Consider the following 109,956-nt stretch of genomic DNA (forward strand, 5'->3'; position numbering starts at 1 on the left):
TCCCCCAGGAGCCACCAGGCAGCCTTGGGAGTCACATGCGTCTTCTCCCGAGGGCAGTGGGGCATCCCTCAAAAATGAAATGAGGAATGGCTGCTTAATGGGTACAGGTTTTTTGGGGGGAAGGATGAAAATGTTCTGAAAGTAGGTAGTGGTCGTGTTTGTAAAACACTGTGAATGTCTTAGAAGCCACTAAATTTTACACTTCGAAATGGTTGAAATTTTTAAATGATGAATTCTGTGTTATGTGAATTTTACCTCAACTCAAAACAAAAGGTGACCTAGACGGAACTTTCGATTCCAACCAAGATGGCGGAACAAGGACCAATTTACCTTCCTGCCCAAAACAACTGAAAAACAACATATGAAACATGGTTTCCAGAAGAATAGATATCAGGTAACAAAGGACAGCAGTCCCTGAGGAATGGGGAGTAAATGAGGTGCGCCGCCTATGATTGCCCAGCTCACTGGTCTGAGAGTTTCCAGGCCAGAGTGGGGAAGAAAGAAGAGTCAAGCCAACTCCTTGAGCTGAAGAGACAGAGTCAGGGAAGACCACGCAGCTAGAGCACTGGAGAGGAGAGCACTGCAAGGAGACGACCCTGGGAATCTGCAGTCCCCCCTGCAAGGTCTTCACCACTTTCAGGCAACGATACTGCCTGAGAGCTAGAGGGAAGAGCACCAGAGCTCGCATAGGACTGGGAAACCTGTCTGCTCCCAATGGCCACCTATCTGCTCCCAACAGCCAGGCCAGAAAAAACTCCATCCACTGTTGCTGGATTGGAGAGTTTAAGAGTCTTACTTCATTCCTCAAAAAAGTTAAAATAGAACTACCATATGATTGAGCAATCCCACTTCTGGGTATAGATCCAAAAAACGTAAACATGGCATCTCGAAGAGGTACCTGCACTCCCATGATTATTGTAGCACTATTCACAACAGCCAAGATGAGGGAACAATTTAAGCATTCAATGAACGCTTAAATGAACAAAGAAAATATGCTGTGTATGTGTATGTATATACATAATGGAATATTATGCAGACATGAGAAAGAAGGAAATCTACAATGTGCAACAACATGGACGGACCTTGAGGGCATTATGCGAAGTGAAACAAATCAGACAAAGAAAGACAAATACTATATGATCTCATTTACATGTGGAATCTGAAAAAGTCTAATTCATAGAAACAGAATGGAATACTATTTACCAAGGACTGTGGGGTGAAGAAAATGGGGAGATGATGATCAAAGGGTACAAACTTCCAGTTTTTTCTTTTTTGAGAGAGAGAGAAAAGGACACCTGGGTGGCTCAGTGAGCTGAGCCTCCAACTCTTGGTTTCAGTTCAGGTCATGATCTCAGGGTCATGAGATGGAGCCCCAAGTTGGGCCCTATGCTCAGCGGGGAGTCTGCTTGAGATTCTCTCTCTCCCTCTGCCCCTCCCCAGCTCACACGTGCGTGCATGTGCGCACACGCTCGCTCTCGCTCTCTCTCTAAAATAAATAACTCCTTAAAAAAGAGAGGGAGAGCACAAGCTGGGGGATGGGGTGGCAAGAGGCAGGGGGAGAGAATCTTAAGCAGGCTCCATGCTTAGCACAGAGCCCAACACCCATCTCATGACCCTGATATCATAACCTGAGCCAAAATCGAGAGTCAGACACTTAACCGACTGACCCACTCAGGTGTCCCCAATCTTCTAATTATAAGATGAGTAAGTTCTGGGGATGTAATGTGTAGCATGGTGATTATAGTTAATATTGCATTATATAATTGTAAGTTGCTAAGAATAGATCTTAAATATTCTCACCACAAAAAAAGATGGTAATTACATGATATAATGAAAATGATAGCTAAATACATACGTGTATCAAATCAGCACCTTATACAGTGTTGTATGTCAATTATATCTCAAAGCTGGGAACAGCAACAACAACAACAAAAAAGCCTGGCTGTTGGGGCTAGACAAGCATGAGTTTGATTCCAGACTCCAACAACCTACCAGCTGTGTCACTTAACTTTTGGGAGCCTCAGTTTCCTCATCTGTAAGATAGGGATTCATTTGACGGTTGTAAAGATAAATAGAAGAATATATGTTTTTCCTTAAAGTATTAGCTCAGTAGAAGGGGGGAAATTAGCCCTTGTGTTGCCTAACAAATTTAAAAGCAAGACCCAAGTGAATCAAATTGTTTCCAAGCAACTTAACTACATCCCAGACAAAGTTTAAGAATGTTTACAGAATGGGCACCTGGGTGGCTCAGTCAGTTGGGCAACTGCCTTCAGCTCAGGTCATGATCTCAGGGCCCTGGGATCAAGCCCCACGTCAGGGCTCCCTGCTCAGCGGGGAGCCTGCTTCTCCCTCTCCCACTGTCTCCTCCCCCTGCTTGTGCTCTCTCATGTGGTCAAATAAATAAAATCTTTAAAAAAAAAATGTTTACAGAAATATAAAAATTTCAAGCACAAAAAAAAAGGTAAAATTCATGTCTGGCATCCAAGAAAAATTGCCAGGTGTGCTAAGCAGTAGGAAAATACAACCTGCAATGAAGGGGATGACAAGCCAAAACAACTGAAACCCACCCATACCCGAAACAGATGTCAGAGTCAGCAGACGAGGACATTTAACACAGAGATACCTGTATTCCGTATGTTCAAAGTTAGGCAAAAACATGGAATATTTAAAAAAAGCAAAAACAAAAACAAAACAAAAAACGAAATGAAGCTTCCAGAGTTGAGAACTACATCTGAAATTAAAAGGAAATGACAGCATCGCATTTGCCGAATGGGAACAGTCACCCTGGCCATGCCTGGAGAATGGCTTTGGGGAAATCGTATGACCATGGGTATAAGAAGCTGTCAGAACATCCCAGGGGAGAAATGTGGCCTGAAGAGGAGTAACGGTAGCAACGGAAAGAACCGAGCCATCCTGAAATATGCAGCCGTAGAAGTGGCAGGACAGGGTGACTGCTCCGCTGAGGCACCAAAGAGGACCAGGTGGCACAGGGAAGGGAAGAGAGCACGAGCACAGCCTCTGCTCAGAGCTCCCACTGCCCCCTCCGGGGGAGTCGGCAATGGGCAGAGGAATCAGAGCGAATGCAATTCAGGAGGCAACTGGGAGGCAGGCCTCCTGCTGGGCCAGCCATGGCAGGAATGGCGCCTCAGGAACTAAAAGGTAGGGAGAGGGAGCCTGGAACAGGAGACAGCCACGCACCAGGCAGGACCCAGATGGTGCAAGACCTCATGGGCCCAGGAAAGGAGTTGACCTTTTATCCAAGGCACTGTAAGAATCTACTGGAAGGCTTCAAGCAGGGAACAATTAGACTTGCATTTAAAATGTCACTTTCGGGGCACCTGGATGGCTCATTGGTTAAGCGTCTGCCTTGAGCTCAAGCCATGATCTCAGGGTCCTAAAATCAAGCCCCACATCGGGCTCCCTGCTCGGTGGAGACTTGCTTCTCCCTCTCCCTCTGCCCCTCCCCACCCCTTGCACACACCTGCTTTCTCTCTCAAAATATTTTTAAAAATAAAAAATATATAAAATGTCACTCTTGGGGCACCTGGGTGGCTCAGGTCATAATCTCAGGGCCCTGGGATCAAGCCTGGCTTTGGGCTCCCCACTCATCAGGGAATCTGTTTCTGCCTTTATCCTCCCTTCCTCCCCCCCCCCCCCCCCGCCCCGGCTTGTGCTCTCTCTCAAAATCTTTAAAAAAAAATACATGTCACTCTGGGACACCTGGGTGGCTCAGTCAGTTAAGCATCCAACTCTTGGTTTCAGCTCAGGTAATGATCTCAGGGTTGTGGGATCGACCCCCGCGTCAGGCTTCACAGAGTCTGCTTTGAGATTCTCTCTCTCCCTCTCCCTCTGCTCCTCCCCCCCCCCACCGCATGTGTTTTCTAATAAATAAATCTTGAAAAAATAAAATAAAATGTCACTCTGGCAATAGTGGAGAATGGGTTGGAAGGGGCATGAATAGAAAGAGAACAGCCAGTTAGAGGGCTTTGGTCATCACAAGAAATTACGGTTTGCATTTGAGGGGTGGGAAGAAATGAACCAACTGGGAATACATACTAGAAGCAGAATCATCAGGCTTGCGATGGGATGGATGTGGGAAGGGATGGAGGTGACAAGGATAGCCCTAGGTTTGTGGCAGTAGTAAACACCACTTATTAAGGTGGAGAAGGCTAGCCAAGGGGCAGATTGGAGAGGGGAAAAAACTAGAGCTCCAATTTAGACAGAGGAGATTTGAGATCTACTAAGCAACTACAGCGTTCAGAGGAGAGACCTGGGGGAGGGACACCAATGTAGCACGGAGGTGGGATTTCAAACTGCAGGACTGCACAAGACCACACAGGGAGTTTGTGGAGAAAAGAGGCCAAGACCGAGCCCTTACAACTGGAAAGAGGTGGAGACAAAGAAGGAGTTTTAGGTACAAAAGGGAGACTGCAGAGGCTGGAGGCCCTCCCCAAAACACACACAAGAGAGGGCGAGGGGAGATAACCAAAGAGGGGACGTGAGCCAGGTGGGACAGCGCTGTTGCAAGATGTTGCAGAATAAATGGCAGCGAGAAGAGGACATTCCTGACTGTTGCCTCCGGCACCTGAGAGGCAGGAGTGGTAGCAGAAAGACAAGGTTGAAGAGTGGACAGGTAGGAATACAGTGGCCTCAAAGCGGGAGAATGAATGAGTGTAAAACTGCCAGGCAGTGTTGCGCGCCCAGGTCAACACACAAAGTTCGTTGCTCCCGCATCTACACGGATGCCTACTGGCCCCACTGGGTGATTTGCCCCCAGGAAGGATCTTCAGCTCTCTAAAGATTCTAACACCAAAGCACCACCTCCTTCCCCAGCCTCCTTTTGGGCCGGTTCAGAATCAGCTGCACCAGCCCCAGCCCAAGTCACAAACTGGGTGTTCAGGCATCCCAGAACCTTAGGGGCTCGAGGTAAGGCTCAAACCCAATGCCCCCAACCCCACAATGAAGCCCATGGGCAAGAACACAGGGATTCATCTGACTGTTATAAAGACAAATGGAACATGTTTTACTTAAAAAAAAAAAGTATTCGTGGGCACCTGGGTGGCTCAGACGGTGAAGTGTCTGCCTTTGGCTCAGGTCATGATTCCGGGGTCCTGGGATCGAGCCCCGTGTCGGGCTCCCTGCTCATCATTCTCATCATTCTCCCTCTCCCGCTGCTCCTCCCCCTGCTCACTCTCTTCTCTCTCATAAAAACATATATATATTTAAAAAAAAAAAAAAAAGTATTACCTCAATCTCTCCAGCCTTCAGAGGGAGGAGCATTTTCTCTTCAAATCCTATTAATATATAAATTTTTATAAGTTTAAACTAAGCTAGTCTCCCATATGCACATACAAGATAACTTCGGTAAGGCATGAATGGATGGCTGTATGGATATTTTTATACTCACAAAGAACCTAACCATAATTGTAACTGAAAGGCTTACAGGTCAAGCCGGTTTTGCGTGTTCATGCAGTAGCCCACATACTCCTTCTGACAACTTTTCAAGATAAACTTTATCATGGGTCTCCCGAATGAAAAAACAGAAGTTCGGCGAGGTTAAATGACATGCCCAAGGTCACAGAGTAACTAAGTTACTGAGCCATGATCTCATTTACCTCGTCACTATGCTCTTCTGTCTTATATGTATTTAAATAAAAGGGATCCTTAAAACCAGTGTCCTCATAGTCTTCTTTTTTTTTCTCTTTTAGAAGTTTACTAATTACAGAAATTCAGACTGATTCAGTTATATTTAGAAGATAAAGATTTTAAAGTCAGAATCAGTATATGTGCTCCTAGTATTTCACGCCTATCTTGCCACTTCCTTGTTTGCTTCCTAACAATGGAGGCAATAAAGTACACATTGAGGGGTGTATGTTTCAGGGAAAAGTGGCAGCTTCTAAAATAAACCGTTAAGGGCACCTGGGTGGCTCAGTCAGTTAAGCGTCCAACTCTTGATTCCAGCTCAGGGTTGTGAGATCGGGCTGCGTTGGGTTCAACGCTGGGCATGGAGCCTGCTTAAGATTCTCTCTTTCCCTCTCCTTCTGCCCCTCCCCCTCATACTCTCTCTTACGCACACTCTCCAAAAATAAACCATTAAAACAAGCCTAAGGTTTTTAAGTTTTTCAATAAGAGAAACTATTATCAGTTTACAGACCCTAGTCTCTTAAACACTCCCACTAGCTTTCAGTTTCAAGCAAATTCCATAGAATACCAACTGCAATAATGATGGAAAAGGGTTCAAATTCTGACTATAGATGGTACAGACCTTACAGTGGAAAGGCTTCCTACATAGCGTGATATTGAGCAAGAATCAACTCAGTTAAACTATATGGCCCAGGCAAGTAAAGGGAATGAAGGGAGCTGGAGCGAGAAGAGACAAGTAGAAGGAACACTTCAGTTGTCCCTTTGGGCTATTTCATGAAGGGTCTGTAGGACAGAAATCCCACACTCCACCTAAAAGGCAGCCAGCCCTCCACTGCCAGTCCAAGTGTTCGAAACAAGGGCCAACTATTGCCAGATCTACTTTTCCAAGAGAAGCTCCAAAACCAGAAGTATGTGAAACATTGGAATTTTAAATGGTAGCAACAATTTTTGTTAATAGCCTCTATCCCATCCCTCCAAAAAAGAATAATCCATGAGCAACCATTTACAATCTCTGATATTTTGATTCCAATCCTAGATTTGGAATCAAAGTAATAGCTCTTCATGTCTTTGGCATATCAATGCATTTCTGCGGTTCACAGTCCTCATCTGAAAAATAGGGTCATAAACTGGAAACGCAATAATGCTTATTAAGTACTTTAAAGGCCCCAATACAGTATAAGCAACTAAACAGAGTTTCCCATAGGTGACGAGTGGATATTACTAACCATAAATTATCTGCTACAATCTTCAAAGAACCTAATTGAAGATCCCAGGGAGGTAGAGTTCTCAGAAGATTTAGAGCCTTTCAAATTCCGATTACTGAAGAGTGAGCATTAAAGTCATTAGAAACCAAACAGAACCAGCAATAAAGAATGCTTAGCAATAGATATTTAATGAGCTGGAAGTGGCTCTTCTAATTAAAAGATCTAATAACTGTCACTAGTTAATGGCCACAGAAAGGCAGTAAAGTACACATTGAGGGGTGTATGTTTCAGGGAGCACAGTGGCAGCGTCTAAAATAAGCTGTTAAACTGAAGGCTTCAGAAGGGAGGGGGTGGGGGAATGGGATGCTGGTGATGGGTAGTAAGGAGGGCACGTATTGCATGGTGCACTGGGTGTTATACGCAACTAATGAATCATCGAACATTACAACAAAAACCGGGATGTACTGTATGGTGACTAACATAATAAAAAAAATTTTTTTTAAATAAGCTGTTAAAACAAACCAAAGGGTTTTAAGGTAAGTTTCTCAAATCAGATATACTTCTATTGTCAGATTGACAAAGGTCTATAAACACTTCCACTAATTTTCATACTGTTTTAAGCAAATTCCAAAGAATACCAACTGCAAGATTAGGAAGAGTCTGTTAAAGAATTGCTTTATTAATACAAAACATACAAACTATTAAGTGCTAAGAAATTTAAATATCTAAGTCATAGCAAACAGGCGGCAATTCAACATCCAGGGTCGACAGAATGCTTGGAGACTGCAACAGATCTAGAAAACAGGAATTTCTTATTCAATATCTGCAAACGCTTTAGTCCTTGTCCATCTCAACAAAGACTTTGGTAGTCAATTTTACTCAAATTCTTATTTTCCCCTTTGTCTAATGAATCTCTACCCCTACCCCAGCTAGACAGATACACACACACACACACACACACACACACACACTCACACTCTCTCTCTCCTTGAAATGTGGTGAAGATCCCAGAATTAACCTTCATTAGGAAATAAATCTTAGACATACCTGAAACTCTATTGTTCCTAGAGACCCAAGTACGAGCCAACAAGATCACTAACGTAATTTATAAAATAGTATATGTTATCCCATCAGAACAAATAGCAAACATCCTGATGATAGCTTTTGACCACCCCTTGAACCGAGGTCTCCAGACTTGGTGGTAAGAAGGTTTTGCCATTCTGTTCTATTGAGCTCAGGTGTCTTGATCCTAGATTAGCCTGGATAGAACTTGGAATTCTCGTTCCAAACAAGTTTATTACACTTCAAGTTACAAGCTAAGAAGCTATATCCTAAATTTAATCTTGTTTTCTGTATCTAAAACTGTCCAGATTCCAGAAGGACTTAATTTTACCTGGGCATTTGGGACTGAAAACAATACCAATTGAAAGCAGTGTTCATTACTCTGAAACTTCATCTCTGAAGTTTGAAATAGAAATTACTTGTAGGCTAACCTTCTAGATAATTCTGCCCCCACAATAATGGAAGTATTAGGACACAAATGATTCACAGCCCTTCCAGAAGGGCACTTGTTCACTTACTGGACTCCCATGGTGGAGAGGGCATCTTCAGAGGTGAAGGGGGGCCCAGGTGTAACAGCTTTTCAAGCTCCCTCTCCTCATTGAGGATCATGAGAGGCACTCCATTCAAGGGGAGGTGTGCAATCTGGTGCTCTTCAGGGAGGTCAAAACTCTCAAAATCTGCCACGGAGACAAAGCACTTTATCAGGGCAGTGGTTCTCAGAGTGGTCGGTGGCCCCCCCGGGGGTCTGAGACCCTTTCAGTGGGCCTATGAGGTCAAACTATGTTCTTATTAACATTAACACCTTCTTCCGCTGTGTTGACATTTGCAGTGATGGTACAAAAGCAGTGATGGATGGAACTGCTGTGCCTTAGCACAAAACAAGGCAGTGGCAATAAACTATATTTTATAGTCACTATATTCCTCAATACCATTCACCTGCAGTAAAAAAATTGCCAGCTTCACATCTCACTTTACCATCTGCAGTAGGAAGTATTAATTTTATTAGCTCTCAACCCTGAAGAACAGTGGTCTTTTCAGTATTCTGTATGGTGAAATAAGTATGCCAAAAAGCACTTCTGCTGCATACCAAAGTACCAGGTGAGCTCAAAGAAAAAAGATTTGTGCGATTATTTGGCTTGCAAGCTAAACCAGAGGCCTTTTTCCTGGAATACTGTTTAGTTGACATAACAATGGAAAGACAAACTGGCTACTCAGACTTGGGTATTTGTAGCACATTTTCTCAGAGGAATGAAAGAAGTCTATCACTTCAAGAAACACAGTATTTGTTACCAATGATCACAACTTCAAGGAGAAAAAAAAAAAATCAAATTTTGGAAAACTTATGCATAATCGTTAGCTTGCCAACTTCCTAATACTTACTTTTCTGATGAGATCAGCGGTGACACTAATGAATGTGTGTTTGATATTGCATAATGAAACACTTCAACATTTGGACGATCGACATTTCCCAGTGAACCATTATTTCTAAATGATCCATGTGTGATAAATGCAAAAATAAAAGATACATTCAAAGTGCAGAACAGCCCAATGGATTTTATTGTCAGAATATAAAATGTTCACTGATAGGGTTTCAGATTACATATTGCAACCATACATTTGGAGACTGCCACTTGTTGGGTTTTAGTGCAGGAGAGATAACTCTCCACACATCTGAGAAGACCATTGAAATGCTCTTCCCTTTCTTTACTGCGTATCTGCATGAGGCCAGATTTTTTTCATGTACTTCAAAACAAGAGATGCAACAGATTGAATGCAGAATCTGAGGAGAATCCAGGTGTTTTATGTTAAGCTAAATTAAGCAAGTTTTCAAAAATATAAAATCATGGAATTCTTCTAAACGTTTTAGAAAAGTTATTTTATGTTTTTAAAAAGTCACTTACATTAATGTAATGTGGTTTTTTTTTAAGGAATTCATTTTTTTATTTAAATTTCCTGCATTAGGAATTAAAATTGATAAACAACACACAAACAGAAGTTCTTTGGGGTCTTCACTAACTTTTACGAGTTGTTGAAGTCCTAAAACAAATTTGAGAATTATCGGGTTAAGTAACACTCCTTCTTATAATCCAAGTGCCTTACTTCTTAGGATTATTTAAAGTAGCTTTTTCTTGGGGCATCTGCCTCAGTTGGTAGAGCAGGATATTCTTATCTCAGGGTCATGAGTTCGAGCCCTATATTGCGCGGAGAGATCATTTAAAAAAAATTTTTTTTTTTTATTAAAAAAGAAAATACAACAGATTTTTCTTAACAGTAACAAAAACAGAATTTAAATATTCTTTTCCTTTTCAAGGGGTTTAGCATTTCCACAAAAGAACAAAGATGGAAGGAGAACCATCATTTTCTGAAGTGTGAAAGTTTTCTAAAGTCTAGTCTACTTTTTTCAAGACTACTAAAACCTAGAAGTTAAAAAGGAATTGAGTGATAGGTGACTGACTACTTAACTTAAAACCACTTAATTATACAGTGAGCCCAAATGGCTCAGTTGGTTAAGATTCTGCCTTTGGCTCAGGTCAGGATCCCAGAGTCCCAGGATTGAGCCCCACTTGGGGGGGGGGGGTGGTCTTTGCTCAGCGGGGAGTCTGCTTCTCCCTCTCCCTCTGCTCTCTCCCCCTGCTTGAGCTCAGTCTCTCTCAAATAAATAAAATCTTTAAAAAAAAAAAAAAAAACGAATTATAAAGGAAACCATAAACAGACAAAAGACGCCAGAGGAAAAAAGTCTGCAACATAATAGGGTTAATTTCCTTTATCCACAAAAGCTATTAAGGAAAAGGGAAAAGGAAAGACAGATTATCAAAGGAAAACAAAGATACCAACAGGAAGTTAAAAAAAAAAAAAAAAACCTACAGAAGGCCAATAATCAAATATGCTCACTACACATACATGCTCCCCAATTTAAAACAACGAGATACTCGCCGCCTTTTTGATAAGTTTTACATCTGCTGTTAAGAGATTAGAGGAGAAGCAGGCATCCTCAACCACTGGAGGTGGATTCAGTAATTTATGCTATTTTGGAGGGCAACTTGGCAGTACCTCTTTCCTCAAACACAGCATATTGTAGTCCTCCTTCCTGATCAATATGCACAAATCTACCTCATTTTCCTTAACGGCTGAATGGTAATCATTAGCATGGAAACATTCCATTTTATCAAATCTTAATCACATACCCTCTGAGACTCAGCAATCCTTCTTTAGTTTACTCTCCAACTATCCTCACAAACTCACAATACACTTTCAAGAACACCAACTACAGAAATTATTATATAAAAGCCAGAGACAACCCGGATGTACGGAATGACTAACTGCCCTTTGGATGACAGGGCAAAAATGCCAACTCAGACACCTAAAGGCCCTGCGGGATCTGCCCCCAGTCTCACCTGTGTCGTCCTTCCCTCTGCCGTTGTCCCAGAACCATTCCAGTCCTTTGCTCTACGTCGGGATCTCTGAACACGCTTATGATTGGTGCTCTTGCCTTGCCCCTCCCCTTCTTCCCCTAGCTCTCCCCTGATACCCCTTAAAAGACCACATCATGTCACTTCCTGAGAGAAAGCTTCCCTGCTCTTCCAGGTGGGGTTCAGTTCCCCCTAATGGGCTGGTTTTCTCCTTACAGTGAGAGGATTTGCTCAGTGTTTGACTTTCCCTCCAAATCGTGGGCTCCCTCAAGGTGGGGACTGTTTTGCTAACCACTGTATCCAAAGCCTGGATACAGTAGCCTCTCCTCAAATGGGAGTAAATTAAAGCATGAAAACGTGCTTCTGTAACAGAAAATACTTTGGATACATGTAGCAGGTTGAAGAAGTAAAAATACACAGGTTATCACAGACTGTGTGGATTTTTTCAGACATTGTTCAACTTGATATAAAACCCACTTTCTAAAAGGCTTGCTACAAATACTGTCCACTTTAGGCTTGTTCAATGTTAGTGAACACATCTCCCTTATGTGGTAAGTTTTTGAGGTCAGGAACAATGTTCTCCACATCTTTGTACCAATTCCCCTTCTGACCTAAGATGTTCCTTACAAAGAAATCCACCAACAAGTACATTTGTTCAAAGAAACCCAGATTCAGACAGTCTTATTACAGTTTTGGGTCATGGATCATATTCATATCCATATCAAATTAGAGCTGAATTGGATTCTAAGAGAAACTCAAGAATAAAGCATTTTTGTAATACCAAAAAAAAATACTACCTAAAGGATTGAAGGGAAAGAATTTTTCTATTTCTGGATAGGTGTCATCCGAGGCAGGAACAGAGCTTTTTGCTTTGACCATCTTCTCAGTCACCTAAAACCACCCAAGAAAACATGAATTAGTGAGAAGGGGAAGCCTTGTCAACTGATTAGGACAAAAGATCATTAGTCTTCAAGACGTGACTGCTTCACCAGTTTTTCAATTTCATGCTGACTTCTAAAAAACCATAATCCTTAGTTCTCATAATTATATACCAATACAATTCAGCAAGCAATTCGAGTAGCATGGCTCAACAGTTAAGTCTGAAATTTAAGTATCAGCACCTCTCAGCATAAGACACCAAGAAGGCAGAATTAGTTCAGAGCTAATCAACTCAATCACCCAACCTGTCAGAGAAAACAGCATGAGTCACCCAAATAGGAGCTAATCCTAGAAGCCATTTGTGGCTTTTGGAAAGGTGATTTCCATCTGTGTTTCATCAGTGTTACCTTAATTATTTGCTTGGCTAATATTAAGGTGAAATACACACAGTGAGTAAGAGTCAGCAAAAGATAGTCAAGGACTTTAGAAGCCTGGATAATTCCCTAGTCTAAAATTGGCAGATAGGCAGTCTACCATAGCAGGCCAAAGCAGAAGCCTACATATTCTTGATCCAACCTTATGTCATATGTGCATACTTAGAGGAAATCCTTAGAGTAGGGTTTCCCACACTTCAGTTCTGTGTCACATTCTCATTATTTTTGCCATAGCCTTGCAATACTTGAACTTAACATTTCTCTTACTCAACATAGTTTTTTAAAAAGATATCTTGGCCTTAAACCACACTATAAGTCTTATTTTAATATAAAGTACTAGTTTTTCCCCTAATACATAGTAAAACCATTTATTTTATCAAATAAAGTGTAAATCGACATGCTGAGTCATCTTTCACAGCAAAGTCTCCTCAGTCTGGGATGCACAGACCTGTAGCTCGTGCACCTACACAAAGATCAACACGCTAGCAGAGTACCTGGTGCTTGCTCAAGGAGGCCAGGGGAGGATGGTAGCATTGGAGCTGTTATATTAGCCCCATGACCTCCTGCAAAGGACCCTCCCTCTTAGTACTTTCTGTACCCATAAATAGATACTACCAATCAATCTGCTTCCACACTAGTTAAGAGCAGGTGAGGCAAAAATATCCACCAGCTGCTTCTGAGACTTCTTATCTCGAGGCACAGAAGAGCACCACAAGGAGTATGCTTCCCTCCTGTTAATCTACGCTTGGTAGCCTATATTTCCTTGTATTTACAATGGAGAAAGCAAGGTAGGATGCCAATAGTCATTTTAAGAGTCAAAAGTGCTAGAGTCAACAGTGACTTTGCAGGCAACACTTACCTTTTTGGCAGAGAAGGTTGGCTGCTTCTGTTTGAGAGGTCCATTAGTCTTTCCTGAATTTTCTGTGGCTCTGTTGACAGTTCCCAAAGCCTTTCTGGCAACTTTAGGTAAGGCTGCTTGAGCATCAAACGTTTTGCCTACACGTGGTGTTGAAACCTGAGATCTCCCATCTAAAGCTTTGACTGCTGAAGAAAAAGGCTTACCGTAAGATTATTCAGGCAATAAACACCTGTGCAACTTGAAGGCTGGCTGTGTATACAAACTTGGCCTCATTCTCATCCCGAAACTCAATCCCCACCCTTGACGGTGGCATAGCCATATGCCAAACAGTACTTCACTTTTGTACCCTCTTAAATAACCACCTAAGATACTGAACATGAAAAAGAGACCCATAACAAGCACGTTGCAATAGCGGTATTCAGTAATACTTGATTCAAGTTGCCAACAAAGTACACTGAATACTTCCCCAGCTCCGGGCCACGCCCACAGTTGATTCACAATACCTGTAACTCGGGTTGCCTCCGGTATACTTACGAGGTCTAGATCCCGGCTTCAGCCCGTCCTTGGGAGCCACACGGGTACCTGGTTCTCCATTTTCCTTATCCACAAAGATCAGGGTAGCCATTCTGTATTAGCTGCGGGTGTGAAACACATATTAGACCGGGGCAGGGGGGGGGCGGTAGGGAAGATGAGAGAAGCGAAGGTGTAGCACAGACCAAACTTCCTACCCTGGGCAGTCCACGCAAAAACTAGAGCTAACAAGCGACCGAAGCTCGTTCTTGAGCCAACAGGCATTTAATCCAGCTCTTAACTCTTGAAGGCTGCGCCGGAGGCTCTAAGTTCCAGAACAGTCGGCGGTTTGGGGATGGCACAGGTCCTGGGTCTCCTCAGAACTGAACTGCCGACGGTTGTGCACGCAGTCCGAGGCCGTGGCTCGACCCGGCTCTGCGCTACAGACAACCCTGGAAAGCCCCAGCCCCCGACCCCCAGGCCCTCCAGCCTTCAGCCCCCAGCCCACCTCCTTCCTCGCGAGACCCGCGCGCCCAGCCACTCACTACCTCACGGTCCACCCACGTCGGGAACAACAGCCAAACTCAACCAAGACTCGAATTCCAGCGAACTTGCCGGACTCCGAGTTTAAACCACAACTCACGCCCCTATTGGTTAATCCTCCCAGGAGGCGGGACCGTGGGTGGGGCGGAGGCTCCCAGGAAGAACCAATGGGAGGAACCCAAGCTCCCGCGACACCGCGGCGAAAGCTTTTACAGGGAAGTTAATAGCTTGCTTCCTGGGAAGAAAAAAAACCAAACCCGCGGACACGTTTCCTTCTAGGTGTTAGCCTGCTCCTCCCAGAGATACAAAGGGAGTGAATATGGTCTTCAATTCCAAGAAATAAATGATTATTGTGATATCAAGATACAGAGTTTGGGGGTTTTTCCCTGAGACACTTAGGTGGCCGGGAAGTTCTTAAATGAAAAGATTGTGGGGTTCAAACAGTCAAGGCAAAGTGGCGACAGAACTATTTTCCTAAAGTCTTCAATTAACTGTTTGTCCAAAAAGTAAATAGGGGAGATCAAATAAAAAAGAAGATGCAGTACTGGAGGAAAGGCATTGCAGTCATTGGAAAAATAACTGAGGAACTATGGATACATACAGTTGTATTTCAATTAGATATATGAAAAATATATATACAGTCAGGTGCTAAAACAGCTCAGATTCTCTCTAAAGAACTCTAGCAGAGCACTGGGTGCTCAGTCGGTTAAGTGGCCTGCTCTTGATTTTGGCTCAAGTCAAGATCTGAGGGTCCCGGGATCAAGCCCACCTACTCCTACACTCAGCGGGGAGCCTGCTTCAGGATTTTTTTTTCTCTCTTTCTCGCTCTCAAATAAATCTTTAAAGATTAAGAAGCAATGTAAATACAAACAGATCAAACAGCAATGTTTGAGTCATTCTGTTAGGCTTGTTATTAAGAATGGACTGACTATTCCCTAATTGTAGAACTACCCTCAATATTTCAGGCTAGGATGCTGTTTCTATTATACCATCAAGAATCTGGCTTATGAACAAGATGATCCTAAGGAGTACATAATTCAGGCTTCCTTTCAAATTCCTTTCATTTAATGGGACTTTAAACCCCTTAACCTTATTTTAAACCTCTGTATCTTAATACATTCATCACAGCTGCCTGGAAAGGCCTGGTGGCAGAGGGCACAAGAACAAGAAAAAGATCTGGGGAATAATAAAAATATAGATAAAGAACTCCCAATTTCCAAGATATGGGGAGAAATTATGCTTGAAAAAATTAATGACCTTTTCCTATTAGTATAGTATAAACAAATACAGGGTAAAGGAATAAAATCAAAAGACAAAAACTGACCTGTATCATCCAATCCCTACTCCCCACAGGTCACTAGATACATTCTAACTTTTAGGTAAGTTGAGAGAGAGCAGTTGAACCTACATTATTTCACAAAAGATTTAGCACTACACCTGGCATAGACACAGTTCTCAATATATGTCAGTTCATTGACTCTTCTTCCCTGGCATTTCAGAGCGAAAATTGGTTGAATTATTAAGTCATTCAATAAATATTTATTGACTATTGATTAAATGCTAGACACTGAGCTAGGCATCAAGAAGAAAAGATCCTAACTCAAAAATGTAAAGAGGACAAAAAACCATGCGCACTTCTTTTGCCCCTTCCCTATCCTTTTCCTTTTATTCCCACTCCTCTTCTTACTTTCTCCCTGTATCTCCCTCTAAATATTTCAACTCTGTATTGCATCATCAGCACACAAAAGTGTTCGCTTTGAAACCGTATCTGTACAGCACCTACAGCTTCGAAGTGGGGATTCTCTATCTCCTAAGTTCTTTGGGTGCAAGATTTGCATCTCCCTTGGTTAAGTCTTCCCCTTACAACAAGAAGCACTGTGTCTCCCAAGGTCATACAGAAACTGTAAAATGCTTTAACCATCCCCTCTTTGAGTGATTTTTATTTTGTCACCAATAATGCCCCAGACCCACTTTACTACTCCCTACTATTACTATGTTATCTAATTAGTAACCACCCTCAATTTATACCAGCACCTAGATCCTGATCAATCCCAGTTTATTCTAATCCTGATTTACAAACAGCAACCTATCTGGAACTGACCCCTTGCTTTTCTATACTCTCCTCTGAATCCTCCAGGGGGAACCCAAACCTTACAAAAGATTCTTCTTCTTTTCCAGTATATTGTATGATTGCTCTGGGAGATATGTTCCCTAGCTTTTGTCTGGTGGTTTTAAAAGAAGCCTCAACACTTCCGAGTAAATTTCAGGAATTGTTTAAAGAGATAAAAACAAAGTGTGGGTGATTCAGAGACTACTCACTTTCAAGCTATTCTCTGATTCTTTCTATTCCTTCACCTATTGCCCTATAAAATCAAAATTAGTATTTACATTCCTAAACTCTAGGCACTGCAAATTTTTAATAAGAAAAAACATAGATTGTATTATGAGAGATTTTTATTGAGGTAAGAATGTAAGCTATTTTCACTTTTATATTTTTTTTAGATTTTATTTATTTATTTGAGACAAAGAGCATGAGGGGGAAAAGGGAAGGAGCAGAGGGAGAGGGAGAAGCAGACTCCCCACTGAGCAGGGAGCCTGACTTTGGGACTCCAGAAGTCGAAGGCTGACGCTTAGTTGACTGAGCCACCCAGGTGTCCCTCACTTTTACTTTTAAAAGCAATACATGTTGGGGTCCCTGGGTGGCTCAGTCAGCTAAGCGACAGTCTTGATTACAACTCAGGTCATGATTTCGGGGTCCCAGGATCGAGCCCTGAAATGGGCTCTGCACTAAGTGGGGAGTCTGATTGGGGATTCTCTCCCTGTCCCTCTGCCCCTACCCCTGTTCACCCTCTCTGTGAATAAATAAATAAATAAATAAATGCAATACATGATACCTTGAAAAAATTTTTAAATGACAGCACAAAGAAGAAAAATCACAAGAAATTCTACAAAAATTACTGCTTATTTTCCAGTATTTTATCTTACTTCATACATGTACTTTTTTTAAAAGAGATTTTATTTATTTATTTTTGAGAGCAAGAAAGAGAGAACAAGCAGGAGGAGGGGCAGAGGGAGAGGGAGAAGCTGACTTCCCGCTGAGCAGGGAGCTCCATACCTGGCACAGGCTTCGTCCCAGGACTCTGGGATCATGACCTGAGCAGAAGGCAGGCATTTAAACAACTGAGCCACCTAGGGGCCCCCATACTTGTACTTTTTTTTTTTTTTTTTTTTACGATTTTATTTATTTATTTCTCAGGGAGAGAGCGAGCGCGCGAGCGTGGGCAGGCACAAGCAGGGTGAATGGCAGGCAAAAGGAGAAGCAGGCTCCACGCTGAGCAAGCCCAGTGGGGGACTGGATCCCAGGACGTTGGGATCATGACCTGAGCTGAAGGCAGAACTTAACCAACTGAACCACCCAGGGGTCCCCATGTACTTTAAAAGGAGGGTTGGGATGTCGTAGATACTATTGTTTTCCCAAAATAGAAATTGTTTTACAGTATTTTTTTTCTAATGATAAAACACGAGATCACTTCGGTGCAGAATGTCACAATTATCAAATAGTGCCTTATATTCTCACAGCATCTGGTATTCCTTTCACAGAAACTTTTTACGACTGTAAATTATTTCAATAATCGTTTTAGTGTCTTTTTCACTCTGTATGATGTAATTTCGAGGAAATACTCTTTGCTCACCACGCCCCTAAAGTGTAACACAGTATCTGACTAATTAATACTAATTTTAACTGCCTTTTTAAAAAATTAATATGTCACAAACTTCCCCATTTATTTCATAGTTCTGTAGAGAGGCTTATGCGCTTATGCTGTTGTTTGTTCTCCGTACTTTTTTTTTGTTTTGTTTTTAACGTCCTAAGAGTCTGCGATTCTAAAAGAAACAACAGTTCAAACTCTGGGAGCAGGAAAGCAGCTCCTCAAACCCCTTCCTCTTTCCCAAATAAAGACGCATTCGAGATCTCGCGATAACAACATCCCGTGGGAGCCAGAGGCCCCTCCCCCATGTTACTGCGCATGTGTCACTCGCCCGGAAACTACCGCCGTGGCTGCCGGGAGAGGGCGGAAAGGCAGGAAGTAAACATTGACTGATTGACTTCGTTTCTGTCGGGTGGTTTTGGGGTCGCCTGTGGCCCGACTGGGTAAGGAAATGTGGGGATATAGGGATCTGGAGGAGGTGATGCTGGAAAACTATGGAAAATAAGCCGAAGGCTCCTGCTTTTTAGATACATCCTTACAGAAGTGATAAATTCCAGGTCGAGGACGGAACGGGGATTGGGGACCGGAAAGAAAGCCGCCGTCCTAGGCCTCAGACACTGTACTGGTGGCCAGCCAGACCAGGAGAGTGTCTTTAATGGTTTTTAGAGTAAGAATTATCAGATATTATTGAAGCTTCGCTTCCCAGCTATTAGCTACTTGTGGCTCCTGAGTACTTGAAATATGGCTTGTCCGAATACGTGTAAAATCTGTATCAGATTTTAAAGACTTAATTATTTTTTCTTATGTTGATTCCATGTTAAAATAATATGTTGGATATATTGGATTAAATTAAAATATTGTAAAAGTAATTTTACGTGCTTCTTTTTACTATCTTAATATAACTACTGGAGCACTTAAAGTGACGTATGAGGCTTGCATTTTATTTATATTGGACAGCCCCGCATTGAAGGATTTTACACTTGTGTAGTGGGATATGATATGATCAAACTTGTGTTGTGAAAAAATAACACTGCAGTGTGGAGAACTGATTGGAAAGGACAGGAGACCAATAAGGAAGGAAAAGTAATAACTTATGTTAAAATGGTAGCATTGAGAATAGAAGTAGATGAATTTGAATGCTATTCAGAAAGTGGAAAAAAACAATACTTAGTGATTAAATATTTATGGAGATTAGCTGGAACACATATGTAAAGGTATGAGTGTTTTGTTTTTTTTTTCATTAAGAGAGGAAACAGTGAATGGAGACAACATTCCATGGAAAAGATCATGAGTTTGAATTAAGATTTGTTGAGTTTAGGTGTCTCTAAGACCCTCTAAATGGAGATGCTGTGAAGTAAGCAGCTGGAATATATCTAGAATGTATCTGAAGCTCAGATAAAAGATCTGGAGAGGAGAAATAAGATGGAGAGCCAACAGTGGCATATTGTGGCTATTGAAGCCTTAGCAGTAGATGAGCTTGTCTACTGATGGAGTCCAGAGTCCAGACTGAGCCTTGTGGAATCCAAAGTTAAATAACTAGGCAGAAATAGATGAACTTGCCAAGAAGAAAGGAGCAGCAGGAGAGATTCAAGAAAAAACAGGAGATTATAGTGTCACTTAAGCCAAGAGACAAGAATGTTTCAAGAAGGGAAGGAATGGGGTGGCTGGGTGGCTCGGTTGAGTGTCCAACTCTTGATTTCAGGTGATATCATGACCTCAGGGTCCTGGGATTGAGCCTCGTGTCTCTCCAGCTTCCCACTGAGTCAGCTTTTCTCCCTCTCCCTCTCCCCCTCCCTCCCACCCCCACACCAGCGTGTGCTCTCTTTCCGTCTAAAATAAATCTTGGGTCGCCTGGGTGGCTCAGTCGGATAAGTGTCTGCCTTTGGCTCAGGTCATGATCCCAGGGTACTGGGATGGAGCCCCATATCGGGCTCCCTTCTTAGCGGGGAGTCTGCTTTTCCCTCTGCCCTTCCCCCTGCTCATGCTCTCCCCCACACACACAAATAAATTTTTAAAAAAATTTTAAATACTTTTTAAAAAAGGAAGAGAACTGAAAAATGTCTAGTGGGTTTAGCACATTGATCATTGATAACTTGGTAACTCTTTAGAGAGATGGGGGTGGAAGCTAAATTAGCGTGACTGAGGAGGGAAGTAGAAGATGGGAAAATAGAGTCACTGGATATAGATAACTTAAGGCATGTCGTCTTTAAGGAAAATAGGACATTGTTTACTCATGTCGGGTTAATGTGCTAGAAAAGTTTGAGACAAACATAGAGAAATTCAGGAGTATTAATAAGAGAAAGAGTCTTATGAAATTTTAAGAACACGTGTGTATGTTTCTCTCCATTTGTAAATTAGAGTTGAGGGAGGAACTGCAAACAGTATATAGAGACTTTTTGTGGAGGGGAAAGAGAGCCTTCCCTCACAGATACTGTAAGAACATATGAAATATTATGTATAAATGAGATTATAGTGTGTGTTATTAGGGTGTACTTTTGATAGTTTCACTGATGAACTCATGAAGGCCTGGTTTATACTAATACATATATTTCTTTTCATAGAGGGGTCCAGATAACCATGTCAGCTGCAGCTGTAGATGCAGTTAATGCGGCCCCCCTGTCGGGGTCCAAAGAAATGAGTCTGGAGGAACCAAAGAAGATGACCAGAGAGGACTGGAGAAAGAAGAAGGAGCTAGAAGAACAGCGAAAACTGGGTAATGCTCCAGCAGAAGTTGATGAAGAAGGAAAGTAAGTATATTCATTGTTTGCATGATCTGTTCATTCAAAATTCAAATTTATGTCTACTTAGTTTAGCAGTTTCTCTTTTGCTTTGACAGGAAACTATCTTTACCATTTACATCCTTTTTGTTTTTATTTTATCAAATTCATATATGTAAGATTTAATAATAGAAAAGTATTGAAGGGCTTCTGGTGAACAGCGGTCATCCCTTTCAACTCTTGCCACTCCCTGTCCCACTCTGCAAAAGTGACTACTTTTAAATCTTTCTGTTTTGAGTTTTTCTGGTTGATACCTCCACATCTCTAAATAATGTATCTACATGATTATTTTAATCAACTGTAGGCATTATGAGCTAGCTTCTTGCTCTTTTATAAGATTTATCTACTAACATACATCCCTATCTTCCTTATCTCTCTTCCAACTTCAGTTCTATCGCTATTCTTAGTAGCTATATTGGAAATTTTTTCATTCTAAAATAAATTACTTCCTTTATTTTTAGTTTTGTTTTCTTTTTACTATATTATAGAGATATTGAGCATATTCTCTCTTCCCCCTCCCACTGCACTCTCTCTGTTCTTACGGTCTGTGTAGGCTACCTTTGTAATTGTAATACCAATTCTTTTCAAACTTTTTTCTTAAAAATATATATATTTCTTTAATTACAGAGACATCAACCCTCATATACCTCAGTATATTTCTTCAGTGCCATGGTATATTGATCCATCAAAAAGACCTACTTTAAAGCATCAGAGACCACAACCAGAGAAACAAAAGCAGTACAGCTCGTCTGGAGAATGGTACAAGAGGGGTGTAAAAGAGGTATATGGACAACTTTTATATATATCCTTGTGAAAATGGAGATTTTATTTTAAGAACTTAATATAAGAACCTTTAATCAAGTTATACCAGATTATATAACCTTTTACCTGGGATTAAAATGCACAATACATACTACTTTCATTTCTGTGTTTTGTCAGTTATATGTTGCTAAGGTTCTTAAACTTTCTCATTTATAAAAGTATGGAGACTCTGAGTAGTTTTTCTCTTAATGAGTAAATCACTTCACCAGACAATGTAGCAATAAGAGCCAAAATTATTTCTGAGTTCTTCAGAAATAAAACATTTTGTTTTTCTTTATATCCATTTATAGAATTCCATAACTACTAAGTACCGCAAGGGAGCATGTGAAAATTGCGGCGCCATGACACACAAAAAGAAAGACTGCTTTGAGGTAAATTCACCTTTGAGAATTTTAGAAACTTGTCAGAGAGCCTCTTTCTTTTTTCCTGTCAAATAGCTTAATTCAGTTTTCCTAAAATTACCTAAGTTTTGGTACAAGTTAAATAAAAATTAATTTGAGTGAAATTAGTTCAGCACCATCAAAATTTTCTGCTGGGAGAGTAACTGATAGTTGAACAGACCATAAAGTCCCCTGGTATGTTTATGCTTGCTTTGTAAAGGTCATCTGAAACTTTCCTCTAGGCTACAGGAACTTGGGAAAAGGTTTGATTTTATTCTATTTCCCAGAGACCTAGGCGAGTTGGAGCAAAATTTACAGGTACTAATATAGCTCCAGATGAACACGTCCAGCCTCAGCTGATGTTTGACTATGATGGGAAGAGAGATCGGTGGAATGGCTATAATCCAGAGGAACACATGAAAATTGTGGAAGAATATGCCAAAGTTGATCTGGTGAGCAACGTTCCCTGTTTTCCCACACTCCTTAAAGAATGTACATTTTGCTAGATCATTGACTAAGCAACTCTGTTTTTCGAGTCTTCGAGCAATATGAAAATGGTGGCATTTTTATTATAGACGTGGATGGTCTGATGGAATAGTGAAACTAAAGTGTGCTAACCATATTGGCTGCAGTTTCTTCTTACTTGATTCTTATATTGTTTTTTTACTCCCTAACTGAGGTTGCAGAAGATATTGGAAGCATGAGAATGGATTAGTATCTAAGGCTTTTGGCATTTTAAGATTATAAACTCTTTCCCAGCCCCACACGCTGCATCTTGTCTGGACCTATTTTACAGTTGTCTCACGTAACATTTGGGAGAAGTGAAAGAAGACTAGGATAATGCATTTCAGAAAATTGAATTTTATTTTAATTCAACTTCAGGGTTTTTTTGTCATGATTTTACCTACTCACCCCCATTCCTTAAAATCCACAGTCACGCTGCCTTTTTTTTTTTTTAAGTAGAGTTTAATTTAAAAATCATGGAATTTCACATAATGTAAATTTCATCTATTCTTGAACAATGAAATAAATGGTAATCCTGGGCCTGCCAGGTAAACATCAGTCATCTGGGGTCAGGCAACAACTGCCCCTTTTAAACAGGGCTTATTCTCTGTAGCTTAATTACTGGCACTGTTTGGCTCAGTTTACATTAATGCCCGGTTCAAATAGGAGTTTGTAAATCCTGTTATTTAGAAATCATACATCTAGAGCTATGAGAAATCCCCAAGAGATGACCTTGTTTAATGACCTTTCTGGAAACAATAAATTTATTAATTTTAAATATGTAAAAATTAAACGTTGATTTGAATGTCGTAAAGTAAATTTCAAATGTTTCCTTTTTTGTTAGGCAAAACGAACACTGAAAGCCCAGAAACTCCAAGAAGAATTAGCCTCAGGAAAATTAGTGGAACAGGCTGTAAGTAATAAAAATGATCCATAAAAAAAATTCAAACTCTTAGTAAACAAAAAACGATACTAGAAATAAGAATTCATTTTATATCTCTCCAGTTAGAAAAGATTTAGGAGGGGCGCCTGGGTGGCACAGCGGTTAAGCGTCTGCCTTCGGCTCAGGGCGTGGTCCCGGCGTTATGGGATCGAGCCCCACATCAGGCTCCTCCGCTATGAGCCTGCTTCTTCCTCTCCCACTCCTCCTGCTTGTGTTCCCTCTCTCGCTGGCTGTCTCTATCTCTGTCAAATAAATACATAAAATCTTTAAAAAAAAAAAAAAAGATTTAGGAAGAGAGAAGTGCTATTGAGGGGAAAGACTAATACTGACACTTTTATACTGTTCATGAGAACATACCTTGACACAATCATTTTGGAAAGAATATTGCTGTAAGATATTTATATACATTTTCTGGAATCAAATCAGTAGATTCTTTCAACCTAAGGAATTTTCTGGTAATCAGAAAAAAAGATCACATATGCAAAGATGTTCATTATAGCACTTTTTAAAATAGCACGAAATTGAAATAGCTTAAACAGGAATAGGGAGTTGGTGAAGTAAACTGTCCTGCATCTGTATGATAGAATGTTGCATGACTCTTAAAATGGCTTTTATCAATACTTTGTAACAACAGTGGATAACACTTGTATTTAAATAACACATGAAAAAAATATTGGAAAAATATTTTAGGAAAAAATCATAGGAAAAAATCAGAATACTGATTCTCAGTCACTGTAGAATTTGTAAATTTTTATTTTTATTTTTATTAGTATTTTTTACATTTTCCATAATGACTAATAATTTTATAGCTAAAAAAATAATTTTATAGCTGAGTAAAAAAAAATTTATAGTAAAGATGTATTATAGCCAATTTTTTATTCATGACAACTTAATGGTTAATGTATATTGGGCTTATTAAAAGTTTTCTTTTTAACAAATTGATGGCACCCATAAATAGTAAGTTAAACATTTGGAGTTTAAATTTCCTAAAAGGGACTCAGCAAGTACGAATTACAAACATACCTAAGTAAGTAATCACCAAGTGAGCAGTCACTGAGGCAGGCAGGTTCACAGCGCAGGTTAACAGATGTTAAAATACAGCTCTGCCCTTGGCCAGCTAGGTGGTCATAGAAAAAGTAATTTATTTCTCTGAGCCTCATTTTATCATCTGAAGTAGAGACACCACCACCTACCCCCAGGAGGCCTAACATCGTATCACATAGTAAGTAAACACTGGTCTATAATTATTACCAACACTGGAAAAAGGAAAACAGCCTGTTTTTCTTGTTCTAGTATATTCTCTGTTATTTGTTGTAAACACAGTCTAATTTATTCTGCCAGTAAGCATACTTAAATGTATATAGAGGACTGATGATTTTTGCCCACTTCACTACTTGGATACTAATATTAACTACATGCATAGAATAGTCTGCTATAGAGAGTGGACTTTCTATATGGCAGTATAAATGTTTTTTTGTTGACATAATGAGACACACATATATATATCTGATGCTGAAACTAATACATACTCAGTGAAAAAATAGAAAATCATAAAGAAGAAAATAAGTATCTCCTATGTTAACTGTTAACCTTTTGAAGTAGGGCTTTCCAGGTCCCACTCCACCTTCCCACATATATCTATAAGTGTATAATTATAAAATAACATGTTTTTAATGTGGATTTCATCTTTACATACTTATTTATCACCTGCTCTTTCAATTAATATATAGTGCAGTGAGCTCATGTTTTCTCTATCATTAAATGTAGACCTATTTATTTTTATATAAATTTACATGGTTCAAAACTCAAAGCAATTTAAGAAGATATGCAGTAAAAAGTCTCCCATCCTTGCCTCCATCTACCCTATCTCTAAACCTCACCCACCCCATAATCTGTTTTATTTTTCTTGTGGATCCTTTCAGAGTTTCACAAACAAAAACAAATATATAATGTTACTCCCACCTATCTCTCCTCTTTTTTTCAATAACAGCAAAAAAAGGGTAGCAAATTAAAAGGTTTTTTTCTGCAAATTGGATAAAATCACTTTTAATGGATGTTCAGTGTTCATTGAGTGCAGTAATTTATATAACCAGTTGTCTATTATTTGATTTTTCCCAGATTTTTGATATTATTACAATACTGTAAATCACATTCTTTTACATAGCTCTCTTTAGAATTGATGTATTATTCCCTTAGGATAAATTCCTTAATGTGTAATTGTTGATGCAGTGAATATTTTTATTTAAAATTTTGATGTCATATCACTTCAGGAAAGCTATACAAATTTATGCCCCTATCTATCTACCTATCTATCTATCTATCTATCTATATATATATATATTTCATTATTGTGTTTACATAGAGAGGATAGATATATTCATACACACTCATATTTCCACATTCCCCCACTAATGCTCTAAGGTACTCTTTTTAACCTTTGAAGCCTTTTAAAGGGACATGACAAAATGCTGACTGCTTTGCTATAGGCATTTTGTGGAGTTAGAGAAAATCCTGATCAGTGCTAATGAAGGAAGGGAGTCTTTGTGACAAGGATCTGACTCTCCTTAAAATACAGTATGGTGTCACTTGAGTAGATTCCTTCATTGCCTGAATTTTACAAAAGCTGTTTTGGCTCTAAAGATACTTATTACATGATCCTGGTAACATTTTCTTTTAAGATTTGATAGAAAACTAGTGAGGTTTAGCAAAAATGGTATATGCCTGAAGGTTAACATATAGGAAATGAATACATATTGGGTACATTGGTCATTTTAATGTTCCTCTTACCTTTGCAATTATAATCTTATATCACTGAAAATTCTCTAGACATTTTCTGCCTTTGTAGACAGTCTGATAAAATTATTCACAATGACATACTTGTATTCAGAACTTACATGCTGATTACAATGAGAAATACGAGGATTTGTTCAGTTAGATTTACATTATGTTATTTTACCTGTGTATTTAAAGTGTTAATCAGTAGATTCAGTGGAATAAAATTACAAATTCTTTTTCTTCTTCAATGATGCAGAATTCTCCAAAACACCAGTGGGGAGAAGAGGAACCAAATTCTCAGACGGTAATAAATATTTGCCCTGTCTGGGTATACATTAAATTTTTCAATTTCTGATGGCTGATAACAATAGCAATAATAATAATAACTTTAAGAAAAAGAAATGAATAAGAGTTTGGTAAAAGGGAAAGCAAGAGCTAGATGTTGCTCTTTTTTTCTTACAATTTATTTTTCCTTCTTTCCCCTTCCTTCAGGAAAAAGATCATAATAGTGAAGATGAGGATGAAGATAAATATGCAGATGATATTGACATGCCTGGACAGAACTTTGACTCTAAGAGACGAATTACTGTCCGGAATCTCAGGATTCGAGAAGATATTGCAAAAGTAAGCCTCGCCAACTCAACATACATATTAAAAAAAAGTTTGTCTTCCCACCCCAGATTTTGTCTACTCATCTGGTATCTAGACTATATATGAGTAATGTGTCCGTCATTCCAAGATTAGGTGTCATTCTGGTTTTTTTCTCTTTATCTGTACCTCAGAAATGCATACACACATGTAATTGATCATGATTAACTCCTCCGCTTCGTCTGCTAAAATCTTTTTTGACAGAAGTAAACATTAATGCAGTCTTAAACATTTTCCCTTCTAGTATTTGCGGAATTTAGATCCAAATTCTGCTTACTATGATCCCAAAACTAGAGCGATGAGAGAGAATCCGTATGCCAACGCAGGAAAGAATCCTGATGAGTAAGTATCAAGTTAAATATATAGATTTAAGGGTGGGGGAGGAGAATTTTTGATCATAAATCTGAATCTGAGTTAAAATGAACGTCGTCTGTGGTTGAGTCAGAAAAGAATTAACTTCCCTTAAGGAAAGCAATTTCTTTTTTTTTTTTTTTTAAAGGTTTTATTTATTCATTGGACAGAGAGAGAGACAGCCAGTGAGAGAGGGACACAGGCAGGGGGAGTGGGAGAGGAAGAAGCAGGCTCCCGGTGGAGGAGCCTGATGTGGGGCTCGATCCCAGGACTCTGGGATCACGCCCTGAGCCGAAGGCAGATGCTTAACGACTGAGCCACCCATGTGCCCCAAGGAAAGCAATTTCTGTTTTTTAACTTGTATTTGCAGAGTGAGCTATGCAGGAGATAACTTCGTTAGATACACAGGAGATACCATATCAATGGCTCAGACACAGTGTAAGTATTTACTCTTTGTCAAGGTATTTTATATCATCTCAGAAGAAATTTGGAGGCATTTTTAAAAGCTTGTTTTCAAGAAGTATGCAATAAATGTAGCTGAGAACTCATTAAGATGTTTTTGATTATTACAGTGTTTGCTTGGGAAGCCTATGACAAGGGATCTGAAGTGCATCTGCAGGCAGATCCTACAAAACTAGAGCTGTTGTACAAGTCCTTCAAAGTCAAAAAAGAAGACTTCAAAGAACAGCAGAAGGAAAGCATCTTGGAAAAGGTAATTTTGACCAAAATGCTAAAAAAAGAATGTTCATTAAAGAGAAACGACCAGTTAATAAACATTCGATTTACATTTGGAATACAACACACAGAGAGTCCCTTTTAATTTGTTGGGAATAGTCCTACCCTCCTGTTGACTTAATCAATTGTATACATTATCCGTATAGCTTATCAGGAAGCTTTTGCAGCAAAACAAACCATGGAAAAACTTAGTAGTTTAAAATAAACGTTTGTTATTTCTCACAATTTTGTATGTCAGCTGGGTCTCCTGGTCTGGGCCTGCCCATCTGAAGCCAGATCATCTAGAATGGCCTCATTCTGGTCTCTAGCAGTTAGCACGTTAATTATCCTAAGAGCCTTCATCTGGAACAGCTCATCTCTGCCCCATGTGGGCTCTCATCCCATGACAGGCTAGTCCAGCTTCAATAGGCATTCTCAGGGTACCAGAGACTAGAGACTAGTAACAAAAAGCATGCCCCAGTGCACAAGTGCTTTTCAAGGCTTTGCTTGCATCACATTTGCCAGTTGCCCACAGGCCTGAACAAGGAACATGGCCAGGCCCAGATTCAAAGAATGAAGAAACTGACTGACTGTTGAGGGGAAGAGTAGCAAAGTCACGTGGCAAATGGGCATGCATACAAGAATAAGATGAATTGATGGCCATTTTGTAATCTACACACTCAACAGATGAGTAGCAACTAGAGACATCTTTTATTTCCCCATAAAAATTTTGTGGCTTTTTTTTACTGTATTTTGTATAACAAAGGCCATAATGAATATTCCTTTAATGTTTCTGATTGGAAATAAACCTGTCAATGGAGATTTAAATGCAAATCTTTGCTGTAAAATGTATTTAATAATGTTCAATGTTCTTTCAGTATGGTGGCCAAGAACACTTGGATGCCCCTCCAGCTGAATTGCTTTTAGCGCAGACCGAAGACTATGTGGAGTATTCAAGACATGGGACAGTCATCAAAGGACAGGAGCGGGCTGTCGCCTGCTCTAAGTATGAGGAGGACGTGAAGATCCACAATCACACGGTGTGTGCTAAACCAGAACCATTTGGCGTCCTTGTTAGCATTTTGCTCTGGGTTATATTTTCTTATTACATTTTCATTAGTGAATCATTCTTGTGCTTGTTTTTCTTTTTTTTTTTTACATTTTAATTTTGTTTTATGAAATTTTTCCAAAAATAAAAAAATGTGAAAAATACTATTATGTTCACCCACATATCCACTACCTAGATTCAGAACTTTTTTACATGTTGCCATATATGCTTTGTCTGGGGCGTGTGTGCATGTGTGTGTGTGTGTACATGCAAATATAATATATATATAAAATTTATATTTGTATTTTTTTAACTAAAACACTTGAAAATCACTGATACTATGATTATTTTACCCATAGAAACTGTATCATGTATCTCCTAAAATTAAGGATATTCCCCTCCATAACTATATTAACATTATCACACTTTAAAAATTGACATGACTCCTTAATATCATCTTATCTCTAGTTCTTAATCATATTACTAAAATACACTCAGAAATGCCTTTAAATAGGTGGTTTTTGTTTTGAGTCAGAATCCAATCAGAGTTCATTTTGATTGTTGTCTCTTTCTCTATCTTCCTCTGTCATATCTCCCCTTTTTCATGACAGCACCTTTTAAACAGATCAGGCCAATTATTTTGTAGACTGTCTCATATTCTGTATTTGACTGATTCCTAGTGATACTATAGGATTTATTCCTTTATCTTCTGCATTTTCTCTAAACAGGAATTCAGAGCCAAAGGCTTGATTAGTTATAAGTTCAATATTTTAACAAGAATTTGACAAGAATTTTGATAATATTTTTACAAGAATTCTTTTTTATGATGAATTCTACTGCATCACATCATAAAACATGTTACTTGCTATACTCTTAAAGTACTCAAACTACAGTTGTCTTAAGTTGGGTCAAAAACTGAACGACCTATAGGAGCCAGTCCACTAATTTTATATGAGTGAAGTGAGCCAGGCACATTGTACAAGCTGGAGAGCACACACCCTGTCTAAAAGGGGCATCTACTGGTCAGCAACAGCCCGTTGTTGCCAAGTGGGAATGTGGGCCCAGAAGTTCCCAGTTCTTCTGATTTTTGAAGAGAAGTCAGATAATCCTATATTTTTGATAGTTTTGGGAATGGAATGTAAGACCATTATAATTTAATAGCTGCTGCTTACACTTGAGGTCAGGCCATCCTTTCCCTGTTAGCTAGCTCTGGAATCCCCATAATTTTCCTCCCAAATTACCTTTTAAAGGGCTGTATTATTTTGTATTCGTCTCAACAATAAATGAGAGTCCCTAGTTTCAGGTTCCTTTTTAAGTAACAACTCTCTCTCTGCAGCATATCTGGGGATCTTACTGGAAAGAAGGCCGATGGGGATACAAATGCTGTCACTCTTTTTTCAAGTATTCCTATTGCACTGGAGAAGCTGGCAAGGAGATTGCTGTAAGTGATTGTCCTCTAGTTCTTAAACTGTAAAACAGCCAAAGCTCTTAAGTCAAAATCTGTATGAAACATATTTTCTTATGTTTCAAATATTAACTTTTTCTTCAGTGATTGGTAACTATGATACTCAAGTTAAATTACATATATTTTCCACAGAATTCAGAGGAGTGTGTTATAAATGATACAACTGGAGAAGAATCTGTGAAAAAACCTCAAACCCTCATGGAGGTAAGTCTATAATCATTGGTCCCGAATTAAGTCCTGGAAGCTGACTTTAAAATTTGTGCCAGAGCTTTGTTTTTGCATTAATAACACTATATATTTCAATCCTCCCTGTTAGATGCATCAGGAGAAACTAAAAGAAGATAAAAAGAAGAAAAAGAAGAAGAAAAAGAAGCATCGAAAGAGCAGTTCAGATAGTGATGATGAAGAAAAGAAACACGAAAAATTGAAAAAGGTACTTTGTGGACTCTGAATAGTCAAGTGATGAAAGGATTCTTTATTTGTAGCAGCCTTAAGAAACTATCTAGTCCTGTCTCCAAGTTCATTTTAAAAATGAAACAAGCCCCAAGTCTGGGTGATTGGTTTAGGTTACCTTGTATCAGGTCTAGAATGTAAATGGAGATTTTTGTGTGTCTCAGTATTGCCTGTTTCTTGGAATGTTTGATAAATACCGCTAACATACAGAAGAAATGTGCTTTGTAAAGCTGTTATTTTAGAGTTATTGACTGCCCAGAAAGAATAGCCTTTTCGCTCTGTAATTTGTAAGTTTCAGCAAGTCCTTGGGAAAAGTCAGAATTGTAGTTTCCACCAGAAGCATCAGTTGTAGACTTCTGTTAGTAAAAGAAATCTTATGAATCTTTGTTATTAAGTAAAATTTTTTAACATTGAAAATGTGGTAGAATGTTTTATGCTATATGAAAATATTGTATTAGCCAAGTAGTGATTAGTTATAGCTTGACAGTAGGGCTGATGCTCAAGCTCTTTCAGATTACCTAGGTTTTTGATACAGCAGGTTATATTCAGTGGGGTCTTTTGGTATTCTGCTGCTTTAGAACAGAAGAGATCGGATGTCGAGTGGTGGTACTCATGCTTTTCCTCTCACTGCAGGCACTGAATGCAGAGGAGGCCCGCCTTCTTCATGTCAAGGAGATCATGCAGATTGATGAGAGGAAGCGGCCTTACAATAGCATATATGAAACTCGGGAGCCCACTGAAGAGGAAATGGAGGCCTATAGAATGAAACGTCAGAGGCCAGATGACCCCATGGCTTCCTTCCTTGGGCAGTAGTAACTAGTTAATAGACAGTCACCCAAGATAGACACGGCTGATGCATTCTTTTCAACTTTTGATGATTGTAGGTGGAAAAACCCATGATTACTCTTCTTGCTGCCTGACTTTAATAAAGACTCGGAAGTCTCACAGCAAATGCATTTCTTTACACACTGAAGAAACGAAGAAAAACAAAGAGGAAGTACATTAAGTGTATATTAAGATTTTATTTCCAGCTTTATATTAGGTGGTGTGGAAAGAGGCCTTGGCTGTCTACCTAGCAAGAACATCTTGTACTCAACATTTATTAAGTCTCGAACTTTATTTCCTCCATTCTTATGGCCCTTTATCTAGTGTTAGCACACATGTTAAAGGCAGATGAGTTACTCTTTCTCAAAAATCACGGTTTCATTTTTTTAAATTACTAGTAACTATAATTGTAGTTATTTTACTGTCATTTGTTTTTGCTTTCTAAGGTTTCCCTGGTCTAAAGCTAAAAAAAATTTCTCTTTGTTAGGCGTTGGGTTACTGAAGGAAATCTGTAGAACAAATGGATGACTTTATCGCCCATGTCAATCTGTATAGTAATAATTCTGTTTTCTACTTGGTTATAAAATTTTGATTTTTAAAATATTTCCTTGTACTTTACACCAAGAACTAAATGGATTAGCCTTTGAATGGAAAAATAACTATTTTGTCATCTTTGAGTCCCTGTTGACTGATCAGTACTAGGTCTTTTACCACTCTGGACAGGAGCCTTTAGACACAGAAACCCTTTCCTCTATCATAGAGAATGTGGTTTGTTGTACTATTTCTTGCTTTAATTGTGATTGCTTTTATGTAATAATCATGAGTATTAAATTTAAAAGATTATAGAATATCCATTGTACCTAATCTTTAAAAATTGCAGAAAGCAAAACCTAAAGTTGAAGGTTTCTTCAAAGAATTATAAGGATAGCGTATAGGGCTATTAATAACTGAGACTGCCGTGATCCTCAGGCCTCTTCTAAGAACATTGTGAAGATAATACAGTGAGAGTGGATCAGTGAAAACAGCCTGTTTCAAACCCCCGACATAAGTACATAGGCTTTTAACAGCTCACTCCACTGGCTTCTAAGCTGCCAAAACCCACTAGGATACTGCATTAAGTTACCATCTAAGAAGGCATGCTGGTGAGGGAGTAACAATCAAATTGTCAAGTATTATCGATATAGTATCTAGATTCAGACTAGTACAAAATTAAAACAGCACTGCAAACAGAGCTCATTCTTACCTATTTCAAGAAAGTCAGTGACTTATGTTTTCATATTCCTACCTTAACATGGAGTGGTTCAACATAAAGTCTGACATTGCTGTCTATTTTGTATTTTATTTATCTTTTGTTAATAAAGATATATAATTGAGAATACTTAACTGAATGATTTATAGTATTTCAAATATTTGGCAGAAAAGTAGTTCATGGGACTGGCAGTGGGTTTTGAGTTAGAAATTTTCAGGATATTTTAACAAAAAATGTATCGACTTTCCTGGTTCTCTGTTCCCTCTTCTGTGAAACCTAATTTACTGATTTTAGGAAGAATTCTATAATATCTGAACTCATGTCTTATTTCTGCTTCATTTTGGAAAACAAAGATAACACCTGGAACACTATTCAATATGTGAACTTTGATTTTATTATCTCAATAATAGCTGCCTTTTAAGTGCTGAAACCATGTGCTGTAATTTTTGTATGTTATTTCTGCAAAAGAACTTTATGGAGTAATGGATAATACCCCTATTTTACAATGAGCATATAGGCAAACCAAGCTCATGTCGCTTGCTTAAGTCCTGACAGTTAAAAGTGTTAGGGCCAGGACATAAAGCCAAGTATCTCTGACTCTTAAAGCCTACTCCTTTCTCTTGTATTTAAGACCCTGCTTTCTGGACCAGGAAGACCGGTCTTCTGCAATTTCTTCTTTTGACAGAAACTGTAAGCAGGCCTCAGTCTACCAGGTTCACCCTCAACGCCTGAAAATGATGCATCTGTCCCACATTGTTTGATACTACCTGGTTCCCCAACCTTGTGGGATGCTTCTAACAAGACTGACGATACAAAAATGAATAAATTGTTCTTTCATTAAGTTTGTAACAATTCTGGAAGGAAATACCCCCCAAATACGAAGGAGGTCTATGTTCGAGTTTCTTTCAGCGTTTTCTAGTTTCTACATTTCTACATTGGGATTTTTCCTCTAATACAGGTTTATAACTTTAAGATCATGTTAAAACGAATTTTAAATAAAACTGAAGCTCTTTTCTCTAAAATGAATGATGATTCTGAAAAAATTCATCCACATGCTCTAATTTATGGAAAGAGGTGACCTGCATTGACAAGAAGATACAAGTTCTAGAAGCTCATCTCCACTGTGAGTATCTTCATGGAGTATACAGCTTGTTGGATTTGCCTCAGTGTTTAGTTTGGAAGTACAATGAGCTCCCTTCTCTTTACTCCTTGATCACACATAGAAAATGCTAGTTATTGGAGTGTTACAAAATTTATTTCAGTGCCCTGAACAACTATCTGGACTTTACCACACCTTCCATTCCTTAGATTCTACGATTCATCCTTTCTGGCAGACACCAAAAAAAAAAAAAAAAAAAAAAAAAAAAAAAAAATCTCCCCGCGCCACGTACACACACAAAATTTTTTTTAGAGAAGGCCAACGCGCATGCTCCATACTCGAGCCCGCTGAGGCCTCAGCTGGTGGCTAATGCGCCTGCGTGCGAGGAAACACCTCGCCCCGTCTGCGGGCGGGAAGCCACACGGAGAACCCGGATGGATCCCCGGCGCGGCACGGGTGGAGGTCGCTGCGGACGCTTCTGTCTCCCTGCACCCTGCAGGTTCCTGCTTGGGGACCGGACCTGAGGAGCCGTTTCCCTGACTGGTTCCGGCACCCAGTGGCTGGACCCCAGCCCGAGGAGAGCGAATTGGAGCCGGAGAGGGGCGCCTGAAAGAAGCCCGAGCATCCCTTGGGCCTGCGCCCAAGCTCGGAGACGGGCGGGTGGAGACCGAGCGGAGGCTTCTTTCCTCGCCGCCGGCGCCCGTAGCTCGCCCGGGCCGCTTCCCAAACGCGCCGTCCTTAATAATACACCAACAGGTCCTACCAGTTACGAGCTGCATGTTCTTTATATGCATGCTTAATAATTAAAGCTCCCAACAGCCCTCTAAGGTAGGTACTATTGTCATCCCCACTTGAGGACTCGAGGCTTGGAAAGGACCCAGCCTCCAGGTGACAAAGCCAGGATCCCAGGCGCTTGCCTCTGGAGCGTTTGCTCAGCTACTGTGTTCTGTCCCTTTTCTCCTGGCTGTTGCCTTTAACTGCAGAGTGTACAGATGAAATCCCGTCCCCCGGACACCCGCACCTCCCTTGGACTGGAAGAGGCAGTGGCGAGATGGAAGTTGAATTGTGTTTGGTTTGGAGTTTTAGGTTTACAGTTGCACTTGGGTGTTGTCACTGCTGAAATATATATTTTAGCATTTCCCAAAGATTTCTGTTATGTGAATGTTCACTTTTAAGTGCCTTCTCATCGGTTATGATACCTTTTCATATCTACCCTTGTACCTCATAAACTTGCAAAAACATTTCACTTTGTTCTATCACATCTCTCACTCTGCATCTTAAGATGGCTCTCAGACTTTTAAAGGAAACATTCTAAAAACGAATTATGTCTATCTAAGACAATGCTTGTTTATTTTACTGTTTACTATGGAACATTCCCCCACATAACATAAAAATAGTGAGAATGGTTTAATGTAGCATACGGATCATGCAGCTTCGTTAACAACTCAAGGCCCATCTTATGTCTTCTGTCTGCACCCCACTTTGTGTGTGTGTGTGTGTGTGCTGAAGTACAGCATTTCAAAGGAAATCCCAGATGTCTTATTTCACTTGTAAACAACTAAGTCTGTATCTCTAATAAATGAGTGCTTTCTTTCACACAAACATACCATTATCACATCTGTTTAACAATAATTCCTCTTTTTTTCTTTTTTTTCTCCCCAGTTTTTTTTTTTTTTTATGATTTTATTTATTCGACAGAGATAGAGACAGCCAGCGAGAGAGGGAACACAAGCAGGGGGAGTGGGAGAGGAAGAAGCAGGCTCACAGCAGAGGAGCCTGATGTGGGGCTCGATCCCAGAATGCCAGGATCACGCCCTGAGCCGAAGGCAGACGCTTAACCGCTGTGCCACCCAGGCGCCCCATTTTCTCCCCACTTTTTAAGCAGGCTCCACACCCAGCATGGAGCTCAACGTGGGGCTTAAGCTCATTTAGACCTGAGCTGAGATCAAGAGTCAGATGCTTAAGCGACTGAGCCACCCAGGCACCCCTGTTAATATTTTTTTAATATGATGATGCTTTTTTAATGTTTACATATTTTAGAATATTGTGGTTACTAAATACCATAGAGGAGCAAGTGAAAATTGTGAGGTTCTAAAACAAGAAAGCCTCTTGGGCAGTAAATTCCTCTTTGAGAACCAAATTCTTGCTCTCTATTCTCACTCTTTGAGGGTGATGAGGAGGACTACTACAAATGAATTTTTCTAAAAATCTTTTTGTTCAAAACAGGTAAATTTTCAATCAAAACATACTTGAGTGGGATTGGAATGGACTCTTCACTGGTCCTGTAATAATTTCTAATGAGACTGAAGCAAAGCTTTTTCATTCACTTCCACTGCTCCCCAAAACATACATGGCAAATTTACACAAGAGAATAGAGAATATTTTTTATGCCAATGTCATAATTTTACTATCCATTAGGAGAGGTTCTAAACACAGTTGGCCCTATCGTCATCACTTAACAAAAGAAAGCTTAAGATCAACTTTTAAATTTCAGATCACCTTTATTGATAGGCAGATACCTTCCAATTTTTAACTGACTCATAACAAACAGCCATATGGCACGTCAACTTATTAGCTTACATAGAAGTTCATTTTATAGCTAGTTAATTGTGGCAGAGCCACTAGAAAGTTAGTATTTTAATATTATTGCCTTACTTATCGTGAGGTTTTTTTATGGCCAAAGTGGGCATTTGGATATACATGTGTTCCTGTTAAGTTATTTCCGCCACATTCTCTAGTATAGAACTTTGGAAACGGGATCAGTTGTTTATCTAGGAGATAGAACTGTTTTCGAAGGTACGTTTGAGCTTACCTGTGGGTTATATCTTTGCTCATTGCTAAGGAGGAAGAAAAAGAAAAGGCATGACTTTCTAGGTTCCTCAACTTTCTTAGGAGGTTGTTATCGACTCAGAAACTTAAATGCCTCTTAAAGCATTTAGACTATTTACTTAGCAACCTAGCATATCAGCAACCTAGGGGTTGACCTGAAGTATATGTTTTCATTCCTCTAAATCTGACTATGCACTGGGAAATGTATTAGAATCACCTGGACAAGATTTAGTCTTTTTTTGTTTTTTTAAGTAATCTCTGTGCCCAGCGTGGGGCTCAAACTCACCACCCCAAGATCAAGAGTCCCATGCTCTACCGAATAAGCCAGCCAGGTACCCCAAGATTTAGTCTTTTGTCCTTCTGGAGAAGATGATTTATTAGTTAGTTCTAAGGGAGGGAGATGTGTAACTTCAAAGGGGTTCCCAGTGATTGTGATGACGGTCTCTTATTAAAGATTACTGCTCTAGTTACCATTCGTAAAAATTATCTAAAATGCTTACATAGAATACAGATTCTGAGCCCCTACTGTAGAGCTAGGGAATCAGAATCTCTGGGAGTGGGGACCGTGAATTTACATTTTAGCAAAAGATTTTGCTGATTCCTCCATTTGCCTAGCTTCCTAGCTAATGGTTCCGACCATTACCTTCTAATCCCTGTCCTCAAATTAAAACAAATCTTAATTTTGGGAATACTGCTTATTTTCATTCCATTGTTTCGGCTTCTTTCTTCACTGCTTTTACTGAGGGTAGTTATATGAAAAAGCATCATGAAATTCCTATTGTAACTAAGGGTGTCCTTCCGGAGAGGACATGTCTCTAGGGAGACATTTCTCTGAAGTCTCAGTAACAAAAGTAGTTGTGTTTCTCCTGAACAACTTGTTTTGCTTTTCTGTATGGACAATAGGAATCATGGACTGGTAGTGTGTTACACTTCAGCAGCAAGGAAGCTCTGAGCCAAATTTGTATCCTACTTCTGTGTCAAAGGTGACTTAATCAGGCCCTTTTGAAATTCTCTGCTCACGTTGGAGTCAGAGCCAGTCAAGGATCGATTAGTGTTACAGACCTGTTTAATCCTTAACTGCGAAAAGGAACTAGCCACTTTGTCAAAATATGTCCTTCCTTAGAGTATTTAGTGAATTACTCCTTTCTCTATTCACTTGTTCATAACTGCCTATGTGTGTACATCCCTGGCGGAGAATGGAAGGAGGGGGTGGTAGCGAGATGCCCTTTTAGGGGATACAAAATGTACCAGATTTGTTTGGAACATACATCGTTGAAAACAAATTAAGCCATACCTTCAGATCACTAATAGAGGATTTATAGGTATTCACAACTTACATAAGTCCAAATCTCCCATATGTAGCTTAGGTGAGTCATTTATTCCGGGGCATTAGCTATGAGTTGATAGCTTTAAGTTTGACTGTCATGCTGTCATGGTTTACTTTGAACTGACGTGTTACAGGGTATTTCTTGACATGTACAAATGGCATGTGATGTGGCTTTGTTTTAATTCAGTTAGCCACTGATTTTTAATGTGTGGGTTATATTTTACTCCCAAAGCAAAATTCTGCAGCATCTCTGGAATACTACCTGAGAATTTTGGGGTGCCATGTCGAAGAAACGCAAATGGGATGATGACTATGTTCGTTACTGGTTCACCTGTACAACAGATGTTGATGGAACTCAGCGCCCACAATGTGTATTGTGTAACTCGATATTTTCAAACGCTGACCTCAGACCATCAAAATTGTCTGACCATTTTAACAGACAGCATGGTGGTGTAGGTGGGCATGATCTCAGTAGCCTGAAGCACGTGCCAACACCATCTGATCAGAGTGAAACCTTGAAAGCATTTGGAGTGGCGTCTCACGAAGATGCCTTATTACAAGCATCCTATCAGTTTGCATATTTATGCGCCAAGGAGAAGAATCCTCATACAATAGCTGAGAAATTAGTGAAACCTTGTGCATTGGAAATAGCACAAATAGTTCTGGGACCAGATGCACAAAAGAAGCTTCAGCAGGTACCCTTATCAGATGATGTGATCCATTCTAGAATTGATGAAATGAGCCAGGATATCTTACAGCAAGTTCTAGAAGACATCAAAGCCAGTCCTCTGAAAGTGGGTATTCAGCTTGCTGAGACAACGGACATGGGTGACTGCAGTCAGCTAATGGCATTTGTACGATACATAAAAGAAAGAGAGATCATAGAAGAATTTCTATTCTGTGAACCATTGCAGTTAACAATGAAAGGAAAAGATGTGTTCGGTCTCTTCAGAGACTTCTTTCTGAAGCATAAGATAGCACTTGATGTATGTGGCTCTGTTTGCACTGACGGTGCATCTTCTATGCTAGGAGAAAATTCAGAATTTGTTGCCTGCGTGAAAAAAGAGGCGCCTCATATCGTGATCACACATTGTTTGTTGAATCCTCACGAACTTGTCACAAAGACCTTACCTACAAAACTGAGAGATGCTCTGTTTACTGTGGTGAGGGTAATAAATTTCATCAAAGGACGAGCTCCAAATCATCGCCTCTTTCAGGCTTTTTTTGAAGAAATTGGAATCGAGTATAGTGTCCTCCTTTTCCATACTGAAATGAGGTGGCTTTCCCGAGGTCAAATACTTACCCATATTTTTGAAATGTATGAAGAAATAAATCAGTTTCTTCACCACCAAAGCAGTAATTTAGTTGATGGCTTTGAAAATAGAGAGTTTAAAGTTCACTTAGCATACCTTGCAGATTTATTCAAACACCTGAATGAACTTAGTGCATCTATGCAAAGGACGGGCATGAACACAGTATCAGCTAGAGAAAAGTTATCTGCTTTTGTTAGGAAGTTTCCATTTTGGCTAAAGCGAATTGAGAAAAGAAATTTTACCAACTTTCCTTTTCTGGAAGAAATCATTGTTTCAGATCATGAAGCAGCAAGCATTGCAGCCGAAATAACACAGCACCTGCAACAGGTGAGCAACTTCTTCCATGGATATTTCTCTGTTGGAGATCTTGCTGAGGCAAGTAAATGGATACTGGATCCGTTTCTTTTTAATCTGGATTTTGTCGATGATGGTTATTTGATGAAAACGGATCTTGCTGAATTACGAGCTAGTGGCCAAATCCTAATGGAATTTGAGACAATGAAGCTGGAGGATTTCTGGTGTGCTCAATTCACAGTGTTTCCAAGCCTGGCAAAGACAGCTCTAGAAATCCTTATACCATTTGCAACTACATACCTTTGTGAGTTGGGATTTTCATCACTTTTACATTTTAAAACAAAGTCCAGAAGCTGCTTTAATATGAGTGATGACATCCGTGTGGCTATTTCAAAAAAAGTTCCTCGTTTCTCAGACATCATTGAACAAAAGCTACAGCAGAAGTCACTGTGAGCTGATACATTTTTAATGTATAAGTTTTAGTATATTCTTAATGTCATTGTAAAATTAAGCTGTAATTGTGTCTCTTTTATATTTATGGTATACGAAATCCCAAGAAAAAGTTTAGCACGTGTAACTCAATTTTCACATGAGGCCTGTGAAAATAGGTTTCGAGAATAAGAACACAGGCAGCAGAAAAGACTAAGTACCACCTAGTGGATACATAGAGTTCTTCTAAGTATCTGTTGAACCTGTTGATGTGATACATAAAAAGACACACAAGTGCTAGAATATCCAGCTAAGTGGTACAATAGGGTAGGAATGGACCCCAGAGAAAAGAGAAGATCTCCCAGAACGTAGATTTTCGTGTTAAAAGTAAAAGTTGAGGGACAAAATGACAGACTGAGTCGCCGCGTCTCTGTGAGTGTTGTTATGGGGAGGTTAATGGGATCAGAAGAGGATTATGAAATGTTACAGTGGGAAAAGGGATGATTTTAGTTATATAAGATTTACTTTTAAATGTATTCTTTGGAATTAGTCTTACAATGTCCATTCCTCTAGCTCCCATGCTCTAAATACCATGACATTAATAAATGTCCTAATATACTATTAGTCACTCTTTGTCTTTTTTACACCAGGACCCCAAGTCATTGAGGCTGCTAAAAGGAGGATCCCAGAGCCTTACTCTAGAGATTCTGATCTGGCAGGTCTGGGATAAGCTCAAGGGCCTTCATTCTTAACCAGCTTCCAGATGGTTCTGATGGATTCTTTGGGCCTCTGGTCTCATCTTATTTTCCCTTTATCCCAGTTTTCTCACTTATTTTACATCTTAAGCTATGTGTATTCTCCTAACGTAGTTCAAAACTTTTGAATGGATCAAATATAAATAATAAATAAATTGATGTTAAGTCACTATAGTAATTCAGAGCCATCAAAAAATTTCCCGTGGGGAATTTAAATTAATATACTTTTTCTGGATAATAACTTGGTAAAATATATTTTTAAATTTTAATAAATTTACATTTTTATTTCAAAACTTTAATGACTTATCAAAGTAGTATGCTAAGGGGCGCCTGGGTGGCTCAGTCGTTCATTAAGCGTCTGCCTTCGGCCCAGGGCGTGATCCTGGGGTCCTGGCCTCGAGTTCCACATCAGGCTCCTCCGCTGGGAGCCTGCTTCTTCCTCTCCCACTCCCCCTGCTTGTGTTCCTTCTCTCGCTGGCTGCCTCTCTCTCTGTCAAATAAATAAATAAAATCTTAAAAAAAAAAAAAAAAAGTAGTATGCTAAAAAGTGAGTCCTATAATGAAAAGCCACAGTCCCTTTCCTGCCCAATTACTTAACCATTTCTGCTTTAACATTTTGTGGTTCCACCCTTATCTCTAAGTAATGTGTTTATACCAAACACGTATGCCAGTTTTGTGTTTTGTTTTGTTTTTTGGCTTTTTTTATTAAGTAAACTCAATCCTCAACATGGGGCTCGAACTCACAACCCTGAGACCAAGGGTCGTGTGCTCCACCAACTAAGTCAGCCAGGCGCCCCCACATATGCCGGTTCTGATTTATCAGCTCTAGAAATTACATACTGACTCCTCTAAATGATAGGTAAATATTGAATTTATAAAATGTTCATCTCTCCTACTATTCCCAATTTTTTATTATTGTAGTATTAATTTTAGTTCTTTGTTGATTATTCATAGCCCTTTGATTGGGGATTTTTTTCCCTCTAGGAATTTACCTCCTAGAAAGAATCAGGGATATCCACAAAGTTTTATTTTTAAAGCAGGCATTTACAGCATTTTTATAATAGTGAAAAATTGGAGAAAAAAGACTGAAGGGGAATGGAATCTAACAGGTGCCACCTGAGTACTGCAAATTGAAGTTTATATTTTCTAACAAAACTGAACTTGATCACCATCCATCAGAATACTTTTATCAATGAATGTAAATACATGGCTTTCGTCTAAAACTGTAGTTACAAAATATAAGTCCTAATTTTTTCTAGTATAACCTAACATCAAAAGCAGTGGGAAGAATTTCCAAAGCTAATATAGGACTAAATCTGGAAGAGTATGTATACAAAGTTTCGTATGTGTGTGTATCTAGACATAGGAAGGAAGAAGGATGGGAGCCATGTATGCATGTATGAAGCATGGAAACTAACAATACAAAAAAGCAGGACTAGGATGCAATGCCAGGAGCAAATGACCTTTGATGGCCAGTCTTTCATTAAGTCCATTAGAATTCTCTCTTAAACTAAATTCATTAATTTCTGCTATGAAACAAAAACCCAAAGGATATTTTAAAGGGAATAGCTGAGTTTTTAACTCATTTTCAAATTCTACAACAGTTTATTTTCCCTGATCAAATTAAAGAAGACTGCAATGTCTGCTAAAATGAAGAAGAAACTTAGATTATTTTTTAGTTTAAAAAAACTTCCCACAATGGTGCATTCATTGGCACTTACAAGTCATGTGTTGGTTTCTTTTTCTCCCAAGGAAGAGGTAATTGTCTTATATTTTTACTCTGTAATTAAGGTCACTGGTCGATTGCAAAAAGAATCAGGAGAAACACATAATCTTTATGACCAGCAGATGTCACTCTCTATGCATGTTTGGTTGAAAGTAAATTTAACCACGTACATTTCGCCAAATACCTGATTTTAAACATCTCTAGAGAAAGGAACACAACATCAAAAACTAATGAAGTATTGTATAGTGACTAACATAACATAATAAAAAGAAAGAAAGAAAAAGGATTTGTAGCTCAAATTAAAAATGCCCCACGTGAGGGGCGCCTAGATGGCTCGGCTGGTTGAGTTGCAGCTCTTGATTTTAGCTTAGGTCATGACCTTGGGGTCCTGGGATCCTGCCCCACGTGGGGCTGTGCGCTCACAGGGAATCTGCTTGAGATTTCTCCATCTCCCTACTTTTGTGCTCTCTATCTCTCTCAAATATATATATATTTTTTAAATGCCCCACCTGAGCCTCTGGTGGCTCAAAATTGGCGAACAGAACTGTGGCGGAGCATTGGGAGATGACGGTGGGAAAGAGAAAATATGAATAGCTTTTCTCTAAAACTGACTTGAGCATGCGGATCTTTGACGTCTCAGCTTCTTAACCACCAAAGGCTACTTGAAGTGGGTGGATAGGTCAGCACATGCTCCTTTGCTATCCCATGACAGTTACTAAGACCCAGGTAATGTGTCTTTTCCAGTGAGAGTAAATTGCTGTCCTTTCCATGATAGAAGGGATCTAATGTAAGTAACCTGCCACTAAGTGCCCATATTAGGGCTCAGTATTGGTCTCTGGTCTCTGCTGTTGGCGGGTCAGGTACTCAGTAGGTCAGTCTTGGTGAGGGGAAGTCCATGTTGCTGAGCCTGTGTACAAGCCTCCATCCTTGCCAACATGGCCACTCTTGTACATGGGCCCACTGAGCAATCATTAGGATGACGGTTTTCCAGGGCTGACTAATCGTTACAAAGTACGTCATCTTGTCCTGATCATTGAGAGCCCTCCTCTGTCTTAATTTAGCTTCAGCAAGCCCTTCGAGGAGTCCTCAAGCCAAGGTCAGCTATCACAAGAGACCCGTATATACTTTAATATCCCTGCTACTCTCAGTCATTTGCTGGAAGCAGCCCATGAGAAGCATGAAACAGCACAGGTGTGATGAATTTCAGAGTGCAACAGCTGGGGCTCATGGTTAATTATGTTCCCTATAGTTGCATGTCTACAAAGTACATTCTTATGGATGTACAGCGTCCTTTGGTGAATATTCGCCTGGAGCATAATAATCTTCAACTCTCTGCCTATTCTGAGAGGTCCATCTATATGCCGTGCCCCCAGACCTTGTCACTTGTCTTATAAATCTGTTCTTCCCAAGTCCTGAACAATCATCAAGCCATTAGTAACTGCCCTTGAATACTAGAGTTTCGATCCATACTACTGGGTAGTGCTCAGTTCAGACATTGCAGACAAGCAATTGTACTGCTCAGAATTCTTCTTAGGAAGATTTCCCTTCATCAGGATCTTTCAGAGACATACGGATTGAGGTTGTAATGCTGCAGCAGATTTTGCAGCTCCCAGCTGGCACTAGCCTATTAGGCAAAATAAATGTAAACCAGACCTAAATTTCTTGCTAGTCAGCTGGTTATAAGTAACTCCTCATGCAGCCAAAGTTAAAGACTGGGAAAAAGGAAGCCTTGTAACAGGAGTAGGTGTCAAAGGACTTGAGCCACCTACTCAGGCAACTTGCTTATGTGTTCTAGACCTGCTTGATCTCTCCCTTGTACACCACTTCTACTTGACGTGGTGCTGCTGTGCACATTCCAGTTCATGGCTTGCTGAATCACTCAGCACCCAGTGCCACAGAGCTGTTTCTAAAAGCAAAATCAGTTAACTTCAAAAGAGGGTATGGATTTGCTCCCAAACTGGCTACTACCTTTGTATCAGATCTGATCTGCATGTCCTCAGTGAAGTGGACCAGTGTGATGGACTGTTGTTAGACGTCAAGATGATCACGATCTCTGCAGATTATACCAGACAGGAGGTTGATGTAGCCCTAAGAGAAAACTATATGCTTTGATTCTCCTATTGGCATTTGCCAGAGGCTCCATTCGGAATCCTTATTTGCCACCTTTAACGCCATTGGATCTGCTGGTCTTAAGTTTCAGGTGGCAGAGTAGCTAGCCCTACACTTGCTACAGAGCCTTTTCCACTCCACTCAAAACTAGCAGTGTTATAGTAAATGGGTCAGAGTGATACACTCAAATGTGGTATATGCTGCCTCCAAAAACCAAAAAGACCCACAAGCATCAAGCCTCTGTTGCAGTGGGAGATGATACAAGGTTCAGGAACTTATATTTCACCTGGAAAGAACTATTGTAACATGCTTCAGACCACTAGTACATCAGAAATTTCACCAAGGTGCATGAGTCCCTGGATTTATAATCTGGGTATGATAGCTGGCTTAGGTCTGGAAACTGGAGGAGAGGCTATGACTCTCTCTGTAGTGACTTTAGTCAGACTTCTAAGCACGAGACCTTGAGTTTTTCCTATCATGTTGATCAAGTTATATTTAGTAGACTTCCCATCTACTTCATTCCTAGGTCCACTGTACCAACTAGCTACTGTATTAGGGTTCACCAGAGAAACAGAACCAGAGATTTAGTATAAGGAACTGACTCACATAATTATGGAAGCTTAGCAAGTCCAAAATCTGCAGGCTATGCCAGTAGGCCAGACAGGCAGGAAAGTAGATCCAGTCTGAAGACAGTCTGCTAGAGATTCCCCTCTTGCTTGGGAAGTTTGGTCTTTTTCTTCTATTCAGACCTTCAACTAATTGGATGAGACCCACTCACATTTTGGAGAGCAATGTGCTTTACTCAAAATTCACCAATTTGAATGTTAATCTCATCCAAAAACACCAATGCAGAATCGCCCAGAATAATGTTTACCCAAATGTCTGGGCACCACCAGCCAGACTAACACATAAAAGTAACCATCAACGGCTACTGTCGACGATCCCTGGGTGTCAAAACATTTTGATGGCCATTTTGTCCCTGCTGTGTATTATGTTAAACACATCCCCCTTATTTCTAGTGACTGAACACTGCCACTTGGCCTCTGCCGCTCTAGGATCCCTTCAATCCAGATGAAATTAATGAACAGCGTTGAACTGGTGACAGCATCTTCTACCATTATACCAGCTTAAAGAGAACAGCTACCGCAGAGATGTTCAAGAATATTCATAATCTCCTCATTAATGTATTGCTCAATACCTTAGTGAAGGAGTGTCCACTGGGTCCTCTTGAATCATATGGGCAGTAGTGGGGGAAGTTTGAAGGTCACACATAATATGTTTACTCCAATATTTCTCTCTCCCTAAATCTTTTAACTCTTTTGTCTACATTATGCCAGGGAAGTTTTGGAATCTCAAACTCATTGTTATATGTAGGTCACTGTTGAGTCCAAATAAGCAAATTCTTAATACAGATTAACACATTAAATAGAGAATCCCTGATAAGTACACCCATATCAGTAAATTTGACCTGTTAATATTATGCCTTCTTTGGTCTAATGCTCTTAGAATCCCATTGCACACATATTCACCAGGTTTCTGCCTATATAAATCAGAAAAATCTTGCAGTTATTTTGGATTATAAAATCTTTCCTTCAGGATCAGACTCTGAACTTGTTTCCTTGTAATATGCTGGATCCGACCTGAGTAATGGGTCTAGTGGCAACAAGGGGTAGTAGGGTAGATCTTGAAGAGTAAAGGTATCTCCTTGAAAGGCATCTGCCTCTGGTGAGGTTAATACAAGGACTTCAAGCAAAGGAAACCTAATCTCAGTCATTGAGGATGAAGGCAAGGAAGGCTTAAAGTGATTTAGGGGTTAAGATTTTTAGCTTCATCCAAGCTCATGCAGATGTCTTCATTCCAAGTCTTAGAATTAGACACTATCCCAGTTCTCATCCCAACTTGCACTGAGAGACATAGGCTATGAATTCGATTTACATTTAAATTCTGCAACCCTCACAGTTAAATATTGTGTCTGAATTTGCAGCTATAAGAGATTTGAGATACTTTTAGAACTGCCATAGAATCTCCCAAACCAGGACTTGAGCTGAGACTTTAAAGAGCTGAGTATATCATTTTCTTTCCGTAAGCAGTCTAGTGCTCTCAGAAGAAGGCATCCCACCCACAATCCTCCTAGTCAACATTATTCCCACCAGCCACTTGATCTCCCAAGGCACCTGGTTCAGGAAGTTCTTCACCACAATGACCTACAGCCAATAATTTGATTAATCAGTGTCACTCTGTGCCATGGGTTACCAGCATCCCATTTCCATGACAAGAAGCTCAATAGTGCATTCAGGTTTAGAGACAAATCCAAACACCTGAAAAAATTCCATCTCTGAGGGTCTGTTTCCTGAGACTTCTGGTACCAATTTCTGTATTCAGTCAGGAGACACAAACTCTACTAATTACTTTCACAGACAGAATTGAATATAAAGAATTGTTGACCAGGTTTTAGAACACTGGAAAGGCAAAAGGAATACTGTAATAAATGCAGAAAGCAGTTACCAGCCTGAGGGCTGGGAGAAAGGAGAAGAGCTTGGGATTAATAAAACAATATCTTGGGTAAAGTGTCCCACGGAGCTGGGACAGGAAAAGCATCTGCCAGCTGATACCAGTATGTCTGAAGAAGCATGAGGTTGGTTCTGAGATTTTGGAAAAAATGGAAACTTGAACCAGCTGCTTGCACAGAAAATAATTCTGTCATTGCCCGGGTGAGGAACTGTTGTTTGGGTGACACTGACTGTAACAGGAAGCAAAATAGAAAGGAGCAAGTTCCTTGCCAGTCTCTCTCCCTCTAGTACCCCCTATTGGCTGACTAACAGAAGACCAGCTGGCAAAGGAGAAAAGATTTGCAAAGTCCCAGCCTTGACATAGAGCCAGCAGTGTTGGAAGCTAAGAGACTATAGCTTAATAACTCTGTGCGCACGTGTGTGTGTGTGTGTGTGTGTGTGTGTGTGTGTGTGTGTGTGTTCTGAGCCATTTTAAAATGAGTTCCCAACATCATGTTTCTTCACCCCTGCATACTTCAGCATACATCTGACAATAACTCCCTAATGCTAAGACTTAGATCATATTCAAAGTTCCTCCAACTGCCCCCAAAATATCTTTCTAATTTTATTAAACACTTTTTAATTTTTTATGACATTAACATTTCAAAGAATGTCCCACTCTCTGAATTTGTTGTTTTCTCTTGTATCATTTAACTAATTCCTCTGTTCTCTCTTTTCTGCTAACCAGAGATTAGGTGTGTGTACGTGTAACCTTTTTTCTTCACAAGTGGTAGCACATATAATGATTTTTTTATTATACCAATCATAAATTAAGTGGAGAGCTTAATATATGTAGAGCTAAATGTCTTCTGAGTGTTAATTTAAAAGAAATTTGTAAAAGTCTTTTGAAATATAAGATTTAGAGAAATTAGTCTCCATTCACTGTACAACAGCCGATAGATAAAAAATTTCTTTGTAGCCACTAGCTAAATCTCACTTATGCAGTCTAATCATGCATTGTTTCCTCAATCTGGGATTTCTGCTCTTCTTTCCAGCCAAAAGGCAGGGATCGATCCTTTATTTCTTATATCCCCTCCCCAAATTATGCTAGCAAAACGTGGCAAGGCCTTGGTTTCTATACTCATTCCTATGCTGCTCTCTCAAAGACTGATTCTTTAAAGCAGAAGCCTTAGACTTTCTTAGCAGGGCATTTCCCTTAAATCAAGTATCTGTTCATTTCTGATCCCCACAACAACTCGAGAAACATCATCAAGAGCTTTTTGCATTAGACTCCAAAATGTCTCTCCAACGGAGGCCCTTGAAGTTACATCTGGAAAGTGGTTGGATCTTTTCTGGGTCATTTCCTGTTGAATATAAGTGGTAACTATTTTGGTCTGACTTCATTCGTGCTGGGACTCTTGCTGGCTTGGGACTTTAACTCTACTGAAAACTTAGGCCAAAGGAGCCTCTCCAAATTCTCTGGTTCTTCTTTTCCCTCCCATAAAGACTGCTGTGCTTGTGGAAGCCTTTGCCCAGCCAAATGTGGCCCCAGCAGAAGAACTTATGACTGAACAAGAGCTGAGTTTTCATGGCAACTCTGGCTCCCCCTTGCTGGGTAATGTTGGGAAGATGGCCGGCTTCTGTGCCTCTGTTCCTTCAGCTGTATAGTGGGAGAAATAATTGTCCCAAACTTGGAAGAATCAAACATATTGAATTTTTTTTTAAAAGAAAGTATATAGTTGTAGGGGGAGGGTTGCTAGTTTTAACTCCCTCAGCTCTCTGGCGCATCCCCAGATCCAACTCACCCATCAGAGCAAAGGAAGAATTTCCAAGGACTGTAACACAGCATATTCTTTATTTTTTATTTTATTGAGGGGAGGGATATAGAATAAGTACTAGCTTCCCATGGTTTAAAAGTCAAATTGTCCCATACAGTGAATAATAAATCTTCCTTTTACCACTGTTTTCCAGTTCCCCTCTCTAGAGACAACTTTTTGGGTCCCAATGTTTTGTAGATCTTTCTTGAGATATGCTCATACATTCATGTGTGTTTGTGTGTGTTTTCCTCACCTCTTTTTAACTTGGATGATAGCAAACTATACACACTGTTCTGCTCCTTATTGTTCTCACTAAACAAAGTATCTTGCAGATAATTCCATGGTAGTACATAGAGTTCTGCCTCCATATAATGATTTATTTAATTAGTTTCCGATGGTGAGCCATTTAGCTTGTTTCCAGTCTTTTATTAGTTCAAACATGGTTGAAATGAATATCTTTATGCACACTTCCTGGATAAGTTGTGGAAACAGAACAGCTATGTCGAAAATAAACTGTGTATTTTCAATTTTTATAGATCTGTAAGCGTTCCTTGCGGTTCAGCTATCATCTCGTTTGATTCTAAGTGACATAATACACAGGGAAGCCAACACTTACTCCAACATCGCAGTCTTTCTATGGAAGAGCAGCGAGTCCTCTCTTTCAGCAGCTGTCTCCCCAGTGCTGCCACATTAGGAAGACCCCATCTGGAATGATCTCATCCTGGAGAACTTCACAGCCCCAAAGCCCCTTGTTGAAAGTAAGCTGACAATTTGGGTCTTGGCCATTAGCTATTTGGAATGATTCAACAATCATTTTAAACCCTCTTTTGTGCCAAAATTGGAGAAAAGAAAGGGCTGAAAAAGGATAAAGAAGAAGGCCAGGACGGCCTACATTTTAATCATGGATGGAAGTCAAAAGATTGTGGACTTTCTCTGTCTTGACTTCACAACTAACTACCAAGTCACTGAAAGTTTCTGGCCTCTTTTCTCCCAAGTGTAAAATGAAGACCACAGACCAAATTATTCCTCAGGACCTTTCCTCCTTTGGAGGGACACTTGCCCTCCCAACCTCAGCATATTCAAAAAGCAAGAGCTGTCACAAATTGGTACATGACTAATATCCAAGTGGGTGGTCCAGTTGAGATGGCATTCAGACAGTGCTGTCCCGGTGAACAGGCTGGAGGCTCTGCCGGGGGAAGAGAGTCCTGATTTGTAGCATTTGCTGATTTCCATAGTGTGATTATTCCCACTATGATGCAAATCTGATGTTCCTTGACTCAGAATTGGAAAGAGAAGCACAGAAGCACAGAATTGGCTGCTGTCTCCAGCAAACCACTAGTTAGGAGTTCAAGGAAAGCATTTTCTTCAGATTGTTCTGTATTGAGATGCCCTTCATGAAAGAGGAGATATTTGAAGCAGGCATTGAAGGATAATGCTGTAGGACTCTTTTCATGGTAACTGACAGGAACAGCCCACTCTGGCTTGAAGACAGAGAATGAATATGAGAATGTGAATGTTACAGCGTAAGCATCTGCACAGAGGTGGCCAGGCACGTGGTGAGAGCACTCCCTCTCTCCCACCTTTCAGTTCTTCTGCAGCTGCTTCTCTCTGTATATTGATGCCATTGACTCCTCCCACAAGCAGGCTCTCCCCAAATGGCAGGGGAAATGGCTAGTGCAGCCCAGGGCTCTATCTTTACACTTAATGATTCAGAAGAAAAGCCAGTGTCATCTCAGGGAAATCACATGGAAAGATTCTGATGATCTCTGCCTGGATCTCATGCCCACCATTTGGGTTCTTAACTGGGCACAAAAGGAAGGGGCACCTGTCCACATGCCCCTGCTCCTGCAGCCAGAGGGCAGGCAGAGCACCAAGATGGACCACTCTTTCCCTGCCACCCAATACACATGAGAATTGCCCAAATGGAACTCCCCGATGGACAGAGGGATAATGGGCGGACAAAAGCTATGAATTTCTAGTAGACACATGGTACGGCTTTGTGGAGACAGGTTAGAGGAAATTGCGTGAGGGGAGATGCAGACATTTAAAAGGTGAAGGGGAGGCTGGGAGCCAACAAGACGACCCCGACCAAAGCAGGGCCACCCAGAGCGCAGTGGTTCTCAGTGGAGGGCCATGTTGCCCACCTTGGGACATTTGGCAATGTCTGGAGATATTTTTGGTTGTCACAACTGGAGGCGGAGGGGCTGCTGCTCTCATCTAGAGAGTAAAGGCCAAAGATGTGCTAACCATCCCACAGTGCCCGGCACAGTCCCCCAGTGAAGACTTACCGAGTCTCAACTGTCCATAATGCAGAGATTGAGAAATTCTGACACAGCAAAAATCGGAAAAGTGGCTGGAAAGATGTCAACTCACGGAGGCTTCCTGTTAGTGAGGCTGCCGAAATGCTAAGTGGCTGAGGCTCTGTCCTATGACTATCCCCCAGGCGAGCATTAGAAAGCTGTTGGGAGCGGCTAGTTAGCTCTTACACACTGCTCCTTCCGCCTGGCACCTCTCTCCCGCCTCCTTGGCCACCTTCGCAGGGCTGGCTCGTTTTCATCCTTGGTGTCTCGGCTTCGATGTTACCTCTCCAGAGATCTTCCCAGACCTCCCAGTAAAGTAAGGTCTCTCACAGACTCCGCAGCACTGTTCTCTCCCACAGTTCCCTCTTCTTTTCCTTCGTAACTCGTACCACGGTTTTGAATTCTAGGTTTCAGTGCTCCAACACTTGTCTCCTCATGAGCACCACAGAGGCAGAAAGCTCACTGATTTTGTGCACTGCCATGACCACAACGAAAAGCAGAGTGCTTTGTGCACTGTAGTTGTTTGGTATTTATCCAATCGATGAATTGGTTTGAAAGTTGCTTGTGGGGCACCTGGGTGGCTCAGTCCTTAAGCATCTGCCTTTGGCTTAGGTCATTACCCCAGGGTCCTGGGATCAAGCCCCGCATCGGGCTCCCTGCTCCGCTGGGAGCCTGCTTCTTCCTCTCCCACTCCCCCTGCTTGTGTTCCCTCTCTCGCTGGCTGTCTCTCTCTCTGTCAAATAAATAAGTAAAATCTAAAAAAAAAAAAGTTGCTTATAGGATTGGAATGGGGTGGAGGTGAAATGGGAAGAGGAAAGAAAGGCGGCCCTCTGGATGTCCTCCCTGCTATTGTGCTCACACTCGTGTCCGCCCCATCTCTGACACTCACAGAACCTGCAGTTCTCAGCGTGATGCATCAGTTAGGGTTCACGTGAAGGTGCAAAACCCTTCTAGCTATTTTAAGAAAACATGGATTAATAAAGAGAATCAAGTGAATCCTGAATCCTTGCAGAGCAAGTTCTGACCTGGCCTGGTCCTCTGAGAATGATTCCCAGAACACCACACAGTCCTGAGTCCCCAAGGGAACTACTATTTCTGCCACAGTCTGGAAGCTGGAGTTCCGGAGTCACTGGATCCAGTCTCTGGCTACAGGAATACACAATTTTAGGTGTAGTCTGGGACCAGGAGTTACTGTCCAAACCCTAGAGCCATCTTGCCCCTTGTAGGACACCGCCGGTACCATGATCCCTCCCTGGCTGCTGCCTCCCCTCCCCCTAACTCAGTTGTTTTTCCTAACTCAGTGTTGAATTCAGGTTTGCACAAGTGCACGGAACTGGCTAAACCTAAATTGCAAAGAGAACCCCAATGGCAAGGAGTTTGGGAAATGGACTTTTAGCTTTTCAGCCTCTGTAGTACAGGAAGACACACCAAGAAAGGTTTGGGCAGATGTGGAACAAGCCGATCAACCAGCTCTGTCACGTGGCTGCCGCTGCTGGAGGATAAGCTCTCTATGTCCGTAAACGGCACGGCGTCATTCATCTTCCCCATATGCTAAGCATGTTCTCTAGACATGAACGGCATTGTGAACTGAACTGAACTGAGGGACACCTGGGTGGCTCAGCCGGTTAAGCATCTGCCTTTGGCTCAGGTCATGATCTTAGGGTCCTGGGATCGAGTCCCACATCAGGGTCCCTGCTCAGCGGGGAGTCTGCTTCTCCCTCTCCCTCTCACTGCCGCTGCCCTTGTGTGTGCTCTCTCTCTCTCTTTGACAAATAAATAAATAAAATCTTAAAAAAAAAAGAAAAAAGAAATGAACGGAATCAGACGGGGAAATCCTCCTCATTTGTACACTTTGTATGTTTCCTATAGCATTTAGTCCATTACGCCTCTTAGACTGATTTGTGTTCTCATTCATTTTCCCTGCAGACAAGAAGTTCACCTCCTTGTCCCCACACTTGAAATAGGTAACAATTTTTGTGGACTGAATAAAGACAGAAACAGGCTACAGCAAGGAAGTTCTGAGCCCCATTCTATCTTGAAGCAGCTCCCGCAGCTCCTAGAGCAGCCATTTCATGAGTATTTGGGATTTCCTGTTCCATGAAGCCATCACCCCTGTAGGGACCCATGGGACAAGACCGCAAGGACTCAGCTCAACTTCAGGAGACCTCAGTTCCAGGTCTCCCCCAGAAGTTGGAAGAACATCCACGCCCATCCATTCAGCCAGTAAACATACATTAATTGCTTCCCGGGTGCCACTTTCCCATACTTCTTTTCCTTTTCCTGTGCTTCTCTTTAACCATCTCCTTACCAACAAGAGCATGTCAGGGATTTCAGCCTCTATGGCAGTGGAGCCCCATAGGTAACACATGGAGATTCCTACTCTATCCTAGAGCCCTTTAGATTGTGAATGACATCCATGCATTAGAGGCACAGTTTCCTTACCTTTTTCATTCCTGACATATTTGGGAACAGACCAAGGTACCCAGAGGGAGTGGTAGACAGAGGTCCCCTTTCCAGCCATCTATGAGTCAACACACTAAACCCTACTTCACATGGCATCTTTCCTCCGTGTTTAGAGCTCACACCTCCCCTACCTACACCCAGACAAGTCCCAGCCCTCCCTCAGGGCTTGACCCAGGCCTTCCCCTGAACACCCAGTTTCATACTCAGTGTTTTCCTCGTCTGTAATACTTACTTCACTTATAGCCACTTGTGTCATCCCCACGAAACTCTAAGTTCCCTGAGGACAGGCACCAAACCTTTCTGGTTTACCTCCATATCCCCAGCACTTAGCTCAGGGACTGACACATAACAAATGCTTATCCAATGTTTGTTGGGACATCTGTTGAGCCCGCTAACTTTCATCCTCAGATAATATGTATGTAATATTAGTAATAATTCTCTACATAGTTCAGTGGCTTACCAAACACCTTTATGGGTGAGGGTTCCAACTTCAGGGGAAAGACAATACAATAATATAATCATTACTCTCTCTACTTTTCAGAAAGTGAGACACCAACCATGAGGGAAGGGACTTGTCTTAGGGGGTGGAACCGGCAGAGTTCAAACGCATATTGCATGAAAATCCTGAATGTGGGTCATTTATCATCTGCTAGCCAGATGCTCTGGCAGCAGAGTGAAATACTGGTAGCTCATGGAAGAGAGCAGTAGAAAGAACAGGAAGAAGCTAAAGCCAGGCCTCTATGGTTTGTCTTTCCTCGAGCATCCGCTTGCAACTTAAACAGGATTAATCTGCCTGTTCCGGGACTCAGTCATCTGAGGCGGGGGCAGAGAGCTAGTGAAGCCAGGCAAGCCTTACCTCCGTGAGGGGGGAAATGCGGGCTGGCACGCAGGGGCACTAGTGTGTATGTGCACACTCACCTCAGGACAAAATCTACACCAAGGCACATGGACATACAAACACACCCAGAACGAGCCACTGCACAAACAGGCGCCACACAGAAATCATGCACACGCACACTGATACGTGGTTGTGCACACTCATACACACTTTCAGCATGCACCGAACACACAGACACCCAGCCACTGTTGGGTACGCCCAGCAGATAAAGTGCACTTCAGTTACACACCGAGCTGCAGCCTTGGATGTGGGCGTGTATGTGTGCATACGGGAGCCCTGAGGAACGTTTGGACACGTGCACTTATGAATGCGCGCGCGCGCACACACACACACACACACACACACACAACTAAACATGCACACACGATTCATAATCACTCTCAAGTACAGGCAAATGCCGTCCTTGGGGAATTGCCGCAGCTCTAGCTCTCACGCCCACACGCACCCTCTGATCCGCAGGAGCCGAAGCTCACGTGCAAGCAATAGAGATGTCTCTGCAGACTCACGCACGAATACCCTCACCCTCGCGATCGCCTGGCTAGCAATCACTCTCGTGCGTGTAAACCTTCAAATACACTGACAAAGTCTACACACGGAGACCTGCCTTGACACACTCAAGTTGTCACCAGCGCTGAAGTTTTTTTTCCAAACCGAGGCCGACGGGAGAGCGCGGAGCGGCGGGCTGGCCCACGTGACCGGGAACGGAGCGCTCCCGCCCATGACGGGATGGGAAAAGTATGCCTGGGGCGGGCGCCGGCAGAGCCGCGGCGGCGGGAGGCGGGACGCCGAGCTCGGCCGAGAGCTTCGTGGTTCCGGAAGCCCCTGGACGTGGCGGAGGCTGCGAGGGTGAGTGTCCGCGCGCTACCTGCGCCGCACCTCCGCCGCCCTCCCGCAGGGGCGGAGAGCGCAGGTGGGAGGGCAGGGCTCCGTGGGGCCGGGGCGGGGACAGGGGTGTGTGCGGGTGGGAGGTCGGGCGCTGCAAACTTCCCCACTTTGCAGGCCGGGCAGCCCCGGGATTCCTGGCTCCTGACCTCTGCCTTATGAATTGCAACATGAATTAACATGTACTGAGCGCTCACTGTATGCCAGGCTCTGCGCTAAGTGGCTTAACTGTTGATAGTTAACACCTCTACCATTTATTGAGCGCCTATTTTGTGCCAGGCTCTGCCAGCCCTCTGGTGTGCTGTTTCATTTCCATGACGACAGGTTATCCCCATCTGCCAAGGAGGAACCAGGCTAAGAGAGTTAATGACTTGCTTCGGGTTGCACAGCTAGTAACTGGTGGTAGAGGGGCTTGAACCTTGATAAGTCTGAGTCCAAGACCCGAGCTAATAATCATAGTTGGTATTTACAGAGTGCATGATCTCATTTACTCCTTACAGCACTTCTTTAATTAAATATATTATTAGACGGGCAAACTGAGCTCAAAAGGCACTAAGTGGCAAGTTGAGATTTGCACCCAATTCTTTACAACTGTCTTCCCCCCAACTACTTGTCTCTAAGCCTTGTCTTACTTACTTTGTTCATGTTTCCCCAACCCCCCTGCCATGGTCCTATTCCAGGACCATATCTCTCTGCTGAAAGATCACAGTGGCCCCCAGTGTTCTCCCAGTCCTCGTTTGTACAACCTCTGCACCATCCTCCTTGGCTCTTTGAACACAAAACTCTACCTGGAACCCTTCAAAATCTCCCCCGTTAGACCTGCCATCTCCCAGGGACCCGGTGTTCCTGCCCCCACTGAACCAGCAGCAAGAGCAACAGCATCCTATGTATGTCAACTCAAGACTGATGGTCAGCATTGTTCAGAGCCTGTCCTGTCCTGGCCTCCCATTCTGCTGCCCTCCCCCATCTCCACAGTTCTGATTTATTCTGTATCTGGTAATTGTATCCATTAAGCCCTCTTTCCACTGCCAACGCCTCAGACCCCCTGCACTCTTAGAACATCACTACTACCCTTCATTCTCACACTTCCAGTGCACCATGGTGTGGGCTTCTTCCCAAATGTCTGACTTCTCCCCATCCCCTAGCGGGGACACCAACTTTGCCTATCTTCTAATACTTAAATGTCAGGATTACCTTTTGTTTTAAATGCTATAAAACTACTAGTGCTCATCCTAAGAAATTTGGACAGTACAAAAAATGAGAGAGTAAAAAGTAAAAGCCGACACACCCATTCCTAAGAGGAAACCCATTTGTCCAGAAGTTGTGTCCGTTCAGGAATTATAAATGTGTGTGTATATCCTTTTTTTTTTTTAACTCAGAAAGAATCATACTTTACATTCCATACTGCAACATGCCTTTTTCACTTTGTGTATCTTGGCCATCTTGCCGTCTGCATGTCTGGGCTGGCATTGTTCTCATAACGGTGTCATAGTATGTCACTGTACGAGTAAATGGCGATTTCTTTCAAAAGTCCGGGGTCATCCCTGAAGCTATTCTGCCTCCATCAAATATTTAGCACGTCCCCCAGGAAGTGATTGCTTTCTCTGCAAATCCCCCTCCTCCTCGTCAGCTGGCTGGACGCAGGGGACTGAACCTTCTTTCCTATCGTGCCAGTCTCTACTGCTTTCTGCTCCCGAATGTTCAGCATAGGCTAACAGAGTCCATGCACACACTCACAGCTTTCCTCAGCCTCGCTCCCAGTCAGAGGCTTGCCAACCGGGCTTTGCCTCCACGAGAAAAACCCCTGCATAAAGCAGATTTCATTTCAAATTCTATTGTAGGTTTACTTTTGAAAGGAATTCTGTGCCAAATCTCTTTTCAAGGAAATAAGCCTCCTTGGATTTGTGCATTGCCGTGAATGGCTTACCTCTATTACACACACGCACCCAGAGCCACCCTGTGAGGTCAGGCTTTCAGTTCGTGGGTCCTATTCCCAAGTACATGGCAGGGGGTCATGGGCCCCGCGCCCTGAGTCGGCAGGCCTGGGTCCCCTCCCAGCTTGGACCTGGAAAAAATGACTTCAGTTTTCTGAGTCCTGTTTTCTCTTCTGCCAAGTGAGGATGTCAGTATCAGCCTTACGGAACTGTGAGAAGAGCAAAAAGGGAAATGAACATCAAAGCTTTGAAGTAAGAACACACAGCAAATGTGGAGAACACCCTTTTCCTCCGGTTCTGGGGTTGCCGACTCAGATGCTGATGGGGCTGTGCGTGACACACAAGCGAGCAGAGCGCACGCCCTCTGGGAGTGGTAGGCGCTGTGGACACTGGGGAGTGCAGGTGCTGAGTAGTGGTCGTCTGGGGCGGCCATAACAAGTACCGCAGGCTGGTGGCTTGAACAGCGGGAAGTTATTCTCTCAGAGTTCCAGAGGCTAGCAGCTACCCTTACAGTGACGATGGCGTTAGCTCCTTCTGAGGCCTCTCTCCTTGGCTTGCAGAGGGCCACCTTCTCGCAGGGACCTCATGTGGTCATCCCTCTGTGTGTTGTGGCCTAGTCTCCTCTCTATAAGGACACCAGTCGTCGCGGAATAGGGCCCATCCACATGACTTTATTTCCCTTTACCCCTTCAAAGGCCCAACCTCCAAATACTGCCCCATTCTGAGGTTCTGGGGATTAGGACTTCAACATATGAATTTGGGGGAACACATTTCAGCCCATAACACTCCATCTCAAGGGGCAGCCAACTTGGTGCCCTGCCAAATGCTGCCGGAGCGTCCAGATTCTCAAGGAAACCTGAAGATCTTGATTTTTTTTCTTTTTTTTTTTTGCTATTCCAGCAACATTTTATTAATCTGTTTAAAAGAGCTGAAGCTCTTAGGTTTATGGTGATGACTTTCGAACTTCTTTGTTGAGCCCAACTGCTTCTCCCAGGGCTTGAGGACCTGCTCCTGGTCCCCTTCCATCTCTGCTCTGGCCCCAGGGCCCTTCTCTTGTGGGCGCCTTGGCTGCTCACCTCCTCCTCTGTCAAAGAGTCATCAGTGCTGTCCCCATGCTCAGTCCCTCCCAGGTCCTTTCTGGTGAACAACTCGAGTGGGTACATGTCTGTCATGCTGCCGTCGCTGTCACTCGGCCCTGCGCCGTCTTCACCAGACAGCTTCTCTCGGGCAAGGGGTTAAGTGCCGTCCATCTTTCTTCCCTCCCCCAATTTTTGTGCGGGAGGCAGGCAGGCTCGCACTCCATACACGGCTTCTGACACTCTTCGTCTTCACGCGGAGCCCTCGGGCACTCGGGCTCCACGGGCCCTGGCTATGGCTCAACACCTGCTCGCTCGACTTGTCGATGTGCCCCCGGGGTGAGTTTGCAGAGCCGCTGGCGCGGGTGCTCCGTGCTGAGAACAATGTGCAGCTCCAACTCCGAGCTCCGCGTTCCCGAAGGCAGGAGAGGCGTGGACCAGCCGCCGGTATTTCCAGCCCCGGGTGGAGACCTGGAGCTCAGGCAGAGGGCAGCGCAAGCTGGGGGCTGGCGAGAGTGCGTTGCAACTTGCGGGAACTGGGCTCCAGCCGCAGACTCGGGGGCTTGAGCCTGGAAATCTTGATTTTGACATAGAATCGCCCACGTTTTACATTGGCAACAATTTCAAATTAAAACAACAACAAAATGCCTGGTGCAGTCTGTAGCTTCTTACATCTGCTCAGGCCACGGATAAGCCATTCGGGTCCAGATGATCCCTCCCTCAGTGGCCAGGCCATCCTCCCTGGCTTTTCTATCCCTTTCAACCAGAGGTCCCTGCGCATTTCAGTGTTAATAAAGAGCTGGTTATTGAACGAGTAAATCAGAATTTTACAGCTTTGACAGTAGGTCGCACATGCAGAAATCCTGCGCCTTTGCATTTCCTGCCTTGCTGCGAGCCTGCATCAGCTGTTACAACTGCCTGCAGCTGTTTACCCCAAAGCTCACCCTGTTCGGCTCACCTTTCTCTGTTTTACAGATGAGGCAACAGCAGACCCAGGTCTGCTTATTTAACCTTCTCCTGTTAATCCTATCTCACCTTATTTTCACATATTGTCATTATATCAGAATAATCCTACCATTACCGAGTGCTTACTGGGGCCTGGTTACTGCATTATCTCACTTAATATTCACAGTTATTCTAAAAGGTATGAGCAATTTAATTACTCAGGGAGTGAAGACCTCAAATAATTCAAATTGGGGTAATTTAAATTCGCCTGCTGAAGGCGACAAGTATTTCTGCTTACCTCTAGAATAGTGTTGTCATGTGGCCCTCATGTACGCACAGTTGACAACTTACAAGTCACCCTGCCTTGTAAGGTTCTTGACAAACTTTTAATTTGGGGGGTTTAGAGTTATTTCAGATTTCACACATAAAGAGAAAGAATAAATATTTTTCTATCGTGCTATTTCAAATTCAAATGGTTTAAACAAGACAATACAGTATGGTTTTTTCCATTTTACAGACAAGGAAACTGAGGCCCAGAGGGTTTCAATATCAGAGGTCGAACATCTCTAAGATGATTCCTAAGCACCAGACCGGCTCTGTGCTTCTCGAAGGCCAGCCCTGTGTCAGATCCTTAGAGTTACCCTGAATGCCTGTGAGGGCCTGGCTGGAACAGATTCCTGGGAACCAGCAGCCCAGAGAAGTCCAGACAAACTTAGCTTTTGCTCCCTAGCCCTTCAGAGTTCAGCATTTGTTCCCTCCCTCAGTTCCTGGGTCTTCAAGTGTGGACCCTTCTATACCATTCCAAGGGATCGTCTAGCCCCAGAATTTCCTCCTCTTGCCTTCTGCATGGTCCTGGATGCTCTTTGGAAAGAGAGCCTGTTTCAAAGAAAAAGGAGGTTCAAGGCTTGCTTTCCCTCCTGGGCACCCAGGCTGGACCCTCAGTATAACCGGACCATGTGCCCTATGAGAGTGGCAGCCACATCTTCTCATCTCCAGAACCCCAGTGTCTGGCCTCAGAGGCAATAAGCGGCACCATTTATGGCCATCCACGTGCCAAGCCAGGGCACCAACAACATGATATCCCATTTGGCCTCCCGTCACTGGCTGAGCTAAGCACTGTCGCGTTGACTCACCTGTCCGTGTATCATGGAGCGTGAACACACCAGGTGTCTCAGCGGTGTGGGGCCAAGGCAGACACCCTCGTCCTTCCCTCAGGATGCAATGCCAGGGCAGCAGCCAAGCCCAGGTCTCCTCGCTTTCAGTGGCAACTGACAGAAACACAAACCAAACTAACTTAAATGAAAATGGAGAAAGAGAAGAAGGCAGGGGCCTCCGCCTGAAATGCCCCAAGACTCAGAGATCAGGACTGCTTTTCATGAGTTCAGCTGCGGTTGGTGACAATTACAATTTTGAACTAGGTCTTGAGTTCTGTTTTGTGCCTTCCTTTCAACATCCATTATCCTGTTTGATCTTTGGAAGGGTAAGAAATAATACAGTAATAATAGCTCATGCTTTTGTACCCCTCGCCACATGCCACGCCTTGTCTAGGGACATATGTCCTCGTAACAACCTTCTAAGTCAGGTCGTAGTAGTATTGTCCCCATTTTGGAGAGGACAAGGCCGAGGGAGATAGAATCAGTAATTTGTGAAAGGTCCCACAGTGAGTTCAGCGCGTTTGACTCAGGCGACTCTGTTTAGAGCTAATCCTAGCCCCCACGCGGCTGGGGAACAGTTGCGGTGTGGCGGGTCTGAACGCAGATGCGCTGTGAGGGGAGAACACACACTGACTGGCTTTCCAACACAGCGCTGATTAACGAATGCGAAATGCCTCATTAATCATTTTTACATTAATTACACGTTGCAGTGATATTTGAGGTAGATAAGTCTACATAACATATTAAAATTAATTTCACTGCTGCTTTGTACCCTTGCGACATGGCAATGAGACCCATTTCGAACGGAGGCCGCACACCCTGTTGCTATGGGACAGCGCTGCTCCAACGCGCTCCCCAGCACTCCGGGCTGCCACTTGGAGGCTGGCCCTCGGGACAAGCTGGATACAGGGCTCCGAACACCCTCGGGCCTCCTCCCCTCCCCTCACATCTGGCACATGGGCTGCATTCTTCTGGCTCCCTGCAGTCCTTGGTCTCCGCGGCGGAAAACAGCTGTGGGCAGCTCCGAAGCTGGCTGGCTCTGTGCCCGCCTTGCACGGGCAGCTGAGGCCAACATGAAGCAGCCTGGGGGGCGCGTGTCCAGCACAGCACATCGCCTGCCGTGTTTGTTGGTTGGTCAGGGTTTGGGAGTATATAGCAGGAGGTATAGCGACTGCCAGCGTGCTTTCAGGAGTGTTTGCTGACGTGAACCCTGCGAGGTCCTGGCTCCTGGGATCTCACTGGGTCACACTTTGTCCTTGGACCTCTTTCTCTACACCCAGCCAGACGCAGGGAATGCGGCAGGAGAAAACAGCAGATCCGATCGTTTCCGGGGCCTCTTGGCAAGTGGGCCCCATGCTTTTTAATCTTCTGTATTAGACTCGGGTTGCTGGAGTGCTTCCAAATCCCAGGAAAGGAGATTTCTCTGTGAGCACTGCGTGAGGAGCTGTCGCCAGCCCCTCTCCTCCAGGCCAGCCCCTCTCCTCTTTGCCGAGAAGCTGGAGAGCACTGTTTCCAATTTGCTTCCTGGAATTCAGGAAGGGCATGGGTGTTTTTCATCATAGAATTCTCACTCCCATCAAAGGGAATTTTCAGGGAGCTTCATCTGCAAGTGAGCCCCACCCCATTCCAGCCACCAGCCCTTCCCCTTTAACTCCAAAGTCTGGGAGAATTGGTCCGATTCAGGTATCCCCAGCCCCCCAACCCCCATCCCCGCCAGAACTCGCCTCCCAGACACTCCAGGGGCTCCTTGTGGGAGGTCGGGACTGCTTGCTGTTAGCTCAGGGGTAGGTGGTGGTAATTACAATTTCCAGCAAGGCCCGAACTTTTGTACCATGTTTGCTCTCAACGTTGGTTATCTTGTTTGATTCTCAGCACAGCCCTGGAAGGCAGCTAGGGTGAGTGTTACCACCTCCATCTCATAGGTGAGGAAATGGAAGCTGGGGTAGGAGGAGATGACTTTCCCAGAGTCACATAACCAGTGAGTTATGAAACTGGGGCTGGGACCCACATCTTCCAATCCAAGACCAGGCATCTTGCTGCGTTTCCCTCATTGGCCGAGTGTGGCTTTGTCTTCCGCACAAAGCAAATGAAAGTTTTGATCCTGTTGCCCTTTTCTTAAAAGGAGTGTCTCATTCCAGGCTGAGGAACCGCTCCGAGCTGAGCACGCCCCTGTGTGGGCTGGTACTGCTCTGGGTTCCGATGACATGCTCACGACCAAGACAGGCAAGGACTCACTTTCCTGGACCTTCCACGCCAGAGGGAGGACACAGCTGGTGGGTTAGAATCCAATGCCTGTATAAGCACAAGTTGGTCCAAGTGCTTGGAGAGGAAAAGCCAACCAGCAGCGGTGCGTGGGGTGCGCTAGGTCCCGTGACCAGGCATTTCTGTCTGAGGAGACAGTCGTAGATCTGAGCCCTGGAGGATGAGGCAGGCAATGGTCTGGGGGCTTCACAGGGAGGAGCGGAGGCCTAGGGGGCATTTCAGGCAGAGATCTCTCCAACGCTGAGCAGTCGCTGAGTCACACGCTGGGCTCGGAGCTCTGAGTACGTCATCTCATCATTCCGACAGAAACTCCATGAGGTGGCTCAACTATTATTTCCATTAGATGAGGAAACTAAGTGTCAGGGCGGGGGGGGTCCCATGGCTCTCAGTCACAGAGTTAAACACCAGCCCTACCTGCCAGCGTGTCATAACCCAATAGCCAACAAGTCAGATTTATTTAAGCATCATGTAGATCTTCCAGTCTCCGAGGCAGGAGGGCTCAGAAGCAAGCAGCCCCTCTGAAAGCCCACACAGGTGTCCCTGGAGTTTCTACCGGCAGACCACACTCAGGTATAGTCAGCAAGACACCAATGTCCCCACTGTTGGTCCATCTCCCATCACAGTCTGGGCCGAGAGTCCTTGAGAATGAACCAGGCACCTGTGTTTTGAACACCAAGGGCAGAAAGGAGGAGGAAGGCTCTTCCCCTGATGGTGGACTCTAGGCTGGGGCACTTTAACTCCCAGTGTCTTCCTAGGACATGTGTATTTATGACTCATTAGCTACTTAACTGAGAGATGAGAAGCCCAGGGACTGGGCAAATTAAAACCAGAGTGAAGAACTTCATCCAAGTTTAGTACCTCATGACTTCATGTTGGGGGTTTAATCAACTAACATTTCTCCCCTATGGCAGGAAGACTGTCATGGCCTTCTTATTCAACCCCCACCAGAAAGAATTTAGGAAATAAGATAGTTTTTTTTAAAGATTTATTTATTTATTTGAGAGAGAGAGCACGCTCCTGTGCCTGCACACGCAGGGGGAGGGGCAGAGGGAGGAGGAGAGAATCTCCTAGCAGACTCCCTGCTGAGCACGGAGCCTGATGCAGGGCTCGATCTCATGACCCCGAGATCATGACCTGAGCCGAAATCAAGAGTTGGATGCTTAACCGACTGAGCCACCCAGGCACCCCAGGAACTAAGATAGTTTTTAAAGAGGTGAGGAAGGATCAATACTTGTTTTTTTCCCCTCTGATCACTTGAACAGATATTTATGGAGTACCTGCTGTGTGAAATATTCTGCAAGCTCCAACCCTGGAGTGAGGGTGGAGGGCCCTGTGCTCTAGGAGGTCAAAAGGGAGGAGGGATTAGAATTAGATCTGGTTTGGGTTAGAAAAACCTCGAAAGGGAGAAAACGTTCTCTTTTGGAGGGGGGAGGGGAGAAAAAACTTATTTGGATCCAAGGATTCCTTTTGGATTTAGGCCATTGCCTTGTTTTCTCCTCACTGTGGATTTTCTTGAGGGCAGAGTGTGTGTCTTACTCATTAATGAGGCAAATGTTTCTTGAACACCCACTGTGTGCAAGGAAGTTGGAAGTCGTGGGGATATAGCAGCCAGGAGGGCTTCCATTTTAGTGGGAAAGAAAACAGGCCCAGTAAGCAGGGAAACGAGCAAATCCAGTGAATACAGGGCCGTTGTTGTAAGGGCTAGAGAGACACAGACAAGGAGCCGGGGTCCACAGGGAGAGCTGTGGGAGAGGGCATGTCAGGGAAGCCTCGGAGGAAGTGACATTTAAGCTGAAACACAATGGATGAAGAGCCAGCGAACCAAGAGGGTGGGGCTCCTAGGCTGGCAGAAGGGAGTTTGGCCTGAAGGAGGTGGGGTGGCTGGCGGGGGGGAGAGCAGGGAGGGGCAGGGGGAGCTGGCGGTGGGGTGGTGGTGGCAGCAGGGGCTGGGTCATTTAGGGCCTTGTGGGCCATGTCAAGATTTCCGATGTTTGCGTTACAGCCAGCAACAACTGGAGTAAGACCCTCCAGGAAGTGATGTGGCTGGGTTGTGTTTTTGAACGGTCCTTCTGGCTTCCCATGGGGAGTACGCATGGGGGAAGCAGGAGACCAGGGAGGAGACTCCTGCTGGCTCTAACCAAGGCGTGAGCTGCTGGTGCTGGGGAGGTGCTCTGTGCACCCTGGTCTTTTGGTTCAGCTCACAGGAACACCCCATGAACATCCCAAGGGGCTTGTGGATGTCAGGGCCCGGGACGTCCCCCCATCCCCACCCCATCACCTTGGCTAAGCCAAGTGTGGGCCTCTCAAAGGATAGGAGGTTTCCTTAAGCACCGATATACTCAAGTATCCTGAGGGAGAGAAAGCATCACATCAACATTTCGAAGTCCTGTATTATATATAGATGTGTGTGTATGTGTGTGCTTACAGGCGCGTGTGCATGTGTGTGTGTGTGCAAATTGATACTAAAGAAATTTCTCTGTTGTGTGTGGCTTTGGCAGATGCTTCAGGGTCTCTTCTGTGATTCAGAATATTTAGGGGGAAAATCTAAGAAATGCTGACATAATGGAAAGCGTTTGGGCACAGGGTCAGCCAAACCCAAGTTCAAATATAACTTCTGCCACGAACTGGTTGTATAAATATGAGCAAATTAATCTCTCTGAGCTTTAGTTTCCTCTTGTATAAAACAGGACAAAAACAGCAGGAGGAGGGAGCAAGGTATCATAGATTCCGTGTGGTCTTCAGATCCCCTCAGACACCGGTTTGAATGGGGTCCCCGTCGCTCAATTGTGTGACTTTAGGTAAATCATTTCACTTTTCAGAGCCTCTGTTTCTTCCTCTGGAAAATAGGATAATAAGTTTATCACCTTCACAGAGTTTAGAATAAGCTTCAAATAAAATAATTCATGTAAAGAGCCTCACACAGTGCCTGGAACATTGTGGGCGTCTAATAAAGTCAGTTTACCCCTGCCTCAGTTTCCCTGTCTGTAACTAAAGGGGCTGGTCCCTTGGGGCCCTCCACAAATATGCCATTCTAAATTTATTTAAAAGACCCTGGAAGAGGTAACCTGTCTGGATACCTCGGGGCCCTGGCTCCCCTCCAAGCACCTAGCCCCCAGTTTGTCTCACCACCACAGTGTAGAGAATCGGCTTGGGGCCAGACTTGGGAGGGAAGGCGGGAGGGGGCACCGGCTGGGAGCAGGAATTTTTGGAGCCTTGTTTTTCTTGGAGGTGCCCTGGAGGCAAGGAGTCTCTCCCTCTCCCTCCAGAATCTAGTCTCCCCGCCTTTATTTCCAAAACAGTTCCTGGCTCGGACTGCGGGAACCGCCAGACTCCAGCTCTGAGAAATCCCTTCCTCTGTGCATGTTCCAGAGCCCTGCTCCTCCACCCAGCCACCGGGGCCTGCCCTGGGCCAGCTGTCACTGCGTGGAATCCCCTGTTGTCCACAGAGGCTGGTGCCAGCAGAGGTGGCGGGACAGCAGATCTTCCTCCCTCTCGCTGGGCTTGTGTGGCTGAGAGTGATCCTCAGAAGAGAGAAGGGGGCTCGTAAACTGAAGCAGATGCTTCCTCTCCTTCCTTTCCTCTCTCATCTGGCTGTCTCTCCTTCCTGCCTTTCTTCATCTAGCTGTTTGCAGGACCTCCTCTGCCTAGAAGACTCGCTCCCACCCGCTTCCTTCCTCCCTCTCCCTGGTCCAAAATGTTTGCAGATTGCAACTTTTCAAACCATTTCAAACCAGCTTTGAGAATTCGGTTTCTCTTGTGGGCACCCAGATGTATCAAGCTCACAAGGAACAGTGACAGTTTTCCAAGACTCTTGTCAAGCAGACCAGGGAAGGAGATGGAGATGCCTGGTGACTGGGAGGGTCTAGGGCACAATTCTCTAAAAGTACAGCATGCATATGATACTTCACCATGTTCTCCGGGTCCGCCTACCACCTCTACTGCCATTCAGGCCAGCCATGTGGAGCACAGGGGACACCGGAGGCACACATTTTTACGTCCTCTGCCCCTTTGTAATGTAGCCAGGGAGGGAGCCCCCTCCCTGGCCATCCACTCCCAGGGAATCCCATCTTCAGTCTTCATTCAAAGGTGAGACTTCCTCCTGTCTCCCAGCCAAGATGTGAAGCTGGCAGGGCCATCTGCTCACCTGTTTCCAGGCTGAAGGAAGGAGAGGGAAGGGGACAGACAGCAGGAGGGCTTTTCCATGTTTCTGGGCGGGGACGAGGACTATACCGCTCTGCCTCTCTGGGCCCGGCAGACATAGAAGCTACCTCTTTCATGGGGACCTTTGCCAGCTCTTTGGGGTTGCCTTATTGGACTTAGACTGTAACAGCCTCAAAGTGGGCCAAGCACGTTTTCTTTTTGCCGGCAAGTCCAGGCCTCGCCCTCGGCTTCTGGCTTTCTGGTGTCTGCCCTGTGTGGTTATTGCTGCTGGGGCCCCTCACTTTCTGTCCAGACCCCTCTGGTCAAAGCTGGCTCCCACTGGGGAATTTCTGGTACCTTCCATCTCCCAGGGAGATGAGAAGGGAGTCAGCTGTCTCCCATGCTCTCTCTCTCTCTCTCTTCCACCCAATTTCTCACACAGGCCTCAGAGGTGTGGCCACTCTCCCTTTCCCTCCCAGTGACATAGGTCACATTTTAAAATCCTTGATCTGACAAAAGTGCCAAGAGTCACGGAAGGGCTCTCAAACTGTTCCTTTGTCAAATCTTTGCTTTGGCCTGACCACTACCATTTAGCATGCAGCCTCTCCTGAGTCCTGGTGCCCCGGTGGAAGTTTCGATTATAACACTCTCCTACACTCACCCACTAAGTCTTGCTTTCCCCTCTCTCCAGAGGACTGGATGCCCAGAGCTCACCTGTTCTCCCCGCCCAAGTCTCTTTCTTTATGTGGGGCCACAGGCCTTCCTTATGTCCTAGCAGATGGTCTTCCTGGGGGGCCCTGGCACCATATTCCTGTCTGGGGCTTTCCAAGATCTCTGTGCATATTTGGGGCAGGGGCTTTAAGAATGGGTGTGCCCTGCTACAGATGACAGTGCTCTTGGCTATAAAGGGATACTAGAAAGGACTAGGGAGGCATTAAAGATACACTATCACCACATTGAAATTGTTTTCTTGACTTAATCAGGGTTAAAGAAATTGAAATGATAGTTTTTTTTACTATATGATGTAATGTTATTGAAAACAGTGACCGGTACTAGGCCGCCTCTACCTGGCCAGGGGCCCCTCTGTGACACTTATCTAAAGAAACCGTCTAAGGTCCAGAGAAGGTGAGCCTTGGAGCCCGAACTAGAACAGGCCCCCAGGTCCAAGGCAGTGCTGTGCTGTGGTCTTCCCTCATCTCCCTGACAGGAGAGGTCTGATTTTCTCTCCCCTTCATGTCTTCCAGGGGTAAAGATTCCAGAGGGGGCTGGAAGATAGGTAGAGTCAGCCTGTTTCCAGAGGCAGCCTGCAGTCCAGACAGGCTCAGGACCAGGGCAAAACAAGGTCTGAAGGAGAACGAGGTTGAGGGTCCAGGAGCAAAGCTCGAGCTCCAGGACCCAGGCCTGCCAGCACCACGACACCTGTCTCTGGAATGCTCTGGTTGGGTAGCTGAAAGCTGCCCAGGCACAGTGGAGCCAGCAAGGATTATGTATCTGCAAGAGGGCAGGCTGAAGTCTGAGAGGCCCAGCATCAGAGTTGAAGAGACCTGAGAGACCATCTAGTCTGGTGGTTCTCAAAGTGGGTCCCTGAACCACCAGCAGCAGCGTCACTGGGAGACTCACTAATAATGCAAATCCTCTAGCCCCAGCCCAGACCGACGGAATCATAAACCCCGGGGGTGAGGCCCCGAAATCCGGGTTTGAACAAGCCCTCCGGGGGGAGTGCGATCCACACCGAAGTGTGGGAACCGCTGACCGAGTTCAAACCCCTTATTGCGCAGGTGGGAAAACTGAGGCCCAGAGAGGGAAAAGGGCTTGCCTAAAGTTACAAAGCAAGCTACAGTCTGGAGTCAGACCCATGGCAAGAAACTTTCCATGCTTGGAAAGTTTCATTCTTGGGAGAAAAGCTATTGATTGCAAAGTGATGGAGAGAATTTGTTGAGAGATCTTGGTCAAGTTGCTTATTCTTGCTCTGGACCTCAATGTCTGCATCTTTCCAGTGAGGGGCCAGGAATGCATCATCTTGGGGCGCCCGGCTGACTCAGTCAGTTAAACGTCCAACTCTTGGTTTCTGCTCCAGTCGTGATCTCATGGGTCGTGGGGTGGAGCTCCACGCCGGGCTCTGTGCTCAGCAGAGAGTCTGCTTAAGATTCTCTCCCTCTGCCCCTCCCTCCCCACTCTCTCTCTCTCTCTCATAAATAAATAAGTTTAAAAAAAAAAGGAGTGCATCATCTCTGAGCATATAACACTTTGGTCTCTGGTGATCAAGGTGTGGCTGCCACCAGCCTTAAGGACACACTGTAAAACTAAATATATTGAAACTTACAACAGTTCTTTTTCTTTTTAAAGATTTTATTTATTTATTTGAGAGAGAGAGAGCACAAGCGGGGGGGAGGCAGGCAGAGGGAGAAGCAGACTCCCCTGCTGAGCAGGGAGCCCGATGCAGGACTCAATCCCAGGACCCCGGGATCATGACCTGAGCTGAAGGCAGATGCTTCTCCAACTGAAAAACCCAGACACCCCAAGACTTGCAACATTTCTAAAAACTTTACTCCCCATACCACTTTCCAGGAAGCTACCACAAAATATGTGCCACCAAATCAAAGTCTTAAAAAATTTTTTTTAATTAAACAAAGAGAGAAAGACAATGGATTCATACAAGAGGAGATGTAACACAAGAGAGAGGCAAAGAAAACACCACAGTCATCATAAAGGAGAATCTAGGATGGCTACTGTTTAGCATGTGGAAGGATCGGAACAGCGGGATGGGGGGCTCCAGGGTGTTTATCTTCAGGAAAGTAAATGTATCGAATTATCTGATACATTTGATAATGTAGAATATAGTGACATAGGGAACTAAGCAAATGAAAAAATAAAATTATTTTCTCCAGTAAGAAACGAGTATAATGAGAAAGGAAATATAATTAGGAAAAGTGCTTAGCTTAGCAGTAAACAATACTTATAATAATTCAGAGAGTAAATTTTGATTTCAGCAAAATTTATATTGTAACTACATGAAGGAGAGGAAATACGAGCTAGGGTGATGGAAGGGGGCTGATTCTTCATCTGTCATAAATGAAATTCAAAAGATAATATCTAAAATAAGGGGCACCTGGCGGGCTCAGTCAGTAGACCATGCAACTCTCGATCTCAGGGTTATGAGTTCAAGCCCCACATTGGGTGTAGAGCCTATTACTTAATTAAAAACAATTTTTGAGGAGCACCTGGGTGGCTCAGTCAGTTAAAAGTCTGCCTTTGGCTCAGGTCTTGATCTCAGGCTCCTGGGATCAAGCCCCGTGTCAGGCTCCCTGCTCAGTGGGGAGTCTGCTTCTCCCTCTCCCTCTGATCCTCTCCCCACTCATGCTTGCTCTTTCTTTCTCTCTCTCTCTCTCACTGAAATAAATAAATAAAATCTTAAAAAAAATTTTTTTTAATAAATAACAAAGAATCAGTATAAGCATGTTATCTGTTAATGGAAGGACATCCCAGAGGAGATAGCTAAAAGAGTTTGGGCTGGGGTTTGAGGTTAAGGACAAGTAGGGCTGGAGATCACAGTTTTTCATTATAAGACTTATAGATGTATTTGACTTCACAAACAATGTTAAGTGTATTTTTTCAATTATTTTTTTAACTTAAAAAAAATATGCAACTTGGACTTGTTACTCATGTCTCTGAGGCTCCCTCCGTCGCCGGCCTCTGTCTGGCAGGGAGGCTGTGAGTCAGTATTGTACGGAACACTCCGAGCCCGTGCCTGGCCCCCAGGAAGCACCTGGCAGGGAGGCTGCTGCCGTAGCCCGCCAGTGCTGCTGTGGTGGGGGGGCACGTTGAGTTAGAACAGAAGCCTCAGTTCTCGCCTGGTGTTACCCCGAGTTCCCCCCCCCCCCCCGCCCCAGTGAAGCAGCATAGCCGCAAATCATCACCTACAATGTGCGGTATTTCTGCCCTGGAACTTGCTACTCATGCCACGAATTTGAAGGAAATCATGGCTCGTTTCTCTCCTTCCACGGCTCCTCCCAATCGGTGTGACTGGGCTGTTAGGTCCTGCCTCCGTTTCAGCTGCTCTGAAGGACAACAGTGTGATGATGAGGGCCTCACCCTCAAGACCTCTCCAAAGTATATTCTGGGTCCATGACTCAATCATCCAAATATGTCCTCAAGATAGGATGACCCTGTCCAGCTGCTTGTTTGTGATGTAGGAGAGAGCAAGAGAGAAATCTAATTGAATTTCTCCCAGCTGCCTCGTCCTCCTCTGGTTGCCTTTCTGACTGACCACCAGTCAGCTCAGTGGCTGGACTCACCTGCTCACAGCTCTCTTGCCTCCCACAGGTGACCGCCATGATCCCTTGGGTCCTCTTGGCCTGCGCCCTCCCTTGTGCAGCAGACCCGCTGCTTGGTGCCTTCGCCCGCAGGGACTTCCAAAAGGGCTCCCCTCAACTTGTCTGCAGCCTCCCTGGCCCCCAGGGCCCACCAGGCCCCCCAGGAGCCCCAGGGCCCTCAGGAATGGTGGGAAGAATGGGCTTTCCTGGAAAAGACGGCCAGGATGGCCAGGACGGGGATCGGGGAGACAGCGGAGAGGAAGGTAAGAGGCCCAGGGCCTGCCCCTCCTGTTCCTGCTTCGGGTTGACATTCTGTGGCACAGGAGAACTTTAGTTACAAAAACTAAAAGTAATCCCATTTCGTTATAAACCAAATTAATATCTCTTTAAAAACAGAGCAGTGTATTTCCCTGAAGGGAAGAGCACGTATCAGATCTTGTGTTCCTTCCCCAGCCGCACCATTGATTTGCTGAGTTGCTTTAGGCAAGTCTCCTGATACATTATTCAGAACTCCTTTGGTGGCAAGTGATAGAAACTCAATTTACAGCCCTGAATGGAATTTATTGGCTCATGCAACTGGGAAGTTCAAGAGCCGAGCTTCAGCAATGGCTGGGTCCAGGGGCTCAAATGTTGTCAGCAAGGACTGCGTCCAGGCACTCGAATGCTGTTGTCAAGGCTCTGCTTCTCGTGGGTGTTGGTTTTGTTCTCACAAAGGCTGAAAGTTTTGAAATGGCTACCAGTGGGCTCAAGCCTACCTCCCCATGGCTTGATCCATAGAGCAAATCTTAGGATGACTAATCTTCCCAAATCACATGTGTGTCCTGGACCAATGCTTTCGACCATGGAGGTGAGGTACCGCCATCTGCCAGGACTGGGTCAGGTGCCCGCCCCTGGGTGTATGAGTGGGTGGTGAGGGCAGTTGGTCACTGTGATTGACAGCCTCGCAGGGACCACATGAAGTCATGAAGGGCGCTTCCCTGAAGGAGGAGATGCCAGGCAGCCAGAAAACAGACCGAATGGTCTCTACAGGCTCTTTCAGCCTAGATATTCCTTATGTCTCAGAACCCTTGATGTCAGCAACATCCCCACGCAGACGTTTTAAGTAGCAGGGGAGTCACGATAACTTTTAACATTGACAAAACACTTACGATTATGTTGCTCAACTGGCCGTCCATACCATCCTGTAAAGGAGGTATCCTTACTATCCCCGTGTCACAGATGAAGAAACTGAGAGTCAAGGGGGATTCGGTTGAGGACAGCACGTCATGGCTGCAAGAACGTGAACTCTAGAAACAAGACCAGGTACCTGCTTTGGCGAATGAGTTAACCTCTCTCCATTCCTCAGTTGCGTCATCTCTACAACAGAGATGATAACAGCATTTCCCTCACCGGGGTGTGACAAAGATGACATATGACCTGGGAAGCATCAGTCTCAAAGTAGACGCACAATAAACGGTAGTCACCCCTTAACTGACGTGCCGAGCTCACGTAACAGGCTGGAGCTGACTCCAAATCCAGACCTTCTCCTGCCACACCAAGTTAAGTCCTCCAAAAGCACCTCCTTCCCCCAAATAACTATATAAATAACGATGACGGCTTTGACTCGGGGAGGTCTCAGTGTGTCAGGCACTGGATGTCATGGTATCCCAGTCCCTGACCCCAGTGGTAGCTTCAGTCTGGGCCTGGGCTCCAGGCAGAGTTTCCTCTGACATTCATCTCACAGGTCCCGGAGGTGAGTGGGATCTCTGCTATTGACTTTTTCTCCTGGATCAAGAGGTGTGAGGATGTAAGCTGGGGGCTGCTCTTGGCCATCTCTCCTGCCATGCAGTGAGTCTCTGCTGAGAATTAAGACAACACACCAAGGAAGTCGGGAGACACAGAGTCCTGACTGGTAAAGCTGGGCCACCCTGAGACCAGTACCAACCACCCAACCACCCTCCCCCGACGTACACACACAGATCCATCTCCAGAAAGGGCTTGGAAAGTCAAATCAGCGTTTCCTGAAGTTCCTTGAAAAGGTATCTAGAAAGAGGCACACCACATAACACATCGTGGAACTTCCTGGGAAGCTTCCTTACCTATTTGTCTCCCAAAAAAAACTCCAGTGCAAAATGACTCAGCCTCTTCCTCCTCACAGTCCTTTCTCCCATTATTAAGGCGTTACGTTTTTGCTTATTTCCATTTTTTCATGGAACAGCTTCATGATCTTAGTGTAATTTTTCCCCATTTAAAAAAATTTTAATTACGAGTAATACATACGTTCTCATTGTGATATATTCAAACCATACAAATAAAGCAAGACTCCTCCCTAATTCCTACCTTCCTCCTCCTCTCCTCACTTCCCAGAGGTAATTACTATGAATTGCTTAGACGCGTATCCTTCCTGGCCTTTTTCTACGTAATTTACATATGCGTGTAGTGATACCAGGCCTTGCCAGCCACTTAAGCAATCTGCTCCTGAAAATTAGATGTTCAGTGAGAAAATTCTATTTGGGAATCTGTTCCCCAATTACTTAAAATAGGAAAAATTTAAATGCATTACACGTCAACTCAAAACTTTAAAACACAGTAAAATGCCTACATATATCCGTAAAAGAAGCAAAGTGCCTTGTTAGAATGTAAAACGCCTCCAGTGTTCCTTTCTGATCGCCCGGTTCATTTGGTGGCGAACAAGCACTCGTCTTGTGTATGATAACGCTGGGATCCTTTGGCCCCAGCGACCTTCAGAAGCAGGCCCTTGCCTGACATCCGCCATACTTTTCAAACATCTACACCCAATTCTGCCCATCTACCAGTTGTACCAATTATACCATTGTGTTTGGATGTGACTCAAATCTTTACCCACATTTGTTTTGTTTAAAATGTTGTGTTGAATTTAGGGGACATAAATAGACATGTTTCCTATATAATCATTGGCCAAAAATATTGTATTGAGAGAAATGCACATTTTATGAAACGCGGGTATTAAAAACCAAGGGGCATTCTGCAGAAAAACATGACTTGGGAATGCTCAGCAGAATATGCCAACTATATTTGCGGAGTGTTTACTATGGGCCCGCCGTTCTCCTCTGCCCTTATGTGGTTATAGAACTAGTTAGTGTTGTGGTTTCCTTTCAACAAAAAAGGTTCTGCCACCTGCTTTTTCCCTGTAACGGTATACTTCAGAGAAGTTTTCATATGGTACACATAACTCTGCCTCATTTTTTTAACTCCTGCATAGAATTGCACAGTACGGATAGACCGTAATTCTTGAATCATTTCTCTTTGGATGGGCATTTAGTTGTTCCTAGTTTTGTTGTCGTGAGCAATGCTGCACTGAAACTCTTACCACATGGACAGGGACCTGCGGTAGGCAGGGCTTGTACTAAGAGCAACGTGTTGAAGTCAACAGGCTTCTTGCAGTTCTTTTGCCGACCCATTCCCAGCACAGCCCACCGAAGGATTGGTCTTCCCCCAGACTCTTCCCCCAGAAGGCAGGAAAAGGGAAGGGGGAGAACTGTTCTAAGTTATTCTTTTTGCCCTGATCCACAGTGGTTCTGGAAGGTAAGTATCACCATTCTCATTTTCCAGATAAGACAGGGAGAAGTGCCCCAGGTTACACCATTGGGATTTGCACCCATTTCTATGTGACTCCAAAACCTTCTTGCTCTTTCCATTACCCAAAGGCTCCTGCTCCAAGGATGGAAAGCCAAGACCCACAGCCTCTGCCTAGTTCTGTGAAGGCCCCTCCATAACACCAGCTGCTCTGTCTTCCAGGTCCACCTGGCCGGACAGGTAACCGGGGGAAGCAAGGACCAAAGGGCAAAGCCGGGGCCATTGGGCGGGCTGGCCCCCGCGGCCCCAAGGGGGTCAGTGGTGCCCCAGGGAAGCACGGCACACCAGGAAAGAAGGGACCCAAGGGCAGGAAGGGGGAGCCGGGCCTCCCAGGCCCCTGCAGCTGTGGCAGCGGCCGCGCCAAGTCTGCCTTCTCAGTGGCCGTGACCAAGAGTTACCCAAGGGAGCGGCTCCCCATCAAGTTTGACAAGATCCTGATGAACGAGGGTGGCCACTACAACGCATCCAGTGGCAAGTTCGTCTGCGGCGTGCCGGGCATCTACTACTTCACCTACGACATCACGCTGGCCAACAAGCACCTGGCCATCGGCCTGGTGCACAACGGCCAGTACCGCATCCGGACCTTCGATGCCAACACGGGCAACCATGACGTGGCCTCGGGCTCCACCATCCTGGCTCTGAAGCAGGGCGATGAGGTCTGGCTGCAGATCTTCTACTCAGAGCAGAATGGGCTTTTCTACGACCCTTACTGGACCGACAGCCTCTTCACGGGCTTCCTCATCTACGCCGACCAGGACAACCCCAATGAGGTGTAGACAGGCAGGTGCTGGGTCTCCAGGGAAGAACAAGCTCCTGGAGTTCCAGAACAAGACCCCTTGACTCTCTGCTGGGGGGGCATGGGAACTTTCAGCCTTCTCTGCCCGATTTTCCCTCCATCATTAAATCCAAGCTTTTTTATTCATCCTTCCATCTATCCATTCCCTCTTTCTTTTTTTTAGTATCTACGGTGTGGCAGGCACTGTCGTGCTGTGCTCTGGAAGGTGCCTCAGCGGACAAGGCAGACAGAGGCTCTTTCCTTGTGGGGCTTCCATTCTAGTAGGAGATGCAATTTACAAATAAACAAGCAAAGAATATAATTATCGTGCCAGGATGGGGACGCACGGGCCATGGTCGAGAGTAACAGGAATTATTTATTGCTGTAATAGCAAGGAGACAAAGAAGAGGGTGCATTTATTTATTTTTTTTTTTTAGATTTCATCTTTTTTAAGTCTACTTACATAAAGTCTACAGATCTTAAGTGGACAGCTCGATGAGTTTTTACACAGGTACACAGCTTGTCACTTCCATGTGGATCACGAACACGGTACGTCCCCCTCGCTGACTCCCCGAGGCTCTCTTAAGCGCCCTCAGTGAGTACCAGGAAGAAGCTGGTTTTCAGCTGAGTCCTGACGCAGAAGACAGAACAAGGCAAAGGGTCTGGGAGAAGGGGTCTGACAGAAGGAGCTGCGAGTGCAAAGACCTCGCTTGAGGAAAGAGCTTGACATACATGAGGGACGGGCTGACGGCCAGAGGGATGGGTACAGTGAGAAAGGAGACAGGAGGCTTGAGGTGCGAGCCTGGGTGTTATACAGAATCTCACAGGCCGTGGCAAAGAGTTCACTCGCTGGAGAAACCTTACTGAACTGCAACAGTGAGCATGATATTAGTATGGGGATAACCTAGGATCTGCTCAGTGCTGGGGTTAAGTCAGCCTCACACTTAGGCACTTTATTCTTAGTTACAAATCACCCGCAGGCCCCCTTCTCCATCACCAGGATATCCAAGCACGCCCGAGAACTGCGGCTCTAAGAGGGCAGGAAGGAAGAGCATATAAATGAATCTTGCCCCCAGCCTCAGGGGTTTCCAGAGTGTAGAGATCTGAGGGACATGAGAAGCCAGTACAAAGTGGCTGATGCTGAGAGGGCCCCACAGGTCAATTGCTGAAAAGAACTTTCTTTCTTTCTTTTTTTTTTTTAAAGATTTTATTTATTTATTTGACAGAGAGAGAGACAGCCAGTGAGAGAGGGAACACAGGCAGGGGGAGTGGGAGAGGAAGAAGCAGGCTCCCAGCATAGGAGCCTGATGTGGGGCTCGATCCCAGAATGCTGGGATCACGCACGTCCTGAGCAGAAGGCAGACGCTTAACGACTGAGCCACCCAGGCGCCCCTGAAAAGAACTTTCTGAGGGAGCTGGCAGGTTGCTCTGACTGACCTCTAGCTGGAAAGGTGGGTCCAGCAGGGCTGCCTATGGTGGTCCTAAAAACAGGTAGCCCCCTCCATAAATAAAATGGGGTTTATTTTAAATAACTCCATTCTCTCTGAGCCACAAAAGTATGAGATTGGAATGGGTTTAAGAAACCTAGGAAGGGATGTGGGGCCCAAGTGGATTAGTGGGGGGGGGTTGTGGTCCTGCCCGTCACCCCTGTAGGAAGGGGCCAGATTCTGGGATTGAGGATATCTTTGTCTGTGAGGAATTCTTTTTTCTTTTCCTTTATTAAAAAAAAAAACACACAAAAAAACACAACTTTTTAGGAGTATCTTTAGCCACTTCCTCTTCCCTCCCCCAGGGATTTACTCATCTGAAGGCAGTTGACTTAACCCTTGGTAGTCTGAGTAATAAATCAGATGAACAGGAGCCTAACGCTCTGTGGTTGCCCCGTCTGGGCCTGACCTAAACCCATGTGCCCTTGGCACCCTGCCAGGGAGTCCCCAGGGAGGGTCATGGAGATGATGGGGGATACTTAGCCCTCTTTGTGGGGGATAGGCAGACAGAGGCAGAGACCTCGCAGGACCCAGACCTGGGTTGTTGTCTTCCTTAGATGTGGTCCGGGGCTGCTGGAGATCGTGAGATAGGAGCACTAGGTTTGTGACAGGTGGAGCAGAAACAGGTGACACTGTTGAGAGAGTCTCCGGTAGCCCGCTGATGGTGAGGATGAGGGCTGGTTTATCCCCTGACACTTCTGAGGTGGCCGCCTCTTTGGGGCGTCACTGGGAGTGAGGCAGGATGGAGGCCCAAACAAGGAAGGTGTTCCCAGGAGGTGGCCTTCCCAGACACACGGGGGAAACAGCCCCTCTTCCTGGCGCTGGCTCTGGCTCTGGCTGCTTGCTAGGGGCCTCAGCAAACAGGCCCTGTCTTTGGGCCTTCACGTTTGTAGGCAGTGATGAAGATCCAGAATCCGGTGTGTCTTTCTGCAATAAAATTGCCCTTGAATCCAGGGTCTTTTCTCATAAGGGACACGCCTTGAAAGGCAGCCATTGTCAAAGATAAAGAAAGCCGACACTCGTTAAAGTGGTAACAACAGATCTTATCTTTTAATTAATTTTTTTTAGTATGTTCAGTTAGCCACCATACAGTACATCATTAGTTTTTGATGTAGTGTTCAATGACTCATTAGTTGCGTATAACAGCCAGTGCTCTTTACAATATGTGCCCTCCTTAGTACTCAACACCCTGTTACCCCATCCCCACACCCCCCTCCCCTCTGAAACCCTCAGTTTGTTTCCCAGGGTCCATAGTCTCTCATGGTTCATCTCCCTCTCTGATTTCACCCCCTTCAGATTTCCCTCCCTTCCCCTATGGTCCTCCGTGCTATTGCTTATGTTCCACATATGAGTGAAACCATATGATTGTCTTTCTCTGCTTGACTTATTTCACTCAGCATAATCCCCTCCAGTTCCGTCCATGTCGATGCAAATGGTGGGTAATCGTCCTTTCTGATGGCTGAGTGATATTCCATCGTATGTATGGACCACATCTTCTCTATCTGTTCGTCTGTTGATCAGCATCTTCCTTCCACGCTTTGGCTATTGTGGACATTGCTGCTATGAACACTGGGGTGCATGTGCCCCTTCTTTTCACTACGTCTGTATCTTTGGGGTAAACACCCAGTAGCGCAATTGCTGGGTGAAGGCAGATCTTAATCAGTAACATACTCTTACAATAGGGAGAGCGTCCAACGTGAACCGAACCCAACTTTGATTTGTACAGAGGTGACTGGGTGTTTTAGAGGGGGGTGGAGGGAATAGGGATGAGGGGCTCTGTGGAGTCAGGGAAGTAAAGGAAGTAAAGTAAAAAACAGAGGATGCGGTTGGTCCATGTGAAACCCACCTACATTTGCTAAGTGGCTTTTATCCAAGTTGGACCCCTACCCTCCCACAGAGACTGGGAGACGCTATCTGCAGACGTCGGCTGGAACAAACAATACATTTTTTTGGCTACCTTGAATTTTTTCAATCAGCCACTTTAAGGGGGTGCTTAAGGTCACCCTAAGACACGACCCTGAGCCTTTAGAAACTATGGTAATGTTTATTCAAGTCTTTATAGGTCAAGGTTGACAGGCCTAGTCAAGAGGAGGGCTCCGAGTAGTGTGGCTAGAATTTGGGCCATGAGAGAGTCTTTGTCACCAGCCCTTTCTGGAGAAAGTCTGCAGCTCTGATTATTATGGTGCAAAGAGCACCCTGGTCCAGGCTGGGCCTCATGGCTCACCTGAGAAGTGAGGGAGGTTGCGTGTCATGTATCTGAGGAGTGTTCCAGGGCTGACTTCTGGATTAGAACTATGGCTGGGGACAGGTGGCAAATGAGACACTCACCGCAGGCACAAAATTTAAGGGGATGCCAAAATCCTCGGTAATAAATATAAATAATATTTTAATGTAGTATTTTAATAAATCAAAATGCAAAAAACTCTACGATGGACAAAATATCAGAATTTTAAGTAAAGACGATATCGGACAGTGCTGTGATTAGGGTGAGGTGAGGGAGGCCACATTTCCTGGCGGCATCAGACCCCTGGCCCCCAGGCCCCGGAGGGGGAAACTCTGTTTTCCTCACTTCCTGCCTGTCATCTCCACTCACTCCACTAGGGGGAGAACGACTACTACACAAATCTCCAGGCCCCAGGTTTAGAGGTTGGAAGAGCCACTCTGGTCTCTACGCTGTTTTCTAGATTCAGAGCCAAAGGAGGGGGAGAGAGATTCTGGCCCATGGTATTATGCGGCCATGACCTTGCACACTGGGGGAAAGAAAAAATAAAAACACAAGAGCCGCACGTCTTCCTAACCCTTTCAGTGAAAGGATTTCGCATACATTCAAAATCGCAGAAACAGCTGGTTTCGGGCAGGAATACAGCAGTTGTCTGGGAAACAAAAAATCCTGGTTCCAGTCCTAGCTCTGCCTTGACTCCTTGGGTGCTTTTGGACAAGTCATGTCCCATCTTGTGGACTCAATTTTCCCATCTGTAGAGTGAAGGGTTGGATCGGATGGTCCCAGAATCCATTTTGGCACTGAACATCAATGTTTCTGTCTCCAAAGCAGAGCTAGGAGAAGAGCCTGGAGTTCCTGAAACACAAACAAAAGCAGCCAGGAGAATCGGGCCAGCATGTTCTGAGAGGCTGAGCTTCCACATTCGGCTTTCCTCTTCCATTAAAGACTTTCCACCAACTGCTGGCGCTAAGTTTCCTGAGCTGGAAGACAAGTCACTTTATCTAACATTAGCCTAATGCTGGGTCTTACACGCATTGTCTCTTTTCAGCTTCTCCACACCCCTGGGAGCCGCTACAAGGCTCATCATCCCCATGTTATAGAAGGAGAAATTTGAGCCCTTAGAAAGGTTAGGTCAGTGACGAGGTCATCTCACTGGTGAGTGCATGGCTAGGACTGGAAGGCTGTCTGAACCCAGAGGGTGAGTGGGCCCACGTGTGAGCCCCAGACCCTCCCCACCACCTGTGTCTCCCCTGGGGGGAGGGGAGTCAGGGAATGAGAAGTGCCCTGACTTGGAAGCACTCCTGAGTGGTGGGGGGCTGCGCCCTAGACACTTCCCTCCCACAAAGCAGGATGGTGTCTAAGGATGGATCTGGCAGACAGCTCCTGAGTTCTTGCCAGGGCAAGGCCAGGGAGGGCAGCAGTGGTGCCCATGTCAGGAGAGGAGTCCGAGCTGACCAGGGCAGGGTGGGAGCGTGGGAGGGGGCGGTCTCCCTGGTGGGGCCTGCAGCGGTGAGGATGAGGGGGATTATCCCTGATAATTCTAACGCTGGCTTGCCAGTCGCTAGCAGGGACTGAGGGAAGCACTAAACCAGGAAAGGCTCCAATTCCGCTCTTTAATGGGGGGGTGTTCCTTTTTCTTCATTTTCCCCTTTCTTGGTACCATTTCCACAGCTGTCCTTAGGCCCGGATGGAAGGTGAATCTACAGCTCTGAGGAGGAGTTGGAAGGCCTAACTCGTCAGCCACAGTGCCTGAGGGCCGGAGAGGAGTGCCAGGCTTGCGGGCTCTTCATAAGCTCTGGGAACTTCCTGGCCCGGCCCCTCCCCCTCTCCCTGCTTCAGAGACAGAAGCCTAGAAAAATATTTCTCAGCAAGACACAAATATGGCTCGGGGCAAATCCCTTTTTTTAAAAGACGTTCTCCATCTACTTTATAATTTTCCCTCAGATTGGCCCTGATTAAAAATGAGAAGGAAGGGTTCACCTTCATCTCTGGGATTTATTTTCACTGATGCCCTTGTCAATTAGCAACACTTTTTCACGCCTGTCCCCTGTGGTCTTCAAGTGGAGGCTGACATGACCCAAAATGGCTTCCTGGTGTAAAAAGTCCATATGCCACTTGGGGGTCCCTTATCAAATAAAACATCTGAGGTATGAGCTTAATTACATGGAGATCAAGGGCCTCAGAGGTGAAAGGCTAACAAGGGCATTACCTGGAACCACTTCTCAGCTGCCCCATCAGCTGGCAGAACTGTATGGGCAGATCACCGTTGAAAAGCTCCCCATCCCCTAGTATGTGTCCCATTCAGGCACTGAATTCAGGCACTAATCAACCAGAACCGTGCAGGGCAGGATGCGGAGGGTCTGGAAGAGCCACCTTCTATAAGGAACAAAGAGGAGAGGGGAGTAGGAGTCCTGATGGTACCTACCTACCCTTGCAAAGGAGTCCTGGGGTTAAGGGTGCAGACTGCTGTGAGAAGCTCTAGAACGCTAGACTTGAACAACTGTTGGACTTTATCTCGTGGCCATTTTTGGTCGGTTTATTTATTCAACAAATAATTATTGACCCTCAACTCCGTGCCAAGTTCTGAGTTAGTCATTGGGAATACTGGGAGGAGCAAAACACGGACGTGGTCTCTGTCTTCCTAGAGCTCAGCCTCTAGCACGGGTGACAGATGTTGGACAAATGACCACCAAATAAAGGTAAAATGTCAGCTGTGCCATGGTGCCATGAGAATGCCAAAGTGAGGATTAGTCCTAATGAGAGGTCAAGGAGAACTTTACTGTTGGAAGGAAGCCAAAGCTGAGAGCTGCGGGGTGAATGAGGTGCGGGCAGCAGAGCGGGGAAGGCATTCCAGGGAGAAGCACGTCATGCAAAGACCCTGTGGTGTGAGAAAGCGTGGCAGTGGGAGGCAATCAAAAAAGTCCCCTTCCCCAGGCTGTGGGGGGAAAGGGTGTAAGATGAGAAGATGACTGGCAGAGCCTAGATCTTGAAGCCTCATAGGTCAAACTGAAGACTTTTGTCTTGACCCTGAGAATAACGGAAAACCACAGAATGATTTTAAGTGGGCGGGTGATAGAAGCAAACTTGGGTTTTGAGACGATCACTCCTGCAGCCAGAAGAACATTTGAAATTAACCTACAGAACAGCCTTCTAAAGGAATGCTTGACTTTGGGAAAGTAATAACGATAAACCCATTCATCGGCCTCATATGGAGAATGAAGCACAGTGCTGTGTGCTTTTCATGGATTTGTACATTTGGCCTTGAGAATAGCATATAAGACAGGTGTATTACTCTGATGCACTTTTTATAGATGAGGACACAGCGGCCCAGAAGGTTGGTTGTGGTCACTTAGCAGGAGAAGGTGCAGAGCAGGAGCTCAGATCCAGGTCTGGGTGACGGCAGAGGCCCTACTATAATGATTGCAGCCCCAGAAAGCTGCAAGTAACCCAGGCCTGGTCCTCAACCTTGGTTGCACATTGGCATCGCCTGGGTGGGGTGTTTAAAAGTCCAATCCTCTCCCCAGAGAGATTCTGTTACAATCAACCTGGGCATTGGGAATTTTTGTAAACCACCCAGGTGGGTTTACAGATTGTGTGGCCCGGGGGAGACCCCCTGCCCTCAGCCTTGGAGAACCCTTGGGAAGCTGTGGCAGCTGACAGCCGCGTCTCTGGCTGCACTCAGTGACCTCCGAGTTCCCTGCCAGCTCACATAGGCTACGATTTTATGATCGACCAGTTGTGCTGCCAGAAGCCTCTCTCCCAAGGTGAACGGGTTTCTGGAACTGACAGATGGAGGCCGAGGGACCTTGGTAACACGGCATTGGCTGTAACGGCTAGGCAGCAAGAGCCAAGTCCTCAAGGCTGCATCGTGAGCCTGCCAGGCACCTTCCCTCTGGCCCAGACCCAGTCTGCAGGCAAGCTGAGAAGAGGAGGAAAGGTGGACAGCTAGTCCCAGGCAGGCACAGCCAGAGCTGGGTGTTGCTGGCTGTTAGCCCCATTACTGGGGACTGAGCCACTCCTTTGAAAGCCTCTAGAGCCTTGGAAGGTTGGGGGATCCCCCTAAAGCCAAAGCCTCCCAGAAGTCAGGAGTGACCATGCCCGAGGGCTGGGTGATGAAAAGAACTGGGGAACATCCCTCACCTGCCCCCTTGGGGCTCCTTGGCTTCTTGGAAGTGCTGCTGCCTGGATGGATATTTGACCTCTTCCCCTTCCTCTCTCTAGCCAGGCGGGTCTGCTACCGCTTGAACCTGCCAAGTTCCTTCCCCCATCTAGGCCCTGCGTCTGCTGATCCTTGGGCTTAGAATGCCCTCCTCCAGCTATCCAGGCCTGGCCACTTGGCAGAGCTAGGAGGGCAGACTCTGCGTTGAGGAGCCCAGAGGCAGGCCATTCCTGCCCCTTGCTCCTCCCACATGCTCCTCCCTAACATCTAGGGTGAGCCTCCCTAACATCTGCCCCCAGGGAGGTCAGGCCCACCTGAACCACTGCCACTATGGGAGTCTGAAGATTCAAGTCACAAAGGCTCACCTGACCCTCTCTGAGCCCAGGGACTGCACAGCCATGGGAGGCTGGGAAGAGGTGGGGAGCAAAGAATAAAACCATGACCTTACACTGGTGGGTGCTTTCTGGCTTTTCCAGGCTATTATCTCATTTATAGACGTAGAATCTGACAGCGTCATGGCAACCACATGCATCCCCCTCATAACAGAAATAAGAAACTTAGAGGACCAGAGATTTTATGGCTGGAACAAAGTCATGCCGTCTAAACGCCAACCCCAGCCAATTTGGATGCGCCTTTGATTTTCAGGATAATCTGCAAGACTGGCAGAGCAGTAGTCAGCCCATCTGACAGAGGAAGAAACAGAGGTGCAGCCAGGAATCAATCTGCCCAACGTCACAGTGGGCCTCACTGTGAAATCTGTAATCTTGGTCCCTGCCGCCATTACACCGCAGAGCCGCGTTTATGTGAAGGGCAGCAGGAAGGTGGGGGGGGGGGGATGCAAATAATGGCAGCTGAAGTGAGTTCTGAGCGGAAAAGTTGCTCTTAGCACTGTGAATTTGCAACTCCTCAGAACTAGAGCTTGCCAGAAAAGGTCAATCTCAGCCCACCATTTTTTCTTTCCCCGGTGTGTCTCAGTGTTTTCATTTATTAAATGACAATAAGTGATAGTTCTTATTTCATAGGGTCATCATGAAGATTAAGTGAAATGAAAGCCCCCAAACTGTATGACCTGTACTTGACAGGCAATAAAGAGTATTTGCTATTTTTAATTACCATTATTATAAATCATAACCATTCTAGAAAACAATCCATCAAAGTGGCTTCCTCCAGTGATGGGGCCTCATTTCCAGCCTTCTGGGCTCCTAGTTGGCAAAATCCCCCCAGAGGGAATCTGTCCCTCTTTACCCTTCCTTTTTTCTTCCCCTAAATACAGTGGTGTGCTGGAACCAACTGGTACTGGCTTCAGAGGACCTATTGTTAGATTTTCAGGAATTTTGTGAGCTGGTAAACACAGCCATTATTAATATTAAATTATATAAACCATTGGGAGCCAATTCTTCATGGGTCTCTCTCAAGTTAGCCGGTCTCAAAAGTAGAGGCGCTGACTCTTCATTCCAGGCTGTCTTTTCAAAGATGTTTGTATAGTGTCTCCTTCCAGAAGAAAGGGCAGGTTTGCTTATCATCCAGAATAATAGAAATAATGTCTACCTCTGAGCATTGCAAAAGATGGTAACTTATCCGAAAAAAAGATTCAGGTCTCTAAGCTCAGGCTTGCTCTCCTGTGTTCAACCTGCTGCTTGTGCAAGTGCCAGCTGGCCCACTTTGCGTCCCCCCCGTGGGAATCGGGGCTCAGGGAACTAGTGCAAGATAATGCTGACACTCTGATTACCGCAGCTGCTGTGAGTAATAAAGGCCTTTGTCTCTGACCTGGGAGTCTCATGTCTTCTGTTGGCATCTGTGAAACTGACAATTTGTTAGCTTACCAGTATGGTAAACTCTTAGAACTTCCGAAGTTCTCGATGTAAAATTAAATAAATTACACTAAAAAGCAAAGGTAATTAATACTCCAAACTCCTACTACATTTTATTATTATCTCTACTCCATCTGTGTAAGTGTGGAAAGACGACGTGTTGTGCTTCTGGGCATCTCTTCCTAACTCTGCGTTCAGTGGTGTCGTATGGGTAGCTTGAAATCAGCTACGAAGGTTGTATTTTTACCACAGAAATTGCCCTTCCTCATCTGGAGCCAGTTGTGAAACGTTTACCATCACTTCACTGTCGAAATCCCACAAATCTCTCCCCAGCAGTTCTCAAATCTTCACGTTCCTGAGGAGCTTGTTAAAATGCAGACTTGGGGCGTCTGCGTGGCTCAGATGGTTAAGCGTCTGCCTTCGGCTCAAGTCATGGTTCCAGAGTCCTGGGACAGAGCCCTCTCCTCCCGCCACTCAAGCTCCCAGCTCAGTGGGGAAACCTGCTCTCCCTCTCCTTCTGCCACTCTGTGTGTATGTGCTCTCTCTCCCAAATAAAGTCCTTTTTTTTTTTTTGAAGATTTTATTTATTCATTTGAGAGAGAGAGACACAGAGCACGCACAAGCAGGGGAGAGTCAGAGGGAAAGGGAGAAACAGACTCCCTGCTGAGCTGGGAGCCCAGTGCGGGGCTTGATCCCAGGACCTGGAGATCACGACCTGAGCCGATCCACCAATGATCAACTCTTACATTATTGGTGAAGATGTAAAATGGCACAGTCCCTCTGGGAAACAGTTTGGCAGTTTCTTTTGAAAAGTAAACATGCAACTACCATACAAGCCAGCAGTCTAGCTCATTGGGATTTATTTCAGAGAAGTGAAGATTTCTGTTCACAAGTACACAATTTTGGGGCACCTGGGTGGCTTCATCCGGTCATGATCCCAGGGTCCTGGGATTAAGCCCCACATCCAGCTCCCTGCTCAGCAGGGAGCCTGCTTCTGCCTCTTCCTCTGTTCTTCCTCCCTGCTTGTGCTCTCTCTCTCTCTCTCTCAAATAAATAAATAAATAAAATCTTTTTTTTTAAAATGAGAGAAGGGTTGAACAAACTCCATCTAATGGAATACTACTCAGTGATAAAAGGAACAAACCACTGATACATGCAGCAACTGAGGGGAAGAACCGTAAAGAAAACATCTCATACCTTTGGCCCAATAGCCCTACCTTGAAGAAGGGGGATGCTAAACACAGAAAGATTGCTTATGTAAATAAGTCCTTACTAAGTACTTCCATGTGCCAGGCTCTGTTCTGGACACTGGGGATAAAGCAACACACAGAATAAAGATTCCTTCCTTCATGGGACTTCCGTTCCAAAAGAGAGATAGGCAATAAACCAGGTAAACAGACACAATGGTGTGCTGGGTGTGCCTGCGTACTATGGAGAGAAAATGAAGTGGAGGAGAAGGTGTTCAGAAAAGGTGTTACTGCAAAGGTGACATTTGAGTAAAGACCTCTGAGTAGGTGACATGTGAATAGCTGAGGGTGTTGTGGGGGAGGGGGAGCATTTCAGGAGGAGAGGAGAACAATGCAAAGGCCTGAGACAGTAGCATTCACAGTATGTATGGCCAAGAGGCCACTGTGGCTGGAAGGCAGGGTCAAGTAAATAATGGTGGCGCAGACCGTGTATGGCATCGTGGACCACTGGCCTGACATGGGCTTTTACGTGGAGATGGCGAGTCACCTGGAGCGTGTTGAGCAAAGGCTTTACATAAATGGTGGACATGCAAACAAGAAATAAATGCAGGTCCCAGGCCCCTCAGCAGACTGCTGGCTGGCTGGGCCAGATCTGACAGTGTTCTCAAGGAGGTTTCACAGAGATCAACAGAAAAAGGGAGTGGGGTAGAAATCAGCTCCAGAGAAACGCATGTCCTTGAACCTAGTTACAGCAAATTACAGATAAGAAATAAGCCTGCGGAGGAGGGAAGGGATGTTTTCCCACTCCTTTCTCTTGCTGTGCTCTGCCAGGCTTTGGCTCTGCTGAGTGACGTGAAATCCTCGCAGCACGTGGGACTGGGAAGTGGGACATCAGCGGGCTGCAGCCGCCTGTCCTCCCTGCCTCATCTCAACCCACGTCCAGACACCCCTATACCCCTAAATGCCGTGCATACAACTTCTCATTTCCACTAATGGCTGGCTGGCTGGCTTTTATTTTTAAGCAATCGTATCTACACCCAACATAAGGCTCATTTCCACTACTTTAATCCTCACAACAACCTCGTGAGCCAGGTCCTGTCTGCTTCATTACATTTAAAATCAACACCAAGAAAAAGAATTTCTTCCATTTTATACTTTTTCCATTTAAAGACAAGCACTACCTCTTCAAATGGGTGCATTTTAAAACATATTCCCAATGCCAGAAATGTTAAAGAGTACGTGATAGAATGGAGGAAATTCAGAGTTATTAGCCCCCACTCTGCAGATAATAAAGTTGAGGTTCCTACACTTAGAAGTATAAAATCGGGGGGGGGGGAAGCAGCATAAAATCAGAGACTTGAACATACAACCATGGGTCCTGGCCCCAGCTCCCTCCCTTTAGTAACTGGCAACCCCAGCCACCTAGGTGCTTAGCTCACAAGTGTTGGGAGCATTTCCTCTACCACAGTGTGGACAAGGAGGGTTCATCTTAATCCTAAACGAGTGGGACCTTGGCTTGGCAGATGGAGCTTCCTACCACAACTACCATCTGTTGATTTTTCGCTCCATGGCCCAGCTCCTGAATATTGCTGATGTGCTTTAACCTTTAAAATATATGTGACTTTGACTCTCTCCTTATAAGCATCTCTGTAACTGTACAAATATAGAAATAAAATGTTTTCCTTGGGCTAATTTTTAAATAATATTGAAACTTGATGGAAAGTGGGCCGCGGCCTTGGGCACCCAGCACACGCTGATAAAGTGGATCCATTTGGTTGTGTGTTTCCAATTAGTCAACCACAGCTTGCCTCTTGGCAGGTACCGTAACAGATGAAAGGCACTCTCTGTGTCAGCATTAATGTCTCACTGAAAGCACGTCAGTAACGATTTGTAAGATGAGGCAGACATCAAAGAGAAAACCACCATATCATCAGGGTAAGCAAGGCTTTATGGATTTAAATCGAAGGATGTGTTTGGATGTGTTGTTGGCATGCTGCTTATTATAAATTCTTAGTGTTGAAAGCAATTATGACTTTTCACTCTGGCGGTCGTGAACTCAAAAAGGTACTTGTGTTTATTCATGCCTAAGATACATGTATATTTGTTAATTATCATCTTTGTCTCGGATTTTATTGTCCTATCTTCAAAGCCATCTCTTCTTTATAGGGATCGAGGTTTAATCACAAGTACTGGGGCGGAGGGTAGTACTACAGGGAGTTTTGCCAGGCCTTTCTCGGGTTTTAGCGTACTTAGAATACTTGTAGTAATGCTAGCTCTGGCTGCCTGAGCCCTTACAATGTGCCGGGACTCATAGTAAGTGCACGCTATGCATCACCTAACCCAATTCCTTCCGATCCAGCTTCGATTTCATGGTCCAACATTATAATCACTCCCTTCCACAAACGGCCTTAACGTCCTTATCTTCTCTCCCTATTATTCTTCCCTAGCAAAACCTTGATCTGGCCTTGCCCAAACCTCTTCTTTCTCCACTCACTTATTCCCAACTGAATGTTGAAGAGAGAAAAACTGTGCCAATTGGTCTCACTTTATTATTTTCTTTTTTATTTGGCCTCACTTTAAATTCATGTCTTTAAATCTCAAATAGCACAAAATGTCGCCTAGAAATTCCATCAGCTTCCCTCCCAGACCCCCAGCATTCTCAGTGAAAAGTTCCTGAGGTGGGAAACAACACAGTTGGTTCAAGGAGCTGAGTGATGGAAGGGGGAGAGTGGAGGGGGTTAGTGACAGAGAGGTTACCGGGGCCCAGATCATGTAGGCCCTCGCAGGACCCTGTGAAGACTTGGCTTTTATGTAGAGTCAGCTGGAGGACCACTGGAGGGTTTTGAGTGGAAGAGTGGCAAAGTCCGGCTTAGATGTTAACAGCATCACCCCAGTTACTGTTTTGAGAACAGACTGCAAGGTGCAAGGACGAAATCGGGGAGACGGAAGATGATTGCAAAAACCCAAGCAAGAGATGATCGTGGCTTGGCCCAGGTGGTTGCAGGGAAGGAGCTCAGAAGTGACCCGATTGGTGCTGTCTTTGAAGGTAGAGCCAACAGTGTTTGCTGATGATTTGGACGTGGGTCGTGATAGAAAGTGAAGGTTTGGCCTGAGCAACTATAAGGCTAAAATCGCCCTTTCCTGAGAGGGCAGAGGCAGTGTGGGGGGAGCAGGGTTAGAGGGTGAGGGGGTGGGGAGGGAAGCAACTGACGACTTTGTTCTGGACACATCAAGTTGGAGATGTCTATTAGACACATCTCTTAGTTTCCTAGGACTGCTGTAACAAGTTACCACAAAGTTGGTGGCTTTAAAGAACAGAAATTGGTTTTCTCACAGTTCTGGAGACCAGAAGTCTGAATACTGAGTGTCAGCAGAGCCATGTTCTCTCTGAAGGCTCTGGGAGGATCTGCTCTTTGTCTCTTCTAGCTTCTGGTGGCTGGTGGCATTCTTTGACTTGTGGTCACATTGCTGTCTCCCATAGAGGCAGGAGACAACCAAGGGACGATGATGCTGGGAGCCAAGTGTCTTAGTCCATTCAGACTACTGTGACCAAGTAGCATACATTGGGTGTGTCATAAACAACGGAGACTTTTATCTTATGGTTCTGGAAGCTGGAAACTCCAAGATCAGGGAGCCAGCGGACTCGGTGTCTGGTGAGAGCCCACTTCTTGGTTCATAAACAGCCATCTTCCTGCTGTGTCCTCACATGGCAGAAGGGCCAAGGAGCTCTCTGGGGTCTCTTCCATAAGGGCACTAATCTCAAGTTCATGAGGGATCCACGCTCAAGACCTAATCACCTCCCAAAGGCCCCACCTCCAAGTACCATCACATTGGGGATTAGGTTTCAACATATGAACTTGAGGGGGATACAAACATTCAGTCTACAGCACCAAGGGAAGACACTGTTACAAAAAGAAAGACACGATCAACCACGTCAGATGATGTAGCAGGAAAGGTAGGACGAGGACCAAGCGTTGACCATTGGCTTTAGCAAGATGGAGCTCAGAGGAAATTTTGGAAAGAGTCATTTGGGAGGAGGAGCCATTAGAGGCAAAACATGGCTGGGGACAATTCAGGAGACAACAGGAAGCTGCAGCTTTGCTGAATCTGTTCATTAGCTCTGTAGCTTTCTTGTGGAGTCTTTGCGATTTCCTCTACGAAGGAAAAGAAAAAATTGGGGAACTGTGGTGATGGTTGCACAACAGTGTGGATGTGATTAACGCCACTGGATCATACATTTACAATGTTTAAAAGGGCATATTCTGTGGTAAATATGTGTTATCACAATAAAATGTTAAAAAATAAAAAGTGATCTTGGGTAAAAAATTAGAGGCAGTTACTATTTTGAGACGTTTTGTTGAGAGAGATTTTGTTGAAAGCTGGGAGGGGTAGCAAAGAGGGAGATTTGAAATAATTTTTTCCTAAGATGGGAGAAGTTGTAGCATGTTGCTGTAACGATGGGGGTGTCCCAGCAGAGACAGTTCCTCTGTAACAACAGGAGGGAAGGCAGCAGAAAGGCAAGGCTGGAATGATGGGGAGCTTGGGCCAGTTCTCTTCTGACAGATCCTGTTTTCCCAGTGAGGTTGTGAGGCCAGGTCAGCAGTCAAGAGTGAGGATGGGGACAAGGTGTTGGAGGTTGAGAAAAGGTGTGAAATGGTGGCCAGCGTCCTCACAGGGGTCTTCAGACCAGCACAGTAGCCTCACCTGGGCACTGTGAGAAATGCAAACAATTCAGCCCACCCCTTCTTATCAGGGATTCAGGACCCCAGAAGGTGGGGCCAGCCGTCTGTGTTTAACAAGCCCTCCCAGTTCATCTGACGCCCGGTCTGGTATGGTCTGAGAAGGCCTGGCCTACTGAAATGTGGTGTCATTGCTGGGCATGACTGGCCTTATGAAGTCTCCAGACCTGAGAGGCCGGTGTGGTGGTTCTGAGTGTGGGGTCTCGAGCTGAACTGCCCCGGCTCCGTTATAATTCTTCCACTTAGTTGTGTGATCCTGGACCCGTCCCTTGACCTTTCTGTGCCTCAGTTTCCTCATCTTAAAAATGCAGATGATAATAATTCTCATGAGGATTAAATGACTTATTCTATGGAAAGCGCTTACAATGGTACCTCCCCATAGAGAACAGAATGCATGTAGTTTTATTATCAATTCAAAGTGAGGCCTTCATGGGGCGCCTGGGTGGCTCAGGCAGTTAGAGCATCTGACTCTTGACTTCAGCCCAGGTCATGATCTCAGGGTTGTGAGATCAAGCCCCAAGTCAGGCTCTGAGGCAGCAGGGAGTCTGCTTGAGATTCTTTCCCTTTGCCCCTCCCCCTGCTCTCTCTCTCTATCTCTCTCGAATAAATAAATCTTTAAAGTGAGGCCTTCAGCATGGTTCTGTGTTTTCTCATTACAACGTCTAGTTGCCCGGGGGCAGAGTAGATGACAGTCACGTTGTCTGCATGGCTGGAATTTTGCCAGGTGGAGATCACGAAGTGAGAAAGGGCAGCAGAGTTGAGTGGACAACAAAAGGGTTTAATGATAAGCTGTGGAATCTGCCATGTGCGGAAGCAAGTATGGTCCTGCGAGCAGGTGTGTGGGACAACGAAAAGGTGGAGGATCAACGGATGGAGGGCCCAGTGGGTTGGGATGGTTGTTGGAGTTGAGGGGCCAGAGGGGTGAGCTGGGAAGACAGGTGGGTGGTTATAGCATATGATGCCTGAAATGGATGGTTTACAGTTATTAGTAATAACAAAGTCAGGGTCAGGGCTGACTGTGGAAGACAAAATCGTTGGAGAAGATGTCAGGAACTGAGAATCTTGGGTGTTGGATAATGACCCACAATAATGAAATCAATGAAATGAGCAAGAATTATGATGAGGTGGTGGTCAGGGTAGTGACAGTGAGGCATGGCCTCAAGTCCTCAAGGAATGAGGGGAAATGCCCTTGGGCCACAAGACACTGGGCCAAGATGGTCTAGTCTGATGATTTTTAAGCAGTGGGGGTTTATGGAAGAAGGAGTGAGAATGGTTTGAGTGTGGCAATGAGGCACAAGGAGGTCATCCGCCCCCAATTCAGGCCCCTTAGTACAAGGGGATTGGGACAGAAAACAAATCCAACCTAAGAGGGAAAAAAATCCAACGTGAGGGAGATACAGTGGAAGAACATTCTCAGAAAGGAGCCAGGTTTTAGGTAAAGGGAAAACAAGAAGAGCATACTCAAAGAGATTGATGGTATTAGTTCACTTTCCGTGCCAAACACTCAGCCGGGCATGGAGACAGTGAACAAAAGTGTAAAATATCCTGTCTTCATCGACTTTATGTTCCACGTGGGGAGACAGAGTAAACAAGATTGAAAGAGTCAAATATACAGTCTATTAGTGCTAAATATTAGGGGAAAAAATAAAGCAGTGGAGAGAGGCTAAAGTGTCAGTAATTGGGAATTGAAACTATAATAGATGGCCAAGAAAGGCTCCCTGAGAAGGTGACATTAACTGATGACTTGAAGGATATGGAACGCTGACCAGATATCTGGGAACAAGAAGAACAGTAAGTGCAAAGGCCCTGAGGTGGGAGCATACCCAGAATGTCTGAAGAAAACGAGGAGGCCAGTGTGGTGGTAGCAGGTGGGGGAAGGGGGGCACCATGCTGGGAGATGAGCTCAAAGAGGGAAACAGAGGAGTGGGCAGATCATAGAGAGCACTGTGGGTATAGGCAGAACTTGGCCTCTACTCTGAGTGAGATAGGGAGCCACTGAAGGTTTTGGGCAAAGGAGAGATGTGAATTGCACTTCGATGAGAAGATTCTGGCTGCTGTGTAGAGGGCAAAGTGGTGGGACAAGGGAGATATAAGGAGACTAGTTGAGAACCTTGTGGCAAAATCCCACCAAGAGTTGGTGGTGGCTTGAACCCAGGGCAGAAATTGGGCCATGGCCTCAGGAGCCCAGCCAGCCAGTACATCCTTACTAAGAGCAAGCAGGTAGGGGCTGAGGGCACGGGAGCAGTAAGGGGGGCACAGGTGTGTTGTGGAAGTTCGTCTGGTTTCTTCTGGTTCTTAGTGAATAAGGAAGCAAATTGCATGTGAGGTGGGAGAGGAAGTATCACGCCTTTGCAGGAAGGAGAGAAAGTACGGTCATCGAGGAGGCTGGGAGAGAAGATGGACTCGAGCATTGGTTGTCAAACTTGAGCGTGCGTGTCAGGCTCACCTGGACGGCCGCTAATGCAGACCTCTGCCCCACCCCCCAGAGTTTCTGATTCAGTAGGTCTGGGGTGGGGCCTGGGAATTGCATTTCTCCCAAGTACTACTGATGCTGCCATCCAGGAACCACGTTTGGGAACCATCTGACAGGCGCGGCACAGTGGGCTTGCCCGGCAGAAGAGGGAATCACTTGTGCTTAATGATGGTGACTTCACTGAAGGCCATCGGCCTGGCTCTGTCCTTATTCAACCACACTCACCTGCGCTGGAGCTGACAGGTGGGTTTCACCGGGTTGAAATTTAGCCAAGTGGATGCTACAAATCATGAGAAAGGCAGTTGGGTTAAGGGTAGATGCAGTTGAGTGGTTTGACTGATGGACCTTGGAACTGGATGTGGACAAAGTAAGAAGAGAGGACGTGAGACAGTGGAGAGGTGGCAGGATCCAGGACTTCGAGGATCACTGGGGTCTGAGTCCTAGAGGGAGTGAACGAGAAGTTGAGGTTATGGATAGGGTGAGACTCTAGCAAGGGGTGGTCAAGGTGGGCTGGAAGAAGGGGTGATTGGAGGACAGAAGGTCATGGAATGAGAGTCTTGGAAAGTACATCTGTCCTCTTAGGCACTGAAAACACCCGACTTTAAAGAGGACCTGGTTGGAGAGAGTGACAGTGAGCCAGGAGCTAAGACCCTCAAGCAAAGAGGCAGTGACCCGGCGGCCGGGAGGTGACGTCAATAAGTAGCGGTGGCAAGAGCTGTATTCCGATCACAGGAGGGTCAAAGCCAGAAGGTTTGATAAATGACGATGGAAAAAGGTCTGGCAGTGACAAGGGGGTGCAAGGAGGAGCCCCCCACTCCGGGCCCAAGGAGCAGAGACAGGAATGGCAGCGTCATCCCTTGAGAGAACAGCTGGGGAAGCTGAGCTCTCGGCAGAGCTGGGGTCTGTGTCTGAGGTTCTCCAGGCGCACATTAGAAACAGCTGGGGATGCCTGGACCCCACCCTCCGAGATTTTCATTTCATTAGCCTGAACTTTGGCATGTTTTCAAGCCTGGGAAGGAATTTGAATGTACAGCCCAGGAATGACAGCAAGAAGGTGAAGGGGACACTGAGGAATGTGAGGATGTGGGGGACTTTGCCCATTTGGGGGGGGGGGCTGCAGAGATGGAGAGAGGATTAGGGAGGAGCTGGCCTGAGGATCTGAGTCTGGGGGGGGGGGGGAGGCCTAGGCTGGAGACAGCTCGAGTCCCTGATGTGGCCTCAAGGCAGAGCATGATGGCAGTGAGGCTGTGAGTGTTGGGGAGAGGGAGGGATGGGCTCTTGCCTGGAGCACAGAGAGATCAGTGGCCCTCTCTTCACCAGCAGTGGGGCCTGGAGGCTGGAGGGACTGGCAGTCCTAACAGAGCGCCTGGAACTCTGGGGCCTGCTTCCCTCCAAGCTTCCTCCTCCCCACATGGATCCCTCAGTGGGCTCTGGTGAGGCAGACTGTGTACCGGTTAGAGCCCAGCCTGTGGAGTCAGATGGTCTTGGTTCAAATCTCTGGTCTACGTGACCTTAGACAAGTTACTCAATCTTTCTGTGCCTCAGTTTCCATACCTGTAAAATGGGGCTAAAAATAGCACCCATGGGGCACCTGGGTGGCACAGTGGTTAAGCGTCTGCCTTTGGCTCAGGGCGTGATCCTGGCGTTATGGGATCAAGCCCCACATCAGGCTCCTCTGCTAGGAGCCTGCTTCTTCCTCTCCCACTCCCCCTGCTTGTGTTCCCTCTCTCGCTGGCTGTCTCTATCTCTGTCGAATAAATAAATAAAATCTTTCAAAAAAAAATAAATAAATAATAAAATAAATAAATAAATAAAATTAGCACCCATCTTCCTGGGATTTTGTGAACATTGAGTTAACTTATAGAGGGTTGCTAGAAGAGTGTCTGGCAAACAGTAGGCCCTATTTATGTTTGCCATTGTTCTTTGTAAAACATACCCCAAATCTTCTACTTTTCTCTATCCCCATTATTACTACACTAGTCCAAGTCACCATCAGCAGCCACCATCATGGTGGGAGTCCTGTTTTCACTCCCTTCCTACCGACCCACTCTCTCACAAAACTGCAGATCAATCCATGTCACTCCTTTGCTTAAAATCTTCTTTTGACCTCTCATCCATGGCATTTAGAATAATGTTCCAGATGATGAAGTCCCTCACCATCTGGCCTCCTCTCCACCTCGTTTCCTCACCCACTAAATCCCTAGTTGACTCACCTTCTTCTGTAACAGGCTGAGCACACTCCTGCTCTGGGCCTCTGCACCAGCTGTTCCTTCCATCCCAGATTATTCCCTCCCCTAGACCATGCATGGCTGGATTCTTCTTGTCCCTCAGGTCTCCGCTGAGGCTTTCCATGACTCCAATGTCGTGTGGCCTCTGATTACTTACTCTGTTCATGACTACTTAAATTCTCTGCATGGTACTCATGACCCTCTTGTATTTTTCCTTTCTTCTATTTTTTAAATGGCTGTGCTACTTTGACTTTCCCTGAAAGCAGAGACTGAGACAAGGCTTTGGTTGTGGATAGCCTATTTGGAGGATGTTGCCAAAAGTGGGAGGAGAGGATGCAAGGAGAGTACACTTGCTGCCTCAGCGAGCACACGGATGCAGGGAGAGTGAGAGAGGAAGGTGCAAAGTCAGCATCAGTTAGCCTTACTGCTGAGGGGGAGGGGCAGTATCCCACCAGGACCTCCGGGAAGCAGATGGAATACCTCACAGACTTGTTCTGCTGCGAGATGGGAGGCTGAAGCCTTGATCCACTGGCTCCCATCCCCCATTGGTTGAGGGCTGCCTTTGGGGCATTATTTCCCTGACTTCCAGGTCGTGCTAACCTGAGGGCCAGTCTAGTTCTGGCTGCCTGGCTGCTTTGGAGAAGGCTCTGGCAGCCAGAGGCTGGTCAGCCCTTCACAACACCTGTCGCTAAACTCAAAGGTGGGCTCTCCCACAGGCTCTGGGGTCTGCTGCCTGACCCATTTTCCCCTCTAGAGTGTAAGTGGAGACTGTTCTTCCCGTTCACTCTTGTATCCCAGCACAGTGTCAGAGAGCCGGTATTAGTAAATACTAGTTGAAGGAATTTAATTCATCCTCTCTTCAATCCAGGGGTAGTTACTGTTGTTATCCACATTTTCACATTCTTTTTTCAAAGATTTTCTTTATTTATTTGAGAGAGCGTGAAAAAGCAAGGGGAGGGGCAGAGGGAGAGGGACAAGCAGACTCCTCGCTGAGCAGGGACCACACTAGGCTTGATCACAGGACCTAGAGATCATGACCTGAGCCGAAGTCAGATGCTTAACCAACTGAGCCAGCCAGGAGCCCCATTATCTGCATTTTTAGGTGGGAAAGTCAAGCTCAGTCACTCAGTTCCCTGGTGGTACAATTGAATGTCAACCCAGGCAAATCTGACTAATGGTTTTCATGTTGTGTTAGGGTGTGATTTAGAGGATTAATAAGAATGAAAAATGCAAATAGTTCAAAATCCTGAGAAGGTCAGATGAATACTTGCAACCGGCCTGGTTTGATCTAAGGGTGAGTGGAGGGTTCTCCTGGCAGAAACTGGAGAGTACACGCTCCATTTAAAGGGGGCCTCTATGGTGGCCCAACTTGGTGCCTTACAGTGGGGTCAGTAAACCTTTTGTGTGAAAGACCCAATAATAAATAGTCTATGAGCCATATCATCTCTGTGGAGGCTACTCACCTCTGCCACTGTGGCATGGACATAGCCACAGAGAATACGTAAACAAAGGGGTGTGGCTGTATTCCAATAAAACTTTATTTATAAAAACAAGTGACGGGCCAGATTTGGTGCTTGGGCTGTAGTTTGCTGACCCCCGCCTTGTAGGACTACAATCCAAATCTTCTGATTTTTCAAGGGCAATGGAATTGGGATTTTATGTGAAATTTCCCAGTTCTAAAAATATCATATAGACTGCCAGTTTGCACTCACTAATGTAGTGGCTTGCCATATTGCCTTGGAAGTTTGTGTACTTCCGTTTAGGAAATAAGACCTGATATCAACAATCATAATACATGTGGCGTATGAAAAATACAGTAGCTCAAAACAGAAAATTCCTCTGGACCAGGAAATAGTTGCTAAAGGCTTTAAGGAGTAGGTGGTGCTTAACTGGGGTTTCAAAGTTAGGTAATATTTTTCAATGTAAAATTTATACTGTGGGAGCATTCCCAGCGAAGGCAATGGTATGAGCAAAAATATTTAGAGAACCACGAAGATTCATTCTGACAGAGAGCAGCAGGTGATAGGGCTGGAACACAGGGATGGAGATCAAGGACTGCCAAGGAGGTGGGGTCCAGTCTATGACCTTGAGTAGTGTTCACAACTGCCCTCTGGGAGCACTGATGTTAGCAGTGCCCATTTAAGATCGGAGCCTGGGGGTGCCTGGGTGGCTCAGTCGGTTAAGTGGCTAAGCATCTGTCTTCTGCTCGGGTCATGATCCCAGGGTCCTGGGATCATGCCCTCCCCCCCACCCAAGGGCTCCCTGCTCAGCAGGGAGTCTATTTGTTCCTCTACTTCTGCTCCTCCCCAACTCATGCTCTTTCTCTCTCTCAAATAATAAATAAAATCTCTAAAAAAAGTAAGATTGGAGCCTAAAGGGATCAAAAATGGAAGACCGATTAAGACACTGCTATAGACTAAAAAAAAAAAAAAAAAGACACTGCTATAGACTGAATGTTTGGAGCCTCCCCCAAAATTCATATGTTAGAGTCCCAATCCCCACTGTGATGGTATTTAGATGTGGGGCCTTTGGGAAGTAATTGGGTTTGAATGAGGTCATAGAGCTAGAGCCTCCATGATGGGGTTGGTGCTCTCATAAGAGGATGAAGGGACCAGAGCTTTCTCTCTCCACCATGTGAGGACATAGAAAGAAAGCAACTGTCTAAAAACCAGGAAGAGGACCTTCCTCAAGAACCCAACCATGATGGTAGCCTGATCTCAAACTTCTGGCCTCCAGAGCTGTGATAAATAAACATCTCCCAGTCTGAGTCACCCAGTCTATGGTAATAGCAGCCCAAGCTAAGACAGAGACTGCTGTAACGGGCAGTAGAGATTTCTTGCAATGAGCTCTGAGCTCAGAACCAAATTTCTAACTCTAAACCTAGAATCATAGAATGCCAAAGCTGGGAGGGAGCTCAGAGGTCTAACCACATCTACCCCCACCCCAACCCCCATTGACAGGTGGGAAAGAAGCTATGATCTGAGAGGAGCTGTCACCTGCCTATGGTCATACATCAAGCTAGGGCAGAGAGGTTGGCCTGCACCTGGGTTCTCAGGGCCTTTGAGCACATATGCCAATGTGTTTTGAAAGCCTATATCTCAGGAAGGGAAAAGAGGTTTGACTCTATATGTCCTGTAAATTATAAAAACCCAACATAAAATGTAAAGACAGCAGGAATTAAATGCAACGATAAATTCAACAGACAAATTCTTGTTAGTTTTAATATATAGCCAGCTCTTCCTGTAGCAAAACCTGACTATGCCAACAGAAAGAGAGATAAAGGACAGTTTGCAGAAAAAATGCAAATGACAGATAATCACGTTTTTAAATTCCTGTCTCACTGGAGAGCAAAGAAATGTGAACTAAAACAATGTATTCAATTTGATAATCAATTTGGGGGAAAATCTAATACACTTTCCTTGTTTTGTGTGGTTAGGGGTTCTGGTGAGCGGTCAGGGAAGCAGTCACTGTCTAGCACTGTAGTGACGGGAATCTGTTTTGGTAGCATCTTCCTGGGGGTTGATTCGGAGTCTATTTCAGAAGCCGGTAAACTGTCCACACCCTTTATCCCAGTAATTGCACTTCTAGGAGTAGACCCTCAAGACATAATTGGAGAAGCACAAAGAAAGCATGTTTCTAGGATTTTTAACTCAGTTTGTTTATAACACACAGAGAAAACCCAGAAACAATGTAAGAGTTACCAATAGCTCTTAGCCATATTTTAAAATATCCAGCAATCAAAGACTGGTTCAATAAATAATGATTTATCCATATGATAGCATAATATACAGCCATTACAAATATTTTTGAAAGATATTTTTTAAGGTATCTCACGAAAAATGCTCCTAAGACAGTTTGGGGCTTAGAAAGGCCAGGACACAAAACCATGTATACATGTGACTACAAGTTCATGACAACGTGGTCATTTGGGCTCACACCTATTCAGTGCCCCGTACACACCAGGCATTATACCACCGGAGCTTCATATAACTCCGTAAAGGAGGTGCCATTATGATCCCCCTTTTGCCAAAGAGGAACCTGGGGTGAAGTAACTGGCTGAGAGCAGCAATTAGAAAGAAGCCAGGCCGAGCCTGAAGTCTGAGGCAGTGTCCCTGAGAACTCGGCCTTACCCACGGAGCTGTCAGGAGGCAGAGAGGCCGGGTGGGGGAAGGGCAGTACTGAAGAAACGTCCCTGGTGATAGGATTAAGGTCCTTGTATGAGCAGATGAACACTGCAGTCCTCAGGTGCTCAGAACGAAAATCTCGGAGGTCTTCCTGATTCCCCTCTTTCACACCCCACATCTGGTCCCTCAGCAGGGCCTCCTATTAGCCTTCACTTCGAAATACCCTCAGAATCTGGCCCCTTCTCACCTCCTCCACCACGGCCACCTGGAGCCTCCGACCTGGTTTTCCTTGCCCCCCACCGTCTATGTGCACCCTCCTCCCCATACCAAGAACACGGTTGCCTGGGGCTGGTAGGAGGGTGGGGTGTTTAGGAGCTTAATAATATTTTAATCATGCCTAGGAGGAGAGTGGTACTTGGGTCATCAAAAAAATTGTTAACTAGAAGATTGCCCAGCCTCCCTTCCCACCCCCCAGCCTCAGGCTCCCCAGATGAGTGGCTGCTACCCTACTTCTTGGCCCTTCACCCTCAGGTCTCTGCCCACCCAGAAGCTTTGGAAGCACCTCACAGAAGGTGACCTCCTAGCGCCCTGCTGCTGGCAGTCAGGACCTTCCCATCTTGAAGGCCCCCCCTGCAGGCCCCAACAAGCTTGTCTGGTTGCTTTTTACTGTCCCGGTCTCAGTTTCCTTCCTGCTCATTGTCTGTGAGAGGAGGGGGGTCTGGCAGTCTCAGGGGCTTTGAAGTTAATGGCTGCTTTATTTCCTCCTCCCGGAGTCTGGGTTGTTCTTAGGGTCTTGCTCCATCGTTCCCCCACAGACTCCTAGTCAGTCTGGGAGGCTCCTTACCACACATCTATTCCAGAGTTCACAAACGAGGGCTGATGCGGGGTGTGGCCACACGGCTTTTTTTTTAAAGCCAGTGTTTTAAAAAATTAAGCAATATCTGAATTTCTTCTTTCTTTTGGAAAATCTTACAGTGTGGCAGTAAGAGGCCCAAGTCCCGCAGCTGGAACGATCACAGGGTGTTGAAAGGGCCTCTCGCTCTGGATGTGGCACAGCTCTGGCTTCACAGCCGTCCCCCGCTCTGCACTGCTTCCCCGCACCTCCCTGGCACCTCTGCCCCTGACCCCCACGGAGAGAAACGCTTCTCCATCCCCAGCTCTCTTTCCGAGTGTGTCGGAGGGTGAGAGGCCGGGAAAGGTAGACCAGGAGAGCTGTGAGACTTTTCCTCTCCTCAGCAAGCTTCTATCACTTAAACTTCGTCTTCCTGATCTCATTACGCCCCTAGGTCTATGCCAACCCCCGCCCCGCGACGATCCCACTCCATCCCTTCCTTCGATAGGAGAAACTGAGGTCCATGGGAAGAAGGCCGCTTACCAAGTCCCCACAGTGCGTTTACACAGTGCTTGCTTCAGGTGCCAAAGAGCAGCATTCTAGGAAGGTTCTAGCATGTTTGTTGCTATTCTGAATGACAAATATTAGTGAGCAGTCTGTACTTTTCCTCATGTTTCTTCTTTTCACAGCCATGACAGTTTAAAGGAAAGAGTAGTTCCTCCCTTTTACTAATAGGAACAATGAGGTTCCAAGAGCATAAATGTCCACAGTCACACAGCTTTCTGGGTCTCATGTGAAAAATGGGGACAGTAACCCCTCATCAGTCTGAAGTCTCAGCCACGTGATTCCTTCAGGCCCCATTAGCTCTGCAATCTCTATGTCCCTCATTTATAGACTCATTCAGTAAATCTGTATTGACCACCTCCTTTACTTATTTTTATTTAAGAATATACTTATTTATTTGAGAGGGAGGGCACAAGGTGGGGACAGAGGGAGAAGCAGACTTCCCGTTGAGCAGGGAGCCCAACACCAGTGGTGGTGTCCTACGCCGGGGGCTGAATCCCAGGACCCGAGATCATGATCTGAGCCAAAGGCAGATGCTTAACCAACTGAGCCACCCAGGAACCCAACCACTTCCTTTAAATCAGGCAGTGTGCTTGTTGTCTACAAGAAGCCTACACTGTGTGAGGGTAAATAATATTGGGGAGAAAGAGGGAAAATTTTCCCCCAAGTGTTGCTCATGGAGGGGGAGGGGTGAGTTCCGATTAAGTGATAAGGCATAGAATATCTTTGGGAGGAAACATACATGGGTGTCTTAGTCCACTTGGGGACTATAACACAATACCACAGACTGGTCACTTATAAATGACAGGAATTTATTTCTCACAAGTTCTGGAGGCTGGAAACACAGATCAAGATGGTACCAGTATGGTCATGTTCTGTCCCGGGCCCTCTTCCTGATTCAGAGCCAGTGCCTTCTTGCTGTGTCTTCGCGTGGTGGAAGGGGCTAGGGACCTCCCTGGGGTCTCTAATCCCATTCATGAGCGCTCCACCCCTCATGACCTGATCACCAAAGGCCCCACCTCCTAATACCATCACTGTTGGGTGTTAGGGTTTCAACATACCAGTTCGGGGCGGACACAAACATTCAGACCACAGCAGTGGATTTCCTCTGGGGTAGACTTCAGAGGGGATAGAGGTGGGAGCTGGGTCAGCTACACAATTTGCAGGACCCTGTGCAAAATGAAGATAGGGGGCCCCAGTTCGTAATGCAGGGAAATGTGTGGTTAAGGTAGTAAACTATGAAGGGTTCTCCTTTCTCCTGCCATCTCTCAACTTGTCATGGGTTTTCTTAGTTGCTATTTAATGTTTTAAATAAAAAAATTTAAAATACTAGCATGAGTTTTACTATTCATCTTTATATTGTGTAATGTCACTTTTCACTGCAAAAATAAGAGTATTTAACTCATATGTAGGATCCCTGAAATTACACAATTCATGTTTCATAGCTCGTATGTGCACGTAGATTTAGTTCCTGCAATAATGGTAGAAATGCTGCAGAAAGCGAACGTTTCTTAACTTCACTTCTTTTTGTTTTGTTTCTTCTTTGTTCTGTTTTGTTTTTTAATAAAATTGTATCTATTTAAGGTGTACAACATGATGTTTTTATATATACACACACACATACATAGTGAAATGATGACTGCAGTCGAGCTAATTAACATATTTATCTCCTCACATAGTTACCGTTTTTTTTCTTTTGGTGGTGAGAACACCTGAGATCTATTCTCTTACCAAATTTCCAATATACACTACGGTGAGTATTGACTACAATCATTGTACTATACTTTAGATCTCTAGAATTTATCCAACCTAGAGAACTGCAACTTTGTACACTTTGACCAACGTCTTCCCATTTTCCCCACCTCCCCGCCCGTAGTAACCGCCGTTCTATTCTCTGCGTCTATGAATTGGACGTTTTTAGATTGCACACATAAATGATACCACGTAGTTGTTTGTCCCTCTGTACCTGGCTCACCTCACTTTGCATAATGCCCTCCAGGTTTATCCGTGTTGCTGTATATGGAAGCAGCTCCTTTTTTAAGGCTGAATAATATTCCATTGTGTGTGTGCACACGTGTATGCATGCCCACTACAATTTCTTTATCCATTCATCCATCCACAGACATTTCGGTTGTTCCCATGTCTTGGCTATTGTGACTAATGCTGCAATGAACTTCTTGAGATGTGCACATCTTATCAGTACTCTACCTTTGGCTAATCGATGACTAAGGAAGGGGCAAAAAAGAAAAGGAACGATGGGTTGTCCTGTCTTTTCCTTTCCAATGGTGTCATAACATGTGCTTGCATAATATAAGGAAGCAACACCAGTAAGAAAGGATATGAGAGGGATCCTTGGTCATTCATGTTTCTTAGAATGCTGTTGCCTTCTGCTATAGGTTGAATTGTATCCCTCCAACAAGAGATGTTGAAATCCTAACACCCTGTATGTCAGAATGTGGCCTTAGCTAGAAAAAGGGTCATTCCAGATGGAGTTAAGATGAGACCATCCTGGAGTAGGGTCTCAATCCTGTACCACTAACGGTGTCCTTTAAGAAAACTGTGAACGGGGAGGCAGAGATCAGGTTTACCGAGCTGCAGGACAAGGGACACAAAGGACTGATGGCCACCACTAGAAGCTAGGAAGAGGCAAGGAAAGATTCTTCCCAGCGCCTCAGAGGGAGCACGGCCTTGCTGACACCTTGATTTCAGACTTCTAGTCTCCAGAACTGGAGAAAATACATTTTTGTTGTTTGAAGCCATCCAGTTTTTGTACCCTGTCACAGCAGCCCTAGGAAATTGATCTACCTTCTTTCTGTGTTCAGAGCAAGTTCTAGTTCAAATGGAAAGCATGGCCTCTCAGGGCTGCCTCCAGGAGCTCCTATGCCTAGCAGGTCGACTGGAGTTTTGTGCTCATGGGACATGGAGAATATCATATGCAAAGGGTGGCGAGGAACAACGGACAGTGTCCTTGGCTCGTGTGCATGCTCCACTGTCCCCTCAGACTTCATTTACAGACACCACTTCAAAGATAAGACTCAAGAATTTCCAGTGGTGACGGTAGAGCATTAAACCAAACACAAAGCCCTTCTGAGCACAGCCCATGCAACTGCGTAAGGTCACATACACGTGAACTGGCCCCCAGTGGGAGGGAGATTCAGCTTTCACTTTTTCATCTTCTACCTTTCTTTTTTAATTAAAAAAAAGTAATATAGGCCAGCTTTCCAAATGGCCTACGTTCTGAGCTCTGTTTACAAAATGCGGCCTTTTTATTCTTCCTGCCTGGTTCTCAGACCTAATCTGTAGAGTAGTATCTCAAGAATTTCTAGTCAAGGATCATAAAGGATTTGGCCAACGTTCTATGTACAACAAACAGCTAGAAACAGTTTGAAAGTGTTGGCTTGGTTTCTGGTTAAAGACCGAAGTGGTAAGTAAACAAGGCTTATGTCCCTAGGTTTATGGTCCAGATGTCCTCCTTCTGTCCCTATAAACAGAGCCAGCCTTCATGAGTTGGGTCCTAAACGAAGCGATGCAAACCATTAAGACCCAAAGGAAACACTACTCAGAGTGTATGCTTATCTTCCCCTGAAAAGCTGAGTGCTTCGAGAATTTGTATCACTGACTCCCCTGCCCCTGCAGGGTGGTCATGGCAGCCAAATGCTGGAAACAACCTAAATGTCCAGCAGAAGAAGACTGGTTACACGTCTCATGATGGACCCATTTTTGGGGACACAGGTTGATGTGCGACTCTGCAACCACAGCCATTGGAACCCAAAGGAAATAACAAGGTGCGGAAGGATGTGGACCATATGCTGTCATTCACGTATGAAGAAAAAGGCAGAAATGTCTATGTTATTAAATGCACAGATCACTTCTGGAAGGAAACATAAGGTCCTGATTTTCCTTGGGGGAGGAGAATGAGCCCTGGGACCAGGGTGAGAAGACACACATTTCAACATATATTTTTATAATGTGAGAGCGTGTATCATATGAAAAAAGAAAAAGAAAAGTTAAAGTGAGCATTTGATAAGATTAGATTGGCTTGTCCTCTGAGGAAAATGGGAAAGATCAGAGAAATTGTCTCTTTCCTTATTTTATCCGTGGGCAAGTTGTAGGTAAGTAGGATGGTCTTGCCCCTAAACTTTGGCTCCCAGCCTGTGAGCTTCAGAGATTGGGGGCGGGAGGGTGTTAATTGGCTCATAGTGAGCAATTGATAAAGCTTTGGTTTTGAATGAATGGATGGATGAATGAATGAACAAGCGAATACTTCTTGGCTTGGTGGGGTGTAGCGGCGAGGAGAATAACTCCGGTTGCACACTTCCCCTGCCGGCCACCAGCGGAGGCTTCTGCTGCTAAGGGCACTGACGTCACCTCTACCTGCGGACAGTGACTCACCACCCCAACCATCAGTGCAGCGTATTTTTATTCTTCAGAGATACTGGGAAAACGAGGGTCTCCTGAGAATGATACACAAAGGACAGCAGAGAAGGCATGATTTTTAGAATCCTCTTAACATGGCTCCTGGAGAAAAGCCAGCCTCGCTCTGTCATCTCCCAGAACTCCCGATAATGGAGAGCTGAAGTTTAGGAACTGAGGAGTCCAATCAGTGAATTATAAAGGCCTTGCTTCTTTTGGTGGACCCTGCATAGAGAGATGATAATATGGCTGCGAGGAGTGAAGGACAGCAGCAAAAAGCAAGACAATACTGTGAGTTATTCAGTGGAAGGCGCTTCTGGTAAGTGTATCACGTGATCGGAGGAAAAATATCATTGCCATGGTGCCTGGGTGGCTCAGTCGGTTAAGCGTCTGCCTCTGGCTCAGGTCATGATCTCAGGGTCCTGGGATTGAGTCCCACATGGGACTCCTTGCTCAGCCGAGAGCCTGCTTCTCTCTCTCCCTCTGCCTGCCACTCCCTTACTCATTCTCTCTCTCAAATAAACATCTTTAAAAAAAATTTGACTTTTTTCTGATTATAAAACTAATGCATGTTTCTTGTAGAAAACTTAGAAAATACAGATCTCCTAGAATAAAAAGTAAAAGAAAATTCCCCATAATCCTAACACTCTGATTACAGTTAATATTTTTATGGATATTCTTCGGTTTCTTTTGCGTGTGTGTTTAACCAGTCCCTGTTCTAATACTTCGTTCTAATAAAAAAAAAAATCGTGATGAAAGCCCCTGCAAAGAAACCTTTGTACTCATCTGCTTATTTTTTTAAAATAAATTTCCAGGGACACCTGGATGGCTCAGTCGGTGAAGCTTGTGTGCTCTTTCTCTCTCTCTCTGACAAATAAATAAAAATCTTTAAATTAATTAATTAATTAAAATAAAATAAATTTCCAGAAGTGGAATAATTAGATCAAAGGATGCATTTAAATTTTTTTGAGTTATATCTTTTAGTAAGATGGTATTAATTTATATTCCCAAGAACACTTATATTTGTCAATCTTACATGCTATGTTTTTTAAAATCCTCAACAAGGATGTACTGCACTGTTACTAAAAAAAAATTTTTTTTTGAGATTTTACTTGTTTGAGAGAGAGAGAGCTCGCGCGAGAGCACACGCACAAGCTGGGAAAGAGGCAGAGGGAGGGAGAAGCAGACTCCCCGCTGAGCAGGGAGCCTGACACAGGGCTTGATCCCAGGACCCAGAGATCATGACGTGAGCGAAGGCAGATGCTTAACTGACTGAGCCACCCAGGAGATCCTAAAAAAATTTTTTTGTAATGTCTTTGCTAGTGAGTATGAACATTTTCAAAATGATACTAATCCATTTGAATTTCTTCTCTCAGGGCCTGTTTGTCCGTCCCTTTCTGGTGTTAGTGTTCTGTGTAGTATTGATTTACAAGAGGTCCGCATAGTAAAACAAACTTATGTCACATTTGTTAAACACACTCTCTCCAATTCGTCATTTGCCTTTTCGGTGATACTAGGTATGTCTAAGTCTCGCATATTCATTCAAATATATATACTCATCCTTTGGTTTCTTCCCGTGCCTTGTATCTGGGCTTTCTTCTCTGAAATAATTCACCTATGTTTTCTCTTAATTGTCTCGTGATTTTGTTGTTGCTGTTTGTAGTTCTTTGGGCTGGATAAAGCTAATTTATAGATAGGGACCCACTAAATGGAGGCCACCCTAGTGACCTCTCCCATAACACAAATCTAAACCTAAGTCAGGCTGCACTTTTCTGAAAACACCTGGCAAGAAAACCTAACATACCCCAATCACGAATCTCCCAATTAGCTTTAGCTAGTTCACCTTACCTTAGAAAATAGGACCTGCTAGCCTTAGAAGGAAATCCCCAACCTCCTACCTGGCCTGTCATGCCCTGCTTCTGTACTGCCTTTTCTAACATTCCGTAAAACTTGATCTGGCCCCAGATCCCTCAGGAAGATGACTCCACTGTTGGTGAGTCACTCTATTCCCCAATCCAAGGACTGTCTTCCTGTGAATAAAGGACATCAAACTTGTTATTAACTTGTCTTAGTTTTGTCATTTGATGGGTTCTTTTATTTATTTTGGTGATGGTTTAAGTGAATTTCTAGTTTTACTTTTTCCTCCAATTCACTAATCTCCCCAGCCTAATTTATTGAAGAATTTATCCTTTTTCCCACGAAAGTGAAATGCCACATTTATCCTAAAGTCGATATTTAAGTACCTTGGATACGTATCTAGATGTCGATGGTTCGACTGATACTTATCCACCGACGGTTGCATCAATACCACACTGTTACAATTACAGCTCGGCAGTATGTTCTAAGATTTGGTAATGCAGGTCTATCCTCCTATCATGTTTAAAACAGAAAAATCTTAGGTTTTCTCACAGATACTCTTCCATTTGAATGTTAGAAAAAGTGTTATGTGTCACCCCTGCCTATCTATCTGCAATCACTAGAATTTTTATTAAAAGAGCTAATTTGAAGGGCGCCCGAATGGCTTGGTTGGTTGAGTGTCAGACTCTTGATTTCAGCTCAGGCCTTCATCTCAGGGTTCTAAGTTCAAGCCCCACAAGCTGTCCATGGAGCCCACTTAAAAAAGTTAATTTGAGTAAAGTTGGTATTTTCACCTCCTTCCAGTTCTTCAAACCTTTCTTATTACGTTTCGACTTCTGTAATTTCTTCATGAACACTTAACAGTTTATTCCTAGTATCTTACACTTTTTCAAGAGAGAGTGTGTGTGTGTGTGTGTGTATATATATATATATATATATATATATATATATATATATATATAGTGCCCGCAGCCCATGCCCGAATATATATATACACACATACAATTAAATATATATAATATATATTATTACATATATATTATATATTACAATAAATATATATATTACATTAAAACTGCTCTTTAAGCTGCAATTGAAGCTTATTATCAAAGTTGACTTAAACATTTTTTTCTAGGTGAAAATCATTCAGAAACTAAAGGAAATCAGTGCTTGCAGGAAATTAGTCAGAAACCAAAGGCTCATTAGTAGTGGCTATTTATTGAGTGTTCTTTTTATACCTGACATGGCGGTCATCCCTTTACACGAATTATCTTGTTTAGTAATACAGTATCTCCAGCAGGTTGGTTCAATTTTTATTCTTTTTACACAAGAAAGTTCCCAGTCTTGGAGCGTGTGAGGAACTTGGCAAAAATCATCCAGTTTGTAGGTGGATTTGCAACAGATCTGTGACTCTCCAAAAGTATCACCAGAAAACAAAACAAAACAAAACAAAAAAAACCAACCCAACCCAAACCAAACCAAACAAAAACAATCAGCCAAGAGGACAGCCCACTTATATGCCAATAGATAAGCTGATTCAAGCGAGTGCCTTTCCGAAAACAATCAGCTGAATAAAAATGACAACACTTTCCATCCACCGGACACCCTCAAGAGACTGGTTTTTCTCCAACCTGAGATGACATCTACACTCTGCAGGAACACAATAAATACCAGTTGATTTACGGATCCTCCTTTAGAATTAAGGACTCGTGGGTAACCAAGGTGGCTTTTC

General features: G+C 44.5%; 3 protein-coding genes, 1 non-coding gene and 1 pseudogene across 8 annotated transcripts; 3 read left to right on the forward strand and 2 right to left on the reverse strand.

Annotated features, from left to right (window-relative positions):
• Nucleotides 1-7,507: 7,507 nt before the first annotated feature.
• PTTG1 (PTTG1 regulator of sister chromatid separation, securin) lies at nucleotides 7,508-14,638 on the reverse strand. Of its 5 annotated transcripts, none has more exons than XM_045792038.2 (6): nucleotides 14,551-14,638; nucleotides 14,027-14,127; nucleotides 13,493-13,674; nucleotides 12,118-12,211; nucleotides 8,429-8,587; nucleotides 7,508-7,642 (listed from the first exon to the last, which is right to left on the reverse strand). In XM_045792038.2, exons 2-6 carry the CDS (start codon nucleotides 14,115-14,117, stop codon nucleotides 7,566-7,568), a joined length of 603 nt encoding a protein of 200 aa, XP_045647994.1. In that variant the 5' UTR covers nucleotides 14,118-14,127; nucleotides 14,551-14,638; the 3' UTR covers nucleotides 7,508-7,565. The 5 variants fall into 5 exon arrangements, with proteins under 5 accessions (XP_045647994.1, XP_045647990.1, XP_045647995.1 ...); XM_045792034.2 differs by having other exon boundaries at nucleotides 13,493-13,677; XM_045792039.2 differs by having other exon boundaries at nucleotides 14,548-14,628.
• A 3,927-nt stretch (nucleotides 14,639-18,565) lies between these two features.
• On the forward strand, nucleotides 18,566-33,335 carry SLU7 (spliceosome associated SLU7). The gene is made up of 16 exons (XM_045792033.2): nucleotides 18,566-18,695; nucleotides 20,814-20,999; nucleotides 21,657-21,810; nucleotides 22,142-22,222; nucleotides 22,519-22,683; nucleotides 23,580-23,648; nucleotides 26,710-26,757; nucleotides 26,946-27,077; nucleotides 27,346-27,443; nucleotides 27,823-27,890; nucleotides 28,025-28,164; nucleotides 29,045-29,206; nucleotides 30,551-30,655; nucleotides 30,812-30,883; nucleotides 30,996-31,112; nucleotides 31,766-33,335. Exons 2-16 carry the CDS (start codon nucleotides 20,830-20,832, stop codon nucleotides 31,943-31,945), a joined length of 1,761 nt encoding a protein of 586 aa, XP_045647989.1. The 5' UTR covers nucleotides 18,566-18,695; nucleotides 20,814-20,829; the 3' UTR covers nucleotides 31,946-33,335.
• A 1,366-nt stretch (nucleotides 33,336-34,701) lies between these two features.
• Nucleotides 34,702-41,118, forward strand: FAM200C (family with sequence similarity 200 member C). Its single transcript, XR_015726848.1, has 2 exons — nucleotides 34,702-35,133; nucleotides 38,694-41,118. It is a non-coding gene; the product is annotated as a family with sequence similarity 200 member C (transcript).
• A 14,647-nt stretch (nucleotides 41,119-55,765) lies between these two features.
• Nucleotides 55,766-76,277, forward strand: C1QTNF2 (C1q and TNF related 2). Its single transcript, XM_045792031.2, has 3 exons — nucleotides 55,766-55,900; nucleotides 71,771-72,023; nucleotides 75,517-76,277. The coding sequence occupies exons 1-3, from the start codon at nucleotides 55,781-55,783 to the stop codon at nucleotides 76,128-76,130; spliced, it is 987 nt and encodes a 328-aa protein (XP_045647987.2). The 5' UTR covers nucleotides 55,766-55,780; the 3' UTR covers nucleotides 76,131-76,277.
• On the reverse strand, nucleotides 58,757-61,039 carry LOC123788617 (surfeit locus protein 2 pseudogene; annotated as a pseudogene).
• Nucleotides 76,278-109,956: the final 33,679 nt, after the last annotated feature.

Source organism: Ursus americanus, chromosome 15 (assembly GCF_024610735.1).
Source record: "Ursus americanus isolate L20-20 chromosome 15, mUrsAme1.1.p, whole genome shotgun sequence".
Taxonomy (NCBI): domain Eukaryota; kingdom Metazoa; phylum Chordata; class Mammalia; order Carnivora; family Ursidae; genus Ursus; species Ursus americanus.

Coding starts and splice junctions, on each gene's coding strand:
- PTTG1 (XM_045792034.2), bottom strand. CDS start 14,117: ATGGCTACCCTGATCTTTGTGGATAAGGAAAATGGAGAACCAGGTACC. Junction 8,588..12,117: donor CTTTCCCTTCAATCCTTTAG/GTAGTATTTTTT, acceptor TCTCCGTGGCAG/ATTTTGAGAGTTTTGACCTC. Junction 7,643..8,428: donor CTCTCCACCATGGGAGTCCA/GTAAGTGAACAA, acceptor CCTGTTTTCTAG/ATCTGTTGCAGTCTCCAAGC.
- SLU7 (XM_045792033.2), top strand. CDS start 20,830: ATGTCAGCTGCAGCTGTAGATGCAGTTAATGCGGCCCCCCTGTCGGGG. Junction 21,811..22,141: donor ACAAGAGGGGTGTAAAAGAG/GTATATGGACAA, acceptor ATCCATTTATAG/AATTCCATAACTACTAAGTA. Junction 27,078..27,345: donor TTCGAGAAGATATTGCAAAA/GTAAGCCTCGCC, acceptor TTTCCCTTCTAG/TATTTGCGGAATTTAGATCC.
- C1QTNF2 (XM_045792031.2), top strand. CDS start 55,781: ATGGGAAAAGTATGCCTGGGGCGGGCGCCGGCAGAGCCGCGGCGGCGG. Junction 55,901..71,770: donor ACGTGGCGGAGGCTGCGAGG/GTGAGTGTCCGC, acceptor TGCCTCCCACAG/GTGACCGCCATGATCCCTTG. Junction 72,024..75,516: donor GGGAGACAGCGGAGAGGAAG/GTAAGAGGCCCA, acceptor TCTGTCTTCCAG/GTCCACCTGGCCGGACAGGT.